This window comes from Lycium barbarum, chromosome 1 (genome assembly GCF_019175385.1).
Source record: "Lycium barbarum isolate Lr01 chromosome 1, ASM1917538v2, whole genome shotgun sequence".
NCBI classification, from domain to species: Eukaryota; Viridiplantae; Streptophyta; class Magnoliopsida; order Solanales; family Solanaceae; genus Lycium; species Lycium barbarum.
In genome coordinates this window covers 15,266,676-15,410,854 of record NC_083337.1, presented here as the reverse complement: position 1 = coordinate 15,410,854, position 144,179 = coordinate 15,266,676, and the positions used below count along the sequence as shown (strand labels likewise).

Sequence of the window (144,179 nt, the reverse complement as noted above, 5' to 3'; positions counted from 1 at the left end):
ATTTTAATTTAATTTAAAGGAAGAACTCTGGAGAGAAAAAATGATTAGTAATTAAAGGAACTGGAATGAGTTGCATTCGAGATTTCGGAGAATTGAGATTTATTGAAGATATAGGGAAAGTTGACATTAAAAACTCAAATGCACTATTACGATTTATAGATTGGTGCGTAAACGATAATGAGGAGATATTGATATGGGAAAGGAAGTTAGTAAGTAAGGGAAAGTTTTACGCTAGAAGTTTATATATATATATATATATATATATATATATATATATATATATATACAGAAGATCAGGTCTGGTTGATGGCGGGTTTGTACTTATAGTGGAATGTTCTACAGATTTCTAGGCACATACTATAAACTGGCAAAGGGAAAAGAGCACTTTAAGAGCAAAGGAAACCAAGAAGGACCTTGAGGACAAAAGTAAGAGAAAGTACGTTAATGAATTGGTTAAAGGAAGTTATGTGACCATCGACGATAAGAGGAAGTCTAATAAATTAGTAAGGTTGGCCAAAGGTAGGCATTGATAGCATAAGAGAATGGACTTGGAATAGAAATACGATTGCAAAGGAAACAGGACAATCTTAAATAGTATTGGGATATTTCGTAAGTGAGGTATTAATAAGCGATGTAAACGATAACTGATGAGTGGTCATATTAAATATTATGTGTGCCCTTATGATCGATCTTACTATATGTTAAAGGTATTGATTGAGCTGGGTATTGAGGTTAAGGTACTAAATGCTGCAGGGCAGGTTGATATTGTTTTCTCTGAATGTTAAAGTAGGATAATCATGATGTAATAATATCAGGAAGAAGAAGAATATGTGTATATAAGAGTAAGAAGATTATGATGTCATGAGAAGAGGAGAAGGGTAAGCAAGGGAAGTATGTTGCTAGTAAGGGTCAAGAAAGGTTTCCAAGAAAAGGGTTAAGGCAACGGTAGAGGCGAAGAGCCATCCGGATAAATATCTAAAGTAAGTAACCAGGAAGGATAGAGTATGGCAATATGGAATAAAAGGCGAATGCGAAGATTTCGGAAACAAATCTTGATAAACAGGATTGAAGTATAATAATGATGGACAAGGATATAACCTGTAAAGGAATAATCAGATTTTATGAAAAGTGTCAAGGGATTTTTTACTCTTAAGGTACATCCGAGAGGATAAATATGAAGCCATATTGATACATTCACTTAGAAAGCAGAAAAGCCCTCCCTCCCCCCAAAAGGTTATCTTAGGAATAGAAAGGATTCGTATTTCTAATAGAATATTCTACGAATTCCAAGGCCAATGCTGTAGAATGACAAGTGGGGAAGAGCGCTTTCTGAGCAAGGGAAGTCAAGAAAGACCCTAAGGGAAAAAGTAAGAAAAGTGGACTAATGAATTGGCAAAGGAAGTTGTGTAGCCATCAAGGACAAGAGGAAGGATAATAAGCTAACAAGTCTGGCCAAGAGGCAAAACATCGGTAACATGGGATATGAGTCTTAATAAAGAGTACAGAAATTCGATCATAAAGGAACTAGGATGAATGTACGGGGGGGTATATATAAATACGAACAAGTTGTAGTATCATAAGGGAAGATAAGAACTCGACGCAAGGAGAAATAAAAAGGTGTACTTCGCAAATATTTCAGGATAAGAACAGGAACCGGCAGAATATTAGAAGGACTATGATGCATGACTGTGATACAAACAAGTAGTTAAGAGAACTACGGGACAATATGAGCTAAGCTAATGAAAGAACGAGTTGTGGGAATGGATGGTGGGGAGTATCAACTTTTAATGGTATAGTATAGACATAAATCGGAATTGGGAACCTAGAGCAAGGAGAATTTCAAGGATATTAAGAAGATAGTCGTGGAGGAAGACTAGGGCTAAAGGTGCGTGGTACAGTCGGACACTCCAAAAGGAGCCAAATGAATTCCAATGTCCCCATTAATTCATTAGCCAAGGGGACTGTCACGACCCAGCTAGGGGCCGCGACAGGTACCCGATGTCCTCATGCTCGTTAATCATTCTTTTGTCAAGTTCATACTCAATCATAAGAAAATCATAGTTCATTTGAAAACATAATGGTTTCACATACATATGCCCTTTAGGCTATCAAAATAGCGTATACGAATATACCATAGTGACATTGTAAGACCACATAACCCACACTGTGTATCTACGAGCCTCTACTGGAGTACAACACACATAAATGGGACAGGACCCCGTCGAGCCCAACATATACAAATGTACACAAAAGAATAATCAAGCACCTCCGGAACAAATGAGTGCTTTCAATCAGCTAACAGTCCCTACGCGTCCGGCTCAAGCTCGCCTCCCTGTTTACCTGTGGGAATGAACACAGCGTCCAAAGAAAACGGACGTCCGTACGAACATTGTACTGAGTATGTAAGGCAAGAGTGAAATAAATATGATAGGAACATCATAAGTCATAAGAGAAGGATATAACCTGCATATGTGTCATGGGCAATTATATTCCGTACATATATCACATTTTACATACTCGTGTTACATATGCCATCACATCATATACATCATCACATCATAATCCTCATCGTTAACCCGCGTCCGGGTAACTATCATACGCCGCCCACTAGTGGTGATCATGCCCGGTCCTTTAGGCTCGGTGTGAACATAGCAGCCCGCCTTAGCGGTGACATGCCCGGCCATCTAGGCATGGTGGAATCATACGCAACCCGCCTTAGCGGTGACATGCCCAGCCATTTAGGCGCGGTGGAATCGTATCATCACATAATCAATCATTACCCATCACTATTACACATCTCATGAACGTATCATAACCTTATTAGAGCTTGACATTTTTATGCATAACCTAGGCATATTATAAGCTAGCATTATTGATCATCTTGAAGACATATCATGACTTATCATTATTTCACATTTATCGCTAGGAGCATGCATTAGGCTTGAAGATAGCCATAACTAGGTTGGGGTGACGTAAGGTCGTAAACCCTCGATTACATTATGAACATTTACGAGTATCCTGCCTCACCTTGAAGGAAATAGTGTATAAGGTGAGTGTTAACAATAATGACATCATTACGTTATATCATCATCATATCATGAATTCTCGAATCTCTATACTTCATCTCGTCATCATCATAATAATGCTCAAATGTAATTTAGTATGTTTACGAACTCATAGGCTTCGTCTTATAGGAGGATCATAGAAAGCTTAAAAGATTCATGCCTTTGAAGGAAAAGATAAGCCTTACATACCTTTGTCGTTTAACTAATTTATCGCTTGCTTGTTCTCCCTCAATGCACACGTTCTACCTTCAAGAGAATTCATATCGTCAATAGCTAAGCAATTATAAGAACGGGCTTTCTAAAGCTAGAGAAAATTGGGCAGCATTTCCTTTGTTCATACTACTTTTCCCATGTTCTATTTCTACTTCCTAACGTTCACAACAACACTCACAATATCGAAGTCAACAATCACCATTTATATACATTGGGCACAATCCACCATTTCTCTCCAATTCTTTCATATTTATGGTTATAGCTCACTATCGTGTTTCCTCATATATAATACTTATTTCATGGTCTAAATATCATTTATAACGTATTCATAATCACAACGCACCAATATTCATGATTCAATCCAACTACCATCCAACCATGACACTATTCACTCAATAATGACCCATTTCCTATGACTTTCTACAATTCAAGTATCTTAACCTTCCAATACCTTAAACAACATGGTGTAGTCATGAAACTTACCTTAGATGAGGGTTGAACAAGTCTTGAGTGGAGTTACTCCTCTAGCACCAAAACCCTTCTTCACCTCCCTTGGGTTTTTCTTGATTTGGATGAACTTTAGCTAGGTTCATACACTTGTTTTCATGAATTTGGTGTTATTGATCTTGGATTTCCTTTGATTCTCTTGTGGATGAGTGATGGAAAACGTTCTAGATGTCTCTTGAGGTGTGGAGTGAAAATGAAATGAAATGGAATGGAAAAGGGTCCCTTATACTTAACTTAAAAAGCTGGCCGACCAACTTTATACGGACCAACATACGGTCCGTACTATTTATACGAACCGTATGTGTGGCCGTATGTTTTGTCCAGTAGCTGGTGACCTCCTTGGCCAATTATACGGTCCAACATACGGCTGGTACAATTTATACGGTCCGTAGGTTGGGCCGTATAATGCCAGTGGTTCCGTTTTCGTTCTCGTCGACTCGTTTGATCTCCGATCCTTATGAAACCTTCTTAGCACTTGTTTAACATCTCAATATCAATATTAGGGACGTTATTACTTGTCTCCAAGACATCATTATGCCCTCATTGGCTCATCGTCCATAATTCCTACCTGATACATAACATATCCCTTACTTCCTTCGTCAAACTTCTTTATTTGCGTCTATCGTCTTCAAGTCTCGATTACGATCATCAAATGCTATCTCTTACTTATCGAATCATCGTGTATGGTAAGCCCTTCTCTATCTTATTCCCTGTACACTAACGGGGAAAATTTCCAAGGTGTAACAGGGACTACTAGTCATGAAAGGTAGAAGTGAAAAATCAATAAAGAAGGCATCTGAATTGTATCTGATATGTATAAGCATTTTGATTTGATATAAGAACTCAACTAGCAAAAAGAAAAAGGAAATAAGTTAAACCATGCGATGAAAAGAACTCCGACATTATATGGAATAGAAGAGTTAAAGGTGTAGCGGGCGTTGGGCATTCAAAGTTTTAATGACTCGCACATGCCTCATAAAAGGAGGGTCTCCCGGGAAAGTACGGTTGTCAATCGTACCGGGAAAGTAAAAAAAACCCACCAACTACTTAATAGTGCTCTAAAGGATACATTTTAGAGTCGCCACCTAATTTTTAAGAAATTACGAAAACCGATTTGAAAATGGTTCATTTAAAACTATTATTTAAAAGAAACCTAATCTACCAAAGTCTGGGTAAGGGTTCTGGTGATCTCCTGGGGAAGGTGTTAGGTACCTCGGTATTAAGGATCCGCTCAATTGCGGTTTACCTAAGGGTTCTAAAAGTGTGCAAAATGATTATAAGTGTTTTTTGATAAAAAAAAATTGCTTTAGTCTAGATTTCCGCAATAAGGTTAGTCATTTTTGTGCAAAAATATGCTTTTCAAGAAATCAACGGAGTATGTGTCGGACTTGAACACCTATGCTAATACCCGAAGGCTCTTAGCCTAGGTAGGACTCTATGTAAGTCCACCCAAAAAAGGTTTAAAAAGCGTTTTAAGTATTGAAAATAGTTTTATAAAAAATAGTTTGTAGGTAGATATAATTTACTTAACTAAATTATCCAATTTTTATACAAGTTTTATGCCCATTTTTAACATTTTTCTATACAAGTATTTATCAAATTTTACCAGTTCTATAAGTTACAATCGGTCTAGAAGTCTCAAATATGCTCTCAACAGTCCAGTCCACAAGGTCTTTAAAATGCCACTTTAGTCCTCAAGATTTTAGAAATCGATCAGATTCAGTCCCTTATCGTCCAAACAGTCCCAATTTAGTCTTTTACTGATTTTAGCGTCAATTAATTTGTGAAAGAAATTTTAGCGACTCAAATACACAGTTTTAAACATAAGGGTCCCAACCTAGAATTTTAAAACTCATATAATCACTATTTAAATGGCATAAATGTAAAGTTGAGGGACTTGGACCGACCAAGCCCAAGAGAGAAAGGAAAATGCAATTTTGGGTCCTTAATCCAACGTATGCTCCAATTTGTGCTCCGTTTTTGTAGACTCGATCAAATGGGGTTGATGGGCCTCATGGAAGCCCACCAATGGGTTTGGAGGGTGGAAGATATAAATGAGTATACTTAACATTAGTATTTACTCAATAATTATAAACGTGGAATTTAAACTACATAAGATTATTACAAAGACAAAAATATGAAATACAACACTTTGGGCAAAGCCTAGTAATAGATAACAATAATCTGGAGCCACAGAGACCCAAAACAGAGTACCAGACCTCAATTAGTAACCCAAAAAGATAAGAGAACAACATATATAGTTGACTGGAATAATCCAACTAGGTACCATACCCAGTTAATAGCTCAATACTTCCCTTTCCCCAAATAATCTTGAGTGTTATAGTGTGGTATTCATGATATACAGGTTGATATACAACCCACCTTTCCCTTACTTTTTCTAACTGTTGGAGGAACAGATGATACACATGATATACACTAGTATACTCTCCTCTTTTCTTCAATTTTTTTAAAGTGTAAGAACCAAATACACCCAGATATGCCATTGATATACTTGGATATGGAGAGCAAAACCTTCTAGAAGGGGCATACCCTCCCATATCCAATAAACCTTCTGAATATAGCAACCAGTCAAGCACAAACCAAAACTCAAATATCAGAAAGCTTCAACAAGACATATAAGTTCACAGATCTTGGCAAGTCTCAAGTAGGCAATGCAACACATAATATATGGTAATCAAACACAAGTAAAGAGTAAAACAAGACAGTATGATGATGTCAAGAAGATACAAAGTTTCCAAAGGGTTCAGTGCTGATCTACTACAGAAAACACAAAGAGGGTTAACTGTACTAATAACAAACAGAGACAGTGAGTAATGTGCAATGTAGATTGTCAAAAAATTGCTTTGTAAAAACAATCTTCTTAAATTTTAGTGTCAAAAGAGTTGGTTAACAGTTTTCTAATGCTTTAAAGTCTCAAGTGAGTTAGGACTAGTAAGCGAACAGTCACAAAGGCAGAAGTTTTCAAAGAATTGGCTTTCAAGTCATTTTGTTACACTTAAGTGTCAAAGAGTCTAATGCCATTCAATGTCAAGTTTCAGGGTGAGCACAAGTCTAATTTAGATTCCAAATAGTAAACCATGTCAATTTAGTAAGGATCAGTCAAAAAGCAAGCCATTTTTAAAGACAATGTTTAGAGTTCAAGAATTGTTTTTAAGATAAACTCTCAACCAATGACACATTCTATACAGAATTTAATAATCCAATCCAGTTCCAAGTGATAAGAATTTGAATGACACTTAGAGCTTACAAATGAACCTATACTAATGCAGATAGTGATAACAGAGTGCACATGAAAGTAGAAAGGGACACAGAGAGTTTTAAACTAAGTAAGGTGAACACAGATAAGTTTGTGAAAGTTTGATACATGGTCAAAGTTTGTTAAGGAGTCTAGTTATGGTAGGCAGTCAAGAAACAGTCAACTAAGCTAGAAAAGAAGGGAGGGTGGCTTAATTTTTATCAAGTTTTCAAATTCGAATCCACTGTTATGTTGCGCAGTCTGAGAATTCAAATTGAGTGAAGTAAGAACCAAAAACACTTAGCAGATATTCAGAAGTAAGTCTTCCACAAAATTAAGTCATTACAAGAGTAAAATAAGCAGGTTTCAGAGACTGCCACACTTTCAACTCAACAAGTCAACTGATCAGTGAAAAGTTCAATCAAAGATCCATTTTTAGTTTAAATTCTTAATTAAGGAGTGTAACAGGTTCTTTTGATAATTCAAAGGTACATAATTGACTAGTTCAATGTTGCACCTAGTTCATTCTGGACACTTAATCATAATGCTAATGAAATAGCACAAATAGTCAACCTAACAACGCATAGGGGCACATAGGAGTAGGCTCTAATGCAAACTCTCATAGACACAGACTGTTTTTAGCTAATTATCCAGGGAGGTCAATATTTAATAAGCTAAGTTAAACAAGTATAAGCTAATATCCCACCATGTTAAGCAGACAGAAACACGATATAACCAGGCAAAAACATAAACACTTAGTACTCAAGAGACAAACAACATAAAACTCTCAAATATAGGCAGTGATACTACCAGTTCACAAGAAACAACAATGAGGGGTGTGTGAATTACCAAATCACATATCAACCTTCTTGTTTTACTCATCTTTAAACCAAAATCCTCTATAGCTGACTGGACAACAATACACAAGCAGATTTGCTCCATTTTACTCTTAAACTTTCTCATTCCTTCATTAGACATACTCAATAAGTAGACTAGGTGTTTTATTCCATTTTTTAGCCAGTTTTAGCCTCATTTGGACCATAGAACTCAGAAAATAAGCAAGCAGTAACCAAAACACACCTTACCTTTCCATTTCTTTATCATTCAAGCCATTATCTTCAGAAAACACCCATTAACTAGCAAGTTTCTTAAAGGAGATATTCATTCAAACTCAAAACTTTTTAGGACAACAATCTTAGAGCAAAAGATGTGCACATAACTTCTTTCAAAGCCATTTAACCTTAATGTCATCAAAACAATCTTGTAACATAATATAACTAGAGTTTTCACAGGTTGAGAGTCAATCAGAACTTCAAGAGATCTCAACTAACTCAATGAAACAATGAATCAACAATTACAACTAGACCTTAATCTTCATTTTAAAGCCTTTTCAACATCATTCCTAACTCAAATTACAAATAACCACAGTGGCTAGAGTATAACACAACAAACATGGAATTTTAGAGTTAAAACCAAACAAAACTTTAAGAGATCAGTCAACAGTAACTTGGGGGGGTGGGGGTATAAAACCAAACTTTGTTCTTTATTTTAAACTTCTTTTAAACATCACACTTGACTAAATTTCTACATAACTACAATGGCACTGTCATAAAACCACAAATATAGAGTTTAGGACTTTAGAAAACCAAATAGAAAGTTATAGAAATCAGTTAACACTAGTGAGACTATAACTATGAGCCAAGCATATTCCCTTATTTTAAACCCTTTAAAAAAACATATTTGGCTCAGACTAATTACAATATTAACATCATATCATACAGCCGGACCCCTATAAGCAATAAACAATCATAGAAAGAAACATTTAAGGCAGTTCTAACACAAGAGGTGCAAAAATAGCATTTTTACAAATTAAATGGAGTAAATAGAGTTACGATAGGTTGTTACCTTTATTAGGGGCAACCTAAAGATCAAAGGAGAGATTAGAGTCCCAGTCTCAACACAAAGCAAGTCCTTAAACCCTTTCTTTCAAGAATTTTCAGAAAAAAAAAGTTTGTATTCTCCCTTAGTATTGTATTTTATATATGTTGTGTATTAGTGTATATTGCAAGGTATATTGCTATATAGAGTAATAGGCTTAATAGGTGTTTTAGGTTATCAAATTCTGGACCTTTAACAATGAATAGAAAACCTTCTATTTATAGGTAAATTCATATTCTTAGGGGTAGAAATGGTAAGAAACATTCCCAAAAATAGATTGTTCCCCCAAAATCCTCAAAGATTTCGAATTTAGGCATAAAAAATAGGATAAGAATTTTGCTGAATTGTACAAATAGTACTATGCCCAATTCAAATTTTGTACATGTCACACAAACAACCAAAATTCCAACCCATTCTAATTAAAAATCCCTAAAATCGAGGTAACATAGTACTAAAAACAGATAAGAATCCTTAAAATCGTACTCAAATGTGAAGGGATTCTAGGGAATTCCCTCTAGGCTAATATTCCAATATGGTAGGGTGCACAAGATGGTCAAGGACTCGAGGTCCTACCCATGGCAACCCCTATCACGAATATAGCCCGAGTAACACCCTAGAAATTTTACAATTTGGAACTAAAAAAAAATCGAGCAAAATAAACCTGGCAAACCATAGAGCACACGTAGAAGATCAAAACCCCCAAGAAATCGAGCAGAGATACCCATGGAAATGGCCGCAATTGAATTCCCAAAAATAACCCTAAGTCAGTCGCCATTGGAGCAAAGCGAGGAAGACGAAGAGAACACTCTTATTCTCTAATGTGAGAGGAAGTGGGACTGAAGTTATCAAAAGATAACTTTGGTCCCCCTCGTCTTATATACCCCCACCCCCAGAAAAATTTAAAAAGTTTAAAAAGACCTCTAATGTTCTTAAAAAGTAAATAATTAAACCTTGTACACACTTTCAAAACAAAAATACTAAATTTTAAAAGAGTGTATTCACTTTAAAAGTCACTTGTAAAGTCATTTTTTATAAAAATAAAATTTATATTACGCCGTTTTGAAATACGAGCCCAATATTGACATACTTCCGGATAATATTTAAGTATGTGAAAAATGCGGTCAAAATAAATCGTAACTCGTACGTTGTTTCAATTAACAATTTTCCTGAGTTAGACAAAACGGGATATGTATTGTTTATTTATTTATTTTTTTGACTTACATTTATGAAAATAAATAACTCGTAATTTCTTATAGTCGTCAATTTTCACAGAATAGTTATTAAACATTAATTTTTCAATTTTCTCGGAATTTTTAAATTTTAAATTTTTTAAGGGCATCCTCACCCCGTCTTGGATTCGGGAAATATGGAAATTAAAAATATACGTTTTATAAGGTGAAAATTAGGTGCCAACAGAAGGATCGCTAAGGTCGATCAGATGACAATCAAAGACAGTTAATACTCGAAGGTTACTGGTATATGAGAACATCATTTAAAAGGGGGGAAGAGCAAATCCAGTTCTAAGATGAACTACAATATTTCAAAGTTCCAAAGAGGGAAATGTACTGGCTTGGGAGCCAAAATTCGAGATGAACTGATATATCAAGAATGTGCTAAAGAAAAGTGAGAATGGACTAAATGCAAGTATATCATGGGACAAATATGGAAAGGAGAATAAATTTCGCTAATGCGATATGTTGTGTTCTGGGAGATGATTCGAATCACTCACACTAGAGAAATTTTGGTTACAACTAAATATGCAGTAACATACTCTAAAAGGTAACAGGAGGAGTAAGAAGGGCCTGCAAGCTGACCAGGAATAAGTATAAGGGACAATCAGGACTACTAAAAAGAACTTGTAGCACTAGAAGAGATGAAAGCTTCAAAAAAGGAATATTTATAGGAAGTTCAATAATCTTCAAAGGAAAGGAAGATAGTGTGCCTATGGATAGCAAGACACCAGTACTTCCTGAGATTAGAAAGTACCTCGTAAGTCATGAAATTCCAAGTCACCGGTTATATCAATTGTGAAAGTGTATGACATAGAACCATATAAACAATCGTCGTGATGAAATGGCCAACAAAATGGTGTAAGGACAATGATAAGGAATCAAAGAAGAATAGAGGCTAATTTAAGTCTCAAATGATCACCGGTACAAGAGAATCAAGGATTTAAGAAGAAAGCATACTCGTATTGAAAGGAAATTATGATTAAGTAGGTTTTTTTTCTTAGTTCCATGTTTATGAGTTTATTTTGTAATTATTTTAAGATTGAGGAGAGGAACTTGGAGGAAAAGTTCAAATATGAATTTGATGATATTTTGAGTTGTAAATTAGCTTGAGCTATGATTGTTATCATGTTATGAGTATAATCTTGCTATGAGGAATAATAATGATGATGAGGAAGTATTATATACAAGTGTATAAGGGATTATGTTAAGGTCATTGTTATGGATTGATTATGAAAAGAAGTCTAGATGGACAATCTGAAATAAAATAATCACTGAGAATAATAAGTCACTAGCAAGGAAATGCTATTGTAAATCATCTGGGCGCTACCATAGGTGGAACTATAATGATATTGTAAGGCACTAAGGAGTCCAACCAAGGAATTAAAAGGAGATGATATGGTATCTATATAAGGTCGACTAGTACAAAAAGGGATAATCTAAGATAGCACCAAAGAAGCAAGCAAGGAAAGGTGCCATATCTGAACAAGAGAGTTGGTCTACTAGTAGAGAATGAGAAGCAAGGAAAAAGAGTACAACAATTAAGAGTACTCACAGATCAGTGGGGAGCCGTAGCAATCATGAGTTAATACCACCTTAATGGCAATAGGTCCCAGGACGATAACTAGATATCAGTTGACCACTGGCTATATACATAAGAATATGAGGATATGGAACTAATGAATGAGTTCAAAAAAGAACTGGGAGAATATGAAAGAATACTAATAAGCCCATAGTATAAAAGAATGGAGATCAGGAACTAAAGGAGGACAACCATTTCAAGAAATTAATGAAAGCATCGTAAGCTCGCAAGCTACAACATTCAAGGACGAATGTTTCTAAGGGGGGAAGGATGTTACACCTTGCACTTTTCAAAGCATGAGAACGCCACGTATTTCACCGTATTAATGGAGCATCGGAGACGTCCCATGAAGTTTTGAAAGGTACAATCCATGGGAAGTACGTAACAATGAAATAGAGGATCAATTATGATCTCGTAAGTCGTAACCGGGAAGGACAACCTTGGAACCAAATGACATGATACTTATCAAGTATAATTAATGATAAATATCATGTATAGAGAGTTTCAGAAGATTCCAGGATCAAGCAAATCAAAGAAAATAAGTTTGTCGAAAATTTGGAAAAGAAATTGGCAAAATTTTGGACAGAATTTTGGGTTAACTTCAGAGAGGTATATCTCCTGGTATATCAGGATTTTTGAGGTGTTTCAAGAGCCTAAAATGAAGTTCGTCGAGTGTAGTTTCCAACGCAACAAACCATCCGTCAATACGACATTGGAGTAGAAGGTTATGGGCATATTAAAACGGACTGCCAGAGGCCCGCAAACCAACGCGGAAATTCTAGAAGCTACTTAAAAAGACCCACCAATTTCGGTCCATTAGCCCAAACCGAATTGGACTACTATATATACCCCTTAAGTCACCTAAATCAGCTCATTTATCACCATTTATCATCTTTACATTTCCCTACAAGCTCCTATAACATTCACCAAATATTCTTACACCAAGATATAGCAAATTTAAGGGTTCCTGCACCAAATTAAGCTTGGGTTTGTAAGATTAACAATGAATCTCGATGAATCAAAGAAGGGCCACGACTTTGGGGCTCATATTTTCACCAAAATCGAACCTTCTAGACCCTATGAGCTCTCTCCAAGACTCCAAACCATTCCAAATCAAATTAAGAGAAGATCAAGCCATAAAATCCTTAACTAGTTCATGGAAGGAACTTGTTCGTACTTCTAATTGAAGTTGTGGTGGATAAGCTTTAGGGTGAATTGGGTAAGGTGAAGTTATTCAAGTTATAAGGTATGTTTTTCATCTTGAGTTTGATATTGAGTAGTTTCTTTTGAGGATTTTAATGGTTTAAAGTAAGGGAAAACATCGCATAAAGATGGGAAAATACATAAACCTCCCCCCCCCCCCCCCTAAACATATACTCGGATTAATTATGACGCACCTAACCTTTGCGGGCGGCCTATTACCCCCCTTGCCTTATTTTTCCTGTATTTTTGTACCCTTTTTTGACTGGCGTGGCAAAAAAACATTGAAGCCCAGTTGCACAGTGGAAAGTGTTGCATACTCTCCGCCCCATTGGTGCCACGTCACTGCCACTTTTCCTTTCTTTTTTTCATTTGATTTTTCTTTTATTAATTATATTTACACTAATTAACCATTAATTTTGTCTTCTTCATCACTAAACCGTTCTTCTTCTTCTTCATTTCAAGAAATCCATCAACCCATTTTCTTCCTCCATTAACACACACACACACATTCAACCCACTTTCTTCCTCCATTAACAACGCACATTCAACCCATTTTCTTCCTCCATTAACACACACACACATTCAACCCATTTTCTTCTTCCATTAACACACATTCAATTTAATCACCAATCATAAAGAGCTTATTTTCAAGAAACATTCAACCCATTTTCTTCCTCCATTAACACAGACATTCAATTTCATCATAAACTTCCTTTCTTCTTCTTCATTTCAGGTCGCCCCGCCCCCCCGCCCCCCCCCCCCCCCCAAACTCGAGGAGTTGTTGATGCTGCCGCCCCCCTGTTGTTGTTGCTTGCCCCCCCCCCCCCCCCAACCCGCTCCTCTTGCCCCACCCATTTGAAGAAATTACTATTGACACCCATTTAAATAAATTGCCATTTGAAGGACAAACTGTGCAATTTCTTCCTTTCTGGGCTATGTTCAATCATGGACTGGATTTTAACAACAATGGAAATTGTTGTTTGTTAAATTTCATGGAAATTGTCCAACTCGCTCCTCTTACCATTTGTTAAATTTCATGGAAATTTATGGGGAATGGAATTTAACAACAACGTAGAAATTGCACGAACTGCCCATGATTTCACGAATGGGCTAGGTTCAATCATGGCGGTGTCGGTGGCGGCGGTGTGGTGGCGGAGGCGGCGGCGACGGCGACGGTGGGGGTGGTTGAGGAGAAAGAAGAAGAAAGAGAAAAAAATTTGTTTTTAAAATATATATATATATATATATATATATTAAAATATAAAAACTATTTTTACTGTTTTCACTCGCTATTAATTTTTTTTTCCACGTCAGCCAAAAAGGTACAAAAATACAGAAAAAATAAGGTCAGGGGGGTAATAGGTCGCCCGCAAAGGTTAGGTGCGTCATAATTAATCCGAGTATATGTTGGGGGGTTTTTATGTATTTTCCCCATAAAGATCGTAGACTCGTAGACAGATATGTTGATGTTGTTGGCTTATGGACTGATTTTCGAAGGAAGTTTCAGATGGATTTGTATATGTTTGTCATGTAATGTCTTGATTACGTTATGGTTGATGTTGTTAATGATGTTTGCGAGTTGTTTTGGAATTTGGAGGAAGTAGATAATACAGGGGAGATGCTGCCCGAATTTCGGTAGATTCTAAGAGGATTTAATTTGAAGGCTTAAGACAAGCATATGACGATAAGCCTAACAATAGTATGAATTCTTTTGAATGTAGATTTACGAGCTTGGGAGGATAAGTGTTAAGTAGTTAAAGTTAAGGAGACCCAAAGGTATGTTAAGGCTAGTCCCTTTCTTTCTAAAGGCATGATTCTTTTCTTATGAACCCATACATGTTTTCCATAATATCCTTATTCCCAAAAGCTAGAAGTTCATGATTCTTAGAGTTTCTTATGATACTAAAGATAAGTATGTTACATGAGGATAATGATGATGATGATGATCCCACTTCTAAAGATTCCAAAGTTTACAGTCTTGATGCTATTATAAGATTATTGAGCTTATTTCATGGATTTCTTGACTTTATTCATTGTTGTTGATCTCACCTTATGATAATTGTTCCTTCAAGGTGAGATATAGCGATGATGATTGCTCCATAATATAAATCGGAGGTTACCGACCTTACGTCACTCCGATAGAGTTGTAGATTTTAATTGGTCTCTCATGCATGCTTTATATATATATATATATATATGTGTGTGTGTGTGTATTTTCTCACACCGTGCCTATATGGCCGGAGTGGGCGGCGTGATATGGTTACCCCAGACTCGAGATAATGATTATGTTATATATGTATGAAAAATGTTTTCTTTAGAAAGCTAAGCAAGCATGGCATCCGCCTTATGATGCAATCAGATGTGCAGTTATCTTTATCTCATGTTATGTTCCATATTTCTTGTTATGTTGTTATTCATGCCTTACATACTCAGTACACTATTCGTACTGACATCTTTTCTTGTGGACGTTGTACTCATGCCCGAAGGTAGGCAGGGAGACGGATCAGATCCATAGGTGCTTTATCAGCAGATTTTCAGGAGCACTCCACTTACTTCGGAGCTGCAGTCTATTAGTATTGGTCTTTATTATCACTTGTATTCTATGTAGAGGCTCGTAGACATGTGTGTACAGTTAGATGTTTCATAACCCTACTGGTTCATATTGTTGCATAATATTTTGGCAGCCTTGTCGGCTTGTGATGATGAGTATAATTGTTGAGGATTATATAAAAATGTGTCGTTATCTTGTGGCATGTGCCCTTACAGATCATGATACCCATAAGCTATCTTTGTGGTCAACCTAGAGATGATTATGAGATGCATGTTCAGAGGTGCTCGGTAGGTTAGTTCCAGGTGCCCATCATGGCCCTCTGGTTGGGTCGTGACAATTCATGTTCAGAGGTGCTCGGTAGGTTAGTTCCGGGTGCCCATCATGGCCCTCTAGTTAGGTCGTGACAATTCTTGTCCCTTTTCTATCTAATCAGGTCTCTAGCAGTAGAACTAGCAAACTTGCCATCACTGTTTAGTGTCCATAAACAGGTGTCAGGCTTGTGTTGGTCAGCTATTTGGATCATCTCAATGTGATTTTTCAAAGTCAGAGTGACTGTACTATTAAGCCTGTCAATGTCCTAGTTCCCCCTATTCATGAACTCACTTACCCTTGTATTTCCTGGTTTGGGCCCTGGTTGTAGCATAGATGCTAGAGGCCCAAGTCCTGTCCAATTGTCCCACCAAAATAGTGACGCGCCACTATTTATTTTCCATAGCATGTGAGGTTCAACAGTTTCTCTGCTAGTCAGTAGCTCCTTCCAACTCTGTGATTGTCTAGAGCTCTAACTTCTAGCCACTGAATTAACTCTACTGCAATATTTGGCCTTTAGATTATCTGCCCATAAGCTCTTTTGAGTTCTAAATCTCCACCATCTTTTGATAATAAAGGAACTCTGAATATCAGTCAGAGATTTGAAGCCAAGTCCTTCTTCATCCTTTGGATAACACAGATTTTTCCAAGCACCCCAATGATACTTATTCTTCCCCTCACTTTGGCCCCAAAAAAAATTTGCAAAGTATTTCGCCAATTGTTTGAGCACAGTTTTGGGAAGGGAAACAGCAGCAAGTATATGCATAGTTTGAGATTGTAGGACCTGTTGAATGATAACTGCTTTACCTCCAGGAGATAATAAGTTACCCTGCCAACTTGGTATCCTTTTAACAATCTTTGAAGATATTTCAGCATAATGAGAAATCCTCTTTCTTCCAGTGTATATGGGACACCCTAGGTAGGTAAAAGGAAAATCCCCTGCTTGAAATCCTGTAATCCTTTTCACCCTGCTTATTGTTCCAGAAGCACATTTGCGATCAAACCTTCCCCAAGTATACATCCACGAAAATTGAAACGTCAAAACAATCACAATAATTACTATTTCACCCATACCATTTCATCACCATAGGACAACAAATTAGTCAAAAGAGACCATTTTCATGTAAATGATAAACTGTTTAAGTTTGGGAAAAAGAAACTAAGCTTAGCATTCTTAAAGGCCAATGAAAAAAATAATGATGTGTACATGTGACACAAGAAAACAAATTCCTAAAATGTTAATACACCTTGACAGAATCCCATAGCTTACACTCACGTAATGCTAAAAAAAAAAAATTAAAACGGACCAATCAACTTATTTATGTTCTGACACCTTAATGAAGCAATAGTTCGAAATCATCCCTTTGAAACCAAACAAAGCAACAAATCTCAAGACTAAGAAAGAGCTACATAAAATCGGCAAGCTTAACATTGTAATCAACTTAAACATACTACGCACCCAAGATAAACATGATAATAATAAGTATTGACAAACATTTAAATAAACAAAAGATCATTCATATTTTCCATAAATTACACAATGCAAAAGATCAAATTTTATGTATTAATCATGAGCAAGGTAGAAAAGATGGACCTTTAAGAGCTTTCAACAACTTTGGACTTTTCAACCTCGAACAAGAAACTCAAAGAACCTCTCGATTTGCGGCTGATTATTTTCTGGTCCGGTTGATTAGTCTAGGTCTTCTTTTTGGTACTGCGGCTAGTATGGTGTAGTGAGATTAGTCTATTAAGATGATTTGTGTGTTGGTGGAGTATGCGGCTGATCTATGGTGTTGAGTCTCTCTAGATTAGGAAATTAGGTCTAAGTTTCTATTTATGGTGTGCCACTTTTAGCTTATCCTTCTCAAAATATCCTTGGATATTCTTTTCCCCAAAATGAAATATGCCATGGATGTGAATAGGGTGGAATTTTCCCATGTGGTGGGCTATCATTGGTTTGATTTTCTTTTTCTTTTGATTAAATAAAAACACCAAGGTAAAATATTAATCAACTACTTTTAAAATAAAAAAAAAAGAAAAAAAGAAAAATCATTACATTAGGGAAAATGTTAAAAGGTAATTAACTAAAAAAGCTAGATTAAAAGAAACCTATTTTTGTTATTTTTCTTTCGTTAAAACACAACTTATACTCTAAAAATAGTGAACATTTTTGTTCTTTTTTTATTTGTTTCCGTAAATATAACTACTAAATAAAATAGAATAAAATCGACACATCAAAATTAAAATTAAAAGAAATATTTAGACACTAGAAGGTGAAACACCTTAAGGAGGGTAAAAAATCACGTGTCTACAAACCTCATCATCAATTTATCAAAAACACAATAAATCTAATGAACCCATAACACACTTTCTTTTCAAGTATGCCTGCACTTCAGTCATGCATACATGCATGAACTACATGTCAAAATGTGCTGAAATTTCAGACATTTGCGCCTGAGCAGGAAGAGCAAGAAGCAGTGGGTACTTAAAAAAAAGGGTATATACGGTAAAAACCGAAGCAATTTGTATTTGGTAAGAACCAGAGTAAATATTGCAGTTGTCTGATACGAGATCGAAGAGGAATGAGGTCATTAGACTCGGGTAAGATCTAAGGGAACGAGGACGAGGGAGTTGCGAGTCTTTCCAAGTAAGTGTCAAAAACCGAGGGTATGTTGATAAGCACAAAGAACCCGAGCCTAAAGCGAAGACACTCAACATAGGCTCGGAGTATCCGTTATGGGTCAGGCCACGCATCACCTGACCGTTCTGCCATTTGCACTGGCGACAGTACGGATGTCAGAATGGCCTTACGGACGCCGCCTTATCCATTTTAGGTTTTTCTTAGAAAGGCCTTTTTTAGATTGTACTAAGGCCCATCTATTTGTAGTTATAAATAGGGGTGTACCCCTTTCCTTTTAGGGTTAGCTTTCATTATTCTTCACACTTGTAATATGAAAAGGAAGCAGTGGAACTTTCTTAAGTAATTGGCTTGGGTTAAAGAGGCAATCCCCATTACCGGACCAGTTCTCAGAGTTTACAAATTTGGTTTCTTAAGCTTTATTTACTACGATTCATCAATATACGTTTATCATTGGCTTATTATTGTTATACGTAACGTATTAATTAAACCACATATCCTACAAACCACTTACAAATTTAATTGTTACCATTTTTACGGGTAAACAGTTTGGCGCCCACCATCGGGCCTAGGATAATAGTGGTGATTAATTTGCTACTCCCCCTTTTACTTGTTCTTTGAAAGTTTGTGTTTCAGATAAAATTGAGATGGTGAGCAGTGGTCAATATGGGCACATGAACAATAATGCGATAGTCCCTGAAAATGACAACAACAGTGGGTTATCGAACCCCAACGCACCGCCTGCAGACCTATCCAACCCAAATGTTGTCAACTCAACCGAAGGCCTTAATCAGAATACCGTCAACAGGACAATGCTGCCTTTCCGGCCACGGATCCTTTAAATAGCAATAATTCAGCGACATTGCTTCGGGCACAAGCTCAAAAAACACCGGATGTCATAGAGGAAGTTAACTTACGTTTGATATTTGAAATGTTGCAAACAAAAAATGGCTATAGCTCAGCTTCAAAAAAAAAATGGCAAAACAGTAGTGGTGGGGCCAAGCCAGGTTACCGAGGCAAGCCAAGAAGGAGATCAAGTCGCTGATAGTGATAATGGATCGGGGTCCAGTGCATCAGCCGAGGTCCTGAAAATGCTCGAAGCATTGGCCAAACGGATTGAATCTAATGAGAAAAGGGTAGAAACGTACAACTCTCGAGTGGACCAGATCTCGGGAGCCCCTCCGATATTGAAAGGACCAGACTCAAAGCGATACATTCAAAGGCCTTTTCCTTCGAGTGCTGCCCCGAAGCTGATCTCGAAGAGGTTCAAAATGCCCAATATCCCGAAGTATGATGGAACGACGGACCCACAGGAGCACGTGATTCGTATACTTGTGCCATAAAAGGCAACGATCTTGAGGAAGATGAAATTAAATCGGTACTACTAAAGAATTTCGGTGAAACGCTGTCTAAAAAGGCCCTGACCTGGTATGACCATCTACCTGAGAATTCTATCACCTCTTTTGAGATGCTCGCGGATGCGTTTGTTAAAGCACATGCCGGAGCCAAGAAGGTGCAGGCAAGGAAGGCGAACATCTTCAGAATTGCCCAAAGAGATGACGAATTACTTCGAGAATTCATGAACAGGTTCCAAAACGAACGAATGGAACTTCCCGGTCCTAGAAGAATAGACAACCTAATCCTTTACCAAGGGTCTCAACCCCCGAAGCTCTACCGCTTCGTTTAAGTTAAAGGAAAATTTGTTAGAGTATGAGGTGGTGACTTAGGCCGATGTCCATAATAGGTAATCAAAGATTCGGGTAGAGGATGATTAACTTGAGTTTCCCCCAGGTTCAGTAAACAGAAATAAGAGTTCTGAAAGATCAAGAAGGACGTCCAAGCCAGAGAAAGGCCGTCAAAGGATAGATACCGACCTTATGTTCAACCGGAGAAATTCGGCTTTAGGTCAGATAGAGGGAAAAACAGTCCTAGTCATTATTCGAGCAGGAGTGACAGGCAAACTGACCGAGGTTCTAGCAGTCGAGGTTAGCTATTTCATGGTGATACTGGTGGGTCGGCTAACGATGAAAACAACCCGAGGCTGTCGGAATACAACTTTAACATCAACACCACAGATCTGGTCTTAGCGATTGGACATATTAAGGATGCAAGGTGGCCAAGGCCACTAAGATCCGATCCATCTCAAAGAGATCCAAGCGTGATGTTTGAGTATCATGGGACTCATGGCCATAGGACTGAGGAATCTCGCCAATTGAGAGAAGAGGTGGCTCAGTTGTTAAGAAATGGTCACCTTCGTGAACTCTTGAGTGACCGAGCCAAAGAACACTACAAAGGCAAGAAAAATCACAAACAGGTTGAGCCTGTGGAGCCGAAACACGTGATCAATATGATAATCGAAGGAACGGATGTGCCACGAGGACCCATGATGAAGAGGACAAAGGTTTCAATTGTTCGACAGAACCGGACCCGGGATTATGTGCCTGAAGGATCTATTCCCTTCAACGATGAGGATGCAAAAGGCATCACAAAACCACACTATAATGCCTTTGTAATTTATATCCTTATTTTTAAATCTCAAGTTAAACATATTTTGATTGACCCAGGTAGTTCAGTCAATATTATCCGATGGAGAGTGGTAGAACAACCGGGGCTGTTGCACTAAATTGTTCCGGTAGCTCGGGTTCTCAGCGGATTCAATATGGCAAGAAAAACTACTAAGGGAAAATTATCTTTGCCGGTCAACATCCCCGGGACTAATCAGCAAACAATATTCTATGTCATCAAGGGTAAGATGAAGTATAATTTGTTGCTTGGCAGACCGTGAATTCATAGCATGAGGGCAGTACCGTCGATATTACATCAAATGTTCTCGACCTCGGGGGATAAAAATGGTCCATGGTGTACAACCTGCGGCAAAGGAGATGTTCGCGGTTGAAAAAACACCCCTCATTCAGAAGGAACCGGTCCAAAAAATGGTTGAATCAACCAAAGGCAGAGATGCAAAATAGCAATTAAAGAATGGAGGCTCGGATGAAGAAAAGGAAGAGATGAGCCTGAGCTCCGCAGTGATGATTTCGGTGTGCCCAGATCGTTCATGCTAACTGATGATTCAGATGCAACCAAGTCTACCATAGAGGAGCTGAAACAGATTATCCTATTTGTGCACTTGCCGGACAAAAGGGTATACCCGGGCACGGGGCTAACCCCGGAGCTCAAGCGTAAGTTAATTAAATTTATTCAAGCTAACACCAATTGTTTTGCATGATCTCATTTAGACATGACATGTGTGCCACCGAAAGTAACGACGCATAAGTTAAGCCTCGATAAAAAAAAATCCCCGATGAAACAGAAAAAAAGACCGATGGCCGAAGTAAAGCATGCCTTCGTCAAAGAAAAGGTAACAAAGCTTTTAAAAATAGGTTGTATCCGGAAAGTTAAATACCCAGACTGGTTAGCTAATGTTGTTGTTGTGCCAAAGAAAGGTAATAAATTTAGAATGTGTGTTGATTATAAGGATCTGAACAAAGCATGCCTGAAGGATTCATTCCCTATCACATTGATCGAATGATCGATGCGACGGTCGCGCATGAGATGTTAAGTTTTCTCGATGTCGACTCCTGGTACAACCAGGTTCGGATGGATCCAGAGGATCAAGAGAAAACTTCTTTCATAACTTTATATGGGACTTATTGCTACGAATTAAAAAATGCCAGTGCAACTTACCAACGCCTAGTTAACCGAATGTTCAAAGAACAAATAGGAAAAATAATGGAGGTTTATATTGATGACATGCTAGTTAAGTCCCTGGAAACAGAGGACCATTTAAAGCATTTGCTGGAAACTTTCGACATACTTTGCAAATACAACATGAAGCTAAACCCAGAGAAGTGTGCCTTCGGCATTAGATCGAGGAAGTTCTTGGGCTTCATGGTGTCGAACCGAGGGATTGAAATCAACCCGGACAAAATTAAGGCCACTGAAGACATTGAAGTGGTTAATAACGTGAAGACAGTGCAAAGGTTAACCGGAAGAATAGCGGCTCTAAGCCAGTTCATTTCAAGGTCTTCGGATAAAAGTCATCATTTGTTTTCATTGCTAAGGAAGAAGAATGACTTCGTGTGGACACCGGAGTGTCAAAGAGATTTGGAATATTTGAAACGATACCTATCAAGTCCACCTTTACTACACACACCGAAAGCAGATGAACAACTGTTCTTATATCTGGCAGTATTCGAGGTTGCGGTAAGTAGCGTTTTGGTCCGAGAAGAAGAAGGTACACAATTCCCTCTCTATTACGTAAGTAGAACATTAGAGGATGCAAAGACTCATTATCCGCACCTCGAAAAATTAGGATTAGCCTTGATAAGTGCTTCTAGGAAACTGAAACCATATTCCAATGTCACCCCGTATGTGTATTGACCACTTACCTGTTAGAAAATATCATGCACAACCCAGAGTTGTCGGGTAGGTTGACGAAGTGGGCCGTAGAAATAAGAGGTTATGACATCAAGTATAAACCTAGAACGGCTATAAAATCCCAAATCTTGGCCGACTTTATAACGGATTTTACTCCTGCAATGGTTCCCGGGGTAGAAAAAGATCTTCTTCTAACCTCGGGGAAAACCGCAGGGATTTGGACCCTTGTAACGACCCATTTGGTCGTTTAGCACTTTTGGTCTCGTTTTCGCTAAAATACACTTTCGTACTTTTAAAAGGTATTTTTGACTTGCGAGAGTCGGTGGCACGGCGATTTAATTGATGGGTAATTTTCGGAATATATTTACTTAAAGTGTGTGAATAGTCTAGTCATAGGAATTTTATTTGCACTTACATGAGGTATAAGTTGGTGAATAGTGTAATTTACTAAGTGGGTCAATTTTTACCTTATACATACTAGTCGAGTAAAAAGATTATTTTGGACAATGATTTTAGTTGGGGAGTAATAGGACAAGCCCATAATTAATTTAAAACCCTATAACACATGGCCCATAAATAGGAGTAAATATATTGGAGTGGGGTTGACATATTAAAAAGTAGCATCAAGGGTTCCAAGCAGAAACTTTCGGGCACAAAAGTTGCCGTCAACTGAAGCCTCGAATCAACAAAAATTTCAGGTTAGAACATGGAATTAATTTCGTCATACTATTATAATTATAGTTATGTGGAGAGGGGGTGAATTCAAGTCACAAATTGTCATTCTTCGTGTACTGTTATCGTTCCTGTGCATGTCTGTGTATTAGTATAAATAAAACAAAAGGTGAGGAATTAATTTGTTAGTCAAATAAGGACATCCACATGGGGGAGAAATCATTGTCCATGAACAGTTTTTTTTAATTTCATCTTTTGTTGTAGAAAGTTGGCAGCCATGACTTGATTTTAATCAAAGTAAGGACATTCCAATGTGGGGCTATTACTAGGTAATAATAATGGGGCTATCACTAGGTAGTAATGATAAGACTAATGGTTAAATGATTTTTGCAATTTGCAATTAAGTCGACGTTGATGTTTGTAACTTAGGCTAGGAATTTTCTTTCCACAAATTATCATGTTGCACTTTAATTCTAATACATAGGGTATAGGTAATTGAATATTTTGGTATTTGAATTGTGGAATGTTATATTTTTGTCCGAAGTTAAGATAATGGGGTAACTAAAGGTTTCGAGTCCTAGCCCTAAGAAAGGAGAATTAATGATTTGAAAGTCCATTTATGGATGAAATTGACTAATTTTCAAAATATATGATCCTTAGATTCGTATTCTAATTTAAAACGAATATTGGACAGACTTTGATCATTCAGAGGCTCTTCGCAAAGGTAAGGCGTTGGTTTGATCGTACGCGACACCCACTTGTCCTTCGAGGTAGGTTACGGTCTACTTTAGTTAGACTCTGATTAGAGAATCGTATGTAGTTGTAGAAAGTGACGGGAATAGCATGATAGGCCTTCGGGTATGAAGTGAAGGTGAATTCCAATTAGGTTGGCTCTATCAGCTGTTATGTGGGCTTGTCGCCATATGTGTTATTTCCCGTGATTATCACCTGTTTGTAATTCTGTCACATACTAGCTCACTCATCACATGAAAAGGAATGGTAATATTAATATGACTTGTAATTGTTGATTGTCTATTAGTGATATTGTTGAGATTGATATCATGCATGACATGCCTTCCCTATTATTCTGGTGATGATGGTGAGGTAAGTGATTGAGAGACTCAGAGGTCTTTGCCGGAGATTGAGAGTGACAGAGAGACTCCGAGGTCCTTGTCGAAGATTGAGAGTGATTGATAGCCTCCGAGGTTTCTGCTGGAGAGCACAAGTGGTACATAGACTTTGCGGGTCCCCCATGGGTCATGGCTTTGAGGCACTGCCCCTTAGCATGTGTGTACGAGAGTGGAGTGATAGAGGTGACTGTTGCATTGCAATGCATTCATCCACTCATATATTTGACTGATCATTTGGTGAACTATATCTGTCTTGGCTGATTTCATGATTCCTTTACACTTTACTTGTATATGATACGTGACCATACATGTTTGCTCTATGTGCTACTTGTTAGTTTCCAATTCTTCATGCGTTATCTAATCATTGTCGGCCTATGATGCTTACCGATACTAGTGTTGTACTCATACTACTCTTGCTGCACTTTTTGTTAAGTGTAGAGTACGATCCAGGCTCCAATTCTATACCCCGTGGCTGATACACGAGGGTGACATCTTTCAGTCATTCAGGGTGAGCTACTTGGCCATCCGTGGCCCCTAAAGGACCTCCTTTATTTATTTCTGTTTTTATATTTGACAGACAATATGTAGCCTTCAGGTGTTTTCAGACTTATATTCGGGACTGTTTAGCTCTCTTGTACCCTTTGACCAGATTTTGGGGATGTCGTGACATTTCTAGTGATGATAAGTATTTAAGACTTGATAACTTCTTCTTCTTTAATTATTTAACTTGTTATTGGAAATGTGGTTCGCCTACTCGGAGGGGATAGTGTAGGTGCCACCATGACTCGTGGATTGGGTCATGACAACCCAGTACACGGACAGAGCATCCAACATGAAAGGGTCCGGATGGGGGATTGTTCTTAAGGCCCCCACAGGTGATATTATTCGACAGTCGATCAGAACTTTAAAATTGACTAACAATGAAGCCGAGTATGAGGCTATTATTGCAGGTTTGGAATTAGCTCGAAGTTTAGGGGCTGAAGTCATCGAAGCAAAACGTGACTCCCTCCTGGTTGTGAACCAAGTCAATGGTGTTTTTGAAGTCAAAGACAACAAATGCAGAGATACATGGAAAAAATTCAAGTGGTCCTACACCGGTTCAAACAATGAAGCGGATACATTTGCCAAATTAGGTTCATCGGTCGGAGCGGAGGAATTCAATTTTAGCACGGTTGTTCAGTTGATGAACTCGGCTGCAGAAAATGGCCACACCGAGATTAATACAATGAACTTGACATGGGATTGTCACAATAAATACATAGACTACTTGTGAGAAGGGAAGCTCCTAACAGACCCTAAGGAATCGAGCTCCCTTCAAACTAAAGCTACGCGATTCTGCTTGGTCTATGACCAGTTGTATCGTTGATCTTTCTACGGACCTTTGTCTAAATTCTTGGGGCCCGAAGAAACTAATTATGTGATGCAGGAGATCCACGAAGGAACCTGCGGTAATCATTCAGGAACCGAAGCCTTGGTCCAAAAGATAATCAGAGAAGGGTATTACTGGAACCGGATGGAGGAGGACGTAAAAAATTTTGTCTGAAAATGTGTTGGATGCCAAAGGCACGCACCGATGATTCACCAGCCGGGGGAGTTTCTTCATACGGTCCTATCCCCTTGGCCATTCATGAAATGGGGGATGGACATTGTCAGTCCTTTGCCATGGGCTCTAGATAAGGCTCGGTTCATTTTGTTTATGCCTGACTATTTTTTCAAATGGTTTAAAGCGCAGGCCTTCGAGAAAGTCAAAGAGAATAAGGTCATTAACTTCATTTGAGACCATATCATTTGTCGGTTCGGCATTCCTGCCGAGATAACTTGCGACAACGGTCGACAATTCATTGGCAATAAGGTTAATGACTTCCTCGAAGGATTGAAGATCAAGCAAATTTTATGAACTCCATATCACCCGAGTGCAAATGGATAAGAGGAGTCGACGAACAAGACCATAATTCAAAATCTAAGAAAGCAACTAGAGTCGTCAAAACACAAATGAAAGGAAGTTTTACCGGAGGTACTATGGGCCTACAGAACGACGTCAAATGGAAGGAAGCTTTACCGGAGGTACTATGGGCCTACAGAACGACGTCAAAGTCAAGTACTGGAGAAACACCGTTTTCCCTAGTTTATGGTGCTGAGGCTTTAATTCCTGTAGAAGTCAGAGAACCGAGCCTAAGGTTCCGGTACACGATGAACGAGTCAAATGAAGAGGTTATGGCCGTGAAACTTGAATTAGCGGACGAACTCCACGAGAATGCACTGGTCTGTTTAGCAGCTCAAAAACAACGAATGGGGAGATATTACAATCGAAGAACGAACCTTCGGCATTTCCAAGTTGGGGACTTAGTGCTTCAAAAAATTACCCTGCACACTAAGAATCCCTATAATAGAAAACTGGGCCCGAACTGGGAAGGACCGTATAAGAAAACCGAAATAACTGGCAAAGGATCATATTAATTGGAAATCAGAGACGGCCAACAGCTGCATAACAACTGGAACATAGCACACTTGAAGAAATATTATTGCTAAGGCACGAGCTACTAACCCTTTGTGAATTCAAATAATTCTCACCTTTTTCATTGCAGGGTCAAACCAGGGTAAAATTCAGAGATAGTAGAATTAGGTCTGAAAAACATGTGTTGCACTCTTTTTCTTAGCTCGGTTTTATCCCCAAGTGGGTTTTCCGCCAAGGTTTTTAACGAGGAAACAATATACAATGTGTTACTTTAGAATACAAAAATCGGGCTAAGTGCCGGGGACTCGAAGACCAGCAAAGTACTGGGACTAGGGATTCAACAACGTTGTTTCCGATAGTATTTCTCCGCTCATGCTTCGCACACAAACACTAGGGGACTGTGATGTTTCCGATAGTATTTCTCCGCTCATGCTTCGCACACAAACACTAGGGGACTGTGATACCTTCACCAGGAACAATAAGATCGAAGAAAAGCTCAAAGAAGCGAAGAAAAGAAGTCAAATTCGTATCACTTTTTGTTTTTATTGGCCGAGCCTCCTGCATTAGGTTTCGTTGTAAGGACCAAATGATCAAATGAATCGTGCCCAGATAGTATTACTACAGCAAAGACAGAAGAGGTCGGATGAAGTCCTTAGTTTCTTGTACGAGACAAATATTTGGAATATGAAGAAAAATACTTCGGTAAAAGTACGAATCAGACGTGCCCCTTTTATGAATGTACCCGAGAATAAGTACTTATAAAATCCCATGGGCTACCCTCGACTGGGGACTGCTGTCAATAAATAGATGAAGGCACTAAGGTTATAATTAACCGATCCCAACTTACAAAGAATTCAAATAGTCGAAAGTAGGTCGACTAATTAAAGACCTCAACTTCAATGTCCGAAGTGGTTCGGAGACGTCCGAATTCACAAAGCATAAAAAGGCTCCTGCGGACAAGCCCTCAATAAGACATCGGTTGAACAGGAATCGGTTAAAGTAAAGCCCAAAACTCCAAAGTTAAGTTGGCTCGTTTTCCTAAGACAAAAATTGTCAAGGGCTTGTTTTTAACGAAGCAAATATTAATGCAGAAAAAAATCGTAAATTTTATCCGACTTAAAGATCTGTTCAAAGTCTCACATGGCTAAGTATCAGAAATGATCGAAAGAAATACTGGCAAAAGAAAATCCCATAAAAAATTTATATGTCATGAAGGGCCGAAGCTTTACACCTATAAAAATAAAAAAGATCAAAAACAAAATACAAAGGTCCTAAGAACCTATTTAATCTGTCGAAGAAGAGCTCGAGTCATCAGAGTCCGACCCTTCAGGGTCTTCCTCGGAGCTATCTTCAAGAGCTTTCTTGGCCTTATCCTCGATTGCCTTTGCCTCGGCGACCCGAGCAGGGATCTTTGCCTTGGTGACCCGAGTAGGGATATCCGCAATGCCTCGTTGAGCTACCTTAAGCGTAGACCTCCGAGACTTCCACTTCTCATATTCTACTAGAATAGTGGATCGGGCCTCAGTGGCCTCAATTTTTTCATGGGCTTCCTTCAAGTCGGCCTGAGCCTTCTTTATTCTTTCCTCCAACTCGGACCTCATATCGTTCAGAGTGATCAAACCTCATTAGAAGCTGCAAGCTCAGCTTGAAGTCCATTATGTCTCAAATAGCGGCCTCGAACTCACTCTTGTGTTCCTCATAGGCCTGGGCTCGAATCTCGGCCTTCTCTTGGGCAACCTTAAAGGTTTTTTTCTCAGTGGCCCTTTCGACTTTGAGCTACCTGAACTTCTGCTCCATCTTTGCAACCTCGACTTTGACAGAATCAAGTTCCTGCCTCAATCGGGTGACAGTGGCCTCTAACTCACTGAGCTTGGTGGCATATTCGGAGTTCCCGCGGTTAAGCTGCTTGTTATCCTCTTCCACGACTTTGTTCTTTTCGGTTGTTCACCGAGCTCATTTTTTAACCGAAGGTTCTCCTTCTTGGTTGCTTCGAGTTCGGCACGGAGGATCGTAGGAGCAACGACATGGCTCAATTGATCTTCTTTTTGTTGAAAGAGAAGTTTGAACCTCTCAGTCTCTCGACCCTGAGCATCTAACTAAGCTTGGTGGCATATTCGGAGTTCCCACGGTTAAGCAGTTTGTTATCCTCTTCTAGTTAGATGTACAGGATCGAGAGACTGAGAAGTTCTTCGAGCTCAGTTGTGAAAGTAAACAAGGTTAGAGATCGGCAGACAGTGAAAATTACACCAAATAAATTAAAACTTATTTAAAGGAGAGAGAAATAATATTCACCCGGTTGCCAGCATGCATACCCTCGTTGAGAAGGCACTGCCATGAGAGTTCGTCTATCTTCTCTTGCCACTGCCATGAGAGTCCGTCTATCTTCTCTTTATCATACTCAGACACGAGAGGTCGTAGATAAATGGCCACCCTCATCGGGCGAGACAAAAAACTACAATCTTCAGGAACGGTGACCATGGTCGACCTGGTCCTCCTCGACTCTAGACTTGGAGCTGGAAAAATATCTACAAGTGCTAACCTCAAACCTGAATCGGTGGACCGGGTAGGCCTCTTCGATGCTCATGGAATAGGGAGATGTCCAAACCCTGAGGCTTCCGTCGTTGCGGGAGAACTATCGGCAAACATGTTATCGAAGTTCTCCTGCTCCGAAGATGGAGCAGGAGGAGGAGGTGAAGTTGTTTTGGCCCTAGAAGATATTTCGGCCCTTGAAGTTTCTTCGGCCCTTCTGGCCTTTTTTACCATAGGTGCCGCCTCGGGAGAAGTGTTGCCCATAACGTCGATCAGTTCGAGGGCCATTATAGGTACCGGGGCTTGGAATATTCATTTATCAGGGGGAATGAGGTCTCAGCCTCCCCACCTGTGGCTGAGCTCGGCAAATTAGCTGCAGCACTCCCCTCCGGGACCTCCACCAAAGCTATCTCAGCCCCGGTGGCAGCAACAACAGAAGGATCTGACCCGATGTTCGCGATCCAAATGTCGTCTTCTGGTTATCCTTCAGGCCTCGAGCCTCGAATGAACCTACGGCATCCTTCGAGCTTTTCTTTCTTTTCTGACCCCTCGACTTGGGTTTTTTCTTCTTCTATTCAGCTTCGGAAATGAGCTGCGCTGATCCTGAAATATCAAAATCGGGACCCGATATGGAGGGTTCGTCAGCTAGTGCAGGCCGTAGGGTCGAAGAGCGCCTACCCAAACCTGAATGTCGAAGGATTAAATTAGAGAAAGTTGAATGAAAAAAAATAACAAGGAACGATAGGAAGAGAAAGGAACCATGATTTTGAGCAGCCCACCGGTCGCGGGACAGGTCTTTCCATGTCCGCTCCTAGTGTGGATGTTGGTAGATTATTTTTTCGATCAACTTGGTAAACCCAGGGATCACATCCGGGAGCCATGCATCAGTTAAAAACATTGTAAAAGGTTAGAAGAAATGCTCAAAGGCACATAAAAAGGAGATAAGCCCCATAAAACTTACGTTTGTCATTCTATTTTTCGGGAAAAGGCATGTAATCTGCCGATATAATGTCCTCGGTCCTAACCGGGACAAAACGCTCATACCAGCCCTGATCTCTGTTCTCATCGATGCAGGAAAGAAAGGGGTTCCTCCCCCGTTTGGAGAGCTTTATAACTCAGCCATGGAAGATCCTCGGGCAATATAGCCGGATCAAATAGTGGAGGGAAAAGTTTACTTTGGCATTATCGGCCAAAAGATGGAGACAAGCCACGATCCTCCAAATGTTCGGGCCTATTTGAGAAAGTCAGACTTCATTTGTCTGGCACATCTCGAGGATAACTAGATCTATTGGAGAGTTAAGCTTCAAAGTGAAGGGGTATGTATAAATATATGAAAAACCCCCTTAAAGTCGGTGATTGCCTCGTCTTCACCGGGAGCAATAATATTTATGGGGCGGTTATCCCAACCGCATTCAGTTCGGACTTTGGGAAGGTGAGCCTCTCGGATCGATGATGGGTATCGTCTCACGTCCAAACCCCGGTCTGACTTCTTTATAGCCGTCTCAACGGCAAACTCGTGATTGAAATTGTATTTCGAGGGGATTATGTCTTTGGCCGTGGGTTCGAAGGAGTTGGTTTGTGTTTTGTCGCCGGGGCTGGTGACAGGTTCAGTATTCGGAGAAGAAACCGAAAGAACGTTTTGGGAAGTAGAGTCGGTATTCATTGCCATTTCTTGAGTTTGGAAGCTCGAAGTATGAAGATATGGAGATTTGAAGATCTGAAGATGAAGATTTGAAGACTAAAAAATGGAGATATGAAGATTTGGAGAAGAACAGATGAAGTTAAGAAGGATTAAGGAAGATTTTCCAGAAAATGGTGAAGATTTTGGGTCTCGGATGGATTTTCTCAAAGAATTTAGAAGACTCAGAATTTCGAACTAAAGATTTAAAAAGAAGCAACAATAAAAGAGAGGTAAAGAGTGAAAAAAAAGGGTGAAAAGTGAAAAATGGAATCACTGTAACGCCTTTTATAAATAAAAATTTGAGGCGGTTACCAAAGTCGTCCAACTAGGAGGAGACACGTGTCCGAAGTCAGAAAGACGTGACATGAAGGGACGTAAATTTGAGGTGGTTACCAAAGTCATCCAACCAGGAGGACACGTGTCCAAAGTCAGAACGACGTGACATAAAGGGATGTTTCGTTTCCCGCCTGTTTTCAAAGAGAGGCTTACTAAGGAAGTCACCGAGGCAGCCTTTCCACTTCCCGTCATTTCGGTGAAACTTCGATCCGAGAAGTGTGGGAACTATTGTATACGGTAAAAATCGAAGCAATTTGTATTCGGTAAGAATCGGAGTAAATATTGCAGTTGTCCGATACGAGATCGAAGAGGAATGAGGTAATTAGACTCGGGTAAGATCGAAGGGAACGAGGATCGGGAAGTTGTGAGTCTTTCCAATTAAGTGTCAAAAATCGAGGGTACGTTGATAAGCACAAGAACCCGAGCCTGAAGCGAAGACACTCAACATAGGCTCGGAGTATCCGTTATGGGCCAGGCCACGCGTCACCTGACCGTTCTACCATTTACGCGGATGACAGTACGGACGTTAGAATGACCGTATGGACGCCGCCTTATCCATTTTAGGGTTTTCTTAGAAATGCCTTTTTTAGATTGTACTAAGGTCCATCTATTTGTAGCTATAAATAGGGGTGTACCCCTTTCATTTTAGGGTTAGCTTTCATTATTCTTGACACTTGTAATCTGAAAAGGAGGCAGTGGAACTTTCTTAAGTAATTTGGCTAGGGTTAAAGAGGCAATCCCCATTTTGGGACCAGTTCTCAGAGTTTACAAATTTGGTTTCTTAAGCTTTATTTACTACTATTCATCAATATACGTTTATCATTTGCTTATTATTGTTATAGGTAACCTATTAATTAAACTACATATCCTATAAACACACTTACAAATTGTCACGACCCAATTCGCGAGTCGTGGTGGCAACCACACTATCCCTCCGAGTAGGCGAACCACATTACTAATAACAAGTTAAATAAGCGAAAAAATCAAATAAGAATAAGTTATCAAGTCTTAAATACTTATCATAACTAGAAATGTCACGACAACCCCAAAATATGGTCAAAGGGTACAAGAGCGTTAACATAGTACGGAATATAAGTCTAAAAATATCTGAAGGCTACATATTGTCTGTCGAATACAAAAACAAAAATAAATAGAGGAGGTCCTTCAAGGGCCACGGATGACCAAGTAGCTCACCCTGAATGACTGAAAGATGTCACCCTCACGTATCAGCCACGGGGTGTAGAACTGGAGCCTGGATCGTACTCTGCACTCAACAAAAGTGCAGCAAGAGTAGTATCAGTACAACACTAGTACCGGTAAGCATCATAGGCTGACAATGATTAGATAACGCATGAAGAAGTGGAAACTAACAAGTAGCACATAGAGCAAACAGGTATGGTCACATATAATATACAAGTAAAGTGTAAAGGAATCATGAAATCAACCAAGACAGATATAGTTCACCAGATGATCAGTCAAATGTATGAGTGAATGAATGCAATGCAATGCAACAGTCACCTCTCTCACTCCACAATCGTACACACATGCTAAGGGCAGTGCCTCAAAGCCATGACCCATGGGGACCCGCGAAGTCCATGTACCACTCGTGCTCTCCGGCAGAAACCTCGGAGGCTATCAATCACTCTCAATCTCCGGCAAAGACCTCGGAGTCTCTCTGTCACTCTCAATCTTCGGCAAGGACCTCAGAGTCTCTCAATCACTCACCTCACCATCAAGACAACATAAGAATAATATGCAAAGCATGTCATGCATGATATCAGTCTCAACAATATCGCCAATATACAATCAACTAGTACAAGTCATGTTACTGTTCGCGGTTCAATTATCAATATAACACTTCCCTTTCGTGTGATGAGCGATCTAGTATGTGACAGAGATACAAATAGGTGATAATCACATTAAAACAACACATATGACGATAAGCCCACATAACAACTGATAGAACCAACCTAGTTGGATTTCACCTCCACTTCATGCTCGAAGGCCTATCATGCTATCCCCCTCACTTTCTACAACTACATACGATTCTCTAATCATAGTCTAACTAAAGTAAACTGTAACCTACCTCAATGCCGAGCGGTGCCACGAACGATCAAACCAATGCCTTTCCTTTGCGTGGAGCCTCTGAACGATCGAAATCTATCAAATGTATGATTTACATTAGAATCCGAATTTAAGGACGCCCATAATGCTATATTTATATTCAAAACACTTAATTTTGACTATAAATTATATTTCAAAATACTATATTTTTTACTCAAACACTTAATTTTGACTATGAAACGGGAAATAGATTTTTCAAATATATTTAAAAAATAAAATTTACATATTTGAAATTTATACGAAAATTACTACAAGTTAACATAATTATTATTCAAAATATTTTTTAAAAGTTTGAAAATTTTATTATAAAAAAAAAAGTTATTTGATTCGGCAACCTGTAACACCTTGACATTAAATGGGACGAAGTAACTTATATGAGCAGTTCACCTAATAAGTAGTAGCTCGTTAATATCAGCCACTCAATTACTGGTACTTATCATAATAACTAGATGTTGAAGCACGGGCCCTATAGGCCTAATATGAGCTAATGACAGGAAATTATTTGGTTTCATTTCATCTCAAAGTTTTTATTACGTTGAAATCTTTACATTCTACTGGTCCTAACCAAAACTTTAGTAGTATAATTTAATAAAGTAACATAACTTATTATTTTTTAATTATGAGAATATTCATTTCTTAAGTTGTAAAACACTAAAAATCTAACATTCTATTTGCTTTTTACTATCACTTAATGCTATAAATTTATTAGGTTTGCAAATATACATATTTGCTTCTTAGATTGAATTGTATTTTATACAACAACCGTGAGTCATTATACATTATTCTCCTGAAGATCAATCATTTCTTATTTACCATTCACAAATAAAAATTAGAAAGTTCAGCGCATAATTCAAATGCGTAATTTATCTCAACAGATAGTGGAAAAGTTGTTAGCATGATACAATATTTGCTTCTATTCTTCTTTCATAATTACAATGATATATTGTTAATAAGTACTTTTATCATTTATATCAATTTAGTGAAAATATTATCGTGTAGTCTCACATCATAAATGTATTTTCTTTAAAATTTAATTTAAATTCTACTAAAGTTTATGTTATATAGTTACACATCAAATTAATTTTTTGACCCATATATTTTTTTTTATTTCTTTTTTTTTTTTTTTTTTTTTTTGTGCAATTGTCTCCTATCTTTTAAACTATTAGGGAATTCTATTACAAATTAAAAACTTTATCCTAATAAAATATTTGGATCCTATCATTGTAAAAATATTGAAGCACACTACTAATCATTTCAATTTTTCATATTACTATTATGGGCCTAATTCATTATATTTTTCACAAACTATTGAAAAAAAAAATCATCTTTCAAAATAAATATGTTGTACCGTTTATAAGGTATTATTAGGTTTGTAGGATATTTTGTTTTTAATGAAACAAATATTAAGTCATATAAAAGTAAATTGATTCCTCATTTGCTCTAGAAGTTGATCAAATTGACATAAAAAATTGACCTTAAAATAAAATTTGATAAGCAAATATTTGAAATTGGTAAATTAGTGAGGTGATTCTTGTCATTAACATGATTGAGATGTTGGATAGGGTGTAATACAATTTTCTTCACTATAGCTCACTATTGAATTTAGTTTTAAAAAAGGGAATTTGTCTATTATAAATTAAAAACTTAAAAAATAGAAGAAATTGCACGAATTGTCCTTCAAATGGGCTGGTATTTAATATTTGCCTTTAGCAATTAATTTTAGGAATAATTTCAATAATATACAATCCAGCATAAAATATTACATTAGCGTAGTTATATTTTTAATTTACATCTGTATAGCCAACTTTTTTTACAACAGTGTTTATACACACGATATACAACATTATACACTTACTGTAAATAATGTGTAGATCTTATATAAAAGTGTATAATAATGTATAAAAGGGTCATTAAGAATTACATGGATATTGCTTGATTTTTTTAATATGAGGTCCACGTTTTTTTTTTTATGATATTTCTTGATTTTTTAATACGAGGTCCACTTTTTCTTTGTTTGGATATTGCTTATTTTTTAATATGAGGCCCACCTTTTTTTTTTTTTTTTTTGTATAATAAAATGAGAACTAAAAACGTGCACTATAATGCAGATAACTTTCAACATCATGTTAAGTCGCATACTAGGCCGTAAATATTCATTGCAATGCTTTTCTTTTTTTTTTTTGGTGAAATATTCATTGCAATGCGAATGTGTGTAATCTAAAACCTATGGCATAAAAGCACCTTGGACATTGCCGTTTTAATATCTCTATATAGATGTACCAAAATATATAGACTTTTAACAGATCATACAATACGACAGAAAAGTCGACAAATAATATCCATTAATTAATGGTTTAGATCATGCCCCATGTATACATATAAAGAAATGGCTGAGGAAGAGATAAAGTAAAAGGCCAACAAATGGAGGAGAAAAGTAGCTGTAAGGTGTGTGTAACAGGAGGTGCCGGGTACATAGGTTCTTCTCTTGTGAAAAAACTTTTGGACAAAGGTTACACTGTTCATGCTACCCTCAGGAATTTGAGTATGTTTTTAATTTCTTAATTTATTGCTACGTTATGTTATTCGGATCTTTCAAAAATGTTGTCAGGTCGGATCATCTAAAAATTCATTTTTGGAGATTCGGCGCACACCTAGCAGAATTTTTGAAGGATCTGAGCAACATAGCTCCTGAGTCCGTTTATTCCCGATGTTTTTTTTAATGATTTTTAAGTTTAATGAAGTGCAGAGGATGAGTCAAAGGTGGGGATATTGAAAAGCTTCATTGATGCAGATAAAAGACTAAAATTATTTGAAGCTGATATTTATAAACCAGAGGAACTTGAGAAGGCTATTCAAGGCTGTGAATTTGTTTTCCATGTTGCCACCCCTTTGTTGCATTCTGAAGGATTTCAGGTATGAATTTCTGTCCTCATTCCCCTTTTTCTCTGTGCCACTTTCCAGCCCTCTTATCCCCAATTTTGATTAATTTTGATTATCAAATTAAATTGATCTATAATACTATAATATTCTTTGTATTACTAGTACTAGCTACGGAAGGCCCGTGCTAAGCTCGGGCCCAAGCTCAAAATATAGAATTAGAAATTTTCATTAAATAAGTATAATGTGTCACATTTTCTACAACATAATTAATTTAACGTATTTCCAAGTTAATGATATCTTGTTGATAATTTGTATAATTATTAAAATTTCTTCGTCACACAATTAGATGATTTGAATGAAAAATTTATTTATGAGGATGAAGATTAAGTAGAAAAAATAGCAAATCTCAAAGGGACACAGTGATTCGATATCCTACTAACATGATAAAGATAAAGTATAATAATTACAACTTGTGAAGCTCATAGAGCGTGTGATTTTATTCATAGATAAAAATCAATTTGTTTTGATATTTGTAGATTTTCACTCATTTTTTTGAGTCAAGTGTTTATGCTAGTTAAATGTGATTTTTAACCTTAGTTTAAGATGAAATTCAAGAAATAACTTATATTTATTAAATGAACCTCAAGAATCAATAAAAATTTATTTTTCATATATACTCTATACTGTGTGAGCTCGCTCACATTGCCGGTCCCAAGCCCGGATAAAGGAGGAGGGTTGCCGAGGGTCAATCGGAAACAGCCTCCCTACCCAGGTAGGGGTAAGGCTGCGTACATCTTACCCTCCCCAGACCCCACTATTGTGGGATTACACTGGGTAGTGACCAAGGATATACTCTATACTTGAAAAGATTAAATTTAGTTAACCAAACAAGAGATTTTAATGATAATCCAATCTTGACGGATAACATTTCATTTACAACACTATATGACATGATTTAATGAATTTATTTCTGTATTTATAAAAAATCGTAGATATTTCAAAGGCGACGTATAAAATTGTCCATAATTTTTTTATTCGGTTAAATTACATTCTTGAAATTTTAACTAAAAGATAATCTAGCTAAATTATCTTATATATCTCAATTAATATTAATCTTTATTTCACCACATCTCTCCATATTTATCAGAGCGCGGGTAAACGTGAAAAAAATAATTAACACTATCTTCATTTTTTAAAATAACAAATATTTTAGATAAAATAGACCGGAAAGACTAAATAGTATTTAAAACTATATTTTTAAAACACATAGGAGCTCATTAAAGTATAAATATAAAGTAAAAAAAAAATGCCCACATGTAAGTATTTAGAGTTTTCAGAAATTCTCAAATTTCATAATGCAAATATAAATTAAAAGAAATTCCTACATGTAAGAATGTATACCAAATGAACCAACAACAGGACATAAAACCGTCCGAAAAAAATAAGCAACAAATGAAAAAGGAGAAAATGAGAGAGCAAAAAGAAGTAAAAATCTCTAGCGAAGAAATGGTTGTTTTTTAGGTTAGTAGATAAGATCGATAGAAGAAAGTAACATGGAAAATAAGGTACGAGGTTCGACAGCATTTGAAAAATACATTATAAGAACCAAAAGGTAAATTTGACACTAAAAAATAAGAAAAAGACCTAAAAGTAATTAATTGAAAAGTTTGACATTAATTTGGAAATATTTGTGACGACTACAAAAGTCCCTTGATTGTCACTTATATATAGTAGTAATATTATGGTATCTTGAAAATAAAACCATAACCTGCTATAATTGATTAAATTGTACTCCCTCTGTCCCAATTTATGTAATACACTTTTTTTTAGTCTGTCTCAAAAAGAATGATAAATTTTTATATTTAGAATTAAATTAACTTGAAACTTCCCCTTTTACCTATAATGAAATGATTTACAACTACACAAATATATTTAACTTGTTTTACACCACAAATTTCAAAAGTCTTCATTTCTTTCTTAAACTCCGTGTCTAGTCAAACTTTATCACATAAATTAGGACGAAGAGAGTATTACTGTGCAAAAAATAGTATATCCTATTAGGCACATATATAACTTAAATTCATTTTGATTTGGTGGGGATGAAGCTTCCTTAGAACCATCAGTCATCTCAGTATTTGCAAAGGCGGGGTAGCATATTAGAGTGTATCATCTGTTTTGAATTCAAATTGTAGTCTATCTTGAATTCTATTGTTGTAGCTTATCCATTGTAACAAAAGGATTACTCTTCCTTTAGAATAGGTATTAGATAAGGATTTCAAAATTTTATATTTATCTTCAATATGTACAGAATCTATATAAACAAGAATAAGAATAGCAAAAGAACGATTTGCTCTTATTTTCACAAACTCTTTTTCATTCTTAATCTTTATATGCTATATGATTTGCCCATCGATCCTATGGCCACTTTTCAAAATTCCAGCAACCTGCTGTCACTCGCAAAACAGTCCAGTTCTTCTACCACTATTCAACTACCAAATCTTTCTCTCAAACTTGAGCGAAACAACTATTGTCTTTGGAAAGAAAATACCTTGGACATAGTCAAAGGCTTTTCTCTTGATTCCCTTGTTCGCGATTATACTCCTCCTCTAAAAACCATTACTGTCACCTCTATTTCAATCACTACAGCTACAAATCCACCCTCTAATACAGATTCCTCCCCCCCACCTTCCCTCCCCCCCCCCCCCCCCCCCCCCCTCGCCCTAAGCACAATTAGTAGTTACTTCTAACCCTGCCTATGAGGAATGGGGACGTAGCGATCTTCTTATTCTCATTTGGCTTCATCAAATAATTTCTGATCCTCTTCTTCGTCACCTAACTTGAGAACCTCTTCCTATGATGCTTGGACGAAAATCGAGCACATGTTTCAGTCACAGACACGCACCCTACTCATGCAACTAAAATCCCAACTTCAAAACCTTCCTAAAGGCAATCTTTCTATCACAGAGTACTTTGAGAAGAAGCACGCAATTGCTGACTCTCTAGTAGAAAGCTTGTACTTTGTACAAGATGATGACTTCATTTCATTTCTTCTTAATGGCCTTGATTCTTCATTTGGCATTTTCAAGGCTGCATTTAATATAAATTGCTGTCCTATCACTCTCACGAGACCAATATGCATAGGTATTTTCTGCTCGTACGCTGTCAAATTATAGTAAAGTTTAAGATATCGTCCCACAGAGATTGAAACCACCTAGGCTACAAATTTGTATTATTTTTGTTACTATTTGAGAGGATCAAATTGATGAAAAGAGAGTTGTTCAAAAGTCTTGAAAATTATAATAATAAAATAAAAAATATTTTTGGATTTTTATAATAAAAGATAGAGGTTGGGATATTTTGAATCGGCAAGATAAAATTATTATAATAAAATCAAAAGTTTATTATTTATTTCTCTGTTTAAAGAATGATTGCTTATTTCTAATACAATCACTCCACATAATGACAATATGTTAATAGCACATCTCTCGCTTATACTATTAATTTATTGACAAGTAATTAGTGACATTAAACAATAATTAATTAATAACACCCCTTTCGATTAGTGTAGCTAACCAATTAAAGTAATGGATTCATACAAGAATTATCTTAGTTGAGTGCACCAAATGAACAAAAGCCTCATTCGATTAGCTTTTGCTAAATCAATGAATTTATCTGAGTCAATCCCTCCGTGAGAATTAGGACTGAAAGAAATAAGACAAAGATCTCTTAAATCAATAAACTTATTTGAGTCAATCCCTCCGTGAGAATTAGGACTGAAAGAAATAAGATAAATATCATTTTAATCAATAAACTTATTTGAGTTAATCCCTCCGTGAGAATTAGGATTAAAAGAAATAAGATAAATATCATTTAAATCAATAAACTTGTTTAAATCGTTCTCTTCTCCCGAATAAGAAATAAATTAACAAGATAAGGATTTTTGTAAAGAGATATAATTAAATCCAAAAATAGATATAATTAATATCAATTACCTTGGTGTATAAAGATGAAAAAGAGAAAATCCCAACATAAGAAGATAATAAAATAAAGTTGTTTATTATAATAGCTTCATCAAACTTCATCTAGTATCCCAACCAAGGAACTTACTCCATTATGAAGTAGAAAACTAAATATAAATAAAGACTAAGAGAATATTTTTTTGCTACAAGAAAGAGCCAAGGGAGACACCAAGACTAGTTCTTGTGTCCTCTTCATTATTGGATGCAAATAGGATGAAAGATGGGTTTCATTTTTTTCTACAAACATGTGCCTATTTATAGGACAATTCCTACAAGGCTTTGGTGAGAAATTGCAAGAAAATATCAATATAATATTATATCCTTGATGAGAATTTGACATGGCAATTTATCATGCAATCTGATAACGTCCAAATTCACTCCTCAAAGAGAAAGTGTACACGGTGGTATGCAATATAATTTACCCAACTATGAGTCGGGATCGATCCCACAGGGAACAATATGCTAGGCGATTTAAACAAGTAAGGAATTATCACTTTCTACGCTAAGCCAAACACTTGATAATAATTTGGTTTTTTGATAAAATTATAACTAATGGAAAAATATAAATTAATCTAGAAAGCGTATAAAATGATCAATGGCCACAAGCTTGGATACAAGGAACTCTCAAGTAAGTATCCAATATATTTTATGATTTTACAACTACGAGCGGGTTTATGTTAATAGATAATAGTTTCTAAAATCTCATTGAAAGTTTTCCAACCAAATCAATGAATTTCACTCTAAGCTTTTCCAAGCCTTAGAGTGTGATATCAAGCACAACCAATTGAATCTCAAGTAACTTTCCTATTCCTAGCTCAAGTTATTATATGGGTTTAATGACCCAAATTCTTGTTAATTAATCTTTCTCAACCTAGAATTCCTCTTCCGAGCTCAATCAAAGTAAATGGGTGAGTCTTAAGGTTAGTTAATCCCTTAAGAAACATTAAAGAACAAGATTAATTAAAACAACAAAGACCCACTTCAATAGCAATAAAAATCATTCAATACATAAGCATAACAAGAGTTTTAGTCCAACACTTGATAATGAATAATATCATAAACAAGATTCAAGTAATGGAATAAAATACAACACCCTTAAATATGCAATACAAAGCAAGGAATTGAAGAAAGGGTTGAGAAATTTATCATTAACGAGCTCCAATCTTCTCCTCCAAAGGTGTGGTGTAAAACCCTAGCTCCAAAGCTTGTGTTGAATGGCCAAAGATATTTTTTACAAACCCTAAAAGAGCATTTATAACATTCCAAAAACGGGAACAAATTGTGGACAAAAATGCCCTGAGTGCAGCAAGTGCTACTCGCAGGTGATGCATGCACAACATACTGCAGCAAGTGCTGCTCGCATGCACAACATGTTGCAGCAAGTGCTGCTAGCATGTGCTGCCAAAAAGTGTTGCTTGTTTTATTTTTGCTCTATTTTGCACCGTTTTGCTCCGTTATGCTCTCCGGGCATCTTATCCTACAAAACGACATAATACACGAAAAGTAACAACAAAAGTGCTTGAAGAGTCACAAAATCATAAGGAATTAGCATCGAATATCCCGTAATTTCACAGCACATCAATAACCCCAACTTAAAGTCTTTGCTTGTCCTCAAGCAAATCAAAACCAAAATCTCAATGAGGATCCATCAATACACGCTTAAGTAGTGCTAGTATCATTTTCAAAGCACATTTTTTTCATCTAAGCACAACTCTCATGACTTTGGTTGGTACCAATAATTAGGCTACAAGCATGTGACCTTTAACCAAATAACTCCCTCATTTCAAAATACAATTTCAAGAATGCAATAGAGATTCAAAACAATCAAGCAACAACACTCAAGCTTCAATAAGTGACTGAAAACCACTAGCTTACTAGATGTGCTCATTTGACATAGCTTGAAAGTTTTCAACATCGCCAATCTATCGTAATCCACATGCCCTCACAAGAAAGAAAATCCCAAAATCACTATATTCACAACAACAACACAAGGGACATATACACGAAGTCACTCACACTCAACAAAGAAATTCTAGTGCTAACAAATATCACACCATAAGCTTCCACTGTTCCTTCTATTAATGGATCTTGCTAATTTGTTTTATTCATTGATGATTGCACCAAATTTATTTGGATATATTTTATGTCACATAAATCACAAGTCTTTAAACTTTCACTCAATTTAAAAAATTTGTTGAGACTCAGTTTGAAACTAAAATAAAATCGGTCCAAACTGATTGGGGAGATGAATACTGAAATGTATCATCCTTTTAAAAGATCAAGGTATTCATCATCGTATTTCTTACCCTTATACACCTCAACAAAATGGTGCATCGGAATGCCGAAATCGAATTATAATTGAAAAGGACTCACTCTTCTTTCTCACGCTTCTCTTCCTTATCAATTTTGGGAGCATGCATTTAATACTGCGACATACTTATCCAATATAACCATATGTTCTTCTTTACCCTTTAATTCACCATATCAATCACTTTATAAGAGTTCTCCTGGCTATGGTTTTCTCAAAGCATTTGGCTGCCTTTGTTATCCTTTTCTTCGACCCTACAATGATCATAAAGTTGATTTTTGATCCCTACCTTGTGTCTTTATAGGGTATAGTTCTCATCACAAAGGTTACCTTGTTACCATGTCGCGTCTTCTCGGATTTATATTACTTTCCATGTTGTGTTTGATGAAAATATTTACCACAAAATCCTCCTCTTCCTCGTCACATTTTAGCAGCTCAGCGTTTTCTTTACTTGATCAAGCTTCTCAACATCTAGTGCGTTCACATTCTCTCGCACACCATGTCGTGTCAAGGCCATTATCAAATGTTTTAGTTGTATCATCTATCCCCGCATCTAAGCATACTAATCATACAAACGTACCCTCTACTATATCCCCTACAACTCCTCCACAAACAAATCATTTACCATCTACTGACCTACCTGAACATCTACCACCATCTACTGGTTCCTCTTACCCGACCATAACTCCTTTCTATTTTCTCCCCTCAGACACCTCTCGCCATCACATAATTGTTCCAATTAAAACTAATTTATTGAAACCAAAAGCTCTTATAATATCTCGCTATTCTCTTCCTCTTAATCCCTCTCACATTCCCGAACCTATAACCTATCATCAAGCCTCAAAATTTCCTGAATGCCACCATGCTATGCAGATAGAATTTTTAGCTCTTATGTGAAATAGGACGTGAACATTAGTTTCACCACCATCTAACGCTAACATTATTGGTTGTAAATGGGTCTACAGGATTAAGAGGAAAGTTAATGGATCAATTGAGCATTACAAAGCTCGACTTGTAGATAAAGGTTTTCACCAAGAGGAGGATGTTGATTACTTTGATACTTTCAGTCCCATTGTTAAGCCCACAACCATCCGGACAAATAAGTAGCCTATTCGACAACTTGACATTAAAAATTTATTCTTAAATGGTTATCTCTCTGAACAAGTGTTTATGGAGAAACCAAAAGGATTTGTTGATACTCAACAGCCACATTTTGTATGCAAATTAAACAAGGTCGTATATGGGCTCAAACAAGCATCGCGTGCTTGGTTCAACAAGTTAAAGGTTTTTCTCTTCGGCTTTGGCTTCCCCTCTTGTTTATCTGACACTTCTCTTTTTGTGCAGCAAGCTTCTAAGCACACAACATATATTCTTGTTTATGTGGATGATCTTATTATAACTGGCAGCGATAGTAATTTCATTACTATATTCATTCGCTCTCTTGATCAATAGTTCTCACTCAAAGATCTTGGCTCTTTAAATTATGTTCTAGGTATTGCAGTATCTCCAACATCAAATAGGATACTTTTATCTCAAGGCAAGTACATTCGTGACTTACTTCGCCAAACCAACATGGCTAATGCGAAACCCAGTTCTAGTCTAGCTGAACTTGGATTTAGACTTACTCTTTCTGGTGATCCGTTGCCTGATACTCATTTATATCATAGTGTTGTTAGTGCCTTCAATATGTTACCATCAGTAGTCAAAAATATCCTATGCAGTCAATCGAGTATGTCAATTTATGCAAGCACCTACCATTACTCATTGGTCAGTTGTCAAACGCATACTTCGATTGTCACGACCCAGACTGGAGGGCCATGATGGGCACGGGGGCCCTACACCATGACGGGCACAGGAGCCCTACCTACCGAGCACCGCTAAACATGCTTTCCTATCATGATCATAAACAAGAGTGGACCTCGGGGGTCACCAGATGAATCATATGAGAAATATGCTAAAAAAGGGATGAGCCCGAGAAGACATACTATACAACTATGTTGGTCAAAACTGTGCAAGCCGATAAGCCATCATGAAATACTATACAGCAAAAATATATGCCGAAGGGGCCGTACAAAGTCTAACTATACCATGACTTTTTACAAGCCTCTACTAGAGTATATGATGTAACAAGGTCGGGACAGGGCGCCGCCATACCCATATGCACACAAAAGTATAACGTGCCCAAAATACAACAGCAATTCCGGAACAATAGGAGTGCTCCAATATCCGCTGAACAGCAGCCTACAGTGGTGGATCGTCAACCTATCTACCTGAACCTGTGGGCATAAAACACAGCGCCCCCAAGAAAGGGACGTCAGTACGGACAAAGTACTAAGTATATAAGGCATAAAAGTAACATGAAAAAGACATAAAAGAATATAGGATAAAATGTATACAACCTATATGTCTGAACTGCCTCTGTGGGCCAATGATATACATAAATACTGTACATGCATGCATAAGGTCATACATATATATGCGTATATAATGTCTGTCAAGCCTCTGTGAGCATCCCATCGTATCATATCAGTCTCTGTAGGCATCATCATCATTATATGACCAGTTGATCAGGTGGTAGTGCGTATATAATGCCGTCACCTTCCCCATACCCCATACATATATATAATACATAATATACGTGTATACAATGCCTGAGGGGTCATAGGTCTGTGTATATAGATAAAAATGAAATGCAATGCAAGAATATGATAAGAGTACATCCTGAATCTATCAGAGTGACTCTGAACATCGTCATGAGATAGCATTTTCATCAATAAGTGACTTTATAAATCATGCTGAATCTGAAGATGAACTTACTGAGAGTAACATTCTAGAAAATGAATCAACATGGAACATCCCTAGCTACTAAGAATAGAATTCATTAAGGAGTAGCGTTACATTTACGTTCCGTTCCTAAGGATCATGCCAAAAAGAAGGAAAGTTAGCCTTAACATACCTCAAGTCATCCAAGCAATCCAATAACGATCTTATCACCACTAGAGCGCCAATCCTATAATAAAGAAATACATATACAACTTAGATGGCGCTAGTATATCACATATTTCAAATGATAACTCGATTCTAAAGTGAAACGGGCAGCATTTCCCCTATTTCTTAATCACCACAACACATCCAACAACCAACAATCAACACAACAACCCCATATGATTCTCTTTAAACTTATTTCATCAATATTTATGAATATACAATAGAACAACCCGTTATATGCTTTGCATTAAACACTTATATTCCTTCTTCTTTCAATTATACCAAGTATAACAACCCCCAACACAATCTCAACATCGAGTACATCCATACAACAAGAATTTTAGCTTAAAACCGCATTAGCAACATAACTCAAGTTAGATTACATCTCAACATAAACTAAAGTTTATATTTGAACCTTTCCTCCAACTTCCCTTCCTCCAAACCTAGCATAATCATCAGATAAACTCATAAACATGGAAATAAGGTGGAATCTTACCTCAAGAACTCAAAAGCACTTCAATTTCAAGATTTCTTCACCTTGAAGTATCCTCCAAAGCTTCTACAAGGAGAAACAAGCTTCAACAATACTTTGAAAATCTTTAGCACTTGATTCTCACTTTTGATCTTTGATTTATCTTGGGTTTACTTAGGAAATGTTTGAGAGGGTTTCTAGAGGTCTCTAAGGTCTGTTGGGAATGAAAACATGAAGGAAAAACGAGCTTGGGCCTTTTTAAACACTTAAAAACATTTTCACCCCCTCAAATGTACGCCCTCCACATACGGGCGTACGTCCTGTACTTTTATCACATTCTTGGACTCTCAAAAATCCAACATTCTGCCAACTTTTGGAAAATGAGGTACGGGACGTACATGATTCCGTACTTCTCAGACTTGCAATCTGTCAGTTGCATTGGAAAGAATAATCTCTAAACTTAAGAAGAATCTCTAAACTTGAATTTACATAGGTTATGCATTCATAACTCTTCATATGCTAGAAGATATACCTCCCTAAAATTAGACCCAAATCCTGTCTAAAATTCTGCCAGGTTTTTTTCGATTTTTCACGAACTTAATTCCTTCGATTCACTTGACTCCGAAACATTTAAATATTTATTTAATACTTGTTAAAGGTCTCCCTTAACCTTATAGGAGTTCTATGGCCTCTCCATCTTATGTTAGTTTAATTACAACACAAACGATGCAAATTTACGAGGCGTATCATCGATATCTAAAAGGATCTATTAATGATTGTCTCTTACTACTACCTATGTCTCATTCTAGCCTTGTGGCTTTCTCGGATGCTGGTTGGATCTCTGACCTTGATGATAGTCGCTCCTAACATGGTTTTGCACTATTTTATGGAGGTAACTTGATCAGTTGGTCTTCCCGAAAACAAAAGGCAGTAGCCCACACAAGCACTGAAGCCAAGTATCGTGCTTTAGCCCTTGCAACGACTGAATTAATTTGGGTGCAACAACTTATTAGTGAGCTACGTGCTTCTCTCACTTCACCTACTATAGTTCTTTGTGATAATCTCAGTGCACAGTTTTTGTATCAGATCCTGTCATCCATCAACGGTCAAAGCATATCCGTCTTGATTAGCACTTTGTACGTGAGAAGGTTAAAGATCAATCTTTGGTGGTTCGCTATGTTTCATCTCAAAATCAAATTGCACAAATTTTTACTAATGCTGGTGGAACAACTCAATTCCTCAACCTTCGATCCAAGCTCATGGTTTGATCCCGAACGTGATCTTGCAGGGGGGCTATTAGAGTGTATCATCTGTTTTGAATTCAAATTGTAGTCTATCTTGAATTTTATTGTTGTAGCTTATCCATTGTAACAAAAGAATTACTTTTCCTTTAGAATAGGTAGTAGATAAGGATTTTGAAAATTATATTTATCTTCAATATGTACGGAATCTATATAAACAAGAATAAGAATAGCAGAAGAACGATCTACTCATATTTTCCCAAACTCTTTCTCATTCTTAATCTTTATATAGGAGTCCGGAGCCTAAAGGGCACTAAAATGCACAAAATAAACCAAAAGGGGTGCTCCATTCCACAATATACCAAAAGGGGTATAACATGGAGGGGCCAACATTATACCCCACCCCCCCCACCCCCCCTCAAAAAAAATTCACTGTCAGAAAAAAAAATTAAAAGTATAACGTGGATCAGTCCACGTTATACAATCCCTATTCATCCTACAGAAGCAAACATCATTGTCATTGTCATATATATTGTATAACGTGGACTGATTCACGTTATACAAAATTATATTTGTATAACGTGGATAAGTCCACGTTATACAATATATATATATATATATATATATATATATATATATATATATATATATTACCCCCCAACGTTTTACAAAAATAGTTTGTAAAACATTGACCAGATTTAAATCATATCCGGCTATTTTTTTAATAAAAGAAAATCAGTGATTTTTTAATTTTTAACTCAAACATACTCCACAAGTCATATAATAATTAACTCGAACAAATATTTTAACTCATACAATAATTAAATATGTGTTATATATGTGAACATAAAAAAAATACTAAAATATAAGTTAAATAAACGTCACACATTAACTGAGTAGTAAATGTTAAATTACATACGTTATTAAACGGCACAAGACATATTATATATTCTTGGAAGATTACATAAGGAAACAACGATCGTACAACTTAGGAAAAAACATAAGAACCAACAAGCAACAACAACTACTGATTTCTGTCGGGGCAGCGATTCTTGTTATGGCCTGTTTGCCTGCATGACTAGGAAGTGTAGTACGTGCAAGCTTGGTCATAACAAAATTCGCTGCCCCGACAGAAATCAGTAGTTGTTGTTGCTTGTTGGTTCTTATGTTTTTTCCTAAGTTGTACGATCGTTGTTTCCTTATGTAATCTTCCAAGAATATATAATACGGAAAAAGGCCAAATATATCCCTGTACTATCAGAAAAGGGCCAAATATACCCTTCGTTATACTTTGAGTCCAATTATACCCCTGCCATTATACTATTAGTTCAAATATACCCCTCCTCCGTTAAAGTTGTCCAAGTTAGACATCCAATCTGTTACGCGGCGCCATCCTGAGACTTCTTGGAAGGGCGACGTAAGGCTAAGCAACCGATGATTCCAAGGTTACTGTCCGCCAACTGGGGTTCCCTCCGCACGCTAGACGAGACTATCAGTGCCGTGCGGGAAAACCCAGTCAAGAGCCATTGAGATAACAGAAAAGTGAATTGAGAATGAGAAAGAAAGCGAGCTTGTTTGCATTAATGAAAATGATTACAATGAGAGCAAGCGGTGTCGAGGGGGAGAGACACCAATACAGAGAATTGATTGCTTTCTTGAAAGTTTTGATTGCTTGATCCCCCCTAATAATGCTTTAAAAATAAAAACCCAAGTCATAGAACTAGACATAGATTTGCTAGAGAAACACAACCAAAAATGCATAAAGTAAACTACTCTATAATTACAACAAAAGAGACCTAACTAGAGCAGGTCCATGTGCACCCTCGGTCGGGGCACTGTAATGCGCGCAGGGCACGGTGCGCGCGCGCACTAGGGCGCGGGCACTGGGCGCTGAGTGCTGGCACTGTAGCAGGGCTGCATTGACACTGGGCGCTGGGCACGCGTTGGGGCACGGCCAGCGCAGGGGCGCGCGCGAGGGACATTGATGGGGTGATATAGGTAGAAGCAACCTTGTCACTTGGGGCGTCCGATACCACGGGGCCGTCCATGGCGCTAGGCGCTGAGAGGCTTGCCATGAGGCGCGCCCAAAGGGTCATGGGGCATGGCTGGAAAGCCGCCCAAGACATTCTCCCCCACCTGAGTTGGCGACGTCCTCGGCGCCTTGCTTGCAAGATAGTCATCGATCAGGTGCTTGTAGGCTTTGAGGCTGGTTCCCCTCTCCCATGTATTCTCTTCGGCATCACATCCCAGCCATTTCACTAGGAACTCTTGGTGATCTTTTCTTGAGGCATGTATGACTCGATCGTTGAGGATGGCTTCTACTACCCTTTTTCCAGTTGCTTGTGGGCCTCGAATACTGGGTATTGTGAGCTGGTGATAACGTCCAAATCCACCCTATTAATTAGAATGGGCACGGTCGTATGCAAATATAATTTACCCAACTATGAGTTGGGGTCGAATCCCACAGAGAACAATATGTAGGCGATTAGGAAAAGTAGAAATTTTCACCAATAATAGCTAAAGCCAAACGATAGATAACATTTTGGTTTTGTTTGAGAGAAAATTATAACTAATGCAAAAATGTAAACTAACCTAGAAAGCAAGTAAAATGATCAATGGCCACAAGCATGGATACAAGGGAAACTACGCTCAAGTAACGATCCAATGTACTTCATGATTTACAAATAATAGTGAGTTTATATTACTTAGCCTCGGATAATGACTCTAAATTAGCTTCTTCCGAAGACTACTAGACTACCTGATTGAATATCCCTAAAGCAATTAGGAGCATTAAGAACACCCGAATATGGCTACAAGTGGTGTCGCCTATCCCTAGGTCGATTTCCATTAGATGAGGGTTAACACCCCAAATTCTTGTTAATTAATCTTTCCCAATCCCGAGTTTGCCTCTTCCAAGTTTAAATCGAAATAAATGGGCAAGTCTTAGGGTTAGCTACTCCCTTAAGAATCATTCAAAATGAGATTAATTAAAGAAACAATAACCCACTTCATTAGGAATAAAATCATTCAACACATAAGCAAAACAAGATATTCAATCCAAACTTAAACAATATATACTTCCATAAACAAGGTTCAAGTATTGAAATGAAATACTACACACATAAATATTCAATACAAAGCAAGAGTAGAAGAAATGGGTAAAGAATTTCTCATTGGGTGCCTCCAAATCTTCTCTTCCAAGGTGTTGGTGATGAACCCTAGCCTCCAAGAACTTGGTGTTGTGCCAAAGATGATGATATTTTCTCCCAAGTTATCATCTTATAGTAACCTAATTCTTTCAAGTTCAAAGAATGACAAATACCCACTGAATTTCGGAATTGCAGATGTGGCCCGTTTTTGCAAAACTGTCCAGTTTGGACAGTTTTGCAAAATTGTCCCATTTGGCCTCTTTTTGACTTAATTTTCACTTGGTTTCTTCCGATCACTTCTAAATCAAATAAAACCTGTAAAATATATGTAAATGATATTAAATACACTATTTTCTCAAGCAAATATAGAAAAACTATAAGATTAAAGAAGATAAGTTGGTAAAATACCAACTTATCAGCTGGCTGCGTGAAGGGTCTTCTGTGTCTTCTCGAAAAGGATTTAAAAGACTGACATGGAACACAAGATGAATCTTCCACCAAGCTGGGGTATCCACCTGGTATGCTACCTTCCCAATGCGTCTCTCAATGGACAGAGGGCCAATGTATTTTTGCAACAGGCGGGGGTCATGGACCCCTGCAAATAGGTATCTCTTTGGGATCTTCACCATCACCTTGTCCCCAACCTGATATTCCACAAAGCGACGATTCTGATCTGCATGCCTCTTCATCCGCTTTTGTGTCTTCACCAGATAGCTTCGCACTATCTCTAAATTCTGCTTCCATTCTTTCGAGAAGCTAGCTGCTCGTGGAGATTTGGCCATGTTTGGGGAATTCACAGTGTGTGGGAGTAGCGGTTGCTGCCTGGTAACAATTTCAAAAGCGCTCTTGTTTGTGCTAGAGCTCTTTTGTGAGTTGAAACACAGTTGGGCCGCATCCAATAGCTTCACCCAATTCTTCTGCGAGCCGGTAACAAAGTGCCGCAAGGATTCCTCCAACATGCCATTGAACCGCTCCGTCTGACCGTCGGATTGCGGGTGAAAACTCGAGCTGTGACTCAATTTAGACCCCAAGCACTTAAAGAGCTGGGTCCAAAAGTTGCTGGTGAAACGAGAGTCGCGGTCACTAACAATATCTTTGGGCAGACCCCAATATTTGACAACATGGGTGAAGAAGAGTCGAGTTGTCTCCTCTGCTGATATATACTTGGGTGCTGCAATAAAAGTGGCATATTTAGAAAACCGATCAACCACGACCAAGATAGTCGTGAGATCTCCAACCTTGGGCAAGCCGGTGATGAAATCCAATGAGACGCTTTCCCAAGGCCTCTTTGGGACAGGTAATGGCTCCAACAGGCCCGCTTGTGTCAAGCGGTCAGACTTGTCTTTCTGGCATACTAGGCAAGTCTTCACATACTGAGCGACATCATCTGCCATTTGGGGCCAATAATATGCACGGCATAGCAATGCCATGGTACGTTCTTCTCCTGGGTGGCCTGCCCATACAGTATCGTGACATTCCATCAGGAGAGTTCTTCGCAAATCTCCTCCTTTAGGAACGTAAAGGCGGTTTCCTTTTGCTTTCAGGAACCCATCCTCCATGTAGAACTGGCGAGTTTTTCCTTGAGCTGCTAAGTCGACCAAATACTGTGCCGAAGGGTCCTTGGTGAGAAGGCCCTGGATTTGATCTTTTATGGTGGTAGCCGCCTCACTCCCCCTAAGGGTGGCAAGCAGGCATACCGATGCTAGATCAGCCCTTCGACTCAGTGCATCCGCAACATGGTTGGTCTTCCCACTTCGATATTCCAGATTGAAGTGAAATTCCTCTAGAAGTTCCTACCATCTGGCCTGGCGGCCATTTAGGTTTGGCTGGGTCATAAAATGACTGACAGCCATGTTGTCCGTCTTCACCATGAATGGGAAACCCAGAAGATAGTCCCTCCAAAGGCGCAAACAATGGACGACAGCCAATAATTCTTTCTCATGAGCCGCATAGCGCCATTCCGCATCCTTCAATTTTCGACTCTCGCAGGCCACCAGGTGCCCCTCTTGTAGCAAGACTCCGCCCAAGGCGTAATCAGAGGCATCTGTCTCTACTTCGAAGGGTTTGGTCAAGTCGGGCAAGGCCAAAACAGGGCTACTAGACATAGCCACTTTTAGTGAGTTGAAAGCGTCTGCTCTCTTTGGCGACCAGTCCCAAGGTGTGATCTTATTGAGGAGCTCTGTCAGTGGTAATGCAATGAGGGAGTAGTTCTTGACGAACCGTCGATAAAAGTTGCATAGGCCAAGGAACTCCCTCAAGGCATGGATATCCTTGGGTGGTGGCCAATCTGTGACAGCCTTGATCTTTTGTTGGTCCATCTTGATGCGACCCTCTTCAACAACATGCCCGAGGAAGTCAATCTGTTTTTGGGCAAAGGAGCATTTGGACAGCTTTACATACAATTCATGCTTTCTCAACCGAGTTAGGACCTTCCTCAGGTGCTCCAGGTGTTCACCTAGCGTTTTGCTGTACACCACAATGTCGTCCAGGTAAACTACCACAAATTCGTCAATGTATTCTCGAAAGACCTGGTTCATTAGAGTGCAAAGCGTGGCCGGAGCATTGGTCAAGCCGAACGGCATGACCAGGAAGTCGAACGAGCCATATCTTGTCACACATGTCGTCTTGGACTCGTCTCCTTCAGCAATGCAGACTTGCCAATAACCTGTCTTCAGGTCTATTTTGGTAAACACTGTGGCGCCGCCCAGTCTATCAAACAAGTCCGCCATTAGTGGTATGGGGCACTTGTTCTTCACGGTGATCTTGTTGAGGGCTCGATAGTCAACACAGAGCCTTAGGGTACCATCATGTTTCTTTTGGAATAGTACAGGTGACCCATAAGGCGACTTGGAGCCCCGTTTGCTCCCATCATCAGAAGCACATCCGCGTAGGGTATGGGAATGATGTTAGTTTGTCTCATGAATTCCAACCCCACTATCAAGTCGAAGTCTTCAATGATCACTACCCGCAAGTCTAACTTGCCTTCATAAGTACCCATCTTGACCGGCACTCCTTTAGATATTCCACCCACTAATTGGGGTGGAGAGTTGATAGCTTTGACACGACCCTTACCTTTTCCAACAACCAGACCAAGGCGTTCTACTTCTGTGGTGTCCAGATAGTTGTGCGTAGCACCTGTGTCTATCATGGCCTTAATAGGTTTGCCATTTACTCTCAAGTCGACAAACATCAGGGTCTTCTCCTTTTTGGGAGGAGGCCCGTTGCCTGTTTTTGTCTTTCCCTTCTTGGCAGTTGAGCTTAGGTCTTTCTTTTTGCATAGGCCGGCACTGGTGCCTTCTACAGCAGTTGAAATGGAACAAACAAGTGCATTGAAGGCACCTATTGGTTCTGTCTGATCTGTATCATCCTCATCATCGTCCGTCCCATCATCCAGAATTTGATGGGCGTTCATCTGTGCCTGTGGGCATTCATTGTTCCAATGTGGTCCGCCACAATGGCGACATCCCGAGGGGGGTTTCCGCCCCCGATCATTATTATGAGACGCAGCACTGTTGCTGCCTGAGGAGGAACCTTTAGATTTGGTCGCACTACGGTCTCCCCCACTTCTGCTGGGGCCAGTATTGTAGGATTGGCCCCCTTTGAATCCCCCACGGGCTGGTGGTTGAGGTCTATCCTTTCGAGCATCCACTTGGTAGTCACTGAGGCATTCCGCAGCTTGGATAGCTTTGGGCAAGGAATCCACCCTCTGTCTTTGTATTTCCATGCGGGCATAGGGTTTCAAACCTTCCATAAACGTGAAAAGCTTGTCCTTGTCGCCCATGTCCCTTATGTTCAGCATGAGTGCAGAGAACTCGCAGACATAATCTCGGACTGACTTCGTTTGCCTGAGTTCCCGAAGTTTCCTCCGTGCATTATATTCGACGTTCTCGGGGAAGAACTGTAAACGAATGGCTGCTTTTAGTTCTTCCCATGTCTCAAGAGCATCCTCACCTGCCTTGATAGCTTCATATTTCACACGCCACCAGAGTTTGGCGTAGCCTTGTAAATACATGGCAGCAGTTTCTACCTTCTTGGGCTCCTCCAGTTCTCCCACGGCGTCGAAGTACTGCTCGATGTCAAAGATGAAATTTTCCACTTCTTTGGCGTTTCGCGCACCCTGATAGGGCTTTGGTTCAGAAATCTTGAGTTTCTGGGGTGCCGAGGTAATGTTTGTCGCGCCCCCAATAGGATTTCCCCTTCCTCGGAGTAGGCCTTGTAAGGCAGCATTGACAACATTGAGCTGATTAGTCAAATTGTCGATGGTTACTTGCATGGCGGTCATTCTATCTGCCTCCTGAGTTCTATGGGCTAGATCCTCATCTCTTTGTGTGGCAGTCGTCTAGCTGCATCAGTGTCAGTAGCAATATTTACAATGTCTTGTTCGGCCTGCCGCATCCTGCGGTCCAGGTCCTCCACTCTTTCAGTCACGGGTCGAAGTCTGTTGACCGTCGTTTCCAAAATCAAGAGGCGGTCTCCATGGTTCACCATGGTCAGAAAATGATGACAATAGCAACGTGTTCCCTCGTCCGATGTCGAGCCTAGGCTCTGATACCAACTGTTACGCGGCGCCTTCCTGAGACTTCTTGGAAGGGCGACGTAAGGCTAAGCAACCGATGACTCCAAGGTTACTGTCCGCCAACCGGGGTTCCCTCCGCACGCTAGACGAGACTGTTAGTGTCGTGCGGGAAAACCAATGTCAAGAGCAATTGAGAGAACAGAAAAGTGAATTCAGAATGAGAAAGAAAGAAAGCTTGTTTGCATTAATGAAAATGATTACAATGAGAGCAAGCGGTGTCGAGGGGGAGAGACACCAATACAGAGAATTGATTGCTTGCTTGAAAGTTTTGATTGCTTGATCCCCCCTAATAATGCTTTAAAAATAAAAACCCAAGTCATAGAACTAGACATAGATTTGCTAGAGAAACACAACCAAAAATGCATAAAGTAAACTACTCTATAATTACAACAAAAGAGATCTAACTAGAGCAGGTCCATGTGCACCCTCGGTCGGGGCACTGTAATGCGCGCAGGGCACGGTGCGCGCGGGCACTGGGCGCTGAGCGCTGGCACTGTAGCAGGGCTGCATTGACACTGGGCGCTGGGCACGCGTTGGGGCACGGCCAGCGCAGAGGCGCGCGCGAGGGACATTGATGGGGTGACATAGGCAGAAGCAACCTTGTCACTTGGGGCGTCCGAGACCATGGGGCCGTCCATGGCGCTAGGCGCTGAGAGGCTTGCCATGGCGCCATGGGGCGCGCCCAAGGGGTCATGGGGCATGGCTGGAAAGCCGCCCATGACATTCCAATCCTACGTGACACTAATATTTGATGAGGTGGATGTCACGTGGCATGCCACCTCACCACCACTAACCTATTTTACCCCTCCCTTCTATTTGTGCTTTCACCATTTACTTCTCCTCCACCTCCACCACCATTTTCACAACTAAGAATTGAGAACTTTGGCACTTACATAAAGACAGAGAACTTGGAAATGAAGAAATTTAGGAATGTGAAGATGCAAAGATTTTAGGACCATGTTCCAAGAATTAATATTTGGGAGGTACTGTCTAAGATTGTAACGACACTGAAGCCCTATCAATATTCATCTGATTCGGATTGAGCTTTCAAGGAGCATATTTTATTTTTGAGTGCTAATGGATGGTTCTTCTGGGTATAAGCAGTTATACATTGTTTTTGTATCAATCATCTTAATCCTTGTTTTTTCCATTGTTTTTTTGTTTGGGCGTTAACTTACTTTAACAGATGAGTTAGAGGCAAAGAGGATCCCGTTATTTTGTATTTCTTTTTTCTTTTAGAAATTAATGTGACTATTTCTACCTTACCTCATAGCAATAGATCTATATAATTGATCAGTGCACGGTATATCTTGGTAATTCCATTGATGATGCTAGTTCTTATCATTGTGCCATAAGAATTCTCTGTCTTTACGTGAGTGTCAAAATTCTCAATTCTTAGTTGTGGCAATAGTGGTGGATGGAAAGGAAATGGTGGAAGAATAATTAATAGAGGGGAGGGGTAAAATGGGTTAGGGGTGGTAAGGTGGCATGCCAGGTGGCATCCACCTCATCAAATATTAGTGCCACGTAGGATTGGATGTCCAACTTGGACAACTTTAACGGAGGAGGGTATATTTGAACCAATAGTATAACGGCAGGGGTATATTTGGACCGAAAGTATAACGAAGGTTATATTTGGCCCTTTTACAATAGTACAGGGGTATATTTGGCCCTTTTCTGTATATAATATGTCTTGTGTCGTTTAATAACGTATGTAATTTAACATTTACTACTCAGTTAATGTGTGATGTTTATTTAACTTATATTTTAATATATTTTTTTATGTTCTCATATATAACACATATTTAATTATTGTATGAGTTAAAATATTTGTTTGAGTTAATTATTATATGACTTGTGGCGTATGTTTATGTTAAAAATTAAAAAATCACTGAACAGCCGGATATGATTTAAATCAGGCCAACGTTTTACAAACTATTTTTGTAAAACGTTGGGGGGTAAAATATATATATATATATATATATATATGACAATGATGTTTGCTTCTGTAGGATGAATAAGGATTGTATAACGTGGACTAATAAATTTTGTCTGACAGTATAACGTGGATCAGTCCACGTTATACTTTAAAATTAATTTATTTATTTTTTGGTCTGACAGTGAAATTGTTTTGGGGGGGTATAACGTTGGCCCCTCCACGTTATACCCCTTTTGGTATAATGTGGAATGAAGCACCCCTTTTAGTTTATTTTGTGCATTTTAGTGCCCTATAGGCTCCAGACTCCTTTATATAGCATGAGTCAACTAAAATGATAATTATAGCCACACTGTTCATGTCTTGTTCTATATCATAAGTTTTTAAAACTAAAATCTTTCTTTTTCAAATGTCATACTCAATCAATAATGATGCAATATAAAATGAGACAGAGAAAGTATATATATATATATTACAAGGAAATGAGAATTGATCCCTACCTCTAGCTAATTAACTCAGCATTCAACCATGTGTATCATTAAGCTCTTTTGTAGCATGGGTGTCAGGCGATAATATAAGATCAATTCTAGAAAATATGTATACAAAATACTTACTCCCTCAGTCCCAATTTATATGACAATCTTTCTTTTTTAATCAATCTAAAAAAGAATGACACTTTTCTATATTTAGTAACAATTCAACTTTAAATTTAATTTGTTATCCTTAATAAAATGATTTCTAGCCACACAAATTTCTATGGTTTATTTTAGACCATAAGTTTCAAAATTCTTCCTTTATTTCTTAAACTTCGTGCTCAATAAAATACGTTCATATAAAATGGGACTATAAATTGGGACGGACAAAGTAATTTTTCAAAATGCTCACGTGCACGTGCCCCACGTTTTGAACCTAAACTCGCCCTTGCAAGGAAACAACCCCTTACCCCAGTTACTGATTGCATTTGTATCGGACTAATCTAAACTGCCAAAAGAAAGAAAAAGTCTAATTATTGTTGACTCTTTTGTTTTCTTCTTTTAATAAGTAAGTAATTTTGACTTTGATATGAAACAGTACAAAAATACTGCTGAGGCTACAGTTGATGCAGTGAAGAAAATTGGAATGGCTTGTCTTAAATTTGGGACAGTGAGGAGATTTATCTATACTGCCTCAGTGGTAGCTGCTTCTCCAATGAAGGAAGATGGAAGTGGTTTCAATGATTTGATGGATGAAACATGTTGGACACCTCTTAATTTCTCTAATCCATATACCCAACAATTTCTTAAGGTGAGCCTAATGTATTTATTTACCTTCCTCTATGCCGCATTAAAGCTTCCAATTTCTTGATTTAATACATTTTGTCATTTAAGAACTATGTACGGGTTCGTAATTATGTTGGAATGTTAGACAGACTCTTGATGATATCGTAAGGCACAAAAAGGAAAAGGATGGAAAAGAGAGACAGACATTAACCTCATTTGATCATATCAGTAGAAAAATCCTGCTCTTTCAGAATAACATTACAAAGGGGTTTATATAAATGTTAAAAGGATAATTCCGGACATAGAACTACTAATTAGTTTTACACACATACGATGAACTTGCCTACATTGAAATTATCAAATTCATGCACCTAAATCTTACAATAGTCATATTGATAATACCAAACATATAAACCTAGACATTTAAATATTAAAGTTTACTACTCCATTTTCAAACAAATAAAAGTTTTTCTCTTTCAAAAGTTTCGATTGCCTGTACATGCAACTTTCTTCAGACAAGATTCATCACATAAAGAAAGATTCTTTTCCCATTTATTACAGAGTATTAAAATATTTTACACTGTTGATGCAGTTTAATTAGTGATAACAAGTAGTAAGTAATGAGTCTTATTGATATTTATATGTATTTACATTATAAATGATCTAATTGTACAATGTTTCAATGCATAAACTTTTAATTCTTTTATGATTGGATTTATGATATATATATATATATATATATATATATATATATATATATATATATATATATATATATATATATATATATATGGGTTGTAAACATTTGTTTCAATATCAATGTATTTTCACATGTTATAACAAGCTAATTACTATATTTACTAGTTTACTATAATTATTATAAAAATTTACCATGTAATTAGCTTATAAATAATAGTATGATTATGTAAATAATTTTTACGTATCACTACATATAACTACCTCTTTATAATAATAGGATTATGTAGAGTCAAAGATGTTAGCTGAGAAACAAATGTTGAACTTTGGAAAGGAGGGGCTGGAGGTGGTGACATTGGGTTGTGGTCTTGTGGGTGGAGACACTTATTTACCTTATATCCCAGCAAGTATTGCCACATTATTGTCAGTGTTCACTCAAGAGGAGATCCATTATAATTCACTCAAGTTTTTAGAGGAGCTTATTGGAAAAGTTCCAATTGTGCATATTGAAGATGTTTGTGAAGCTCATTTGTTCTCCATGAAAGCTGCTTCTATCAATGGTCGTTTCTTGTGTGCTAGCTCCTTTGTTTCTACTGCAGAGATTGGCAGTTACTACCAGCAGAATTATCCAGAGTTTAATGTCAACCAACAGTAAGTTGTTATAACCTTGCATTATACATTAAATTTAAGTTTTATGCATAAATGGTGTAAAAAAAAAAAAAGACAATTTGGTGAACAAAACATCTCGCGTTCAGGTAGGGTTCTGAAATAGGTTGCACCCCAAGGGAGTGTGGTGCAAGCATTAGTGGCTGATTCCAAAGCTCAAATTCATAATCTATATTTCACACGAAGACAACTTTATTGTTGTTTAATAAATCGTTAGACAACCAAATTATGACATGATAAGTATTGATTGGTAATCTAATAAAAATTGTAACTGACCTAATATATTGTAGGTTAAACTATACCGATAGTGTAAAATATCTTTAAATTATGGTGATATGACTTAAAATTTATAGACACTACTAACTCAAACATTAGTCGTTTTCTAAATTACATTTGTTTCAAAAATATTTGACGTTTTAGAAAATCAAGAAGCTATTTGTTACCTTATTTCAAATCTACTCTTACTATCACAAATAGTGGAGTGTTAATTAAGTAAACTTATTAAGGAAATAAATGGTAATGTAGAGTGATGTTTCTATGATTAAGGCAATCAGATATCTTTTCAAAGTGTGTTGAATTGGAGATGAAGTTATAATTTCCTTTCTTGAATGGATTTATGTACTACTTGTTCATTTGTGCTCCTAAAACTTTCCCATCACAGGTGCTTGAATGACCCAAAGAGAGAAATCAAGTGGGGATCCAAAAAGCTTGATGAGAAAGGTTTCGTGTACAAATATGGTATGAAGGAGATACTTGATGATTGCGTTAGTTGTGCAAGGAAGAATGGCATTTTATAGCAATGAAGTACCTCATGCATCTTAAAGTTTCATATTTGAAGCTAGTTTTCAACGAGCTGCTATAAATTTGAGAGATGATTTTTATAGTTCATTTTAAATGGTATTTTGATCATATGATCTTTATCACGTGAGATGGATACAAACTACTAAAATTTACTTGGCATAGCTTACATTGTTACCTATTTATGGAATATAACTAGATTTTACAATAATTATATTTAGTAGCTAAAATATAACATATTTACTTCCTATAGCTAACACTTTTTTACCACTCATCTGATAACTTCCCACACCCCTAAATTTAAGCAAAAAAAAACGTCCCTCTCTCCTATCCCCCTAAATACACACCATTATGCCCAATATCCCTTCATTTCCTCCAATTTCAAATCAGTTTTACAATAGGTCATCTTCCTTGTTTATCTCTAATTAACTACTCATTAATTTCACTCATAATTCAAATCTAATTCCCAAAAAAGGTAAGATTCTATATTGATTTTTACGTTTCACCGTGTATTTAACCTATATATTTACGTTGTATTTTCAGTATATTTAGTTCGTTTGTATTTTTTAGTTCAGTTATTACAAATCTGTGACTTAACCAGATCTGTATTTTATGTGCATTTTAATTATGTTTTGTATTGTTTATTTTTTTCACATGTTTCTTCAGTTAATTCATGTTTATTGTTCTTCACCATAACTGTAATTTTTTATAGTATATTTAACCATTTAAATACAGTCGAAATATACAGCAACTATAACTTAGATGCAAATATAACTTAGATATATTCCATAAGTCCACTTTTAATGTACAGTGTGTTACAGAAGTTAAAATTTCATCTAAATACACTTCCAATATATGTAAAATATATATGAAATATAATTAACAGTAAACCATAATAAGTAGTATCTAACAGATCAGTCAAAATGCAACTAAAATATAGCCAAAATATATACGAAATACAAATATTAAAACATAAATCCAAAACAAAAGGTCAAATCAGTTTATATAGAGTAGACTTTTCAAATCTTATTAAACCACCAATATAACATAACATCTTGTTAGTTGTTTGAATGAGATATGAGATCAGATATGAAATGGGAGGATATTTGCGTGAATCAGGGAACAATAAAAACTGATTTTAATTTAAATTGGAATAGATTTTGTTTCCATAATATAGCACTTTCAGTTTTCTCAGCGTGTGTATTTCCATTACATTTATCCTATATTTAAGTCGACGCGTCTACTAGCTAAATATAGGGTCCTCCAGCTACGAATTGTAAATGTAGAACATGTAGTTATAGGTTGTTACTAAAAAATAACAGAGGAGATCCGTTAATAAAATAATTTATAGGGTCATATTCTTATATTCCAAATTATAAGTGGGCCTAGAATATCATTCTAATATTAGCAAATGATGCGGCCCAATGGGTCGTATAAATTGTCTACACTCTAAGCTAGCGTTTGGCCATAGATTCCCAAAAATATTTTGAAAATTTTGATTTGGGTGAAGTTTTTCAAGTTTTGAAAATATGTTTAGCCATAGTTTATCAAATCATATTCACTTTTTGTTTTGGAAAACATGAAACATTACTTATATCCATAAATTCTAAAAACTGTCAAGAATACTCAACCATACAAAACATACATACTTGTTAATCCCAAATTATGCAGAACATGATATTTTAATAACGATGGCTAATAACACACTTACTAGCTACTACAATTCAAATTGCAATACAAAGATCCATCCGTGCAAGAAAAAAAAAACAATGGTAGTAACTAGCTATTCTTTAATGTAATCTTCCCACACTGTACGAGCAATCTTCACTTTATAGAAGAGACTACTTTAATTGTGAAAACATGGTATATACGACTTTAATGGAGGAACATGATAGATAGAATTAGTTGGGTCATAAATAGATGGGTTTTTTTTTTATAAAATACAAAAGTTTGGGGTAGTTTTTAAAAGTTGTGAAAAGGCCAAAACATACATCTTGGCCCAAAAACAGCAGAATTTGAATATTTGTTTTTAAAATCTGTCAAAATTTTATGACCAAACAAAGATTTGAAAACAAATCGTCGAAATATGCCTCCAAAATCTATAGCCAAACAGGAGCTGAGTCTCTAAGGCTTCCCAGGGCAGCTTAATTAACTGGGTTCTGGATCAAAATTTGTTTGGTTTAGCTAGCTCTAATTCTCTGTGCAGCATTTTACAAGATTATACAGGTTTATTGATAATGTTAGCTGATGGTTTAATTTGTCAAGGACATGTTATATGACATGCAGAAATAGACGATAATATACTTTAGACAAAGCTTAACACTTGTAGCCACTTGACAGTTTTCTTCCGTTTGTGACAAGTGTTGTCAGAGTTCATGGTAAGCAGATTGCGAATTCAAGTTCTATTCCAATTGACGTAGGAGCATCCTGCTAATTAACAACTTCAAGAAGGCTAAAACAAATAGTAAAAAAAATGCAATCTTTTCTTAGAGTTGGCTCGCAAGTTAGGTATCGAAATACACTCAATATGACCCGAATTTAAGTCACTGGTTCAAATCCTAGATGTGACGCTCTAGTATCCTTTTAATCCCCTTACAAAAATTACTGAGTTCGTCACTGCTCTCAGGTTAGGTGAAATATTCAGAAATATCAACCATCAAGTTCGGATCACGAATATCAAATTCACCATCCATTGATAAATCCCAGTCCGAACAGTATGGCAAATTAATGACTGATGTTGGTGTCGAAATAAACTCAAGACGATCCGATTCTGAGCTCTGCAAAATCTTGGCCATCTCAAACTCCTCTTCTTGATTTGGCAACAATGACAAGTACATGGATTGTGATGTTATTGGGGAGGTAAATGGCTCTATTGAATTGGCAAAGATTTGTGCATTTTCACTTTCACATTTTAGTGGAATGAAAGGAAAAGCTTCTTCTTTGATATTCAACTTTTCAACTTTTTGATTTCCCACTTTTTGTTTCTTTAGTTGACACTGATTCTTGTCCCAATTTTTCTTTTGGTTTTCGTATGAAATGAATCTTGATGATTGTGAGCTTTGCAACTGTGATTTCCTTTATATGTGATTTCAAAGACTAAAGGGTCTTCATCTGATTTTTGAACTTGCTTTGTTGCAAAGCAGCTTTGTGAATTCCTGTGAGTGCATCTGTAATAAGCCCTGCAATTACAAAGTAAAATTAATCTTAATTAGATAGAAATCCAGGTCTACATTCAATCAAGTAATTCTTGTACCATTCCCGAGTATATACTTATTCAAGAAAAATACTTTTTCTAGTTCAATAGGCACATTTTGAACATACTTTAGGCATTTAATAGGTAAAAACCTCAGTGTCTGAATGAAAAGATGTGACATTTTTAGGGGATGTCTATATATTTGGCCCAAAAGTTGAATTTTTGTGAATTTAAGGACATCCTTGCTTTGAATATTCTGTATAATTAAACAACTATCACCAGCTAATAAAAGTGAAAGAAAATGAATTTTAAGTTTGTGTAAGCGCTATTCTGAGTGAAATTAACTTGACTCCAAAAAGATTTCAACTTAAATTAGGTAATTAGTGATAACTAGCATTCATGAAAAATATGTTATCAAAGTAAATGGTGGTTGTCATAATAAGCAAATAGTTAACACACCCAAAAAACAAAGGGAAAAAGAAGAAGGAAAAGGGGTTTCTTTTTTTCTTTTTCTTTTACCTCGGATGATTAGAACCTAAAATATTTCTGCCCATATTTTCTCCAACTATAGCCATCATCATGATTAAAACTTTCTAGCTCTGTCCCAGATACTCTAACTTGCTTGCTCCACTGCTGCAACATCCTCTGCAAAACCAACAAAGTTGGAACAAAATCCAATGCCTGAATTTCTATATTGCTCGGACTCTTCGAAAATATTGTTGTACCCGTGTTGGATCCTCCAAAAATACATTACTTTTGAAGGACCCGAGATGCACCGATCGATATTTTTGAAAAGTTAGAGCAATAGCTGAATTTCAAGAAACTGTATAAAATGGTTTAATAGAGGCCTGAATTAATTCACCTCTTCTTATTTTGGCCTTGATCCCTCATAGAATCCAAATCAGAACCAAAAGTCTTTAAACTTGTACCAATTCCAGGTACTGATATTGATGAACAAGAAAAAGGGTCTCTATTTCCATTTATAGCTCACCAATTCAAAATTGACAATGATTTGTCAAGTGATGAAAGTATTTTCTCAAGTAGTTAATCACATTCCTCTGGTGAAGCCAAAGGATCAAACTGGTTTTTGAGCTTATTTGCAATTCCTTACAATTCCAATATATATGATATTGTTTGATTAAGTACGAAATTTAAAAAAAAAAATGATTATTTTTAAATTTATAATTTAAAACTGCCTTAAACGTTTGTATTGCTATAAATATTTTACTTAAGAGTATTAATTTTAAATATAAAAAGATAAGGCCTTTCTAGAATAGACTAAAAAAAGTGTCCTATATAAACAGAAACGGAGGAAATAGTAATACTATTAAGGTTTCAATAACAAAATGAAAGAAATAGTAATAAGGGCTGATGATTCTCTAAAGCTCTTATTGACGGAGTCGTTTGGCACCTCGATGCCGACTCATCATATCCTGGGGTTGAAGAAGTTCCCAAGGATTTGGTTTTTTTCCGATTCAAGTGGTATCTGAGTTGAGTTTAGAACACCGTGAGACACTTCAGTTCCTATCTATTGTTGGTGTTAAAGGAAGAACTGCGAGGAGCCAACCCTAATACGAGAGGACTGGGTTGGGCTAACCTATGGTGCACCGGTTGCGCCGCACAGCTAAGTTGGTATGGAAAAACTATTGCACGGTGAGAAATCCTTCTCTATACAAGTTCTCAGACGAGGTTTTTGAACATAACTTCGATTGACGAGAGGTGTAAGTACCGTGAGGTGTGAAGCGATCTCGTACTAAACGGAATGACTTCCACTTTCAATAACAAAAATGAAAGAAAGTCGACTTATTCCTGAAATTGCAGTCAGTCATGCCACCTCTTTCGTTGTCGCCTCCTACTTGCTCATTTGCAAACTTTACGGTTATTTAAAAAATATTTAAACAGTCAAATTACATAATAAGTATTACATTGATAATCTAATAAATATTGTAATTACTTCATGATCTATGACAAATTAAGTAGGCGTTTGGCCATGAAAACCACATATTTTTCACTTTATTTGGTATTTTGGAGTTGGAGTTGAAGATGGAGTTGTGGTTGGTTATAGTTTTGCAAAGAATATTTGGTTGTTTGAATGTATTGAAAGTGCAAAACAAGTTTTGGTTGTTTTCCAAATTCGAAGTTGCATCTAGAATTTTTATGGACAAACACCATAAAGTGAAAAAATATTCCCGAAAAAAGTGAATAATTCTCATGAACAAACGGGCCCTAAATTATAGTAATAGTGTAGAATAACTTTAATACTATAGTGATATAACTTATGTCCTTATACACTACTAACTCAAATATTAGTCATTTTGAAAAAATTAATTTGCTTCAATTTTTTATTTTATTTTTTTAAAATAAATGACCACCTCAAGCGGTGGCTAATTTTATTAATATAACAAACTGTACAAAATAAAGCAAAACATATATAAATGAAAGACAACAAAAGAAAATCAGATCGGACAGAAAATCAGAATTACTTATTACTTTCTTCGTTCAAATTTAAGTGTCTTAATTGGACTGAGCATGGAGTTTAAAAAATAAAGAGAGACTTTTAAATATTGTGGTCTTATATTAAAGATGTATATAGTCCTTTAAATTTTTTCGTCTTAAACTCGCCATGTAGAATTTGAAATTGGAAAACATACTAAATATAGAGAGACACTCTTTTTGAGATAGACCTTGAAACGAAGAGACTACTAGTTTTTTTTTTTTTTCTACAAATTTTCTCTCTATTCCGGGTAGAGCAATATCAATTAAGTGAGATGTTTAAGGAGATAAATGGTAGTGTGGACAAATATATTCTGATAATGAAGGCAATCCAATGTCTTTTTCAGCATGTGTGCTGAAATTGGAGATGAAGTGAAAATCCTTCCTTGAATGGATTTGTGTGTTAATTGTGCATTTGTGGTCCTAAAACTTTCGCAGGCGCTTGAATGACCCCCAAGAGAGAAATCAAATGGGATTCGAAAAAAGCTTGCTGAGAAAGATTTTGTGTAGAAGTATGGACTGAAGGAGATACTTGATGATTTCGTTAGTTTTGTAAGGAAGAGTGGCATTTTATAGCAACTATGAACGAATGAAGTACCTCATGCATATCAAAGTTTCATATTTGAAGCGAGTTTTCAAGAAGCTGCTAAAAATTTGAGACTTGCTCTTCTAGTTTATTATAAATGTTATTTTAGTTATATGATCATGAAGGAAAAATATTTATTCATGAACTCAACAGATTTCTACTACTTCTATACTAGATGATTGTGTTAAGTCAAATTGTGTGTTTATAAATCATCTTATTAAAGGCATTAAAGTGAGAAGTTTAAAGTCAAATTCTTATTTCCTCCGTCTCATTTTAAGTGTCTTAATTTGATTAAGCACGAAGTTTAAGAAATAAAGAGAGATTTTTGAATTTTGTAGTCCTAAATTAAAGATGTGAATAATATACTAAAATATCCTTTTGAATCTTGTGGTTATAAACTTATCATATATGATGTTTGAATTGTCAACTTACGAATATACAAAGAGACTGTCTTTTTGGGTACAGACCAAAAAAAAAAGTAAGAAAATTAAATTGAGTTGGAGAAAGTACTAAATATAAAAATATGGCAATTCTTTTTTGAACTAACTAAAACAAAATATGACATAACCTACGGAGGGAATATAAGAGATAACCTTCAATAATATGTTAAGTTGCACTTACAGTCTTACATTATAAAAAGTTTTTTTTTACACTATCGAATCAATGCACGAGATCTAAATTCTATGGAACGAAATATAAAATATCATATATATACCGAGTCTTTTAACAGATCCTACAATACGACCAAAAGCAAATGGCTATAAATATTTAATTAGTACTGCTCCTATTATTATAATATCAAGAATCTCCATTAAATCGCTTGGATGTCCCATGTAAATAAAGAAAATGGCTAAGAAAGAGAGAGAGCAAAAGGTCAACCAAATGGAGGAGAAAGGCAGATGTAAGGTGTGTGTAACAGGAGGTGCAGGGTACATAGGTTCTTCACTTGTAAAAAAACTTTTGGACAAAGGTTACTCGGTTCACGCTACTCTCAGGAATTTGGGTATGTTTTTAATTTCTTTTGCTCTTAAGTTATGTTGCTTGAATATTTCAAAAATATTGTAAGGTCGGATTCTTTAAAAATTCATTTTGGGAGATTCAGCGAACACCTAGTAGTAATTCTTGAACAATCTGAGCAACATACCTCCTGAGTCAGTTTATTCCGGATGTTTTTTAAATGATTTTTAAGTTTATTGAAGTGCAGAGGATGAGTCCAAGGTGGGGCTATTGAAGAGCTTCATTGGTGCAGATAAAAGACTAAAGTTATTTGAAGCTGACATTTATAAACCAGAGGAATTTGAGAAAGCTATTCAAGGCTGTGAATTTGTTTTCCATGTTGCCACCCCTTTGTTGCATTCTGAAGGATTTCAGGTATGAATTTATGTCCTCATTTCCCTTTTTCACTGATGCCACTTATCCACCTCTTTTATCCCAAATTTTTATTGAGTTTGAGTTTTGTGCATTTATAGTGCAATTTCTTTTTTGACATCATCAAATTAAATTGATCTATAGTAATATATATTTCTTCCGTCCCAATTAATATGAGGATTGACCTATTTGGGGAGTCAAACAGTTTTTTCTTTGACTCAATTTCAAACATATTTGAAAACTATATAAAAAGTACTATAAATCTACATAATTAAAAATCCACAATATATGAAAAGAGCTGGAGAAAATCATAGTCAAAGAAAGAGTTGTTTGACTTTCTACACAAATCAACTGTCGTATAAATTGGGATGCGGGGAGTAATTCTTCGTGTTAGTATGTTATGGTAACTTGAAAATAAAACAATAACTTGCTATAATCGATTAAATTGTATAAAACATATTATACCCTATCAGGCACATATATAAACTTAAATCTATTCTGACTTGGTGGGGATGTGTCTTCCTTATCACCATCTGTCATCTCATTATTCGCGGGGTGGCATGAGTCAACTAAAATGATAATTATGGCCACACAACTGTTCATGTCTAATTCTATATCATAAGTTTTTTTTAAGAAAAATAATCTTTTTTAAACGTCATACAGATACTCATAATCAATAATAAGCAATATAAAATGAGACAGTGTATATATGCATTACAAGGAAACGGTAATCGATACCTGAACTTTTAGTTAAATAACTCAGCATTCAACCAAGTGTATCATTAAGTCTTTTTGGACCATGGGTGATAAATAATAATATTAGATCAATTCTAGAAAAATATGCACATAAAATATTTAATTTTTCGAAATGATCATGGGTTCACGTGCCCGACTTATTTAACCTAAATTCGCCCCTGCAAGAAACACAACCCCTTACCCCTGGTACTGATTGGATTTGTATAGGACTAATATAATCTGCCAAAAGAAAGAAAAAGTCAGAATTATTATTGACTCTTTTTGTTTTCTTCTTTAGTAAGCAATTTTGACCTTCATATGAAACAGTACAAAAATAGAATTGAGGCTACAGTTGATGCAGTGAAGAAAATTGGAATGGCTTGTCTTAAATCTGGGACAGTGAGGAGATTTATCTATACTGCCTCAGTGGTAGCTGCTTCTCCAATGAAGGAAGATGGAAGTGGTTTCAATGATTTGATGGATGAAACATGTTGGACACCTCTTAATTTCTCAAATCCTTATACCCAACAGTATCTTAAGGTGAGCCTAATGCATTTATTTACCTTCCTATACAGAGGCGAATTCAGAATTTCAAGAGGATGGGTTCACCATTATTTATAGTTTTTTTTTTTATATATTTCTTTTGCCTTGGGTTCGCAGCTCAGCGCCTATGATTTTTTTTTTTTTTGCCTTTTGGGACTTGGGTAATTAGAAATAAAGGGGAAAAAAGTCATTAGATATAATATAAAAAAAAAAGAAACACGTTTTTTACTTTTGGGTAATTAGAATTATAGAAGAAAAGGGATTTAGAATAATGTAAAAAGGAAAGTTAAAAGGCTGTTTTAGAAAAAAAAAAGTATAAAAAGTGCAGGAGCTTGGGTTCAATCCCAAGACCTGAGGAAATAAACACATCCCCTAACCAGTGCTCTACTCGACCTAATTTGACCATGTGTTCCTTTAGTTAATATTAGATATATTTTTCAGAATTTATACACATAATATATCGATTTTAGTCGAGTGAGCATGTGTTCACGTGACCCAAATTTAATACCTAAATTCGCCTTTGTTCCTATGTGCTGCATTAAAGCTTCCAATTTCTTGATTTATTCCATTTTCTCATTTAAGAACTATTTAGGGGTTCGTAATTATGTTGGAATGTTAGGCAAACTGTTGATGATATCGTATGGCACAAAAAGGAAGGGAAAAAAAGAGGGAGATAGACCTTAAGCTTACTTCGTATCATTAGAAAAATTCCGCTCTTACTTCGTATCATTAGAAAAATTCCGCTCTTGCAGAATAACATTACCAATGAGTTTATATAAACGTTTAACGGATAATTCTAGACATAAACTACTAACTGGTTTTACACACATATTATGAACTTGCCTATATTGAAATCATTATATCCATGCACCTACATTTTCTAATAGTCATATGGATAACACCAAATTTATGAACCTCGGCATTTAAATATTTAAGTTTACCATCTTCAACCAGTTAAACGGTTTTTCTTTCAAAAGTATTGATTCCCTGTACACGAAACTTTCGTCAGGCAAGATTCAGCACCTAAGATTCTTTAAGCATTTATTATACAGGATTTTTTTTTTTTTTTGTACACTATTGATGTAGTTTAATTAGTGATAACAAGTAGTAAGGAATGAGTCTTAGTGAAATTTATGTGTATTCACAATTTTACATTATAAATGATTTAACTATATCAATATTTCAATGCATAAAATTTTAAATCTTTTATGATTGGATTTGTGATCTATATCGGTTGTAAACGTTTTTTTTTTTTCCTTTTCAATATCAATGTATTTTCATATGTTATAACAAGCTAATTACTATATTTACTAGTTTCCTATAATTATTACTCTCTCTATCCCAATTTAAGTGTCTTACTTTTCTTTGTGGTATGTCCCAAAAAGAGTATCTCTTTCTATAATTAGTAAGTTGACAATTCAAATATCCTACTTCCTCCGTTCACTTTTACTTGTCCAGTATTCTAAAAATATATTTTCACTTTTACTTGTCACTTTTAGCATATTAAGAGAAGACAAAAAAAATTTCTTGTTTTACCCATTGTATTAATTAGTCATTTCAAATTATTTTTCAAGTCTATTAAAATTATGCACCAATTAATATGGGCATTATAGTAAATTACGCACTTCGTTTATTATTTCTTAAGGGGTGTGCAAAGTCCATGGTGGACAAGTAAAAGTGAACAGAGGGAGTAGTTTATAATCACAAGATTCAAATGACATTTTAGTACATTATACACATCTTTAATTTAGGATCAAAAGATTCAAAAGTCTCACTTTATTTCTTAAATTCCGTGTCTAGCCAAACGAAAATACTTAAATTGTGATGAAAGGAGTATAAAAAATTATTCCCTCCGTTTACTTTTACTTATCCACTATGGACTTTATACACTTCTTAAGAAATAATCAATGAAGTGCATATTTTACCATAATACCCATATTAATTGGTGTAAAATGGTATATTGTTTTAGACAATGATTTGGAATGAGTAATTAATACTAAGGATAAAACAGGAAAAATAAATTATTTTTTTCTTGATATGCGAAAGTGGACAAGTAAAAGTGAAAATCTATTTTGGAATAGTGGACAAATAAAAGTGAACGGAGGGAGTACCTATAATTAGCTTATACATAATATGATTATGTAAATATTATTTAAACCATCAGTTACATATAGCTTAACCTCTTTATAATTACAGGATTATGTAAAGTCAAAGATGCTAGCTGAGAAAGAGATGTTAAACTTTGGAAAGGAGGAATTGGAGGTGGTGACATTGGGTTGTGGCCTTGTGGGTGGAGACACTTATTTACCTTATATCCCATCAAGTAGTGCCATATTCTTGTCAGTGTTCACTCAAGAAGTGATTCTTTACCATTCACTCAAGTTTTTAGAGGAGCTTATTGGAAAAGTTCCTATTGTGCATATTGAAGATGTATGTGAAGCTCATTTGTTCTCCATGAATGCTGCTTCTATCAATGGCCGTTTCTTGTGCGCTAGCTCCTTTGTTTCCACTGCAGAGATTGGCACCTACTACCAGCAGAATTATCCAGAGTTCAATGTCAACCAAGAGTAAGATGTTTTAACCTTACATTATACATTGAGTTTAAGTTTTATACATAAATGGTGTTAAAAAAGGTAGTTTGGTGGACGAAACATTTCGCGTTTAGTCAAAATTCGGGGAAAAGTTGCAGTCCGAGGGAGTGCATTGTAACCATCAGTGGCTGATTTCCACATCTCAAATTCGTAATCTATAATTCACACGGAGACAACTTTATTGTTGTTTAATACAATATATTGTTAGACAATCAAATTATTACATGATGAGTATCGATTGGTAATCTAATAAAAATTGTAAGTGACCTAGTATATCGTAGGTTAAACTATACCGATAGTGTAAAATATCTTTATATTATGGTGATGTGACTTAAAACCTATATACACTACTAACTCAAACATTAGTCGTTTTCTAAATTACACTTGTTTTTTAAAAAAATATTTGACGTTTTAGAAAATCAAGAAGCTATTTGTTACCTTATTTCAAATCTACTCTCACTATCACAAATAGTGGAGTGTTTGTTAGGATTTAAATCCCAAATCCGACCTTTGTAAGCAGGTTCCCAGGAAAGATTGGAGGGTCACAGCTGGACCACTTAAATACCAACCTCCTTAGACAGAACCTACTTACGCCGTGATGTAAGCGAAGAATAAATAGCACACACAGATTTATAGTGGTTCACCCTCAATGTGAGAGCTATTTCCACGTTGCTGTTGCAGATCTTATTAAAGAAGAAATATTACAAGTGTTTACAACACTCAACCTCACAACCCCAATCCCAATTACACTCAAGAATTTTACCACAGAAATTCTCTCAAAGACCTTCTCTTACTTAGGCCTTTCACTAAGAGTATTTCTCTTAGATTTTTTCTCTCTTGGGATGTGTATAGCAAATGATCTTAATGATATCTTACAAATGAACCATAAGCTACCTATTTATAGGAATGAATTTCCTATGATGAGGTAAGCGCTTACATCACGACTATTATGAGGTAAGCGCTTACATCACGACTATGTGAACAAAAGAATTGACTTGTTTGGCCAATTCCACACCTAACAAATCTCCCACTTGAAGACTAATTTTAATTTGTCTTCACACTTTGATCGATGCAGCAGCTCTTTCCTACTTTCATACTTCGTGCAGGCCAACTGAAGTTGAGCATAGCTTCAGTTTGTCTATCGTCACTGCCTTTGTCAACATGTCTGCTGGATTCTGACTCCCTGCGATCTTCTCAAGCACCAGCGCTCCATCTTCCAAAGCTGATCTAATGAAATGGTACCGGAGTTGTATGTGCTTCGTTCGAGCATGGTAAACCGGGTTCTTTGCCAAATGAATGGCGCTTTGTCTATCACAATATAGCACACTTCCCTCGTGGTCCTGATCCAATTCCCGCAGAAAAGATTATAGCCACATCATTTCCTTTGTGGCCTCCGTCACAGCAACGTACTCAGCCTCACAACTAGAGAGAGCTACTATCTTTTGCAACTTGGAAACCCAAGAGATTGCAGTACCTCCGAAGGTGTAAACATGCCCGGATGTGCTCTTTCTGCTATCAATATCACCACCGTTGTCAGCATCAACATACCTTTGCAATCCTGTTTTTGATTTTCGGAAATACAGAGCTGAACTCGAGCTGCCTTTCAGATATCTGAATATCCACTTCACAGCCTCCCAGTGTTGCTTTCCCGGATTGCTCATAAATCGGCTGACAACTCCCACTGCATGTGCAATGTCTGGCCTTGTACATATCATTGCATACATAAGACTACCGATTGCAGATGCATAAGGTATCTTGTCCATCTGCTTCTTCTCATCCTCGGTTGTCAGCGACTGATCCTTTGACAACCGAAAGTGTCCAGCCAAGGGAGTGCTGACTGGCTTGGCATCATGCATGTTAAACCTTTTGATAACTTTCCTCACATATTCTTCTTGTGAGAGTTTGATTCCCTCCTTGCTTCGGTCGATTCTCATCCCAAGGATTTGCTTTGCAGCTTCCAAATCCTTCATTGCAAACTCTTCCGATAACCCCTTTTTCAACCGATCAATCTCCTGTAGGTTTGATCCTACGATTAGCATGTCGTCGACATAGAGTAGCAGTATCATGTACGAGTCTTCAAATTTTTTGAAGTAACAGCAGTGATCTGCCTCGCACCTTGAAAAATCAGCTTTCTTCATAAAGCTGTCAAACTTTAAATACCACTGTCTTGGAGCCTGTTTTAGTCCGTACAGACTCTTTTGAAGTTTGCACACCAGATTCTCCTTTCCTTTGATTTTGAATCCCTCCGGCTGTCGCATGTAGATTTCCTCGTCTAGATCACCGTGAAGAAATGCAGTTTTCACGTCCATCTGTTGCAGATGTAGATTTTCCTTTGCTACCAGCCCAAGAACAGTTCTGATAGTCACCATCTTGACTACGGGAGAGAAGATCTCCGTATAGTCAATGCCTTCTTTCTGTTGAAATCCCTTTGCAACCAGCCTTGCTTTATAACGCTTGCTTCCATTGGGTTCTTCTTTTATCCGATAAACCCATTTGTTTTGCAATGCCTTTTTATCCTTTGGCAACTCGGATAATTCCCATGTATGATTTGCCGATAGTGAATCCATTTCATCCTTTATTGCCAGCTCCCACTTAGTCGATTCATCGACTTGCATTGCTTCTTCATAACATTCCGGCTCCCCTCTATCAGTGAGTAGAATGTAGTTGAGGGATGGAGAGTACCTGTGAAGCGGGTTCCTGATCCTGGATGATCTACGCAGCTCTGTGATTGGCGTCTGTTCATTTGTTTCAGAATCAGCACTTTCATCAGCACCTTCTCGAATTGTTTGTTCCTCTGCCTCGGTTGTACCTGGCTGCGGCTCAGGTGCCGGAAAGTCCCTCAAATCGACTATTTCCGATTCCTTGTCCTGACTTTCTGAATTCTTTTGCAGCTTGTCTTTGTACAGTACCTCTTCGTTAAAGACAACATTCCTGCTTCGGATGATCTTCCGATTTTGTTCATCCCAAAATCGGTACCCAAGCTCGGTGTCACCATAGCCAATAAAGTAACACTTCTTTGATTTTGGATCAAGCTTGCTTCTAGCCGTATCATCATTATGAACATATGATAAGCAACCGAACACTTTCAGAAATGAAAGATTTACCTTCTTGCCACTCCAGACTTCTTCTGGAATTCTGAAATCCAAGGGAACTGACGGTCCTCGGTTAATTAAGAAGGCCGCGGTATTGACTGCATCTGCCCAGAATGTCTTGGGCAGTCCAGAGTGTATTCTCATACTCCGAGCACGCTCGTTCAACGTTCGGTTCATTCTTTCGGCTACTCCATTCTGTTGCGGCGTTCCAGGAATAGTCTTCATCATCTTGATCCCATTATCGGCACAATACCGTTTGAAATCACCATCAGTGTATTCTCCGCCGTTGTCGGACCTCAAACACTTCAACTTGAGGTTTGTTTCATTCTCGACCATGGATTTCCATCTTTTGAATACACTAAACACATCGGATTTATTTTTCATAAAATAAACCCATACCTTCCTGGTTGAATCATCAATGAAGGTCATGTAGTAGTGTGATCCTCCAAGGGAGGGTACAGTGGTAGGTCCCCACACGTCTGTGTGCACCAATTCCAGCTTTTCGACCTTCAACTCTCTGTCTGCACTTGAGAAGCTTACTCGCTTTTGTTTTCCGAGAATGCAGCTCTCACACGTATGAAGGTCCACCGTCTTCAGCTCCGGTATTAAACCATTTGTCACCAACAGCTTCATCCCCTTCTGGCTGATATGCCCCAGCCGACAATGCCACAAATTTGTCTTCTTTGTGTTGTCAACCACAGCAACAGTATCACGACAGCTAGCCGTCATGTAGAGAGTGCCAATCTTCTTTCCTCGGCCAACTACCATAGCACCTTTCGCCACCTTCCAAGACCCATTACCAAAGTTGAGATCATATCCCTCATCATCAAGCTGACCTACTGAGATCAGGTTTCGCATCAGCTTTGGAACATGTCTAACTTTAGTAATCTTCCGCGAGGATCCATTTGACATCTTCAAATTAATGTCTCCCGTGCCAACAACATCTAGCGGCTCTCCATCGGCTAAATAAACTTTACCGAGATTCCCAGCCACGTAGTTTGTCATTATATCATGATGTGGGGTGGTATGAAAGGACGCTCCTGAGTCAAGCACCCAAGAGTCTATCGGGCTGTCAACCGATAGCAACAACGCATCACCAATGTCTTCCATAGCAGCGTCGATTCCAGCCCCCTTGTTGTCCTCCTTCTTTGGCGCCCTGCAGTTCTTCTTGAAGTGACCTGGTTTTCCACAGTTCCAACAATCAAATGTTCGTCCTGGTCTGGATTGACCCCTGCCATTCCTTGACTTCGATCTGCCCCTATTTCGGTTGTAGTTTCTGTCATAATTTCTGCTTCTGTTTTCAACATTAAAAGCAGAACTCGTCGATGCCTCTCCAGAATCTGTCCTGTGCACCTCCTCAGCAAGGATACGATCCCTAACATCGTTGAACTTTAGTTTGTCACTGCCGACAGAATTACTAACCGCTGCTCTCATTGGCTCCCAGCTATTTGGTAGGGATGCCAACAAAATTAGAGCTTGCACTTCATCATCGAAGTCAATTTTTACCGATGACAATTGATTTACAATGGTATTGAATTCATTTACGTGTGCAGCAACATGAGCATTTTCCATCATCGTTAGATGAAATAGTTTCTTCATGAGAAATACCTTATTATTTGCCGAAGGTTTCTCATACATGTCAGACAATACCTTCATCATATCTGCGGTGGTCTTCTCCTTTGCCACGTTGTGAGCAACGTTCTTCGATAGCGTCAGCCGAATGACTCCCGGAACTTGTCTGTCGAGGAGATTCCAATCTGCTTGTTTCATCTCCTCTGGTTTCGGACTCAGAGGTTCATGAAGCTTTCTGCCATATAAATAATCTTCAATTTGCATTCTCCAGAACGCAAAATCTGTACCATCGAATTTACCGATGCCGTGCGTCGTACCATCTTCGCCTCCCATCGTTTCTAAATCACAACACAACCTGTTGCTCTGATACCAGTTGTTAGGATTTAAATCCCAAATCCGACCTTTGTAAGCAGGTTCCCAGGAAAGATTGGAGGGTCACAGCTGGACCACTTAAATACCAACCTCCTTAGACAGAACCTACTTACGCCGTGATGTAAGCGAAGAATAAATAGCACACACAGATTTATAGTGGTTCACCCTCAATGTGAGAGCTATTTCCACGTTGCTGCTGCAGATCTTATTAAAGAAGAAATATTACAAGTGTTTACAACACTCAACCTCACAACCCCAATCCCAATTACACTCAAGAATTTTACCACAGAAAATTCTCTCAAAGACCTTCTCTTACTTAGGCCTTTCACTAAGAGTATTTCTCTTAGATTTTTTCTCTCTTGGGATGTGTATAGCAAATGATCTTAATGATATCTTACAAATGAACCATAAGCTACCTATTTATAGGAATGAATTTCCTATGATGAGGTAAGCGCTTACATCACGACTATTATGAGGTAAGCGCTTACATCACGACTATGTGAACAAAAGAATTGACTTGTTTGGCCAATTCCACACCTAACAGTGTTAATTAAGTAAATTGTTTAAGGAAATAAATGGTAATGTAGAAAGATGTTTCTATGATTAAGGCAATCAGATATCTTTTCAAAGTGTGTTGAATTGGAGATGAAGTTATAATTTCCTTTCTTGAATGGATTTATGTACTACTTGTTCATTTGTGCTCCTAAAACTTTCCCATCACAGGTGCTTTAATGACCCCAAGAGAGAAATCAAGTGGGGATCGAAAAAGCTTGATGAGAAAGGTTTCGTGTACAAATATGGAATGAAGGAGATACTTGATGATTGCGTTATTTGTGCAAGGAAGAATGGCATTTTATAGTAATGAAGTACCTCATGCATCTTAAAGTTTGATACCTGAAGCGAGTTTTCAAGAAGCTACTATAAATTTGAGAGATGATATTTTATAGTTCATTTTAAATGTTATTTTGGTTATATGATCTTTATCACATGAGATGGATAAAAAATTACACAAGAGATCTATTAATAAAACACTTATAGTAGAGCCTTGTTCATATTTTCAAATTGTAAGTGTGGGCGCAAAATATGTCATTCTAATATGGGCAATTTGCAGGATTGCCCTTCGCTAGGGTGGTCTTTAATTTTTGTCCCTCAAAATGGTGGTCTTTAACTTTTGGCCTTGAAATTCTGCCTTTTGCATGGCCAAATTTGTAAAATTCTGCCCTGCGGTTTTTTTTTTTTTTTAAACTAAGCTGGGGTTCGAACCCACAACAGGTGAAGGCAAAAGTTAAAGACCACCAATTTGAAGGGCAAAAATTAAAGACCACCCGAAATGAAGGACAATCCGCGCAAAAAAAAAAGTTCTAATATTAGCAAATGATGCTACCCAATGGGTCGTATAAATTGTCTACACTCTAAGGCTTCCCAAGGCAGCTTAATTAACTGGGTTCTGGATCAAAATTTGTTTGGTTTAGCGAGCTCTAATTATGTGCGCAGCATTTTACAAGATTATACAAGTTTATTGATAATGCTAGCTGATGGTTTAATTTGTCAAGGACATGTTATATGACATGCAGATATAGACGATAATATACTTTAGACAAAGCTTAACACTTGTAGCCACTTGACATTTTTATTCCGTTTGTGACAAGTGTTGTCAGAGTTCATGGTAAGCACATTGCCTATTCAAGTTCTATTCCAATTGGCCTAGGAGCATCCTGCTAATTAAGAACTTCAATAAGACTAAAACAAATAGTACAAAAAGTACAACTAGTTCAAAAAGTTGGCTCGCAAGTTAAGTGTGGAAATACACTCAATATGACCCGAATTTAAGTCACTCGTTTAAATCTGAGATGTGACGCTCTAGTATCCTTTCAATTCCCTTACAAAAATTTCTGACTCTGTCAGTGCTCTCAAGCTAGGTGAAATATTCAGATATGTCAATCATCAAGTTCGGATCACGAATATCAAGTTCACCATCCATTGATAAATCCCAGTCAGAACAAAATGGCGAATGAATGACTGATGTTGGTGTTGAAATAAACTCAATACGATTCGATTCTGAGCTCTGCAAAATCTTGCCCATCTCAAACTCCTCTTCTTGATTTGGCAACAATGACAAGTACATGGATTCTGATGTTATTGGAGATATAAATGGCTCTATTGAATTGGAAAAGATTTGTGCATTTTCACTTTCACATTTTAGTGGAGTGAAAGGAAAAGCTTCTTCTTTGATATTCAACTTTTCAACTTTTTGATTTCCCACTTTTTGTTTCTTTAGTTGACACTGATTCTTGTCACAATATTTCTTTTGGTTTTCATATGAAATGAATCTTGATGATTGTGAGGCTTTGCAAGTGTGTTTTCCTTTATATGTGACTTCAAAGACTAAAGGGTCTTCATCTGATTTTTGAACTTGCTTTGTTGCAAAGCAGCCTTGTTTCCTGTGAGTGCATCTGTAATAAGCCCTGCAATTTCAAAGTAAAATTAATCTTAATTAGATTCAAATCCAGGTCTACATTCAATGAAAAAATTCCTGTACCATTCCCGAGTAATACTTACTCCGAAAAATACTTTTTCCAGTTCAATAGACACATTTTGAACATACTTTAGGCGTTTAATAGGTAACCACCTCAGTGTCTAAATGAAAAGATGTGACAATTTTAGGGGTGCCCATACATTTGGACAAAAGTTGAATTGTTGTGAATTTAAAGACATTCTTGCTTTGAATATTCTATAATTTAAAAAATAGCAACAGCTGAAAAAAAAAGTGAAAGAAACTGAATATTTAGGTTTGTATAAGTGCTATTTTGACTGAAATTAACTTGACTCCACAAAAATTTCAACAACTTAAATTAATTAATTAGTAAGTGTTACTAGCATTCATGAAAAATGTGTTTTATCAAAATAAAGGGTGGTTGTCATAATAAGAAAATAGTTAACACAACACAAAAAACAAAGGGATCAAGAAAATAAGGAAAAGGGTTATTTTTCTTCTGTTTTTTTTTTTAAATTTTTTTTTTTTTTTTTTTACCTTGGATGATTAGCTCCTAAGATATATTTCTGCCCATATTTTCTCCAACTATAGCCATCATCATGATTAAAACTTTCTAGCTCTGTCCCAGATACTCTAACTTGCTTGCTCCACGGCTGCAACATCTTTCTGCAAAACCAACAAATTTAGAACAAAATCTAATGCCTGAATTTCTATATTGTTCGGACTCTTTGAAAATATTGCCGTACCAATTCGATATATTTTTGAAGAGTCAGAACAACATAGTTGAATTTCAAAAAACCATATTAAATGGTTTGATTGAGGCCTAAAATTAATTTACCTCTTCTTATTTTGGCCTTGATCCCTCAAATACTCCAAATCAGAACCTTCAGTCTTTAAACTTGTACCATTTCCAGGTACTGAAATTGTTGAACAACAAGAAAAAGGGTCACTAGTTCCATTAAAAACCTTCCAATTCAAAATTGACAATGATTTGTCAAGTGATGAAAGTATTTTCTCAAGTAGTAAATCACATTCCTCTGGTGAAGCCAAAGGATCAAATTGGTTTTTAAGCTTGTTTACACAATCTTTCCCTTGTGTAAGCTCAGTTATCAAAGTCTTTTTGTCCCAAGCTTTAACTTTCTCCATTTGGGGATCAATATTCAGTGACAAAAATGTAAAAAGATTCAATTTTGAGTGATAAATATGCAAAAAGATTCAATTTTGAGGGACAAAAGTGCAAAAAGATTCAATCTTCAGTGACAAAAATGCAAAAAGATTCAATCTTTAGTGGAAAAAAATGCAAAAAGATTCAATCTTCAGTGACAAAAGTGCAAAAAGACTCAATCTTCAGTGCCAAAAGTGCAAAAAGATTCTATCTTCAGTGCCAAAAGTGCAAAAACACTCAATCTTCAGTGCCAAAAATGCAAAAAGATTCAATCTTCAGTGCCAAAAGTGCCAAAAAAAATTCAACCCTCGGTGCCAAAAGACTCAATCTTCTGTGCCAGAAGTGCAAAAAGATTCAATCTTTTTTCTTATGAACTTAAATAAAAGAGTTAGTCCAATGGCACTAAATGGTGTGTTTGAAAACAAGAAAACAAGTAAATTTATGGCTATGAGGATTTGAAATCAATGAGCATTTAAAGATGACAAATTGTTCACTAAAAACATCAAGAAGTTATAGGATAAAGGAGAGTAAGTGAAGGTGCTGTGTAGCTGCTAAGAGGCTTCTTTATGATTTGTATGATATGATAGGACTTAGGAGATATAAAGAGGAATATATGTGGAAGTTGTAATGTGAACAAAGAAATCAAGAATAATTCAAGAAAGTCTCAAATGTGGGCCATCTTTTATCGCCATCTTTTAAAAATACATCCATCTTTCATTTTTTTCTTTCTTTCTAGACTGATGTTCCTTGATTGATTGTCTGTCGTTTTTTTATCATTAATTACTAGATTTTATGGCCTTTACATTTGCTAACCGACCATAACTTTTTCATTAGTTAATTCAGTAGTGCTAATTTTGATACAAATGACAGAATGTTATTAAACATATACTCCTGCGTCGTTACATTGTACCTAGAGCCCAGGATTATAATTTTAGGATTAATTTATCTTATTTCTTAGGATTAATTTATCCTATCTCTTAGATGGGATAAAATAATCTCAAAATTAATGGGATAAGATGGAATATTCCATCTTTAAGTTTGGGATGCACTTTATACTTTATTTGGTACAAGGTATAAATTTATCTTAGGATAAATTTATTTCTTCTATTAAACATGATACAAAATTAATCTCACAATTAATGCTGAGGTATCTCAGCTAATACCGTGTACCAAACGACCCAGAGGGTACATTTAAATGGACTTTTAAAACCAAAAATAATAGATTTCAAATTGATTGTGACTAGGATTTATGTTAGATAAATTTATTTTTATATACCCAACATGTAAAGAAGATTTGCTCCTATTATTTAAAGTTATCGATTATACTAGTTTGTCTATTGAAAAGGACACGTTACTAAATTCATCAACAGATTCAACACCATTAGGATTATCATTGTTTTCACAATTATCACATTTATACGAATCTAACTTTCATTATTTTTCATTATAAACTACTCCCTCAGTTCAATAATAAGTGTCACCCTAACAAAAAAAAAAATATCTCATAAATCGGCCAGTTTTACCAATTTTACCCTTAGACAAAAATTGACAAGTTAAAGTAACATCTAAATTATGATTAGAAAAGTCACATAGTGACTTGGTATTGTTGGATTCTCAATGTCAAAAGGTTTACTACTTGTGCATGCTCTAATTAAGAGGAAAAAGTAATCTATTTTTATAATGTAGGGGTAATTTAATAAACTTCACATTGTATTACTAATTTCTTAATAAGCATGTTTTTAGCTAAGGTGACACTTATTATGGGTCAGAGAGAGTATATAAGAGTCTTTACGGACCACCAAAGGACGTGGTGCAACGGATGAGACTGCTTTCCCTTAACTAGAGGTCTGGGGTTCGAGTCCTGGGTATGAAAAAATCTTGGGTAGGGAGCACTTAAATGTGGCCCTACGCGTCCCCAATCCGGATATAACCGGGTACCAATGCTGCTCCCAGACACCGGATGAAAAAAAAAAGAGTCTTTACGGGAAAAAAGGTTAAAACTTGTGTTGCTTATAATAGTAATAGGACTTAATAGGAAATTGTTATTCCTTTAATTCCAATATATATGATATTGTTTGACTAAGTATGAAATTTTAAGAAAAAATTGAATTTTTTTAAACTTATAACTTAAAACATCTTAAACATTTATGTCGCTATAAATATTTTTATTAAGGGTAGATGAGGAATTTAAAATTAAATTAAATTTAAATATAAAAAGATGACGTCTTTCTAGAAGAGACTTAAAAAAAGTATCCTATATAAATTGAAGCGAAGGGAATAGTAATACTCCATTAAGGTCTATGATCTCAAAAAATGTTACTCTCTCCGTCTCAATTTATATAAAGGTTGATCAGTTTAGGGAGTCAAACAGTCTTTTCTATGACTACGATTTTTTCCACTTCTTTTCATATATTATGAATTATTAATTGTGTAAACTTATATACTTTATTTGTAGTTTCCAAATATATAAATTTTATTATAAAATACTCAAATAATCTATGTTTAATGAGTCAAAGAAAAGCTGTTTAATTTTCTAAACTGATTAACCCTAGTATAAATTGCGACAAAGGCGGTAGCAAAATAGAAAGCAGACAGAAGTGAGGTGAGGATGCACTTTATTATGATTGGATGTGTATTTTTTGTTTTAAATCAAGTAAAGGAATGGGAAGAGGGGAACAATCCACGATGTTGCGTATGACAAAAAGATAGAGATGACGTTGATAGGCTTAGAGTCACCAACAAACCTTTGCTTACGTTCATGGCAAATGTTAAATCAACACAATTCACGCTTCTCTCTCTTTGGAAATAAAATCTTACTCCACCTTTTCAATTCATGCACCGCAGTTTAGTTGATACGAAATTTTAAGAGAAAAAAAAAATTAAAATATGTAATTTTAAATGTCATAATACGTGTGTTTAAGGTCTTTATATATACTATTCTCAATATCTCACTTGTGGAATTACATTAGATATATGTTGTTGTTGTTGTTGTCGTCGTCATTTTGTGTGTTTATAAAAACTTCTCATTTAGGGTGTCTTAGATACTAAAAATGTGTTTTTTTTTCTCGAAATAAGTGATTTTATTACTTATCTTTTCATATTTGGTAAGTACACGAAAAATATTATCTCAAGAACATTTACATACTCCCTCTGTCCCAATTTATACTTTTCGCTTCCCGAGATTCAAATTGTACGAACTTTGATCAACTTTTTAAAATGTATTTTTTCACCAAATTGATATGAGAAAAGTTGCACTTTATAGTACTTTTCATGAAGTTTTCAAATATATAAATTTTACTGTTAAAATATTGAGTTAATCTAATCAAATTTAGCTTTAAAGTTTAGTCAAATTGACTCTCGAGTCTCGAAAAGTGAATCCGCATAAATTGGACGGAGGGAGTATAATCTAAACAAACACTATAGGTGTGAGGTGGCGAGGGGTTGGGGGTGATGCCCCCTAGGGGAAAGTGGGTGGGGCGGAGGCTAGGGAAGGGGTGTGTCCGGTTGTAGAGGGGTACGGGACCGGGGAGGGTCGGGGAAGACAAATTCGAGGTGGGGTGGGATTAGGGCGTTGATAGTGGGGAAGGGACAATCAGCGTGTGGAACGTCATTTGGCGAGGGGTTGGGGGTGATGCTCCCTAGGGGAAAGAGGGTGGGGGCGGATGCTGAGGGAAGGGTGTGTCCGAGAGTAGAGGGGTACGGGCCTAGGGAGGGCCAGGGAAAACAGATTCTGGGTGGGGTGGGGTTAGGGCGTTGACGGTGGGGAAGAGACAATCAGCTTGTGGAACGTCATTTATAAAAATTCTCTCTGGAACTTGTTTTACTAGAGAAAGTATTTTTCAAAATATTTGACCAATCAAACATGAGAAGATTCTAAAAAAACACCCTAAAGATAAAAGGAGATGTTTAGAGTTAAATTATTTATAAATATAAAAATGTGTCCTCCTTTCCATAAGGAACTAATAAAAAAATAATATTACGTGGAACGGCAAGTGTAAATGTTTTTCAGAAGCGCAAAACAGTTAATTTATAAAGAATTTTTAACTTATATATGCAAACTCATGAATATTGTACTCACTCATTTTCCCAAAACAAAAAATGGCATCTTTGAGATAGTTATTAACATGCTAAAGATATGGCGCTGGAGAAGGAATCACTGAATTTGAACTTCTCATGCAATTCAAATTATTGCCTCTAAGCCACACGAGGATAAATTATCTGCAATAAGTCGTGCTATTATTAGTTGAACATGAATAGGGACCCATCTTAAAATTCCTAATTATAACAGGTCTGCATTCCATTTGGTGGGGACGACAATTTTTTCATGAAAATGTTCTAGTGAGTGTTTCTTACGCTCAATTATGCGCTTATTGCTTGTACAGGGAATATTAGAATAGTTGGGGTAGTAGGAGCAAGGCACCACAATAAAGATGTGCAAGAAAGTATAGTAGCAGAATAAATATTAGTTGTTGGAACACTAATTCAATGTTGTGGGAACCAATTTAGAATTTGGTATTCATTGATTTATTTGAAAATATTTAGAATTTGGTATTTATTGATTTATTTAGGAGAAACGAATCATAGGTGAATGTGTATTATTGAATTAGGATCTTTATTAGTATTTTTTTAGTAGGCGTTTGGACATGCGATATGAAATCCTGATTTTAAATCAGCGTTTGTTTATGTAATTTGTACAAAATTTCAATTTCAACTTCATATCATGATTTTAAATTCCAAATCATCCAAAAAGCATGATTTGGGATTCCAAATCATGATTTCAAAATTTCAAATGTAAAACTTGACCCATAAGTTTATATTTTGTAAAACATATTCATAAGTTGGTAGATATGTTTACCAACTATTTATATCAACTATTAAAGATCTGCAAGTTAATAGTATATTTTTAACAAATTTACTCTTACCAACTATGTGGGAGGATTATATTAAAGAGTAGTTACACTACAACTCGTGTTCAATTTTCCTTTTTATTAAACTAAAGTTTGATCAATTGATGTTATATTTTTTAGAAAATGTCTTCTAGTAGCGTATTAATTTTGTTATGAATTATGATTTGCTCATTTGATAAGATTGTATAAGAATTGGGAAAGTTTTGATAGTTTTTACAACTTGTGGAATTTTTATCTCTATAAGAAAAATACAATTAAAGAAATCCAAATTGCATATCCAAACAAACTTCAACTTCAAATCATCATGATTTCAAATCACTGATTTAATATGATAATTTCAGATTATGTCCAAACGGCTCCTTAGATTTTGTGCTTCCAAGACATCATTAATTGAATAAGAAAGGCAAAGAATGTTAATATTTCTCTGACAATCAAAAAACATAGCATCATAATGTACAAACTACACACTTGCGTCAAACAAGAAGAAACAATAACAACTAATTAAGTGATGAAGAATGGAGAGAAATTATCCAAAACAGAATTGACGTCCATGGCTCAACAATTAGTACTGTTATAGACCTCTAAATTAAACATGATATCTCTACTGTCCAAATAAATATCAAGATGTAGGAACACGCAGTCTGAATTTCAACTCTCCAACAATGAACTCGTCCGAAAATTCAACTTAAAGTTGGCTGAGCGTACAAAAATTTTCGTAGAAAAGGAAAATTCTTTTTCTCTCTTCTCTTTTGAAACGATCGCCTCTATCTGAAATATAAATTAAATCATCTAGAAATATATTCAAATATAAGTTAGTCACATAAAATATGAATTTGGACGTAGAAAATAACTTTTTCATTTAAGTAATAATAGCAAGAAATTATGTAGGATTATAGGTGTCGGGTGACATTTTGCCTTAAGAATTTAAAAGAATTTCGGCGTATGCTAATCTTTCAATAGTTTCCTAGAAGTTGCCCCAATTTGTGCGCATATGTAGGTCCAAACCACTTGAGGACATAATATGATGCCTAAAAGTCTCATCACTTAGTTACAGAAAAAAATTCATTGGTTATACATATCAAAAGAATTAGAAAAGACATGTATCTATCTTTTTTTTTTTTAACTCGATTTTTCCAGCAAAAAAAATATCTACAGACTAGCTGAGTATATGCCCCACACTACAAAGTGGAACGTGTAAGTTACTCCCTCCGGATCAAAAAAAGAATCCATTTTGTCTTTTTTTGTTGGATTAAAAAAAGAGTTCACTTAGCAAATCAAGAAAGAATTAATTTGTTTTCCATATTTGCCCCTATTAAGTGGTATATGATCAAATTCTAATATCTATTTAATTAGGGGTAGTTTAGTCAAATTACCTATTTTTGTCTACGAGTTAGTATTTTCTTAAGGGGTGTATAAATGATTAAGTGGACTCTTTTTTTGATCCAGAGTATGAGTTTCGATCAATTAGTGGTTTTCTTTGTTTTTATTAGAAAAGACATGTATCTATCTTTTATTTCTTTTTAACTCGATTTTTCCAGCAAAACAAATGTCTACAGACTACATGAGTATATGCCCCCACACTACAAAGTGGAACGTGTAAGTTAAGAGTTTCGATCAATAAGTGGTTTTCTTTGTTTTTATTACTTGTCGTTTGTGAAGTTTGACAGGGGCAGCAACTTATACTCTCTGTCCCAAAAACATCGATATTTTTTACTATTCGAGAGTCAAATTTTTTAATTTTAATTCGCGTGTTTGAATATGAAATTTTTAATTTTTTTGAAATAAAATTTACATATTTGAAAACTACGTAAAAAGTATTATAAGTCATCATGAAATAATTTAAAATATTTGAAAGACATATAAAAGAATTACGGTCAAAGAACAACTCGTCTGACTCTCGAAAAGTGAAAAGCATCAATCTTTTTGGGACGGAGGAAGTAGTAATTACTCTCGTGCAACTTTACAAAGTGATTTAGTTGTTAGAAATTTAGAATTGTGTTTCGTTTACATCTAAAAGATGGACATGCTAGAGGAGATACCTTTATTTAGTAATTTATGTTGAATATATGCAATACGAATCTTATTTTTATGTATTTTATATGATGACAAGGTGCCCCTCAAATGAGAGCCTTTTTTTTTTTTTTGTGGGGGCAAAGCAAACGTTTCAAAACTTGTCTTTTCTCATACTGACTATATTTTGTGAATTATTTAAATTAATTAAGACACTTTTGCTTTTTTCTTATTTCAGATTTGTAGCACTAGCAAACATAATTCATCCATGCAGCCTTTCTCTACGCGTTCTTGTTAACAACTCTCATGAAAATGCCTTTTGGGCCTAGGTGTACAAGTTAATTTCTTTTCTTTTCTTAATTTTGAATGGGCATCTCGATCCACTAGAAGAAAATATACACTCAAACCTCTCTATAATCGCAACGTTTGTCCGCAAATTTCATGGCTGCTATATTATGTATGTATACTGACATTTAATATTTGGATCTCATTTAACTGTTATAAACAAAAGTATGCAAAAATATTATTTTTCTATATTTTTTATGTTATAAACGAAAACAAAATACATTTTTTTAAAAAAAAAAATCTTAATTGATTTTCATATTTCATTTATTAAAAATTGAAGTGACTAATAAATCCATAGCTAATTGTACTGTGCTGATAAAGAATTAAAAACTAAACATATGTAAAATTAATTGAAAATGTAAATATTTCAAGTTCGACGTAAGAATACAAGTGTAGGTTGTTTCGTAAATTTCAGTCTCTTAATGATAATATAACGCTTGAATTGACGATTTGTCCAGATTTTCAGCAAAAAAGAATTTAATAGCTTTCCCTTGATGATTATCATAAATATTAATATTTTTATTTTTATACATAATATATTTTGAATAAAATATTATTATACAATATTTAAGTATGATTGTTATAGAGAGGTAATTTTACAAAGAATGAACCGATATAATGAATGTCACTGCTGTTATAGGTAGAATGTTGTTATAGAGAAGTAAAATATAAAATGAAAAATCGATTCCGGAGAAAATCAGCCCGTTATCTTGAAATGTTGTTATAACGAATAACAATTATATAGAGGTTTGACTGTAGATTGAAATTGTAACAGAATTTTTTTTTCTTTCTTTATTTCTTCTTAAAAAATTAAAGTATTATTTTATTATACATTAAAATAGCTTTTTAGTTTTTGAAGATGATAGAAAACTGGTAAAAGTTTATGCCAGCTTTTCTAATGATTTTTTTCACTTAAACAATTTTTTCAAGTGAAATTCATACTCAGACACAAATTTAGCTTTCAAATGCTAATTTTCAACTTCAATTTTTATTTCTTTTTGAGTTGCAACCAAATTTGTACTTAAACGTTTACTTAATGTTGTGACAGATTTTCTGCAGCTTGGTGACAAAATTAATCAAATGCAGATGCAATTAATGCAAATACCAAATAATTGTGACGAGACGTGGACCCTAACAAATGAAACACTTTACAACGAGTTAGCCATAAATATGACATGGTATGAGAGAGTATTTTATTATAATTATATTATGGGCTCCATCACTTTATGCTTTTACTCCTCTTCCTTTCTTCTTCCACGTTTTTTGTCATTTCTCTTTCCTCTTTTTTTTTCATTTTTTTTTTTTGCATCAATTTTAAAATCAATTCTAGTATATGCAGATAAAAAAAATTTAAGATATTTTTCCATTTTATTATTTATCTTTTCCATTTTTTCCTAAAAAAAATCAGTTAAACTCCGTAAAAGTTTAAAAGAACTTAATTGGCACTCCAAAAAAAAAAAAATGTAAAAACTGATAAGCAAAAATGAATGTAGGATGCTTTTAAAAGTAAAATCACCTTAGATAATTTATTGGAATTCTTTTTTTCCTTTTTCTTTTGGTATATATTGTTGAAAGTTGCTACATTATGTACCCGAGAAATTTAAAGTTCTAAGTGTCATCAAAGTAGACCCTGAATTTAGTGGTGTGCAAAAATCGATTTAACCGATAAACTGAACCGAAAAAAAGTTATTGGTTTAGCAATCTATTTGGTTAATGATTTTTTAAGTTCTAACACTACAACAAATGTGATATTTAGCTACGAAATTATTAACCATGACACAAAATTCGTCACCAATTATTCATTTTTTGTGACGAAAATTATATTTCGTGTTTAAATACATGGTCAGAAACTTTTAATGACGAAACTTGAAATTTTGTAGAAAAAATATTGTCCACTAAAGTTTCCCACCAAAAAATAAGTTGGCGCCATTTATTGAGTAATATTAGCCACGAATTTTAAATTATCAGTGACAAACTATTTCGTCACTAATAATGTATCCAATTTGTGACAAATCTTTTTTTGTCTTAAAATTAGTTAAATTCTGGAGACGAAAAAAATTTGTCACAAAAAATATGTTGTTACAATAGCGACAAATTAGAGTCTGTAGATAAATGTTGTAAGCTTTAGCCACAAAAATTTGTATTTAATTCTGACCTTTTTTTCCGTCACTAATGACATAAACAATTAGTGACGATGATTTTATTGTCTCTGATAAACCTGCCCTTTAGTGACAAAATAGATTTGTCACAAAACATGCAATATTTTAAATAACGACTTAAAATTTGTAGTTGAATAATTCAACTATTTGCTATGAAAAAAATCATAGCTAAATACGAAATGTTCTTTGGCTACGATTTATAATGATTACAAGTGTCAACTGACAATAAAAAAAATCAAGCTTTTCATAAGAAATCGATTGAGTCCATTGGTTAGTTGGCGAAGGAGAAAAATTAAGAAAAATTGACAAATTCATTGGTAGTTAATTTGTAAAAATGACAGAATCCATTGATTTTCTTAAATTATGCAAATATAAAATGCATCATCCGGGAATACAGTCGAGGTTTGTACCGCGTCAAGGTACTATTCAACCACTTGTGGTGCTTGTTTTTGGTTTTTCTTATTTATACTTTTCAATTGCATTTTTTGCACGAAAATAATCGGTGATTTTTTATTTTTTAAAACAAATTGCTAACGACACCGGTCAGTTATTTTTAATGAGTTGAGTGGAGCTTTGACCAAGTCGATCGGTTTATGGAATAGTAATTTTTAATAGCAAATCGATTAATTTCATTTGTTTATTGAAACAATGAATTTTTTGGTTTAATTTACTGATAAACTCGGTAAAAAATAGTGTCCCGAAATTGGCGCTAAAAAGCTAACATTTCCTTTTCAGATTTGTTTTTTTTTTGAATTTTTCGCACATGTCTGTCAATTTTGTGGTATGTAAACTCTATCGATGAAATTGGTCAGTTTGCTTCAGGCAAAAACTACCTACTGATTCCACTTAAAGCAATTATACGAAGGTAACGTCAACGTGCAAGATTATGCTTTGAAAAGATGCAAAATATATTGTGGATCTTTGATTACTCATTTACCACTAATGAAGAAAATTGAAATATAGGGAAATAACCCATATATACGGCCCACATATCTAATTTGCAGCCAATGTAACTCTTTGTATCTGTTTTGTATAGCTATATATACATATTACATATACTCTGTATATAGTGTATATGCTATGTATAAACAAGCGAAACAAACTCAAATTGTAATGTATAGACAATGTATATGCTCTGTATAGCTATATATAAATTGCTCAATTTCTTTTGTAACTTTACTTATACATCCTTATACACTGTATATAGTGTATATGCTATGTATAAACAAGCGAAACCAACTCAAATTGTAGTGTATAGACAATGTATATGCTTTGTATAGCTATATATAATTTGCTCAACTTCTTTTGGAAGGGGAGAGAAGGGAAGAGGGATCCATATCATACTCTCATAGAGAATTAATGATAGCATTCATATCAAATTAGATTTTGTGACTGCAAACTTAACCTATAATTAAGGAGTAGGCCAGTTCTAGTTGGTTTATTGTAACAACTATATATAGTTAATGTTTAGTGGATATGGACATAACTTTGGGGCTGGAGGTGGCTAGTTCTTATTAATGTTTAAGTCTTCTTTTCCACTAAAGTTGTAATTTACTTCATTAGTTGGTCACTGGATTACTTTATGGAATATATGCTGCCAAATAGAGTAATTTGTAATGTTATGTTAGGAGTTCGTAAATCATCATTTATGTTAAATTTGTAATGATACAGTTTTTAGTTGTAATTTAAAAATTAAAACATACTCCATTTTTTGCATTTTAGATAGTGTTCTACATTGACTTTCTTTTTAAAATAGATACAGATTCAATTGGAATCAAGAAAGTTCGTGGGAAAGCTAGAAGAAAGGTCTTGCAAAATGAAGTAGTCTATTGGGAAAAAAATGATATCAGAGATCTAGTTGGTAAAGGAAAGTCTATTAAGGCAATTCACAAATTAGCTATCAATGGAGTTGGGAATAACAACTCAAATATTCTTTTCCTTCAAACAAGCAAGGAGCTCACAAGATAGGAGAGAGACTCAACTACATTGTATTTTTCAAACTAATCACATTTTTGTCACAAGACATTATTTTGTCATAAATTGTGACACTATAGTATTTTTCCTAGAATTGCCTTCTAATCAATAATATAATTCATTCTTTAAGTACAAATTAAATTTGTATTTTATCACAATTATTATTGTTACTAATCACGACAATTTACTGTGACATTTTTGTTGTGTCACTAAAAATAATTTTAGTGACGACATGATAGGTTTTAACTACAAAATTATAAGCCAATTTTGTAAAAGAGAAGTTGTCACTAATTTATACATTTGGGGAAGAAATATTTTTTCGTATATAATAGATTGTTTTTAGTGACGAAATTAATCTTGTTCAACTACGAAATACATATAACTTTAGGGACAATTAATGTCATCACTAATTACACAAAGAATTAGTGACAAGATAGTTTTGTCAGTATTAATAACCTTTTTAGTGACGAAGACGTACTATCAACTACAAATTTTTATACCTTTTTTTGACGAATGAGTTCGTCATAAATACTATGCATTTGGGAACAAAATGGAATTTCGTAGTTAATGCAACTTTATTTAGAGACGAAACACTAAGTTGTCTCTGTATACATTTAGCGACCCGCATTTAGGGACGAATGGTTGACGAAATGTTTTTCGTCACGGAAGGTTTTTGGTGACAAAATATGAATCTTTGGTGACGAAATAACTTGTCCCTGGTAATCAAATTTGTTGTAGTGTAAGTTCACTCGATTTCAAATTTTAAGTTCATAAAACTTAGAACTTAAAAAATCATTAACCAAATAGATTGCTAAACCAATAACTTTTTTTTTTTGGTTCAGTTTATCGGTTAAATCGATTTTTGCACACCACTAAATTCAGGGTCTACTTTGATGACACTTAGAACTTTAAATTTCTCGGGTACAAAATATAGCTTCATATTTGGCTATCAATTTTTACATTAATTTTTTTTTTAGTGCCAATTATTTTCTTTTAAACTTGTACGGAGTTTAACTGATTTATTAAGAAAAAATTGAAAAGGTAAATAATAAAACAGAAGAATATCTTAAAAAAATTGATCTGCATATAATAGAATTAATTTTAAAATTGATGTAAAAAAAGAAAATGAGAAAAAAAAAGGAAAGAGAAATGACAAAAAACGTGGAAGAAGAAAGTAAGAAGAGAAAGAGCATAAAGTGATAGGGCTCACAATATAATTATAATAAAATATTTCCTCACATACCATGTCATATCTGTGCCTCACGCATTGTAAAGTTTTTCCTAACAAATTTGTGATAGATATGGATTGATGCCAAGTGTCAATAAAACACAAGAGTAAAAACCTGCAGTGAAAGAAACAATCAGATGCTAATTCATGGCACTAAATCTTGTCTTGAAGGAAAAAGAATAACAACAACGTGCAAACTGTCCAAAAGTAGAAAATGTTTCAATTCACAGAGGATTTTTCTTTAGCTGAACACAATTACGTGACGTGGTAAATGCCATCCGATATTAATACCAGATTAAATAATTTAATTTAAATAGTTAAAAATTAAAGTAACAATACATACTATTTAACCATAATTAAGTAGAATATTTACCTATAACATTTATCTTGTACAGTAGTTATTGATTTTACTCTAAAAACCAAAAGTTGAGTGAAATTTTACCAATCATACGTGACAGTAAAACTGAACGGTATTTCAGAGAAATTGCCACCAAATGTACAGTTTAATTCCATGGATGCTCTACGCGTTCAAACGTGTTTTTCCTACTTCACTATAATAACTGCTTTAATTGTTTAACTTGGTAATTGCTAAAATCTGAAATATGGAATTTTTGAGAAATTTACTGAGATATACGCATCACTAATATATAGAACATCCTCTTAGGTTTAAATTTGAGTAACTAAACCAATTTATCATTTGAGTTACTTGATTAAAAAATTAATATTTATACATATTTAATTATGCATTAACCCCCGCCAAAAACACTTATTTTTGGGGGTCGTGTCATGAATAGTTATACAAGGATTATTATACGATGAATTATAATTGGTACTAGATATAGCGTACTCTTTGTTATTGAATATCAAATTAAAATCTGGATAAGAGGCGTGCCATTTAAATGGAAAAAGATCTGATTTTGTTATTATATGAGTAAAGATAAAAGTAGTTCCATATAATTACAAATTATATAAGTTATTTATTTATCAATTTTAAATCATATAAAATAAAGAAATGTTTTAACTTGAGGTAATAACAATAGTGGTGTAAATAAAATGAATGAATCTTGAATTATCGTAAAGGCCTCCTTTATATATTCATATTCTGCTCCTAAAGTTAAGGCAGCATCATCTTTTGAAGAAAAACGACCATTGAAATTGGAACACGAACATCACAAGGACACCTCAAGAATTTCAAACATTCGAAATAAGTACTCTGTTATTTAAGTTTATCCTAATTCCAACTTTTGTTTAGCCACTTTTCGGCTTTACTCCTTTTTAGTGAATTTTCCTCGAGAGTCGAGCCCATTCAATTTTAAGGTTAAGAAATCATGATAAAGAGGAGCATTTGATTACATCACTTTATCCAAAAATATTGATGTCACTTTTTTCTCAATTCACCTAAAGGGGATCTGAAATGAGGAGCCTTAGGAATTTCTGTGTTCTCACTTACTATAATTTAATTATTTAATTAAAGAAAGAGAAGAAAAGACAAGTCGCAAGTGGTTAATAATGAACATGCAAGAAATTAACTCACACTAAATTATTACACAATATTTAAGTATGATTGTTATAGAGAAGTAATTTTACAAAGAATGTACCGATCTAATGAATGTCACTGCTGTTATAGGTAGAATGTTGTTATAGAAAAGTAAAATATAAAATGAAAAATCGATTCCGGAGAAAATCAGCCTGTTATCTTGAAATGTTGTTATAACGAATGACAATTCTATAGAGGTTTGACTGTGGATTGAAATTGTAACAGATTTTTTTTTTCTTTCTTTATTTCTTCTTAAAAAAATTAAAGTATTCTTTTATTATACATTAAAATAGCTTTTTAGTTTTTGAAGATGATAGAAAACTGGTAAAGGTTTATGCCAGCTTTTTTAATGATTTTTTTCACTTAAACAATTTTTTCAAGTGAAATTCATACTCAGACACAAATTTAGCTTTCAAATGCTAATTTTCAACTTCATTTTTTTTTTTTTTTTTTTTTTTTGAGTTGCAACCAAATTTGTACTTAAACGTTTACTTAATGTTGTGACAGATTTTCTGCAGCTTGGTGACAAAATTAATCAAATGCAGATGCAATTAATGCAAATACCAAATAATTGTGACGAGACGTGGACCCTAACAAATTTGTGATAGATATGGATTGATGCCAAGTGTCAATAAAACACAGAGTAAAAACCTGCAGTGAAAGAAAAAATCAGATGCTAATGCATGGCACTAATCTTGTCTTGAAGGAAAAAGAATAACAACAACGTGCGAACTGTCCAAAAGTAGAAAATGTTTCAATTCAAAGAGGATTTTTCTTTAGCTGAACACAATTACGTGACGTGGTAAATGCCATCCGATATTAATACCAGATTAAATAATTTAATTTAAATAGTTAAAAATTAAAGTAACAATACATACTATTTAACCATAATTAAGTAGAATATTTACCTATAACATTTATCTTGTACAGTAGTTATTGATTTTACTCTAAAAATCAAAAGTTTGAGTGAAGTTTTACCAATCATATGTGACAGTAAAACTGAACGGTATTTCAGAGAAATTGCCACCAAATGTACAGTTTAATTCCATGGATGCTCTACGCGTTCAAACGTGTTTTTCCTACTTCACTATAATGGTTGCTTTAATTGTTTAACTTGGTAATTGCTAAAATCTGAAATATGGAATTTTTGAGAAATTTACTGAGATATACGCATCACTACTATATAGAACATCCTCTTAGGTTTAAGTTTGAGTAACTAAACCAATTTATCATTTGAGTTACTTGATTAAAAAATTAATATTTATACATATTTAATTATGCATTAACCCCCGCCAAAAACACTTATTTAAAAAAAAATGTATTTTGTACCGTGCTGATAAAGAATTAAAATCTAAACATATGTAAAATTAATTGAAAATGTAAATATTTCAAGCGACGTAAGAATACAAGTGTAGGTTGTTTCGTAAATTCTAGTCTCTTAATGATAATATAACGCTTGAATTGACGATTTGTCCAGATTTTCAGCAAAAAGGAGTTTAATAGCTTTCCCTTGATGATTATCATAAATATTAATATTTTTATTTTTATACATAATATATTTTGAATAAAATATTATTACACAATATTTAAGTATGACTGTTATACAGAGGTAATTTTACAAAGAATGTACCGATATAATGAATGTCACTACTGTTATAGGTAGAATGTTGTTATAGAAAAGTAAAATATAAAATAAAAATCGATTCCGGAGAAAATCAGCCCGTTATCTTGAAATGTTATTATAACGAATGATAATTCTATAGAGGTTTGGCTGTAGATTGAAATTGTAACAGATTTTTTTTTTCTTTCTTTATTTCTTCTTAAAAAAATTAAAGTATTATTTTATTATACATTAAAATAGCTTTTTAGTTTTTGAAGATGATAGAAAACTGGTAAAGGTTTATGCCTGCTTTTCTAATGATTTTTTACACTTAAACAATTTTTTCAAGTGAAATTCATACTCAGACACAAATTTAGCTTTCAAATGCTAATTTTCAACTTCAATTTTTTTTTTTTTTTTTTTTTTTGAGTTGCAACCAAATTTGTACTTAACGTTTACTTAATGTTGTGACAGATTTTCTGCAGCTTGGTGACAAAATTAATCAAATGCAGGTGCAATTAATGCAAATACCAAATAATTGTGACGAGACGTGGACCCAAACAAATTTGTGATAGATATGGATTGATGCCAAGTGTCAATAAAACACAGAGTAAAAACCTGCAGTGAAAGAAAAAATCAGATGCTAATTCATGGCACTAAATCTTGTCTTGAAGGAAAAAGAATAACAACAACGTGCAAACTGTCCAAAAGTAGAAAATGTTTCAATTCAAAGAGGATTTTTTTTTAGCTGAACACAATTACGTGACGCGTGGTAAATGCCATCCGATATTAATACCAGATTAAATAATTTAATTTAAATAGTTAAAAATTAAAGTAACATACATACTATTTAACCATAATTAAGTAGAATATTTACCTATAACATTTATCTTGTACAGTAGTTATTGATTTTACTCTAAAAATCAAAAGTTGAGTGAAGTTTTACCAATCATATGTGACAGTAAAACTGAACGGTATTTCAGAGAAATTGCCACCAAATGTACAGTTTAATTCCATGGATGCTCTACGCGTTCAAACGTGTTTTTCCTACTTCACTATAATGACTGCTTTAATTGTTTAACTTGGTAATTGCTAAAATCTGAAATATGGAATTTTTGAGAAATTTGCTGAGATATACGCATCACTAATATATAGAACATCCTCTTAGGTTTAAATTTGAGTAACTAAACCAATTTATCATTTGAGTTACTTGATTAAAAAATTAATATTTATACATATTTAATTATGCATTAACCCCCGCCAAAAACACTTATTTTTGGGGGTCGTGTCATGAATAGTTATACAAGGATTATTATACGATGAATTATAATTGGTACTAGATATAGTGTACTCTTTGTTATTGAATATCAAATTAAAATCTGGATAAGAGGCGTGCCATTTAAATGGAAAAAGATCTGATTTTGTTATTATATGAGTAAAGATAAAAGTAGTTCCATATAATTACAAATTATATAAGTTATTTATTTATCAATTTTAAATCATATAAAATAAAGAAATGTTTTAACTTGAGGTAATAACAATAGTGGTGTAAATAAAATGAATGAATCTTGAATTATCGTAAAGGCCTCCTTTATATATTCATATTCTGCTCCTAAAGTTAAGGCAGCATCATCTTTTGAAGAAAAACAACCATTGAAATTGGAACACGAACATCACAAGGACACCTCAAGAATTTCAAACATTCGAAATAAGTACTCTGTTATTTAAGTTTATCAAATACATAAAAAAAACCCTCAACGTATAGCCAGATTAATTATGACGCACCCAATCTTTGCAGGCGACCTATTACCCCCCGTCTTAATTTTTCAGTATTTTAGTACCATTTTCGACTGACGTGGCAAAAAAAAAAAATATGGCGTGTGAAAGTAGTAAAAATATTTTTTATATTTTAATAAAAATTAATTTTTAAAAATTTATTTATATTTTATCCTCTCACCCACCCCCACGCTCCCTCTCTTCCACATTTCAATTGTTAAATGCAATTTATTTTTCTCTTTCTTCTTCTTTCCCCTTTTTCTCTTTCTTCTTCTTTCTCCTCAACCACTGCTGCTGCCGCCACCGCCGCCACATCGCAGCAGCAGCAACAACAATAGCAACAACACCAATATGAAAATGGGTCTGACCCATTAAAACATAATGTCATTTCGGTGGAGGATATATTTTGGTGTTTGATTTGCCTTCAAATGAATGTGTGTGTTAATGGAGGAAGAAAATGGGTTGAATGTGTGTGTGTTAATGGAGGAAGAAAATGGGTTGAAGAAGATGGGTTTTAATGGAGGAAGAAAATGGGTTGAAGAAGATGGGTTTTAATGGAGGAAGAAAATGGGTTGAATGTTTCTTGAAAATAAGCTCTTTATGATTGATGATTAAATTGAATGTGTGTGTTAATGGAGGAAGAAAATGAGCTGAATGTGTGTGTGTTAATGGAGGAAGAAAATGTGTTGAAGAAAATGGGTTGAATGTGTGTTGTTAATAGAGGAAGAAAATGGATTGAATGTGTGTGTGCTAATGAAGGAAGAAAATGGGTTGATGGATTTCTTGAAATGAAGAAGAAGAAGAAGAAGGGTTTAGTGATGAAGAAGAAGAGTTTCGTGATGAAGAAGACAAAATTAATGGTTTAATGGTTAATTAGTGTAAATATAATTAATAAAAGAAAAATCAAATGAAAAAAAAGGAAAAGTGGCAGTGACGTGGCAGCAGCATGGCACCAATGTGGCAGAGAGTGTGCAACACTCTCCACTGTGCAACTGAGCTTCAATTTTTTTTTTTTGCCATGTCAATCAAAAAATGGTACAAAAATACAGAAAAATTAAGACTGGTGGATAATAGGTCGCCCGCAAAGGTTGAGTGCGTCATAAGTAATCTGGCTATACGTTGGGGGGGGGGGGGGGGGGGGTTTATGTATTTTCCCCTAATTCCAACTTTTGTTTAGCCACTTTTCGGCTTTACTCCTTTTTAGTGAATTTTCCTCGAGAGTCGAGCCCATTCAATTTTATTACTACTATTAAGAAGCACCGGTTGGTGCTCCTTTTTCGTCGTCCGTGGTGGACCCCCACCCCATAAAAAAAAGCACCGGTTGGTGCTCCTTTTTCGACGTCCGTGGTGGATCCCCACCCCATAAAAAAAAAAAAAATTGGCCCCATATTAAACAGGCCCATAAAAAAAAAATTGTAAAAAAAAAATTGTGGGCCCTATATATATTAAACAACAACTAATATTAAAAAAAATTGAAAAGTGAATCCCATATTTAAAAAACAAACAATGTTAAAAACAAATGTGGGCCCCATATTAAACACCATGCGTATTCGTAGCAAACACTAATATAATAAAGTTTTAAATACGGAGCACATACTACAATGTTATATTAATCGTGTTTTGAACATAGTATCCCATATTGACAAAATCAAGCAATATATATAAAAAAAAGAATCCCATATTAAAAAAATAAACAATGTCAAAAAAAAAGTGCAGATTTTGTATTCTTAGCAAACACTAATATAATAAAGTTTTAGATATGGAGCACAAATTACAATGTTATATCAATCGTGTTTTGAACATAGTATATATATATAAAAAAAAAATTGGGCCCCATATTAAACAGGCCCATAAAAAATAATTGTAAAAAAAAAATTGTGGGCCCCATATATATTAAACAACAACTAATATTAAAAAACAATTGTGGGCCCCATATTAAACACCATCCAGTATTAAAAAGAAAAGAAAAAAAAAGTGGAACCCACCACATCCAAACTCACGGGAAAAAAAAAGTGAACCCCATATTAACAAAATCAAGTAATATTAAAAAAAAAAAAGTGAATCCCATATTAAAAAAACAAACAATGTTAAAAAAATGTGGGCCCATATTAAACACCGTGCGTATTCGTAGCAAACACTAATATAATAAAATTTTAAATACGAAGCACAAACTACAATGTTATATTAATCGTATTTTGAACATAGTATCCCATATTGACAAAATCAAGCAATATATATATATATATATATATATAAAATGAATCCCATATTAAAAAAATAAACAATGTCAAAAAAAAAAAAGTGCAGACTTTGTATTCTTAGCAAACACTAATATAATAAAGTTTTAAATACGGAGCACAAATTATAATGTTATATCAATCGTGTTTTGAACATAGTATATATATATATATATATATATATATATATATATATATATATATGCATAAAAATAATACAAACTAATATTGTCCAAAAGGGTGGTTCCCATACTAAACAACACCAAGCAATAAAAAAAATAAAAAAAAGAAGTAACTATATAAAGCATGGGTTTAGACCCATGCTTCATCGTCCGTTGTCCCTTAAAAAAAAAAGGGTGGGCCCATACTAAATAACACCAAGCAATAAAAAAAAAAAAGAAAAAAAGTGAAACTTGCCACATCCAAACTCACGAGAAAAAAAAAGTGAACCCCATATTAACAGAATCAAGCAATATTAAAAAAAAAAGTAAATCCCATATTAATAAAACAAACAATGTTAATAAACAAATGCTTAGAAAATCAAACAATTAAATCAATAATGATAGACTCATTGCCACATGCGTATCAACCCATTAGTGGGAGCAAATGAAATTATTGTACCGTAACATACTTAAAATACTTATATATTAAAATAAGATAGAATTTAATTACTTTTTCATTTTTTCCTTACTCTAATAAATGTGAAAATAATTGTGGGCCCCATATTAAACACCATGCGTATTTGTAACAAACACTAATATAATAAAGTTTTAAATACAGAGCACAAACTACAATATTATATTAATCGTGTTTTGAACATAGTATCTCATATTGACAAAATCAAACAATATATAAAAAAAAAAAGTGAATCCCATATTAAAAAAATAAATAATGTAAAAAAAAAAGTGCACACTTTGTATTCTTAGCAAACACTAATATAATAAAGTTTTATATACGGAGCACAAATTACAATGTTATATCAATCGTGTTTTGAACATAGTATATATATATATATATATATATATATATATATATATATATATATATATATATATATATATATATATATATATTATATGCATAAAAATAGTGCAAACTAATAATGTCCAAAAGAGTGGGCCCCATACTAAACGACACCAAGCAATATAAAAAATAAAAATAAAAAAAGAAGAAAATATATAAAGCATGGGTTTAGACCCATGCTTCATCATCCGTTGTCTCTTAAAAAAAAAGGGTGTGCTCCATACTAAATAACACCAACCAATAAAAAAAAGGAAGAAAAAAAAGTGGAACTCACCACATCCAAACTCACGGGAAAAAAAAGTGGACCCCATATTAACAGAATCAAGCAATATTAAAAAAAAAATGTGAATCCCATATTAATAAAACAAACATCGTTAAAAAACAAATTCTTAGAAAATCAAACAATTAAATCAATAATGATGGACTCATTGTCACATGCGTATCAACCCATTAATGGGAGCAAATGAAATTATTATACAGCAACATACTTAAAATACTTATATATTAAAATAAGATAGAATTTAATTACTTTTTCATTTTTTCCTTACTCTTATAAATGTGAAAAGAGATTAATGTCATAAAAGAAAAAATAATATTAAATGGAGATCAATAATTAATAAGCTAAATTAGTGAAATTATAATTCTAATTGACGTTTCCTTAAAAAATCGTGTAAAAAACAACATGACAAATAAAATGAGTTAAACAAAAAATATTTACTAAAAATTAAAAAATAGAAGTTCTTCATGGCCCCATATTAAACACCAACCAGTATTGAAAAAATAAGAGAAGAAAAAAAGTGGAACCCACCACATCCAAACTCACGGGAAAAAAAAGCGGACCCCATATTAACAAAATCAAGCAATATTAAAAAACAATGAATCCCATATTAAAAAAACAAACAATGTTAAAAAAAAGTGCTTAGAAAATCAAACAATTAAATCAATAATGATGGATTCATTGCCACATGCGTATCAACCCATTAGTGGGAGCAAATGAAATTATTGTACAACAGCATACTTAAAATACTTATATATTAAAATAAGATAGAATCTAATTACTTTTTCATTTTTTCCTTACTCTAATAAATGTGAAAAGAGATTAATAAAGTTTTAGATACAGAGTACAAACTACAATGTTATATTAATCGTGTTTTAACATAGTATGTATGTATCTATATATATATATATATATATATATATATAAATAGTGCAAATTAATAATGTCCAAAAAAAAGTGCACCCCATATTAAAAAATCAAACAATATTCATGTAATTTCTAAAGTATCTCATTAAGTCAATAATGATGGATTCATTGCCGCGTGCGTATCAATCCATTAGTGGGAGCAAATGAAATTACTTTTCTTCAAAAGGTTAAGTAGTCAAACCATACAATTTTTTTTTTTATATTAGCTTGAGATCTAATGTAGATATTAAACTGTTGTATTTGTTATTCCGCCATGTCATTTATTTGTTATGTTTACTAAAATAAATATACTTAAAATATTTATATTTTAAAATAACATAGAATTTAATTACTTTTTTATTTTTATTCTTACTCTAATAAATGTGAAAAGAGATTAATGTCGTAAAAAAAAAATCAAATGGAGATCAAATAATGAATAAGGTAAATTAGTCGAATTATAATTCTAATCGATGTTTTCTTAAAAAACCATCCAAAAGACAACATGACAAGTAAAATGAGCTAAACCGAGAATATTTACCAAAAATTAAAAAATAGTATTTCTTCGTTTAAATAGAAAATCAATTTCTACTTTGTTTCGTTTTAAACATGTAAAATTAATTTAATAATTTGAATTAGAATTATCTAAATCAAAATTTGATAAAAAATAATAAGTATTTTACACCTTTAAATTAATCGAATTAAAATTGAAAGTATCAACTGATGCTTAAATATTGCTATTGCTTTATCTCAAAGAGAGGAAAATAGTTTCCTTTTAAACAAGTCTTCTCTTTTAAAAGGTATTAATAAATTTTCGTAGCAAACACGAATAAAATAAAGTTCTAGATACGGAGCATAAACTACAATGTTATATTAAGCGTATTTTGAACATAGTATATATATATATATATATATATATATATATATATATATATATATATATATATATATATATATATTATCATTATCTAAACACAACTACATATACATAGATACACTATAATCCGAAGTGTTGGGCCCGTGCTGCATGCGCCATCTAGCAAGGTTAAGAAATCATGATAAAGAGGAGCATTTGATTACATCACTTTATCCAAAAATATTGATGTCACTTTTTTCTCAATACACCTAAAGGGGATCTGAAATGAGGAGCCTTAGGAATTTCTGTGTTCTCACTTACTATAATTTAATTATTTAATTAAAGAAAGAGAAGAAAAGACAAGTCGCAAGTGGTTAATAATGAACATGCAAGAAAATTAACTCACACAAAATGATTACGCTAATTAAAAAATGTTAATATAGTGCACACCGTCCATAAAGTGGAAAATTAGTTAACAAAAGAGAGAAAGAAACACTTCTGCTTTATGTGATCAATCAATCTCTCTTTTATTATACAGATTTTGGACCCTAAATTTTATTAGTCTAATGAGCATATTTACACTAAAGTTTGCTGTAAATTAAAAACTTAAAAATTAATGTATGCAAAGACCGGGTCAATAGAACCTGTAGACAGTTCTAGCACTTTGTTTAAACATAATCATTATCGTAAAGTATTTTGGAAATAGCCGCAACTTAAAAAGAATGAGAGACTGGCTTTTTCGAATTTTAGAAGAGTCAGTTCTTGCTTTTCAAACGTCAAGATTATCCTGAAATTTATTTATTACAATTCAAACATTAGCCTATTAACTTGAATTTCAAGATTTGGAAGTTCAAACTTCAGCTTTCCTTATCAGTTGGGTTGTTTTCTTCATTGTCATTTTTTTCTTTCGGAAACGGCCTCTCTACCTCACGAGGTAGGGTAGGGTCTGTCTATATTCTACCCTCCCACACCCAACTTGTGGAATTACACTGGGTATGTTATTGTTGTTGGAGGTTCAAACTTTAGACCAGTGTCATGAAACTTCAGTTACAATTTGGCCTATAGTTGCACTATACAGTGGCAGATGTAGAGTTATAGTGTCGGTTCATATGAACTCAATAGTTTTGACACGGAACATAAAATTATATGTAAAAATTTATTGAAATTGCAACAAATGGTAGGTCTGAATCCTTAAGTTTAAAAATGCAGTGAGTTCAATACATAAAATTTGAATCCTGAATCCACCCTCTGCACTTATATAAGTCTCTCCTCTTCTGCTTCTCAACAAAATACCAATATGCAAGGGACCTCAGAACCTCCATCAAATAATCTTCTTTTTATCTCATGCGAGTGATGCAATTGCATCATTGTAACCATCAATTATTTTAATCTAGATAACAACTCGTGAAGCAAATCACGATCAAGCAAATTATACTTGCACCCAAATTGTGTGAATGTAGGGTAAGGTGGTTTCCTAACATCATAGTGTGAAAGGTCTTATACTTGTACCCAAGACTTCTAGCGAAGTTAATAACTTTGCTATCTTTGTCCAATGGTTTGTGTGTCATAAGGCTATCACAAATTTCTTTGAATTCCTTTATGCATTCATCAGTTGATTTAGACCCCAGTTTTATAGTTTGAAGTTGCTTCAACTGAAACTCTTTATCTTTACTTGCTTATAGGAAGGTATCCTCATGGCAAGACAATATTTATTTGGTTGTTGAACACCCTATGATGATGAACATTGATTCATCTGTCATTGTTCCAGAACGCCAACTCCTAAGCTGAACATTGCGTTCTTCCCACTCAGTAAATTTTGTTTTAGGTTGGGTTTCTCCTTTATCACTTTCTAGGGTTTTGGTTGGAGCTTCTTCATTGATGATATCATTGATTTTCAGGGTTTGCGTGAGTTGGAGAATTTGTGTTATCCAGACAAGGTAATATGTCGGCTTCAGTTTAACGGGACATATGGAAATGAGTTGGTGAACAGAAGAGGAAGAAAGGTTAAGACCCGTGTTTGAGGTTTCGACCATGGAAAACAAAACAAATACTTCAGGATCGTCTTAGTTGAAACTAAGTTCTTGATACCATGAAGAAATATGAAGTATGTGTGGGCCAAATAGAACTCCCTGTTCTTGATTACTGAAGATACAAGTATGGGGTGTATTTATACACCACATAACAGAAAAGAAATAGAGTCCTACATAGCAACACTTGTGTTGTCAATCTGTATTCGGAATATAATCTACAAGAATATGGAAAGAGAGGAAACAATCCAAAACAGAATCTGAAATGAAAGGAAAATAAATTCGAGTCCACTGAATTCACAGTGTTTCCATAAGGAAATTATTCTCCTCAAGTACCGAGGTTATGGAATATATCCTCCCAGGATAGAACGAATTAACTCACCAGCGTAGCGGTTCCTTAAACCCCGGTGAACGGCGAATGCAAAAGCTACAACAAATCACACATAATATAATTGAACTGCAGAGAGAAGGTAGAAGATAATTAGAATTTTTATGAGGAAAATCTGAAGGGATAGTTAGATATTTATAGCCAACAACAGGTGTCTATTAAGGAAATAGGTGTGTCTTTTCTGAAAAGGCATGTGCATTTTCGGCAAAAAATTGTCTTTCCGAAAAAGGCAAAGGAAATGAAACTTTCATTTCCCATTCACACCAAATACCTAACAATCCCCCACATGAATGGGGAATGGCTCTATGATAAAAAAAAATGCACGGACAAGTGTGTGATTTTCATGTAAAGATTAGTTGCATCTGGATAAGTAGGTTTCCCTTTGAACTTTCCGTAGTGAACATATGTCGGATATACTCAGCCAATCGGTAGATTTGATATCTTTGAACCGTCGAGCTTTGGTGTATACCTAGACAACCATATGTCACACAATTAACCCTTAACCATCTTTGGTTCTCACTGTGGTGTTCGATTCAGCCATGAACACCGCCTGATTTCATGAGTGTGTAGAGCATGGGACTTTACCTAACATACTCCTTGAAGCAGCTTACACTTCACACTCACATAGGTGATTCCTACACGTGTCATCTGTAGATACACTATTTGGTCATACCTGCGAAACCATTAAAAATCTTAAGCTTTATTAACTCGTTAAAAAGCCTTAATGCTTTATCTTTGTTTATGAGCATTGTCTTCATCATGAGAATAAGTTGAGTTATTTGAAAATGTTGAACCGTCATTCATAACTTTGTTTGATATTTTTGAACCTAGATCTTGGGATCTCCAATCTACTAGGTAGATTTACCGCCATGATGACATGCCCTAGGCCTTGAACCCATTCCCCTCGACAGTCTTTCAACCTCTTCTCTAGTTAGGCCTTTTGTAAGTGGATTTGACACGTTATCTCTTGACTTTACAGAGTCAATTGTGATAACTCCACTAGAGAGTAGTTGTCGAACGGTATTGTGTCTCCGTCATATGTGATGAGATTTCCCGTTATACATAATGCTTTCTGCCCTTCCTATTGTCGCTTGGCTTTCACAATGAGTATATTATTGGTACTAATAGTCTGGTCCAGAATGGAATATCTTCCAAAAAATTTCGGAGCCATTCAGCCTTTTCACCGATCATGTCTAAAGCTATGAACTTAGACTCCATTGTGGAGTGGGCGATACAAGTCTGTTTGGACGATTTTCATGACACTACTCCTCTACTAATGGTAACAACATATCCTTTTGGGGGTTTTATTTCGGTTGATCTGGTGATTCAATTTGCATCATTATACCCCTCAATAACCGCAACATGTTTATCATAATGCAAAACAAAACTTGTAAAATAGGATATATTGTAGACTGCTGATTGCACTTAAAGTGACATCATGATACCCGTGGATGGTTGACATCAGTTGTGGCGACAACCTTTTAATAATATATATATATATATATATATATATATATATATATATATATATATATATATATATATATATATATATATATATATATATATATATATATATTTCTCAACCATTCCACTTCTTATAAGTCTACTTCTTAAATATCCAACTAATAGCACATTCATTGATGTGAAAATCCAAGCTATTGTCAATTTTTATCATTATCATAAATTGGTTCTTCAATTTATAAACCAATGAATTTATACGTTCAATGACCGTCTTGCCTTTTCAACTGTTGTCTTTCAATAGCCACATTTTATTTATCTAAAGCCACAACCTTTCAATTGACATCCATTCACAAAATTAATGAACATGACCTATAATGAATGACATGATTAGCCTCGTCAAATTAGTAGTTCTATCAACTAGTCCTTTTCAAGACGAAATGAGTTATGTGAATATTTCACTAACTACCATATCAATACCACTAAGGGCATACCATGTAAATACCACCAAGGACATATATAGTGGGGTTGACATAATAGAATAATGTTAATAAGTCAACATTCTCTAATGCTACCGAAATCTTTTGATTTATGAACCAAAAACCGATATCCTTTACTATTGGTGGTATACCCTAGAAAACACAACCAACAATTTTCGGTCCTATTTTTATCCTATTAGGTTTAGGAACTTGCACTTTAGCCAACACCCCCACACTTCGAAGTAATTCAAATTGGGCTTTCTCCTTTTCCATTTTTCATATGAAATAAATTGTGTTTTTCTAGAGGCACACGATGGAGTATTCTGGTAGTCATAAGGATAGCTCCCCCCCCCCCCCCCCCCCCCCAAGTTCTACGAGAAACATGAACTTATAACAAGGCATTCATTATTATCAATGATTAATTGAATGTCATATTTATCAAACAATAAACAACGGGTAGCCTTTCACCAACACTCATGTCAATACAGATAATTGTATTTTAATAGACACGTATTTTCATGAAAAGTCACAATATTTTTAGTGACACCCTTCATGAAAGAACATAACTCTTCTAAACAAGTATATAACCAATTATAAATTTGGTACTAGTTAATCTCAACGGCCACCACATCAAAAATCCATTAAAGATTTTGTTGGTTTGGCGTAGTATTATCAAAAATGTCATCAGTTTTCATATCTCTTGTTATTCTAAATTAAACACTAAATCTAATATTGACTTTATCATAAGCCAAGAAGCCCCTACATTTCAAATATTTTAAGTACCCTGTTCTTGAGCAACTCAAAATTAAAGGGCATATGAAGAATTTCTCTCCATAACATCAAATCAAAATGCACACTAATGATCTTAAGTCAACATGCACATAAAAAAAATACCGTCAAACATTTTGATGTTAGAATCTTATTAGCCAAACTTCATGCCAAGCAATCATTCTTTACCGGTGCCAAATATTTTTGCACAAAGCATCACAAAACACCCAACTTTTATTTATATCAAGCCAATTCAGTTATCCTGCAATGATACGACACAAAGTAAGACACAAAATAATTTTCTTATTACCAAACGTGGCTTGTGGTTTTAGCAATTCCTTTGAAGTGTCTTTATCTCGTGACTGATTTCATTTGCCAGATGATATGCAAGAATAACGTGACAGAGTTCTGCAATATCAAATGTCAAAACAACATCTTGTCAAATTAGTACAATGAAATCAGTTACTAAAGGCATCAGGTCATGATTTTTTTTTTTATGGTTTTGCCAATTAGGATTCAACCTTTAGATTTTATCAAGTATATTCAAGAAAATTCTTGTATTACTCAGATAATAGTAAGTTAGGAACTTGTTAGAATGTCACCAAATTATGCTAAAAATTCCATGTTATATTTTCCATTCTACATTGTCAAAATACTCTTCACACGAGATACATTTGGAACGAATAGTAAAAATATTATCCACTATCAGTATACTTAATTGAGATGGAAAATGAATTAGCCTTAACATAAGTATGGAACAAAATGCCTATTGTCCAATTCACTTTTAATAGGCGCTGCAATTTTGTTAGACAGATTCAACTTCAGTCCATCACTGATCACTCGCTGTAAATGTGATGAAATACTCTGTTTGAAGACATTTAATCCAAAGATAGTGACTGCCTAGAAATCAAAGAACATGTTTCGTTCTTCTTCATCTTAAAAAATAGTTCTTGACAGATTTCAAAAATTTGGCATACACCCTAAAATAAAATAATTTATTTTACAAAAGCTTTTCAGGGAAATTCATCTAATTTTTTAGCCAAACTAATATATGTTAGAAATAAGAGAAGAATAACAAAGAGATTAAGGCTTTGAGGCGTGAAAGATTACTATCTTTTAAGAGTTATTGCCTGTATATTCTTTGGGGATTACAAGTAATTCTCTATCAGGATACAACAAAGCTTGAAATCATACATGCAAATTGAATCGCTTCTTCAGGGATGAGTCCGTACTTACAGAAGTTTAGAAGAAGACTGTTTCTGAAGAAATGCTCCTTTTCTGACCAGACGCAATGTTCTATTTTATTTAAAATTTAAATATTAAATTCAAATTTTAATATAAACAAAAAAAACTTGCTCCAAATAAATACGAAAATAAGACCTTTATTTAAAAATCCATCCAACTCGGTCCGCGCCCGAGCTCGAGGCCAAGTCATTTAGATATATAATTAAATATATATAAATGCACATATCTTATATATATGTCATTGTTCATTTTATTAGATTAAATGGGCTTAGCTTTATATACCCAATACAATGGCCATAGGCCATCGATGTGGGACTCCCCACATATCACAAACTACTTTTACAATATACATATTACTTTCATGATCTCTAGAATAACTTTCAAGTTTCAAGTATTAATGTAAGCCTAATTCATGTCTTACTACCTTGAAAATAATACTCCACTTATTTTGTGCATGCTACCGCATTATATACCAACTAATTAATTTATAGTAAACAAATATATTTTGAGATCATCACATAATGAACATAGACCCTCACATTTATTAGAAAAAGATTTTATAAATCATATATAGTAGAAATTAACAAATAAATTCTAAATTAAGTTAGAGGAAAAAAATAGAACCTTTTTTTTTTCCGGTTATGAAGTCTCCAAACAGTGGCCAGAAAATTGTAGTTAAGCCTGAACAGTTGTCTCATTTAACTTTTAAAGAGAACTAGTGGTATTGCAATGATAGTTATCTCATTGAGTGATAAATTCCAATGCTCTCTAATATTCTACTTCTAACAAATCTCATCACATAATCCGGTGTCTTCTCCATTTGCTGTCCAAAAGTTTGCCCACCATGTGATCTTTGTCAATACTTACCAAGTATTGGCCCCCCAAAATTGACATTTACGTTATGATAGAAAAATCATGTGCCAGGAACTCATATGTTTAATGCCAAGATAGTAGGGACCCTTTTCTCAAAACGAGACAAACAGACCTTTTAATTTCTTCTCAGTTGTTGCTAAAAGAAGTCCATTAGGAGGTTTTCATATTACATGGTTAAGTTATTATTTCAAACTTTCCAAACTCCTTCACTGTCTGCAACACAACAAGGGTGCAACAAATATCGCCCAAATCAGAAAAATTATAATTTTTTTCTGTTTCCTTAACCAGATTAATAAACGGCGAAGTTTTTATATCTTCATACCGAATAATTTCTAGCACACATCAATGGAGTTTTTATCTCCTCAAACCGAATAAATAAGCAGTGAAGATTTTATATCTTCAAACCAATGAACGTTACTAAATCAGCAAACTTTTTATATTATTTAAACCGAATAATGATTTGGAATAGAAAATCATGCAGATTTTAATCTCCAAACAGGAGAGTAAAAAACCACAAATGTTTTAGTCTCCAAAAAGATTACTTTTTTATTTCTAGAAAGAGTACCTCTTTTTTTTTTTCTCAGAAAATAGTACTTTTATTTATGAAAAGAGTACTTTTATTTCCGGAAAAAGTACTTTTATTTTTGAAAAAGTTACTTTTTTCTTTGTCAAAGTTTCTACTAGATTAACCGAATATATAAAAATAGTAATTTCCTTAAGATTGTTGGCAATTTGTATTCGGAAAATAATCTAAAACAGAATCTAAAAAGAGAGGAAACAATCTAAAAGAGAATCTGAAAAGAAAGGAAAATAAACTCTAGTCCACTGAATTCACAGTGTTTCCTTAAGGAAATTATTCCCCTCAAGTACCCGAGGTTATGGAATATATCCTCCCAGGATAGAACGAATTAATTCACCAGCGTAGCGGTACCTCAAACCTCGGTCAACGGTGAACGCAAAAAACGACAGCAAATCACACATAATATATTTGAAGTGCAGAGAGAAGGAAGAAGACAATTAATCAGAATTTTCATGAGGAAAATCTGAAGGGATGACTAGATATTTATAGCTAACAACAGGTGTCTATTAAGGAAATAGATGTGTCTTTTCTGAAAAGGCACAAGCAAAAAATTGTCTTTCCGCAAAAGGCTTTCATTTTTCTTTCACACCAAATACCTAAAAATGACACATGCCTTTTCAGAAAAAACACACCTAATTACTTAACAACTTGTAGCATTCCTAACTGTATACAAACTCAAATATATACCTACAGATATGTTTCTAGTTATACTAGGTGTCTAGGACTTTAATTTAACATTAGATTTGGATTCTTCTCGTGGCACAAACACGACTGTTAAGGCAGACACTCTATCATTACGCTCGGTCAAGTAAGGACTGAGTGCTGATCTCGCCTCTCAGGGTGTGACATCAACGTGTGAAATGTCATTTATAGAACTTATTTTTCCTGGAACTTATTTTACTAGAGAAAATGTTTTTGACCAATCAAACATGAGAAGACTATAAACAAGAAACACACCCTATAGATAAAATGAGATGTTTAAAGGTAAATTACTTTTATATATAAAAATGTGTCATTCTTTCCTTAACGAACTAATAGAAAAATAATATCACGTGGGACGACAAGTGTAAATGTTTTTCAGTATCGCAAAACAATTTCTTTATAAAAGCTTTTTAACCTATATATGCAATCTCATGAATACTGAGCCACGTTTTCTCAAAATAAATATTGACATCTTTTTACATAGTTATGAACATGCTAAATAAATGGCACTAGAGAAGGAGTCATTGGATTTGAACATCTGACAATGCAATACAAATTATTGTCTCTAAGCCACACGAGGATAAATTATTTGCAATAAGTCGTGTTATGTTCAGTTGAACCCATCCTAATAAGAGGTGTACATTCCATTTGGTGGGCAACGGCAATTTTTCCATGAAAGTTTTCTAATCATGAGTGTTTGTTACGCTCAATTATGCGCTTCTTAATTGTCGGGGGCTTGGGGGTAGCAGAAGCAAGACACCACAATAATCAGACATTTTTATGGGTCCCTACAACATCTCAATTTAGTATATAAATATAATTAGGTTCCTAGCAGGGGCGAAACTACCCTTGCCCGAGGGGTGTTAAGCGACACCCTTTCTCTGAAAAATTACAATGTATAGATTGGTGAAATTTTGATTTTATAGGTATGTATATAAGTGTTGACACCCCTTGACACAAGCTGATGGTTTAGCGCAGTGTTTAAGGGGTTGCTAAACTTGCCTAAGGTTGTGTTTTCGAACCTAGGTAGCAACACAACTATATTTTTTGACACCCCTTAATATATATCATAGCTCCGCCACTGGTCCTGGAATATACTCAATTAACACAAGGAATACAACTTAATATTACTTCTTAACTGGAAGTGCAATTACAATGATAAAGGAAAAACAAAGATTAGTAACTGGTACTAGAAAGGGGATGAGAGACTAGAGAGAAGGGGATGAGAAAATACCCTCAGTTGAGGGTATTTTAACTCTGTTGCTGCGCCTCACATTAACACCCTCAGTTGACGTGGCATTTTTGCTGACTTGTACAGATGAACTCCTTTGTCTGATGTAGACATAACAGTACCCCCTCCCCAAACAGAACCTTGTCCGCAAAGTTCACTTCAGCTGCTAGAGGAGCATTATCATTTAAGTGTAGAGGATTAATCTGCTGCTCAGGGTTTCCCAAACATTTCTTAAGCAATGAAATGTGAAAAACAGGATGGATTTTAGCCTCTTCGGATAATTCCAGCTTGTAAGCGACCAGGCCAACTCATTTTAACACCTTAAAGGGACCAAAATACTTGCGATCAAGCTTATGTTGCTTCTGCAAACAAAGGGAATGTTGTCTATAGGGCTTTAGCTTGACATATGCCCAATCACCAACCTCAAGTTGTATCTCACTACATTTACGATCTGCAAACTTCTTCATTCGATGCTAAGTGTGAAGCAGATTTCCCTTAAGGACATCCAAAATCTCATTTCGGTGCATAAAATATTGTTCCACTAACTCGTAGGATGTGCCACTCAACACATGACGGCCAATAGTAGGAGGAGTACGACCATATAAGGCCTGAAAATGCATCATGCCAGCCGAGGTGTGAAATAAAGTATTGTACCAATATTCATCCCAAGGCTGCATACCAACCCAATCTTTAGGCGAATCAGCCACATAACAACAGAAATACTGCTCGACACACTTGTTGAAAACCTCGAATTGGCTATCCGTTTGAGGGTGGTAAGCCATGCTCATTGCTAATGTGGTACCTTGAAGAGGATTTAGCTCTTTCCAAAAGGAATGCAAAAATCGCGGATCACGGTTAGTGAAAATAGATTTTGGAGGCCCGTGGAGTTTGAGAATGCGAGTAATAAAAGCCTTAGCGACTATGAGAGCAGTGAAGGTAGCCGGTAATTGAATGAAATGACCATAATTGGAAAGCCTATCCACAACTGTCATGATGGTAGTTTTAACCCGAGACGGAGGCAGGCACGTAATAAAGTCCATGGTGATCTCCTCAAAAACTTGGTCAGGAATTGGCAAGGGCTACAGAAGTCCGGCTGGATGGTGGTGCAAATCCTTCATTTGCTGACAAGTCGGGCAAGTGGCAATGAATATCATAACATCGTGGTGCATATTTTTCCAGTAGAAATTGGAGGATAAACGGTGAAATGTACGGGCAATCCTCGCATGCCCCAATTGGTGAAGAATAGAACTCATGCAATAATTGGAGGCGAAGAGATGAATCTGAAGGTATAACAAGTCGATCTTTAAAAAATAAAAGGCCTTCCTTGAACAAATAATCCTGGTAGTCCGAGGGATGGGAATGAATACCTTACTGAATAGAGAGTAGTTCGGGTGCACCAAATTGGCCTCACGCAGACGATCAAACAACTTAAATGGCTGGCTAGAAATAGACGGAAGAGAAGCGGTGGGCAGGCAAGACAAAGCATTTACCGTCAAGTTTGTTTACCCGGAATTTGGATAATCAATTAGATTTGTGGGTGAGGTATAGGATATGTGGTAGCGCCTTGAATCCCTTTGATAGAGAAAAGAAATATATGAATACACTATGAAGAAGCAACTAATAATCGGTGGTTTGCTATATACTTGTATGTTTACTAACATATGTGTGTTACTTGATTGAAGAAATGTAATAGAGATGAACACAATGGATCGGATTGCAACACGATAATGAGAGAGATTTGTATATATTTCTAGTACAAAAGAATGTTCTTGATGTTAAGGAGCCAACCTCTTTTCCTCATGGGCTCCATACAATAAGAGAAAACTAAAAATAAAGAAAAACTCTGACTTGGATTAGGTTGGGTCAGGTTGGCCGTACAGTCTGACACCCGTATGATTGACAGTTGAACATGGCAGGACGTTATCGACGCGTGGCAATCGCGCAACGGATCTCCCGGACCAACGGTCACGAATAAACGGACTAACGGCCACGACCAAACGGACCAACGGCAACGACCAACTCGGTCATGAAGAAACCGGATCAAATGATGCCCTTCCCTGGCTTCGGTCCAAGCGTTCCTCCGGTTCAAAATAAAAGTCCTCGTGCATGTTCTTGTCCCCTTCTTCCTTCGGTTCCCGGTCCCACCGGTTTAACACATATCCGATTTTTACCGTATACAGAGTTATGCTTCCCAGGCCGATAAACAATGTCAAAGTCGTATCCCACCATCTTACCTAGCCATTTTTGCTGCTCCGGGGTTTGTATAACCTAAGTTGTCAAGTTCTTAAGGGCCTGTTGATCGGTAACGACGGTAAAACGTCTGCCCAAAAGATATTGTCGCCATTTGCTAACCGCCTAAGTTATAGCAAACATTTCACGAACATAAGTGGAAGATTTTTGCATTCGGGACAAAGCTTTTGGCTATAGTAAGCAATTGGATGGCCTTTCTGTGAGAGAACAACCCCTATTCCGGTCCCAGAAGCATCAGTCTCAACCTGGAAGGATTGTGAAAAGTCAGGTAGGGACAACACCGGTGTGGAGCTAAGGCAAACTTTCAGCTTTTCAAATGCCTCTTGCGCCTGTGGAGTCTAGGAATAAGCATCAACACACAATAGGTCTGTCAAAGGGCTTGCGATCATAGCATAATTTCTGATGAACCGATGATAATACCTTGCAAGGCCAAGAAAACTGCGAACCTCCTTCACACTACGTGGTGTAGGCCACTGTTGTATAGCGGTGATCTTAGCAGGGTCTACGGACAAGCCTTTTTGGGACAAAACATGACCCAAATAGTCCACCCGCTCTTGACCAAATGTACACTTAGCAAATTTGGCCACCAATTGATGTTCCCGTAGTGTTGATAGGACTGTCGTTAGGTGTTCTACATGAATGGGCCATGTGGGACTGTAAACCAAGATGTCGTCGAAAAAACCAAGACAAAGAGACGTAAGAAAGGCCGAAATACCGTATTCATTGTCGCCTGAAATGTGGAGGGAGCATTGGACAGAGCAAATGACATCACTAGGAACTCATAGCGTCCCTTATGTGTGCGGAAAGCCATTTTTGCAATGTCCTTAGGTCGAACACGAATTTGATGGTACCCGGATAAAAGATCCAGCTTAGAAAAATACTTTGCACAATGAGGCTCGTCGAACAGCTCATCTATAGTTGGGATAGGGAACCGATCCCTAATAGTGATGGCATTGAGAGCTCGGTAGTCCACACAAAAACGCTACGACCCATCCTTTTTTCAGAAAAGTAAAACTGGGGAAGAGAAAGGACTAGTACTAGGGCGGATGATCCTTCCGCTAACATCTCGTTAACTAAGGTCTCCATAACCTGTTTTGGAACCGCTTCACGTTGACAGGACCCGTTGAAGGAGCCAAATGAATGGAATGGTCTTGTGGACGAATAGGAGGCAGCCCTTGTGGCTTAGTGAAAACATCCTTGAAGGAATCCAACAAGGCAGACAAAGCCGGAGTGGGCTCAGTAGGACACTCCGATATAGGACTAATCAGTTTCAGGTGAAAAAAGCAGGAGATTGCATCAGTAGCACATAAACACCTCAAACTCTGCAACTGAACAGGCTGAAGAACCACTGGTGGGTCACCCGTTCAACGAACTTGCTTTCCCTCCCACTCAAACTGAAATAGTCGCTGGCCATAATCAGTCTTCACCGTGCCCAAAGTAGCTAGCCAGGAGACACCCAATACTATATCGGCGTCGTGCACGGGTAAAACAAAGAAATCCAAGGTCATTATCGTCCCTTGAATGTCTAAGGGAACATTGCGTACAAGACCCTCACAATGAAGTCGTTGCCCACTTCCCACCATCACGGTAAAAGGCAAAATTGGTTCTACTTCGAGATGAAGGTAAGCTGCCACGCGGCTTTGCATAAAGTTGTGATCACTACCGTTATCAAGAAGAACCTGCACCAAAGAGTCGTTAATTTGGCCAGTGAAACGGAGAGTCGAAGCGGTGTCACCGCCGGCCAAAGCATGATATGAAATAGCGGACTGTTGTAAAACTTCCAAGTTCTGAAGGTCTTCTACTAGCATTTCGTTGGACATGAGGGATTCGACTGTCACGTCCACGCTGTCCTTGCTTACCAATAACAACAGTTGTGAAGGGGCTGTGCACTTATGGCCTGGAGTGTACTTCTCGGCACACTGATAGCATAACCCTTTTCCCGGTGTTGTTGGATCTCAGCCGTTGTCAGGCGCTTGAATGAGAGGCTGCTTGGGTTAAGAGAAGTAGACGAGGTCGTACTAAGGTTTGGAAGCAGTGGTGGTGTAGAGGAGCGAAGTAGGGCCGACTTAGGTGACCTGCCCCGTTCTAACATGATACGCATTTCGTGGGTATGGGCCAATTGAAAGGCCTCATCTAACGTTTTTGGCTTATGAACAAGAACGGCCGTTTGAATAGCAGCCCACAAACCCGAAGTAAACAATGGAACTAGTCATGAATCAGGCATGTCCTTAGTTTCATGCGAAACAGACTCAAATCGAGGTTGAAACTCGGCAACAGTGGACGTTTGCCGGAGCTTTGATAAACGACCCTCCGAAGGAAGCAAAGTGCGCCGCTGAAAACGACTAGTCACCTTCAAAGCAAAACTAGATCAATCAATCAGTTGTTTGTTGCAGAACAACCAGCGATACCACTCACGGGCTTCACCTCCCAAACAGAAAGAGGCTAAGGATAACTTGTGATCCTCCATCAGAATACCTTTCTGCCTGAAAGACCCAACTCTTAGGATTATCACCATGGAAACGAGGCATCTCGACGGAAGCTGGCTCGAAGAAACTGCAGGAGCACCGCCCGGAGCCACCGTAGCAATAACATGCGAGTGCGATGAATTAGACAACTGAGACAAGAGATCCAGTAGAAGCTTTTGTTGCCCAGCAACAGTCGTAGAGAGATCAGCAACTGAGGCAGTGAGATCAGAGATCTCCTTAGAGGAAGTCGTTGACGACGATGGAGAGGTCTCATGAGCAGCGGAACTCGAAAACCCAGTCATGGAGTTAGAGCAATGAAAGCACCAATGGAATATACTCAAATAACACAAGGAATACAACTTAAATATTACTTCTTAACTGGAAGTGCAATTACAATGATAAAGGAAAAACAAAGATTAGTAACTGGTACTAGAAAGGCGATGAGAGACTAGGGAGAAGGGGATGAGAAAATACAGATTTCACATAACAATTGCCTACTATTATCTTTTTGCTATATCCTATTTATAGATATTGTTTCTCCTATTTCTTGGCTTCACTTTTCACACGTTCCTTTACCCTAACTTCCACTTAAAATCAGTTAGTCTTGTTGAGGGTATTTTAACTCTGTGCAGCCTTACATTAACACCCTCAGTTGACGTGGCATTTTTGCTGAATTGTACATATGATTGAACTCCTTTTCGTCTGATGTGGACATAATAATTCCCATTTAAATATTTAGTGAATTTCTTAATATTTATATACAATTTGAATAAAAACTACTAAGTTCACATGAATACATATCTTACACGACAGATTAGCCCCGCATAATAAACAACTATAAATCTCCAAACACGAACTCATTGTCCAAATAAAGGACAAAAGATGTTAGTAACACTCAGTCCCAATCTAATGGGGAACGAGTCAGGAAACTCAGTTTGAAATTGGATGATCATATATGAGTAATTTTCTCTAACAAATGGAAAACTCTTTTTTTTCCCCTCCTCTCTTGAAATGATTGCATCTCTCTAAAACTCGGTAAAAACTTATCAGCATCTGATGTTTACATGAAATCAATGAATGCATATCATGTGTATGAATATGCGATAACATCATTTAATCATGGTTAGTTAATGAATGTATTTATTCCACTAAATTACTTAACTGCAGTGAGCTAAATTGGTGTTAAAATTTACTTTCTTTTCGCTTTCTGATTTAATTAGTGGTAGAAATATTTACTTTCTTTTTGGCTAGGAATATTCTAAAATATTTAGTTTCCTTCTAAGTCTAGTTACTACATTAATTATAAAATATTTAGTTTCTTTTTAGTTTAGTATCATAAGGAAAATAATATATTTTCTTTTATTTTTTATTCTCTTTATTTCTCTATAAATAGAGATGTAGTCTTTTATTTTTCAATGCAAGAAACAATGTAATGAATTAATGCAATAAGTTTTTGCTCATTCTCTCTTTGATTTTCTCCCCCGTCTCTTCCATTCCATAATAATTGGTTTGGTGTAAACACCCGGTGCGGGTAACTATATTTAAGTCAACTAAAAGTGCTCCCAAACATAAGTTGGCACAGAAAATATGAATGTTGGTCTAAAGAACTTTTTCATCTATGTGATAGGGAAATTGTCAAAAATCCAAAACATGATGTAGGTGACATTTTTCAATACAGTGTTAAGAGTCTAAAAAGAATTTCGGCTTGTAGTGATTTTCCAATTGTTTCCTAGAAATTGTGTCCAAGGTCATGGGGCGCAGAAAAGGTCCAAGCCACTTGAGGACAAATTATAAATGTCTAAATATAAAAGAATTAGAAAATAGAAAAAGTCACATCTCTTTATTGCAGAAATAAATTCATTGGTTATAAATAGAAAAAGAATTAGAAAATAGATGTATCTATCTTTTGCACTTATTCTCTATTTCTCCAGCAAAAAAATCTACAAACTACAGCACATGCCCCACACTATAAACGACAAGTAAATTATTTACCTATAAAAATATAGTATCTTGTATTTATTGATTTACTCCTAACAACCAAAAGTGAGTGAAGCTTTACCAATCATGTGAGACCAATTAAAATTGAAAGGTATTTCAGAGAAATTGCCATTTCCCACCAATGTACAGTTTCCATGGATGCTCTGCGCATTCAAACGTGTTTTTCCTACTTTACTACAATTAGTGACTGCTTTATTTGTTTCACTTGGTCACAGAAAGAAATCTCTGGTTGGTACAATCTGAAATATGTAATTTTTGAGGAATTTACTGAGTTATATATATGACTAATATATAGAGTATATCCTCACATAATTAAGGAAGGCATTTTACTCAAAGCAAGTACGATTGATTGTCTTCTTTTTCCTCCACATGATTAATGATTTGAAGTTTTAGGGTTTGGGATGCACTTATTAATCATTTTAGTAGTAGATTACAAATTTAGTAGTGTATATATATAATAGATTTCTTAACATATATATATATATATAGGGTGTGAGCCAAAACTACTGAATTCACCTGTAACTTTAGTTGTGCATCGGCCACTGCCACCAACAAGCGTTTTAGGGGCGTCCCATTTGAAGCTTCAAATATTTATTCGTTTATTTCTAGTATATTACTTTGTACGGAATACTAGATTACTTTGTATTGTTATTGGATATTTTATCCATCATATTAAAATCTGGATGAGTAAGAATTTGATTTTGTTATTATTATATATGATTAAAGATAAGTAGTGTAATATAATTACAAATTACTATATAATATTCTTATTAATCGATTTTAAATTATATAAAACGAAGAATGTTTTAAGTTGAGGTAACACAGTAACTATGGTGGTGTAAATAAATGAATTCTTTTTCTGGAAATAAATGAATAAATATTTGAAGCTTGACTTGACTTATCACCAAGGTCTCCTAAAGTTAAGGTAACATCATCATTTGTAGAAAATCAATCCCTGAAATTCGAACATGGATATCATACACGGACACCTTCAATAATGTCAACATTCGCAATAATTAGTACTAGGTGATATTTAATATAATGCTAATTCCAACTTTTGTTGTTCCTTTTTCCTTCCCAATCAAACATGAGCTTTACTCCTTTTCTGTGAATTTTCCTCGAGCCCCTTACAAGGTTAGAAATCACAAAAAAGAGGAGCATTTAATTACATCACTTTATCCAAAAATATTAATGTCACTTTTTTCCCAATTAACCTAAAGGGGATATGAAATGAGCACCAAGGTAACAAGCATTTGGAATTCTTGTGTTCTCACTTTCTATAATTTAATTATTATCATAGAAAGAAAAGAAAAGACAAGTCGCAAGTAGTTAATGTAATGAACATGCAAGAAAAATTACTCACACTTAGAGTCTGTTTGGCTTAGCGGCTAAAAACTATTTTTTTGGAAGTGTTTTTTAAAAAAGTACTTTTGATGATAATCGATTTATGTTTGACTAATTTATTTGAAAAGTGCTTTTGACGGCATATGGTATTTGGCTAATCTTCTTAAAAAATTACTTTTGGGTGTCAAATTACGAAAAAGAACAAGTATCAATAAACGTTTATTATCAAGATTATTTTATATAGATAAATTATTTTAACTATTTATTATGAAAGAATTTAGTTAAGTTTTTACTTTTAACTAATTAAAATTTAAAATTACATATTAAATTTTTTAATTAATATAATGCATAAATAAATAAATAAAATATTAAACAATTATATAATATCAACACGATGATTTAAATATACTACAAAACTACAATCAAAATAAAATTCAAAATCATTTCACAAATTAAAATTCAGCACAAACATAAGTAGAATCCTTCATACATCACGAAGATCCTCAATTATTTCATTCCTTATGGATTAATGAGGGATATACCTGGTAAACATGTGTTTGTGGTAGGGATATTTTTATCTTGAAGAAAATTAATTTCTGTTTTTGCTTCTGCTTTTTTCAAGAAGCCCAACCACAGAAAAACTGCTTCTGCTTAAAAGCAGTTTAACTAATTAGCCAAATACCTCAAGTATCCAAAAAAAGTGTTTTTTCTCAAAAAAAGCGTTTTTGACCTCAAAACCGCTAGGCCAAACAGGCTCTTAATCAACGTTTTAAGAGGCAGGGGCATCACAAATGTAACGGCTACTTTCTAGAGTGAGTTCCGGTGCATTTACTCCATTTCTCCGACCAGACCTTCATTCAATACGTCCAATATTTCGATTCAAACATAACCCAGGGCCAGGTCCCCCACCTCACCCCCCATCCCAATTTCGTTTTCCAGAGTTCTTCTCCCCTTCTCCCAACTGTTTCGACTGGAGCAACCCCAAATCCACAAAATTTCTCATCAGGAACAACACTAAACCCAATTACCATGAATGGGGAGACTCAAAATTCTCAAAAAACGAAAAATGTCAAATAAATTGGAACGAAAAGAGTATTTGATATACATTGAATTATTTTTTGGTTAGTTATTGAAGATGATGAAAAACCGGTAAATTTTTTACCAATTTTACCAGTTTAATGATTTTTTTCACCTATAAGACTACAATTTTTTTTTCCAAGTGAAATTCATACTCAAACACAACTTTAGCTTTCAAACACTATTTTTTAACTTCCATTCTATTTTTTTTTAAAATTTTTTATGTTGAAGTTTTAACTAAATCCATGTTCAAATTAACGTCTTAAAGATGTTACAGATTTTCGGCAGCTTGGTGACAAAATTAAGCAATGCAGATGCAATTTATGCCCCCAGTACCAAAAAAATGTGACAAGACGTGGACTCTGTAACAAATTTGTGATGGATATGGATTGATGCCAAGTGTCAATAAAACACATAGTAAAAACTTGCAGTGAAAGAAAAAATCAGATGCTAATCCATAGCACCAAACCTCGTCTTGAAGGAGAAAAAAAACAACAACGTGTAAACTGTCCAAAAGTAAATATGTTTCAATTCAAAGAGGATTTTTCTTCGGCCGAACACAATTAGCGACGTGGTAAATGCCATCCAATAAGTAATTTAATTTTAACAGCTAAATATTAAAGTAACAATACATACTATTAAACGATAATTAAGTAAAATATTTACCTATAAAAATAATGTATCCCTTTTATTTATTGATTTACTCTAAAAAAGCAAAAGCCAGTGAAGTTTTACCAATCATGTGAGACCAAAGTACAATTGCCACCAAATGTACAGTTTCCATGGACGCTCTATGCGTTCAAACATGTTTTTCCTACTTTACTATAGTGACTGCTTTAATTGTTTAACTTGGTCACGAAAAGAAATCTCTGGTTGCTAAAATCTGAAATATGCAATTTTTGAGAAATTTAGTGAGTTATACATATAACTAATATATAGAGTATTCTCACATAATTAAGGTATGGCATTATATTCTACTTTAGAGCAAGTATGGTTAATTGTCTTCTTTGTTCTCCACTTGTCACAAGTGGATCCAGATTTAAAGTTTATGGGTTCGGAATACCACTGGACTGATGAATCATTTGAGTTACTGAATTAGAATTTTAATATTTGTACATATTTAATAGATTTCTTAATACATATATATGACCAGAGTCAAAATTACTAAGTTTGATCGGCTGAATCCATACATTTAATTATTCATTCAACCCCTGCACCAAGCACTTTTTTTAGGGGTCGTTCGTTCACGAATAGTTATACAAGGATTATAATATGATGAATTATAATTAGTACTAGATAGCTTAAGTATTTGTTATCGGGTATCATATCAAAATCTGGATAAGTGGTGTCCCATTTAACTGGACAAAGATATGATTTTATTAAGTTCCATATATAGAGTTACAAATTATATACGATACTTATATATCAATTTTATATTATAAAAAATAAAGAAATGTTCTGATTTGAGGTAATAACAGTAGTGGTTGTTATACCCCTTTTTAAACGGGTCAAATCGGAGTACAACATATTGGCGATTCCCAATTAATTATTTAAAGGAGTCGTCACCTAATTATTTTAATGGTGAATTAGGACACCTAAGTATTAACTAAGGCAAAGCTAAACTAAACCTCCGTTAATGGTCTGCTTAATTAATGTGATTCTAGGTAAGAGTTCTTGGTTATCCTAAAGGGAAGGGGTTAGACATCCTTTAAGATTCGCTAACTACGATTAACCGGTCAAACTTAGGTTAGTTAATTAAAACTAGGAAAATACAAATATAGCAATTTTAGATATTTAAGAAAATAGCTTATAAATATTATCAAGATTACAAAATGGGAGATATAGAATGCTATCTAAATAAGATAATAATTTGCATAAAATACTTAGTTATAAGTGAACTAAAGAAAGCGCGGGATTGTGCAACGTTTTATAAATATTTGAGGACAATAAGTTATACCAACTAACAATTTGAAAAAATCATTATAAGATTAATATTAGTAAAATTTTTAAGGTTTTATGGTATTTAAAATATGAAGAAATCGTCAGAAGTCCGAGGGGATTTTGATGTCTAAAAATGATCCAAGCCTTCATTATTTAAAATATTATGAATCAACATGATTTGTTTGAAAAGATGTTGTTGTTATTTAGCCTTTGGCGTCTTTCTAAGAAACCATTTCGTTTAGCTATAAATTTTGTAGACATTAACGATTAATTAAACATTTAATTACATTTTTAAGCTTTTAAACAATCACATTTAATCTTTCAACCAACGATTCCCCCGAATTCCGCTAGGATTCATCTAGGCTAAGAAAACAAGATAAAGTAAAATGTTAGTCAAACAATAGTCAAATACATAAAGGAAAGTAGAGTAGAGGAGACAAATATAATTAAATGGGTCCGGCCAATTTTATGCTGCTACAATCTGTTGCTGCCATATGGGCCTTGGCCCAAAATTCCTTTTTTACTACACTGCTGATGAAGGGTTGACTCGATAAGGAATATCACGTCGGGCTTTAGCCCAACACCGAATGCGGGAAGAAGACGAGCCCCTTGGACTCGTACGAGAGGGCCATGCACAAAAACGAAAGAAAAGGATTAGTAAAGTGGGGATTTACAAGACCGGTACTTCAAATAAAATGAAAGCGATGGCCGAAACAAAATAAAAAAAATCACGTAAATAGTAAACAGGATTGAACAGGCAGAAACACAACAGGCCTTACAGATCTGACCCAATTCTGATTATAACCGAAGGATATACCATGTATATGCTGGATATACAAGTTTATCTATACTACGGGTATACATAGCCTTTGTATATACTTTGTATATTTTGGTATACCTTTAGTATACACAGTTTGTATTCAAGAAAAACAACTATATAAACTTACGATAAACCCAGTTTTATCTACTTATCATGTCATGACACATTTAGAAAGAACATCGAAGCAGTTTAAAAGACCGAATACAAGTGATATACACAATATTCAAGATTCAGATACTAATAGGGTGCAGTGACACAAAAATGAAACTTAACATGACTATATACCTAAAGTATCTAAATTATTCTAGTGAGACAAACATCAAGCCCATCCAAGTATCAACAAGTTACAAAGGGAAGAAAGACAGATGCAGTATTATATAAACCAAATGACTATAGGCATGAGTGTTAACGGAGTTAATTGAAGGTAGACACGCAAGTATAAGACAAGATTCTCAATCTTTTCCTCCATATAGACATACATATTAGGATGATCTATTCTCATATGGTCACACGAAAGGAAAGAGACATGATTTCAAATAATAGACTAACAAATACCAAAGTTTTAGGTTTGAACAGGACATCTGGAGGATAATATGCATTTGGCATGTTCATGTGGCACTTTAAGGATAACAACTATATGCAAGAATGAAGAATTGGTACAGATTTAGCAGAAGGAAACATAAGAGCATACAACTAAACATTTTTGACACTTAGGCAGTCAACAAAAGCCTCAGGGCTCACATAAGATTCAGAGAGGTGCCCTCCTGAACTCTTATACAAATAATACTTCTCACAGTAAACATTTAGAAGTTCACATTGAATACATGGTTAGAATATGTGAAGGTTAAAAAATGGTCATGCAATTAACGCAGATTCAAAGACTTTGCATAAGGCTCATGGTGGTTGAACTAACAAGCCTATAGCTCAGGTTGACTTATGTTCAGACAACAAGTAAAGTCTAGTAATAATTCTTATGTGATATATTTAGGAAGCCGATGACCAAGTTTATTAAGATTATCATAACTATTTGAGACTCAACACAGATTCACACAAAGCAGTAGCATAATAAACAAGCTAACATATAAGCACATGACTAGACTTAGGACCCAAGCTAACATATAAGCACATGACTAGACTTAGAAAACGAGAAAAGAAACATAATAAACAAGACTAATACTTATCATACACAAGTCTAATTCAAACTAATAAACACCATAACTAGATTAGCAGCTTAACATACAAAATGCAAATAAAATACTAGAAAAGAATACTTAAAGGGAAGAAGTTTACCTTTTTCGCAGGCAGTGAACAAGGGCTTGAATCTCGGGTCTACGCTCAAACGTGAACGGTGCTCGGACCCTTTTCGAGTGCAATCCTCACCGAGAATGGAATTGTAAATTCCCTCAATACACTCAAACACAACCAAAAAGAAGAGAATTTAAAAACTGGGAAGTCAAACTAGACTCGGTATATAATCTACTGGAAACTGGATTTTAAATTAAAATAAGGCTAAGTTTAAAGGTTTTAATCGAAATTTTTCAGTATGTTCCACCCATATTAAAAAAAAAAACTTCCCCGACACTGGGGGTGGGGGTTCTTTATATATAACCCCAGAAACCCTAAAATCCCTCTTCGTTTTAGTGAGAGACGAGTGGAAATGGAGGGAAAATCCCTCCAATGTTTGAATCAACCAATCACAAGTGAGTATTCAAACTCACAAATGGACGAAGCCCATTAAAATGGTTTCAGATCGAAAACAGAAAAAGAAAGAAGAAGACAACTTACAACGGTTGAAGCCTGACGGGGAAAGGACGAGCCATTAATTCCCTTTCCCAAAATGGCCATGCATGGCCTGTGATTGTGAAAGAGCTCTGTGAATTTGCTATTTGTGTCGTTGAAGAGAGAGAGCGGAAGAAGAGAAAAGGGGCGCCGCTTAGCCTCATACGGATATTAGGTTTAGATGGTGAAGTAAAAGGACGTGGACCGGATCAGCTTAAAGGGGTGGTGGGTTGATCTCATACGGATTGGGTCTTAGCCCAAGTAAATTTATGGACTGATTATGGGCTGATTAATATGGACTGATCTGAAAATATTTGTGGGTCGATTGGGCTCGGATTCGGACGAATGGGCTTCTAAATTTAAATGAAGGACGCATTTTAATTAACTATATATTAACGCGTGCTAAAATATTACCTAATATAAAAATATATATTCATTAGTACTCAGATAAAAAATAAAATTATATGATATCGTAATAGCTGTGTGATAATATTTTAAAAGTTTAACAGTACGTAAATGCTATTGTTTAATTGCACAAAAATAAATGCGATGCGTGTGTGCATAAGACGGTAAATAAAAAAATGTTAAAAATGATTATAATGCAAATCATAATAATAATAATAATAATAATAATAATAATAATAATAATAATAATAATAATAATAATGATGATGATGATGATAACAACAGTAATAATAATGAAAATAGGCAATGACTATAGTTGGATAATAAACGGTGGTATTAATAGAAAGCTAATTAAAATTGCGGTAAAGTATAAATGACTATTCTTAAGCTATCAAAAATATTAGAAACGTCAATAAATGTTTTGGAAGAAAGGCGGGACAAAATTGGGTGTCAACAACTTGTCCCTCTTTGACCGGTAATGATGAAAGAATTTTTGGGCAAAGACGTTGACTTAATAGCCTATTTTTTCCTGACTAAAAGAGTTTGGGAGATGATAAGGATAAAGAAAATTTGAGAGGATTGTGGCCGAACTCTGAGTTGTCTACATATCTCGGGTTGCATGAGAATCAGGCCGCGTGTAGTTCTGGGATAACTACGACACCTATGAATAACGAGTCCCAATTGATGCGAATCTTTGCAAAATATTGTCCCAGTGTCGAATTATGATGACACTGGGTATTATGATCGAACTTGAGAATTATGAAATATGAATATGTGTGAACTCGATGATCGGATTATGGATGTAAGCGGAATATTTAGGTTTACAGACGAGCGTTCGAGGTAGACCCTTAACCCTTGTCGAGAAGTCTGACTGGCCTTCCTAACAAATTGCCCCAGTTCACTGCCGAAGAAAAAGTTCCACGATGCGCTAAGGCTCCTGCGAAACTTATCTAGATAAAATAGTTAGTAAATAAATATCGGAAGTAAAGCGATGTAAAATAGCCTTAGCTGAGGCTAATGCAAATGAGGTTTTAGGCCGATGATTCATGAAAATGATGCCTTTGGCGATGGTTAATGAAAATGAGGCCTTAACCAGATATGAAGATGAGGTTATTTAAACCGAATGATTTATGAAATGAGGCTTTCTAAATCGACATAATGAGGTTTTTCTTTAAAACTCAATGATTGATGAAAATGAGGTTTTTCAAACCAACATGATTCGTGGTGTAAAACATTTATGCAGTGAATTTTACAGCATTTGTGCGGTGCGTGTGCGTTTGAAAGCATTTATGTGAAGCGGCTGAAAGCATTTGTGCAGTGCGTGTGCGGTGTTTCTTATGCAAAGAATTTGAAGGCAGTTATGCAATGTATGTGCGGTGCATTTGAAAGCAGTATTGCAATATATGTGCAGTGTATTTGAAAGAATTTATGCAGAGCATTTGAAGGCATATGGTGCAATGCATGTGAGGTGCATTTGAAAGCATTCATGCAAAGCATTTGAAAGCGGCAGTGCTATGCGTGTGCAGTGCATTTGAAAACAGTAGTGCGATTCATGTGCAGTGCGTTCGAAAGCATTTATGCAGTGCGTTTGTAGGGCATTTGAAAGTAATAGTTCAATGCATATGCAGTGCGTTTTTGAAGGCAATAGTGCATGTGCAGTGCATTTGGAAGCAATAGTGCATGTGCAGTGCATTTGAAAGAAATAGTGCATGTGCAGTGTATTTGAAAGCATTTATGCGAAGCATTTGAAAGCAGTAGAAAATATTTGTGTGTCGAGACATTTGAAAAATCATTTGTAAGATTTAAGCATTAATTTATCGTAGATTTCGAGAATTATCGACACTTGAGAGGCATAATTTCTCCTAAATTTTGTAAGAAAACTCAAACCGTTCGACACGTAATTATTGCAAGGCTGTAAACATTACATATTTTCAGCTTCCGCAATTTGAAAACCTGCACTCAAAGAAAATTTATAAGTTTCGGGGGAGGTTGATTCACGTTGACTTTGAAGATCCAACTTTTGATGCTTCATGCTTCCAACTTTGTCTGTACTTGTAACCTCCGCCCATTTCTAAGTCCTGGCCAATTAACAAAACTATTTGATAAAAAATCATATTATTTCAAAAGGAAATATGCATAAAAATATGTATATTGTGATAAATAGTTTCTGCTGAACTTGGAACCGTGACACATTGTGAAACAAGGCGAACGTCCTTTCTCCAAAGTTTTCCTTTATCTGATGGATCTGTTGACCATATACTCTTCCATGTCTCTCGATGTCGTCTTGCAATGATGCCCTTAAAATTGTCCCAGTCTCTGGCGCAGGAGGATATTGATCTTTTTAACATGATGAGACCGAGCCTTATATAGGCTGCCCATGTATCCCACTAAGGGAATCAGGTCAGGCGTAGTTCAAAATATACAAGGCAAAACAAAATTGAGGTTTTCTAATAATGTGACCGAAGCCTATGTAGGCCGCCTACGTATCCCGCCGCGGGAATCAGGTCAGGCGTAGTTCATGTTACAAACAAATGGAAAATCTTGGAAATTTCTATCTTAAAGACCAAACCCGATATAGGTTTCTTACGTATCCCACCGAGGGAATATAGCTTTCATTACAAAGAAATACATTGCATGATATTACATATAAAATAAATGAAAAGCTCCTAGACGTAGTAACTCTTAACGGCATCTGCATTGATAGCTTTCGGCCACACTTCGCCATCCATTTCTGCTAGAATTAGTGCTCCTTCAGTCAGTACTCGATGAACCATGTAAGGCCCTTGCCAGTTAGGTGCAAATTTTCCCTTAGCTTCATCTTGGTGTGGGAATATGCGCTTCAACACCAATTGTTAGCTTCATCTTGGTGTGGGATTATGCGCTTCAACACCAATTGTCCCGGTTTGAATTGCCTCGGTCTTGCCTTCTTGTTGAAAGCTTTGGCCATTCTGTTCTGTTAAAGTTGTCCATGACAAACTGCATTCAGCCTCTTTTCATCAATGATCGTTAGTTGTTCATATCGATTTTGTATCCACTTGGCATCACTCAACTCAGCTTCTTGGATAATTCTCAAAGATGGTATCTCTACCTCTGCAGGTAACACAACCTCTGTCCCATAGACCAAGAGATAAGGCGTTGCCCCAGTTGAAGTCCTAACAGTGGTGCGATAACCGAGAAGGTCCAATGGAATTTTTTTCATGCCAATGTGTGTAATATCAATCATCTTCCGCAATATTCTCTTGATGTTTTTGTTGGCTGTTTCAACTGCTGCATTCATCTGAGGTCTGTATGGGGTGGAATTGCGGTGAGTAATCTTAAATGTTTCGCAAATCTCATGCATCAGACCGCTATTAAGATTAGCTCCATTATCTGTTATAATCGACTCAGGAATTTCGAATCGACAGATGATGTTATTGCGAACAAAGTCTACCACCACCTTCTTCGTTACTGACTTGTACGAAGATGCTTCTACCCATTTTGTGAAGTAGTCGATGGCTACCAAAATGAACCTATGTCCATTTGACGCTGCTGGCTCGATAGGACCAATGACATCCATGCCCCAAGCTGCGAATGGCCACGGAGAACTCGTCACATTTAACTCATTTGGCGGGACTCGAATCAAATCGCTATGAATCTGACATCGATGACACTTTTGCACAAAACGAATGCAGTCTGATTCCATAGTCATCCAGAAATAGCCAGCTCGTAGAATTTTCTTAGCCAGGGTAAAACCATTCATATGAGGCCCACATGTGCCGCCCTGCACTTCTTCAATCAACTTGATCGCTTCTTTGGCATCAACATACCTTAACAGCCCTAAATCTGGAGTTCTCTTATAAAGGATTTCTCCATTTAGGAAAAAATGTTTTGCTAGCCTTCGAAGTGTTCTTTTCTGAACACTGGTTATGCCTTCTGGGTAGTCTCCTGCCTTGAGATACTTCTTAATGTTATAATACAAAGGTTCTCCATCAGGCTCTTCATCTACCTAGAAACAATAAGCTTGCTGATCGTGCACATTCACCTTGATAGGATTTATATAATTCTTGTCCGGGTGCTGAATCATAGAAGACAAGGTTGCCAAAGCATTAGCAAACTCATTTTGAGCCCTTGGGACATGTTTGAATTCCACCTTGATAAATCTCTTACACAAATCTTTCACGCAATGCAGGTACAGAAGTATCTTCCCATTCTTGGTGGTCCATTCGCTTTGTACTTGATGAACCAATAAGTCAGAATCACCTATAACCAATAATTCTTGTATGTTCATATCAACAGCCATTCTGAGTCCAAGAATACAAGCCTCATATTCTGCCATATTGTTGGTGCACGGAAACCTGAGCTTTGCTGAAATTGGATAATGCTGTCCTGACTCCGAAATTAAGACTGCTCCAATGCCAACTCCTTTGGAGTTTGCAGCCCCATCAAAGAATATTCTCCACCCTGGATATTCCTCTGCAATGTCTTCTCCGACAAACAACACCTCTTCATCCGGGAAATAAGTCTTAAGGGGCATGTATTCTTCATCTATAGGATTTTCAGCAAGATGATCGGCTATTGCCTGCCCTTTGACAGCATTTTGGGTAACATATACAATATCAAACTCACTTAGCAAAATTTGTCATTTGGCTCACTTCCCAGTAGGCATAGGCTTCTGAAAGATATACTTAAGTGGATGCATCCTTGAGACGAGATAAGTAGTATATGCAGACAGGCAATGTCTCAACTTTTGTGCAACCCAAGTCAAGGCACAACAGGTGCGTTCCAACAAAGTATATCGGGCCTCGTAAGGTGAGAACTTATTGCTCAAGTAGTATATTGCTTTCTCCTTCTTTCGCGTTTCATCATGTTGTGCCAACACACATCCAAATGCATTTTCTGACACCGACAAATATAATAACAAAGGTCTTCTGGCTTCTGGAGGCACCAAAACAGGCGGATTAGACAAATACTCTTTGATTCTATCAAAAGCTTATTGGCAATCTTCCGTCCATTTGGTAGCAGCATCCTTCTTCAATAACTTGATTATTGGCTCACATATTATTGTCGATTGTGCTATGAACCGACTAATGTAGTTGAGATGACCGAGGAATCTCATCACGTCCTTTCGACTCTTTGGGGCAGGCAAGTCTTGAATAGCCTTTATTTTCGAAGGATCCAATTCTATGCCCCTCCTGCTCACAATAAAACCCAACAGCTTCCCAGCAGGAACACCAAATGCACACTTTGCAGGATTTAATTTCAAATTGTATCGCCTCCATCTGTCAAATAACTTCTTCAAATCCGTCAAGTGATCTGAACTCTTTCGTGACTTGATAATGATATCATCCACATAGACTTCAATCTCCTTATGGATCATGTCATGAAAAATGATAGTCATGGCTCTCATATAGGTGGCACCTGCGTTCTTGAGCCCAAAAGGCATCACGCAATAATAGTATACTCCCTAAGGTGTGACGAATGCCGTTTTCTCAGCATCTTCTTCATCCATCAGGATCTGGTGATATCCTGCGAAGCAATCAACAAATGACTGCAATTCCTGCTTCGCACAGTTATCAATAAGTATGTGAATATTTGGGAGGGGGAAATCATCTTTCAGGCTAGCCTTGTTGAGATCCCGATAATCCACGCACACCCTGACTTTGCCATCCTTCTTTGGTACAGGAACGATATTGGCTAGACAAGTGGGATACCTTGCAGCTCGAATGACCTTTGCATCAAATTGCTTGGAGAATTCTTCCTTGACGTTTAAACTCAAATCCGGTTTAATATTTCTCTTCTTTTGTTTCACCGGAGGACAAGATATATCAATAGGAAACTTATGCGAAACAATGTCTGTGCTTAGAACCGGCATATCATCATAAGACCATGCAAACACGTCTATATATTGTCTCAAAAGGTTGATCAATTCTTCCCTTTGTGACGGAGTTAAATGGACGCTAATTCTTGTTTCCCTCAATTCTTCCCTTTGAAAAATGACTGATTCAGGAGAGGAACAGACTTTGGCAAGAGAATATCACTTTGTCTTTTGAGACTAGCCAATAAGATTTCTTCAAGAGTGGGTTCGTATCCAAGACCAAAAGTATCCTTCTAACCGGGTAACTGAATTGGTTCCACTATTCCATCCAAGTTCATCTCGAGACCTCGACCAGGCTGGAAACCATTCTTCAACATTTCCTAAGCCACCGTCATAAGCATACGTGGCAATTTTACCTTTCATCTAGAGTAGTACACATGATTTCCTTGATATGGAAAATAGATCCATCTAGACTTTCTACACTTTCAATAACAGGAATTGAGTTTTCGGAATAGATCGAATTGTTGCCTTCTCCGTGGATCACAACTTCTTGATGATTCCAGACAAATTTCAAATTTTGATACAGGGTAGAAGGGACTGCACCAGCCATATGGATCCATGGCCTTCCTATCAGCAAGTTGTAACTGGCGGATATATCCATCACTTGAAATTCCACCATGAACTCTACGGGCCCAATTTCCTATGCTAAGTCAATCTCCCCTACAACCCCTCTTTGAGCTCCGTCAAAACCTTTGACCCTCACGTGACTGTCCTGAAGTTTCCCGATATCAATTCCTAAAGCTCGGAGAGTGGTGACAAGACATATGTTAACAGCTGAACCCTCATCAATCAACACCTTAGAAATAAATTTGTCCCTGCATTTGACTGTAATGTTCAATGCCTTGTTGTGCCCCAAACCTTCAGGTGGCAACTCATCCTCATGAAAAGAGACTTTGTGGGCTTCGAGGATTTCTCCAACCATGGCTGAAAATTTCTCACTAGAGGTCTCAGCAGGAACAAAATCTTCGTTCAGTACCTTCATTAAAGCGCTCTTATGAGTTTAAGAATTCATCAACAATGCCAATAAAGAAATTTGAGCTGGTGTTTTCTTTAGTTGTTCTACAACAGAATATTCTTTAGTTGGCATATTCCTCCAGAATTCTTTGACTTCAGCCTCGGTCACAACCTTCTTTTGGCCGTTTTCTTTACTTGGTGCTCCTCGTGCTACCTCCTCCGGGGCATAACACCGCCCATATCTTGTTAATCCAGCAGCAACAGTTTTTACAACCAATTTTCCCTTTGCCTTGTTCCTTTCATTAGACGGATAATTCCAAGGAACTGCTTTGGTGTTGAAAGAAGGTGCCTGGGCAACTAAGGCCGTGATCTTAGGCATCTGAGTGAGCACTTCCACTTCAATTGGTGCCCTCATTTGGACTGTGATTACGGGAGAAACAAAAGCTGACGATTCAACCTTTTCCTTTTTTTTTACCGATACAATAGTCCCTTCCAAGTCACAATCTTCATCAATGGTAATCATGTTCACATTTGCATCACCATGATTAGGCAGAGGATTATTGTTTATATTTGGGAGAGCTCCTTTAAGTTGGATGACTCTTTCTTTGATTAATGCCTCGATCTTATCTTTGAGAGTAAGGCAATTTTCAGTATCATGTGCGGCAACTCCTGAGTGATACGCACAATGTTTAGTCCCGTCATACCATCCAGGAAAGGGATTAGAAACTCTTCCCTGAATTGGTTGGAGTATACCTGCGGCTCTCAACCTTTCATACAATTGGGCTAAGGGTTCGCCTAACGGTGTGTAAGTATTGGTTGGCTTTCTTTCAAAGTTTGGGCGAGCTCTGGGTGCATTTTGTGGCAGTTTTGTGGTTGGTATTGGGGTTGAGACGAGTAAGTTGGCTGGTATTGTGATGGGCTTTGATGGGCAGGTGCTCGAGGTGGGTAATATGCTGGCTGAGTATGGTAAACAAGATGGGGAGTGGGTGGAGATTGGTAGTAAGGCTGAGGGGCTTGGGCATATTGGCTGTAGTATGAAGGCTGGGATGAAGGGTATTGATAGGTTAACATCTAGTTTGGTCTACGTTCCTGGATGGTCATGACCGCGGACACCCTGTCCATCTTCTTCTTAGCTGAATCTGATTGAATTGTCTTATTTGTTGCTTGCAAGGCTGTCAAATTTGTGATTCTTCCCGTCTTGATACCTTCCTCTATGAAGTCTCATATTCTAATAACTACAGAAAACTTTTGCCCAATGACGTTTATCAACCTTTCATAGTATGTTGCATCTTTTAAAGACTGTACAAAGAGCGTCGTCATCTCACTTTCCGCCATTGGGGGCTGGACCTTTGCGGCTTCTGCTCTCCAACGCATAGCATATTCTCTGAAAGTTTTTGTTGACTTCCTTTCCAACTTCATCAAATAGAATCTGTCTGGGACAGTCTCAGTATTAAACCTGAACCTATCCATGAATTCTTGTGCCATCTCTCCCCAACTATGCCATTTCTGCGGATCTTGGCAGGTGTACTAATCAAGTGCGTCTCCTGTCAAACTTCTTATGAACAGTTTCATTCTAATGGCCTGATCATTTCCTACTCCAACAAGCTTTTCACAGTACGATCTCAAGTGAGCCCGAGGATTTCTTTTTCTATCAAACATGTCAAATTTTGGCACCTTGTATCCAGCGGGCAACTCGATATCGGGATGAATACACAGATCCTCGTATTCCAGTCCTTCACATCCCTTGTGGGTTTGTATGCTTCTAAATGCTTCTTTCAGACTACGAATTTCCTTTGCTACATTCTCGTCTGCTTTCGTCCTGGCTTCCCTTTCCATCTCATCATAAAGATCAGCCTCTGGATGCTGCACGACCTGCAATTGGGTAGTGAAAGGTTGAGCTTCTGCTACATATACCGGTGGCACATACTGTGTGGTATAGTTAGTGGTGTGTGCCAACGGTATGTGTTGGGCTGCTTGGTAGCTTTGGGTAAGTGGGGTAGTTTGGATAACTGAAGGCTGAGGAATATATGGAGTGGTGAAAGGTAACGGGTTGGCTTGTTGCGGGTCATTTTATTGCGGGATGGTTTGCTGTAGGTTAGTTTGTTGCGGGATGGTTTGTTGGGAGTTAATCGGTGGTGGGATGGCTTGTTGTGAGATAGTTTGTTGCAGGTTAGTTTGTTGCGGGATGGGGGGTGAATTGGTAGTACTTGGATTGATTGTGTGAAGCGGAGGGTTTGAGGGAAAGGGCTGAGGGGCGGGTGAGTCAACAGGCGAAAAAGATGGTGGGATTGTCGCACTTGTTCTTTGTTCATGATGAGGAGTGTTGAGGGTAATGGACAGGTTGGTGAGATTTCGCAGTCGCTCAATTTCACTTTGCATGTTGGCCATTTGCTGCATCAACTGGGCGATGAGTTCATCATTCCCTCCTCCCGAAGCCTCAGATTCGTCTCTCGGAACGGTGATAAGTCCCAAGCCAGTCTGTTCAGATGCACCTGAATCATTCATATTGTTGGATGCTCGTGCCTTTGATCTTGTAAAGTATGGGTGATCCGCCAGTTCGCAGTCAACACGAATCAACCTTTGGGGGGAAATAATCAAAATAAACGAAAACCTTCCAAAGTGAAGAAAACTGCGTTAGTATAGTGCGAATGATTGCTGCTTTAAATAAAATAATGTGGACATTTGACAAATAATGTTGAAAGAAACATATATTGCATAGCAAACAAATCAAATAGTAAAAGAGAATTCTAACAATTATAGCGCGACCTATTATGCACGGGGCCTCTTTTGTGCCAGAGGTAAGCCTAACGCCAAATATTCGAGATTATGATAGAGTGATCCAAGCCATTTAATTGAGACACTTGAGTTTGGAAATAAAGAGGCCAAGTTTCATTGAAATATATAAAAAAAACGAGTACATTAATGAGATAATAAACTAAAATACATCAAAGACAATCCTAAACTTGGCCTAATTTTTTTTTTTTTTTTGCATTTGATCATGCTGGCGGCTAAACGGAAGATGATGGTCCATCATTGCTAGGACCTGCTCCCGCATTCCCTAAATACTGCATTATATTCGCCATTTGGGCCCACATCTCGGGAGTGACAACCATGGCCCCCAAACGAGAATGTCTTATCCAAATCGTCTTCACTTTATCCTCGAAGCCTGATTCACCTGCTGGGCTAGGCTTTATGTTACCATAGTCTTCTTGCAGCCATGCAAGATATTCTGGGATACCTCCTGCCGGTCAAGCCCTAATATTCATCGGATCAATGTTAACCCGTTCATCGAGAATTTGGCCAGCTCTAGGAACTCTGAAGTCTGGCCCAAAAAGGATTTCAGAACCACTCATATCCGCTTGGAGAGGGATTACTTGATCTATACCGAACTGTCGAAGCACGCGTATCGGAGTGTATGGCTGGAGGCCTTTCAGCCCAATGATCTCAATATATTAAAGCCTCCAACCTCTTATGTAAGCCGTGGTACGTGATAGCAAGGGGTACTTCCATTGGATTTGATCACCAGTTCGGGAAGCCAAGAACTCATACCAATCGTGAGTGCCAACTGGAGATACGAATGTTTTCGTCCTTTCATAAAAGCTACCAATTTTGTTCGATTCACTAAAGCATATGTCTGCCATATTCCGGCGTTGATAAAAATGCTCCATTGCCCACATCTGGAGGAGAAGATTGCAACCTTCAAAGAAACTAGTTTCACCCCGTTTACACTTTCCTAAAGCTCGGAGTATTTCCGCCAAAATCATGGGAACCAAAGTGAGTTGCGCACCATCAACCCCTTCAAAAAGTGGTCGAGCCACGGAACATATGCAAGTAGTGATCTTGCCGTATTCACGTGGGAATACCAAAATCCCAAGTAAGGCAATGGCAAATACAATGGGTCGTCTAGCTTGCCAGTGGGCGGGAGTGCATGAGAATTCCTTCTTGAACATCTTGTAACCATCCTGACGACCGTACCTTTCATATAGGTAATCCAACGATACCAGTTATTCTCGAAGCATCAGAGTTCCTTAGTGTTCTTCAACCCTAAATTGCGAAGAAATTTCTTTCCCGATTGACTGTGCGGGATAATCTGACCCCTCCATTGGTATTTTAAGTTCGTGAAATAGCTTATTTCTTCCAACGTGGGTGTGAGTTCAAAGTCCTTAAATTTGAAGACCACTCGGTTTGGATCCTAAAATTGGAGTAAAGCTCTAACTATGTGTTTGTCGGGAGTGATCTGGAATAACGAAGGGAGGAACTTCAACATCCTCGTGACGGCCAGTCTACTACCCAGGTCCAAATCTTCCCACCATACCCTCAGCTTGCTCGGGACGCCACTGACCATTTTAATTTTGGGGATTTGAGGGACGAAATCCATCCTACAAAAAAGAAAAGAAATGATTTTCCAAACTCGACGTGTCATGACTAGGCTTGGATCCTTCTATCACGTTACACATAATATGCTTGTTGGTCGTTGGGTTATGAAACCCGTCGACAATTTGGTAGGTTTCCTAATTGTGGAGTCGATACCTAGGGCCGACCCACCTAAGGTTTATGCATGCATGACCTAGTAGAATTGGTGGCATAGCTCTATATTAAGTTTTCTAAGATTTGGCTTACTAGAAACAAGGTTCCCGAGCGGACTACTCGAGTGAGAAGGCTACGCGGTCACCGGAAATTCAGACACCCCGCGCATATGCCAACTCTCCTAAATTTTGGGATTTTGAAAAATTTTGCGGGTGCGCAAAACACACCTCGCGCGTACGTGTGATAGCGTGAGTTTCCAGAAATTGAGGAAATATGAACGGAATGCCAGTTAAGGAAAGTAGTAACATATTATTACGTAGAGAATTTCACATAATAAAACAATCACTTAAAAGCACATAAGAAAAACAATAAAGGCAACAATAAAGGCAAAAAATAAAGAAAACACCCAAAACATCCAACAAATTAATTATTAACCTAAGTTTGTTATGGTTAAGAACCTAAATATCCCCAGCGGAGTCGCCAAGCTGTTATACCACTTTTTAAACGGGTCAAATCGGAGTACAACATATTGGTGATTCCTAATTAATTATTTAAAGGAGTCGCCACCTAATTATTTTAATGGTGAATTAGGACACCTAAGTATTAACTAAGGCAAAGCTAAACAAAACCTCCATTAATGGTCTGCTTAATTAATGCGATTCTAGGTTAGGGTTCTTGGTTATCCTAAAGGGAAGGGGTTAGGCATCCTTTAAGATTTGCTAACTACGATTAACCGGTCAAACTTAGGTTAGTTAATTAAAACTAGGAAAATACAAATATAGCAATTTTAGATATTTAAGAAAATAGCTTATAAATATTATCAAGATTACAAAATGGGAGATATAGAATGCTATCTAAATAAGATAATAATTTGCATAAAATACTTAGTTATAAGTGAACTAAAGAAAGCGCGGGATTGTGCAACGTTTTATAAATATTTGAGGACAATAAGTTATACCAACTAACAATTTGAAAAAATCATTATAAGATTAATATTAGTAAAATTTTTAAGGTTTTATGGTATTTAAAATATGAAGAAATCGTCAGAAGTCCGAGGGGATTTTGATGTCTAAAAATGATCCAAGCCTTCATTATTTAAAATATTATGAATCAACATGATTTGTTTGAAAAGATGTTGTTGTTATTTAGCCTTTGGCGTCTTTCTAAGAAACCATTTCGTTTAGCTATAAATTTTGTAGACATTAACGATTAATTAAACATTTAATTACATTTTTAAGCTTTTAAACAATCACATTTAATCTTTCAACCAACGATTCCCCCGAATTCCGCTAGGATTCATCTAGGCTAAGAAAACAAGATAAAGTAAAATGTTAGTCAAACAATAGTCAAATACATAAAGGAAAGTAGAGTAGAGGAGACAAATATAATTAAATGGGTCCGGCCAATTTTATGCTGCTACAATCTGTTGCTGCCATATGGGCCTTGGCCCAAAATTCCTTTTTTACTACACTGCTGATGAAGGGTTGACTCGATAAGGAATATCACGTCGGGCTTTAGCCCAACACCGAATGCGGGAAGAAGACGAGCCCCTTGGACTCGTACGAGAGGGCCATGCACAAAAACGAAAGAAAAGGATTAGTAAAGTGGGGATTTACAAGACCGGTACTTCAAATAAAATGAAAGCGATGGCCGAAACAAAATAAAAAAAATCACGTAAATAGTAAACAGGATTGAACAGGCAGAAACACAACAGGCCTTACAGATCTGACCCAATTCTGATTATAACCGAAGGATATACCATGTATATGCTGGATATACAAGTTTATATATACTACGGGTATACATAGCCTTTGTATATACTTTGTATATTTTGGTATACCTTTAGTATACACAGTTTGTATTCAAGAAAAACAACTATATAAACTTACGATAAACCCAGTTTTATCTACTTATCATGTCATGACACATTTAGAAAGAACATCGAAGCAGTTTAAAAGACCGAATACAAGTGATACACACAATATTCAAGATTCAGATACTAATAGGGTGCAGTGACACATAAATGAAACTTAACATGACTATATACCTAAAGTATCTAAATTATTCTAGTGAGACAAACATCAAGCCCATCCAAGTATCAACAAGTTACAAAGGGAAGAAAGACAGATGCAGTATTATATAAACCAAATGACTATAGGCATGAGTGTTAACGGAGTTAATTGAAGGTAGACACGCAAGTATAAGACAAGATTCTCAATCTTTTCCTCCATATAGACATACATATTAGGATGATCTATTCTCATATGGTCACACGAAAGGAAAGAGACATGATTTCAAATAATAGACTAACAAATACCAATGTTTTAGGTTTGAACAGGACATCTGGAGGAAAATATGCATTTGGCATGTTCATGTGGCACTTTAAGGATAACAACTATATGCAAGAATGAAGAATTGGTACAGATTTAGCAGAAGGAAACATAAGAGCATACAACTAAACATTTTTGACACTTAGGCAGTCAACAAAAGCCTCAGGGCTCACATAAGATTCAGAGAGGTGCCCTCCTGAACTCTTATACAAATAATACTTCTCACAGTAAACATTTAGAAGTTCACGTTGAATACATGGTTAAAATATGTGAAGGTTAAAAAATGGTCATGCAATTAACGCAGATTCAAAGACTTTGCATAAGGCTCATGGTGGTTGAACTAACAAGCCTATAGCTCAGGTTGACTTATGTTCAGACAACAAGTAAAGTCTAGTAATAATTCTTATGTGATATATTTAGGAAGCCGATGACCAAGTTTATTAAGATTATCATAACTATTTGAGACTCAACACAGATTCACACAAAGCAGTAGCATTCAACAAGGACATTCATATCCGCAAATGGACACATTTAACAAGTACAGAGATAGGATACCAAGTTCAAATGCAGAGGACTAGCTCATTATTCCATATTTAGCATAGTTCATACATATACACCAAATTCTCAAGTTAACAAACTCCACATCAAAGCTTGAAATGGGTTTATCATACTAACACATAACCAAATTTAAGCATCTTTATTCAAGTATTCATAATAAACACCCTAAAAAGATATCAGACCCAATCTAGATGACTCAGATCTTGCTTTAAACTGATATTTAAGCATACAAGATCATGCTACAGTTTAACATATCATGTGTCGTTACTAGTTGACAAACTTCAAGTTCAAACTCAAATTAGACAGAAATGGGGCATATCTCATAAAATCAACTGGTCCATTAGCAAACAGACCTTATGCTAGATACATGATGGCTCACAGCCCTTTAATAATCACAAATCCAACCTACAATGGTTACCAACAATGGATACACTAATACTGATCATTAAGCATGAAACACAGTCTATGCTAATGGATTAAAAGCACAAATAGAGTCTAACAGGGAAGATACTACAACTAATACTATATTCTCAACATAATAGGGATCGAAGCATTAAACACAGTAGAAAGATGCAGCTATACAGGATTTAGACTAAGAGTATACTAACAAGGGCTAAAGTGGGCATAGTATTAATAAACTAATCACTCAACATGCTGAATCTTGACTGAATAGGACCTAAGCTAACATATAAGCACATGACTAGACTAAGAAAACGAGAAAAGAAACATAATAAACAAGACTAATACTTATCATACACAAGTCTAATTCAAACTAATAAACACCATAACTAGATTAGTAGTTTAACATATAAAATGCAAATAAAATACTAGAAAAGAATACTTAAAGGGAAGAAGTTTACCTTTTTCGCAGACAGTGAATAGGGGCTTGAATCTCGGGTCTACGCTCAAACGTGAACGGTGCTCGAACCCTTTTCGAGTGCAACCCTCACCGAGAATGGAATCGTAAACTCCCTCAATACACACAAACACAACCAAAAAGAAGAGAATTTAAAACTGGGAAGTCAAACTAGACTCGGTATATATTCTGCTGGAAACTGGATTTTAAATTAAAATAAGGCTAAGTTTAAAGCTTTAACCGAACTTTTTCAGTATGTTCCACCCAGATTCAAAAAAAAACTTCCCCGACACTGGGGGTGGGGGTTCTTTATATAGAACCCCAGAAACCCTAAAATCCCTCTTCGTTTTAGTGAGAGACGAGTGGAAATAGAGGGAAAAATCCCTCCAATGTTTGAATCAACCAATCACAAGTGAGTATTCAAACTCACAAATGGACGAAGCCCATTAAAATGGTTTCAGATCGAAAATAGAAAAAGAAAGAAGAAGACAACTTACAACAGTTGAAACCTGACGGGGAAAGGACGAGCCATTAATTCCCTTTCCCAAAATGGCCATGCATGGCTTGTGATCGTGAAAGAGGTCTGTGAATTTGCTATTTGCGTCGTTGAAGAGAGAGAGAGGAAGAAGAGAAAAGGGGCGCCGCTTAGCCTCATACGGATATTAGGTTTAGATGGTGAAGTAAAAGGACGTGGGCCGGGTCAGCTTAAAGGGGTGGTGGGCTGATCTCATACGGATTGGGTCTTAGCCCAAGTAATTTTATGGACTGATTAATATGGACTGATCTGAAAATATTTGTGGGTCGATTGGGCTCGGATTTGGACGAATGGGCTTCTAAATTTAAATGAAGGACCCATTTTAATTAACTATATATTAACACGTGCTAAAATATTGCCTAATATAAAAGTATATATTCATTAGTACTCAGATAAAAAATAAAATTATATGATATCGTAATAGCCGTGTGATAATATTTTAAAAGTTTAACAGTACGTAAATGCTATTGTTTAATTGCACAAAAATAAATGCGATGCGTGTGTGCATAAGGCGGTAAATAAAAAAATGTTAAAAATGATTATAATGCAAATCATAATAATCATGGTAATAATAATAATAATAATAATAATAATAATGATAACAACAGTAATAATAATGATAATAGGCAATGACTATAGTTGGATAATAAACAGTGGTATTAATAGAAAGCTAATTAAAATTGCGATAAAGTATAAATGACTATTCTTAAGCTATAAAAAATATTAGAAACGACAATAAATGTTTTGAAAGTAAGGCGGGACAAAATTGAGCTTTAACGGTGATGTAAATAAATGATGAATCTTGAATTATAATAAAGGTCCCCTTAATATATAGTTGTATTCTTTTCTGCGTCTAAAGTTAAGGCAGCGTCATCATTTGAAGAAAAGCAATCATTACAACTGGAACATGGAT

The 144,179-nt window shown here is 35.7% G+C and overlaps 3 protein-coding genes and 1 pseudogene across 3 annotated transcripts; 2 read left to right on the top strand and 2 right to left on the bottom strand.

Moving 5' to 3' along the window:
• The first annotated feature begins 36,121 nt into the window (after positions 1 to 36,121).
• Positions 36,122 to 60,913, top strand: LOC132632376 (NADPH HC-toxin reductase 1-like). Its single transcript, XM_060348291.1, has 5 exons — positions 36,122 to 36,337; positions 36,542 to 36,708; positions 58,436 to 58,648; positions 59,600 to 59,970; positions 60,647 to 60,913. Exons 1-5 carry the CDS (start codon positions 36,217 to 36,219, stop codon positions 60,780 to 60,782), a joined length of 1,008 nt encoding a protein of 335 aa, XP_060204274.1. The 5' UTR covers positions 36,122 to 36,216; the 3' UTR covers positions 60,783 to 60,913.
• A 2,497-nt stretch (positions 60,914 to 63,410) lies between these two features.
• LOC132609948 (probable WRKY transcription factor 30) lies at positions 63,411 to 65,403 on the bottom strand (annotated as a pseudogene).
• A 2,468-nt stretch (positions 65,404 to 67,871) lies between these two features.
• LOC132632367 (NADPH HC-toxin reductase 1-like) lies at positions 67,872 to 78,237 on the top strand. The gene is made up of 5 exons (XM_060348280.1): positions 67,872 to 68,058; positions 68,260 to 68,426; positions 69,486 to 69,698; positions 71,898 to 72,268; positions 78,052 to 78,237. Exons 1-5 carry the CDS (start codon positions 67,902 to 67,904, stop codon positions 78,185 to 78,187), a joined length of 1,044 nt encoding a protein of 347 aa, XP_060204263.1. The 5' UTR covers positions 67,872 to 67,901; the 3' UTR covers positions 78,188 to 78,237.
• A 680-nt stretch (positions 78,238 to 78,917) lies between these two features.
• Positions 78,918 to 81,552, bottom strand: LOC132632361 (probable WRKY transcription factor 53). Its single transcript, XM_060348267.1, has 3 exons — positions 80,661 to 81,552; positions 80,360 to 80,488; positions 78,918 to 79,793 (listed from the first exon to the last, which is right to left on the bottom strand). Exons 1-3 carry the CDS (start codon positions 80,966 to 80,968, stop codon positions 79,244 to 79,246), a joined length of 987 nt encoding a protein of 328 aa, XP_060204250.1. The 5' UTR covers positions 80,969 to 81,552; the 3' UTR covers positions 78,918 to 79,243.
• Positions 81,553 to 144,179: the final 62,627 nt, after the last annotated feature.

Excerpts from the sequence above, each read along its gene's own strand:
- LOC132632367 (XM_060348280.1), top strand. The coding sequence starts at position 67,902 with ATGGCTAAGAAAGAGAGAGAGCAAAAGGTCAACCAAATGGAGGAGAAA. Across the intron at positions 68,059-68,259 it reads CGCTACTCTCAGGAATTTGG|AGGATGAGTCCAAGGTGGGG; the intron begins GTATGTTTTTAA and ends ATTGAAGTGCAG. Across the intron at positions 69,699-71,897 it reads ATACCCAACAGTATCTTAAG|GATTATGTAAAGTCAAAGAT; the intron begins GTGAGCCTAATG and ends TTATAATTACAG.
- LOC132632361 (XM_060348267.1), bottom strand. The coding sequence starts at position 80,968 with ATGGAGAAAGTTAAAGCTTGGGACAAAAAGACTTTGATAACTGAGCTT. Across the intron at positions 80,489-80,660 it reads CAAGGCCAAAATAAGAAGAG|AAAGATGTTGCAGCCGTGGA; the intron begins GTAAATTAATTT and ends TTGGTTTTGCAG. Across the intron at positions 79,794-80,359 it reads TTAGGAGCTAATCATCCAAG|GGCTTATTACAGATGCACTC; the intron begins GTAAAAAAAAAA and ends TTGAAATTGCAG.
- LOC132632376 (XM_060348291.1), top strand. The coding sequence starts at position 36,217 with ATGGAGGAGAAAAGTAGCTGTAAGGTGTGTGTAACAGGAGGTGCCGGG. Across the intron at positions 58,649-59,599 it reads ATACCCAACAATTTCTTAAG|GATTATGTAGAGTCAAAGAT; the intron begins GTGAGCCTAATG and ends TTATAATAATAG. Across the intron at positions 59,971-60,646 it reads GAGTTTAATGTCAACCAACA|GTGCTTGAATGACCCAAAGA; the intron begins GTAAGTTGTTAT and ends TTCCCATCACAG.